At 39.0% G+C, this 142,601-nt stretch overlaps 1 protein-coding gene and 41 non-coding genes across 44 annotated transcripts; 1 reads left to right on the forward strand and 41 right to left on the reverse strand.

The window, feature by feature from the left end:
• Positions 1 to 15,415: 15,415 nt before the first annotated feature.
• LOC137187417 (contactin-associated protein-like 4) lies at positions 15,416 to 84,798 on the forward strand. Of its 3 annotated transcripts, XM_067596281.1 has the most exons (21): positions 15,416 to 15,539; positions 17,110 to 17,313; positions 26,288 to 26,463; positions 27,166 to 27,312; positions 31,123 to 31,390; positions 32,499 to 32,645; positions 34,746 to 34,917; positions 42,386 to 42,492; positions 46,662 to 46,781; positions 47,063 to 47,263; positions 48,148 to 48,310; positions 50,591 to 50,718; positions 51,405 to 51,575; positions 53,716 to 53,934; positions 58,957 to 59,196; positions 70,455 to 70,679; positions 71,981 to 72,114; positions 72,792 to 72,879; positions 77,844 to 78,059; positions 78,512 to 78,583; positions 79,611 to 84,798. In XM_067596281.1, exons 2-21 carry the CDS (start codon positions 17,184 to 17,186, stop codon positions 79,805 to 79,807), a joined length of 3,321 nt encoding a protein of 1,106 aa, XP_067452382.1. In that variant the 5' UTR covers positions 15,416 to 15,539; positions 17,110 to 17,183; the 3' UTR covers positions 79,808 to 84,798. The 3 variants fall into 3 exon arrangements, with proteins under 3 accessions (XP_067452382.1, XP_067452383.1, XP_067452381.1); XM_067596280.1 differs by lacking the exon at positions 15,416 to 15,539 and having other exon boundaries at positions 16,881 to 17,313; XM_067596282.1 differs by lacking the exons at positions 15,416 to 15,539; positions 71,981 to 72,114; positions 72,792 to 72,879; ... (1 more) ...; positions 78,512 to 78,583; positions 79,611 to 84,798 and adding an exon at positions 70,765 to 71,166 and having other exon boundaries at positions 16,861 to 17,313.
• A 24,016-nt stretch (positions 84,799 to 108,814) lies between these two features.
• Positions 108,815 to 108,888, reverse strand: trnat-agu (transfer RNA threonine (anticodon AGU)). The gene has a single exon. It is a non-coding gene; the product is annotated as a tRNA-Thr (tRNA).
• Positions 108,889 to 109,124: 236 nt separating this feature from the next.
• On the reverse strand, positions 109,125 to 109,198 carry trnat-agu (transfer RNA threonine (anticodon AGU)). Its single transcript has one exon. It is a non-coding gene; the product is annotated as a tRNA-Thr (tRNA).
• Positions 109,199 to 109,727: 529 nt separating this feature from the next.
• trnat-agu (transfer RNA threonine (anticodon AGU)) lies at positions 109,728 to 109,801 on the reverse strand. The gene has a single exon. It is a non-coding gene; the product is annotated as a tRNA-Thr (tRNA).
• A 248-nt stretch (positions 109,802 to 110,049) lies between these two features.
• trnat-ugu (transfer RNA threonine (anticodon UGU)) lies at positions 110,050 to 110,122 on the reverse strand. Its single transcript has one exon. It is a non-coding gene; the product is annotated as a tRNA-Thr (tRNA).
• A 145-nt stretch (positions 110,123 to 110,267) lies between these two features.
• On the reverse strand, positions 110,268 to 110,341 carry trnas-aga (transfer RNA serine (anticodon AGA)). The gene has a single exon. It is a non-coding gene; the product is annotated as a tRNA-Ser (tRNA).
• A 535-nt stretch (positions 110,342 to 110,876) lies between these two features.
• Positions 110,877 to 110,950, reverse strand: trnat-ugu (transfer RNA threonine (anticodon UGU)). Its single transcript has one exon. It is a non-coding gene; the product is annotated as a tRNA-Thr (tRNA).
• Positions 110,951 to 111,747: 797 nt separating this feature from the next.
• trnat-ugu (transfer RNA threonine (anticodon UGU)) lies at positions 111,748 to 111,820 on the reverse strand. Its single transcript has one exon. It is a non-coding gene; the product is annotated as a tRNA-Thr (tRNA).
• Positions 111,821 to 111,965: 145 nt separating this feature from the next.
• On the reverse strand, positions 111,966 to 112,039 carry trnat-agu (transfer RNA threonine (anticodon AGU)). Its single transcript has one exon. It is a non-coding gene; the product is annotated as a tRNA-Thr (tRNA).
• A 1,127-nt stretch (positions 112,040 to 113,166) lies between these two features.
• trnat-agu (transfer RNA threonine (anticodon AGU)) lies at positions 113,167 to 113,240 on the reverse strand. The gene has a single exon. It is a non-coding gene; the product is annotated as a tRNA-Thr (tRNA).
• Positions 113,241 to 115,437: 2,197 nt separating this feature from the next.
• Positions 115,438 to 115,511, reverse strand: trnat-agu (transfer RNA threonine (anticodon AGU)). The gene has a single exon. It is a non-coding gene; the product is annotated as a tRNA-Thr (tRNA).
• Positions 115,512 to 115,759: 248 nt separating this feature from the next.
• trnat-ugu (transfer RNA threonine (anticodon UGU)) lies at positions 115,760 to 115,832 on the reverse strand. The gene has a single exon. It is a non-coding gene; the product is annotated as a tRNA-Thr (tRNA).
• A 160-nt stretch (positions 115,833 to 115,992) lies between these two features.
• trnat-agu (transfer RNA threonine (anticodon AGU)) lies at positions 115,993 to 116,066 on the reverse strand. Its single transcript has one exon. It is a non-coding gene; the product is annotated as a tRNA-Thr (tRNA).
• Positions 116,067 to 116,314: 248 nt separating this feature from the next.
• On the reverse strand, positions 116,315 to 116,388 carry trnat-ugu (transfer RNA threonine (anticodon UGU)). The gene has a single exon. It is a non-coding gene; the product is annotated as a tRNA-Thr (tRNA).
• A 544-nt stretch (positions 116,389 to 116,932) lies between these two features.
• Positions 116,933 to 117,006, reverse strand: trnat-ugu (transfer RNA threonine (anticodon UGU)). Its single transcript has one exon. It is a non-coding gene; the product is annotated as a tRNA-Thr (tRNA).
• A 248-nt stretch (positions 117,007 to 117,254) lies between these two features.
• Positions 117,255 to 117,328, reverse strand: trnat-agu (transfer RNA threonine (anticodon AGU)). The gene has a single exon. It is a non-coding gene; the product is annotated as a tRNA-Thr (tRNA).
• Positions 117,329 to 117,576: 248 nt separating this feature from the next.
• Positions 117,577 to 117,649, reverse strand: trnat-ugu (transfer RNA threonine (anticodon UGU)). The gene has a single exon. It is a non-coding gene; the product is annotated as a tRNA-Thr (tRNA).
• A 160-nt stretch (positions 117,650 to 117,809) lies between these two features.
• On the reverse strand, positions 117,810 to 117,883 carry trnat-agu (transfer RNA threonine (anticodon AGU)). Its single transcript has one exon. It is a non-coding gene; the product is annotated as a tRNA-Thr (tRNA).
• A 248-nt stretch (positions 117,884 to 118,131) lies between these two features.
• Positions 118,132 to 118,205, reverse strand: trnat-agu (transfer RNA threonine (anticodon AGU)). The gene has a single exon. It is a non-coding gene; the product is annotated as a tRNA-Thr (tRNA).
• Positions 118,206 to 118,453: 248 nt separating this feature from the next.
• On the reverse strand, positions 118,454 to 118,526 carry trnat-ugu (transfer RNA threonine (anticodon UGU)). Its single transcript has one exon. It is a non-coding gene; the product is annotated as a tRNA-Thr (tRNA).
• Positions 118,527 to 118,686: 160 nt separating this feature from the next.
• trnat-agu (transfer RNA threonine (anticodon AGU)) lies at positions 118,687 to 118,760 on the reverse strand. Its single transcript has one exon. It is a non-coding gene; the product is annotated as a tRNA-Thr (tRNA).
• A 248-nt stretch (positions 118,761 to 119,008) lies between these two features.
• Positions 119,009 to 119,082, reverse strand: trnat-ugu (transfer RNA threonine (anticodon UGU)). Its single transcript has one exon. It is a non-coding gene; the product is annotated as a tRNA-Thr (tRNA).
• A 544-nt stretch (positions 119,083 to 119,626) lies between these two features.
• On the reverse strand, positions 119,627 to 119,700 carry trnat-ugu (transfer RNA threonine (anticodon UGU)). The gene has a single exon. It is a non-coding gene; the product is annotated as a tRNA-Thr (tRNA).
• Positions 119,701 to 119,948: 248 nt separating this feature from the next.
• trnat-agu (transfer RNA threonine (anticodon AGU)) lies at positions 119,949 to 120,022 on the reverse strand. The gene has a single exon. It is a non-coding gene; the product is annotated as a tRNA-Thr (tRNA).
• A 239-nt stretch (positions 120,023 to 120,261) lies between these two features.
• Positions 120,262 to 120,334, reverse strand: trnat-ugu (transfer RNA threonine (anticodon UGU)). Its single transcript has one exon. It is a non-coding gene; the product is annotated as a tRNA-Thr (tRNA).
• A 479-nt stretch (positions 120,335 to 120,813) lies between these two features.
• On the reverse strand, positions 120,814 to 120,887 carry trnat-agu (transfer RNA threonine (anticodon AGU)). The gene has a single exon. It is a non-coding gene; the product is annotated as a tRNA-Thr (tRNA).
• Positions 120,888 to 121,229: 342 nt separating this feature from the next.
• Positions 121,230 to 121,303, reverse strand: trnat-agu (transfer RNA threonine (anticodon AGU)). The gene has a single exon. It is a non-coding gene; the product is annotated as a tRNA-Thr (tRNA).
• A 933-nt stretch (positions 121,304 to 122,236) lies between these two features.
• trnat-agu (transfer RNA threonine (anticodon AGU)) lies at positions 122,237 to 122,310 on the reverse strand. The gene has a single exon. It is a non-coding gene; the product is annotated as a tRNA-Thr (tRNA).
• Positions 122,311 to 122,558: 248 nt separating this feature from the next.
• trnat-agu (transfer RNA threonine (anticodon AGU)) lies at positions 122,559 to 122,632 on the reverse strand. The gene has a single exon. It is a non-coding gene; the product is annotated as a tRNA-Thr (tRNA).
• A 543-nt stretch (positions 122,633 to 123,175) lies between these two features.
• trnat-ugu (transfer RNA threonine (anticodon UGU)) lies at positions 123,176 to 123,249 on the reverse strand. The gene has a single exon. It is a non-coding gene; the product is annotated as a tRNA-Thr (tRNA).
• Positions 123,250 to 124,037: 788 nt separating this feature from the next.
• On the reverse strand, positions 124,038 to 124,111 carry trnat-agu (transfer RNA threonine (anticodon AGU)). Its single transcript has one exon. It is a non-coding gene; the product is annotated as a tRNA-Thr (tRNA).
• Positions 124,112 to 124,644: 533 nt separating this feature from the next.
• Positions 124,645 to 124,721, reverse strand: trnat-agu (transfer RNA threonine (anticodon AGU)). Its single transcript has one exon. It is a non-coding gene; the product is annotated as a tRNA-Thr (tRNA).
• Positions 124,722 to 125,643: 922 nt separating this feature from the next.
• On the reverse strand, positions 125,644 to 125,717 carry trnat-agu (transfer RNA threonine (anticodon AGU)). Its single transcript has one exon. It is a non-coding gene; the product is annotated as a tRNA-Thr (tRNA).
• Positions 125,718 to 125,948: 231 nt separating this feature from the next.
• Positions 125,949 to 126,022, reverse strand: trnat-agu (transfer RNA threonine (anticodon AGU)). The gene has a single exon. It is a non-coding gene; the product is annotated as a tRNA-Thr (tRNA).
• Positions 126,023 to 126,560: 538 nt separating this feature from the next.
• trnat-ugu (transfer RNA threonine (anticodon UGU)) lies at positions 126,561 to 126,634 on the reverse strand. Its single transcript has one exon. It is a non-coding gene; the product is annotated as a tRNA-Thr (tRNA).
• A 241-nt stretch (positions 126,635 to 126,875) lies between these two features.
• trnat-agu (transfer RNA threonine (anticodon AGU)) lies at positions 126,876 to 126,949 on the reverse strand. Its single transcript has one exon. It is a non-coding gene; the product is annotated as a tRNA-Thr (tRNA).
• A 1,012-nt stretch (positions 126,950 to 127,961) lies between these two features.
• On the reverse strand, positions 127,962 to 128,035 carry trnat-agu (transfer RNA threonine (anticodon AGU)). The gene has a single exon. It is a non-coding gene; the product is annotated as a tRNA-Thr (tRNA).
• Positions 128,036 to 128,221: 186 nt separating this feature from the next.
• Positions 128,222 to 128,295, reverse strand: trnat-agu (transfer RNA threonine (anticodon AGU)). The gene has a single exon. It is a non-coding gene; the product is annotated as a tRNA-Thr (tRNA).
• Positions 128,296 to 130,523: 2,228 nt separating this feature from the next.
• On the reverse strand, positions 130,524 to 130,597 carry trnat-agu (transfer RNA threonine (anticodon AGU)). Its single transcript has one exon. It is a non-coding gene; the product is annotated as a tRNA-Thr (tRNA).
• A 246-nt stretch (positions 130,598 to 130,843) lies between these two features.
• On the reverse strand, positions 130,844 to 130,917 carry trnat-agu (transfer RNA threonine (anticodon AGU)). Its single transcript has one exon. It is a non-coding gene; the product is annotated as a tRNA-Thr (tRNA).
• Positions 130,918 to 131,284: 367 nt separating this feature from the next.
• Positions 131,285 to 131,358, reverse strand: trnat-agu (transfer RNA threonine (anticodon AGU)). Its single transcript has one exon. It is a non-coding gene; the product is annotated as a tRNA-Thr (tRNA).
• A 248-nt stretch (positions 131,359 to 131,606) lies between these two features.
• Positions 131,607 to 131,680, reverse strand: trnat-agu (transfer RNA threonine (anticodon AGU)). Its single transcript has one exon. It is a non-coding gene; the product is annotated as a tRNA-Thr (tRNA).
• Positions 131,681 to 142,601: the final 10,921 nt, after the last annotated feature.

Raw genomic sequence — 142,601 nt, forward strand, 5'->3', positions numbered from 1 at the left:
CAGAAAAGCACCTTGAGCTCTACCTAAAATCCACTTTAACTCTGTGACTCTCCAACTTAAATCAGCTTTAACCTCTTTTTTAAAATTTCCCCAAGCCCACACAGATACATCTACAATTCTTGACCTGTTAATACCGCCTGTCTCTCTCTGTATCTGCTTGGCTGTCTGTGACTTTGTCTGTCTATCTCACTGCCTCTCTTTGAGACCCGCTGACTCCTGGTGATTTTTTCTCCCTTTATGGCTTGTGTCTTTTCACTCATTTGTCTTGTTTTTTTTTTTCTTCCTATCCCTTTTAGTGTCTTTACCTTTCTTTCAGCAAACAACAACAGTGCTCCACTGCTTACCAAACACTGCATTTATTTGGTGCGCACATCTGCTCTTTCCAGTGAAGCATTGCCCTGACAAGTGTTGTGTCAGCCTCTATTTCCCATGCGACACTAAAGGAGATTGCAATTAACAGAACAGAATGGGTAGAAATAATGTGCTGGATGTTATGTTCTTTTATTGTCTTATTAAGAGAGACAAAGGCTGAGGTTAATTCTCCATGTGGAGATGGCTGAATGTCACTCCAGCTGGTCTAGCTGTGGGTGTGGTGTTACCGAGGCAAAGCTCGAAGGGCCTCTCTGCGATTCATCCATCATTATTCATTACTTAGAAAACAGACTGTGGATCTACAGAACAGGATTGTATAGAGATTATGTTGGACCGGCTATTTGCATAGTCCTTCACTCATTTGTGTGTTAAGTCTTTCCTAAGGTCTTAGATACAAGTCATTGTAATGGTGCAACCCAGTTTAGTAAATAACTGAACTAGTTTAAATAGTTACTATTATAACTAGTATTGTTATTTACTAAATTGGGTTGCCCCATTAAAGTTTAAGAATTGTCTTACTGAGTGAAGACTTTAGTAATATATAAATCAGGTAACAGCTGTAGCATCGTCCAGTCAAAATCCATCAATGTGTTTCAGAGCGAATATTACACTCAGTTAATTAGTCTGATGAGGTCGCCATTGTATTATTTTTTTGAAATGTAACATAAAATCTTCCAGTTTACATTGTTATTAAACAATGTAATCTGTGAAATAGCTTCTTGTTGATTAAAACAATAATCACATTTTAAAAAGTTATTTAAAATATTCCTTACATCATTAGTAAACTACATTTTGATCAAGTGTCAGTTATATGTCGACAAAACTGAATATTCTCTCTTTTCCTCTTTAACCTAAATGGGTTTATTAGCAAGCTAACGTTAGTTTTGTTAGTTCAGTTACGCAACAGTTGCACCTGGCAGTGACTGGGTGTATTTGACAACAAATGTGTTTGTAAGAACTAGTTCATGGGGTGCAATGTGTTTTAATTTAGCGATGCATAAATCTCCTCTTTTATGTTATGATTAATTTGAATTTATGAATGAGGGCTAATTTGTGTCCCAGTGGAAAAGTGATCAGGTTTCCAAGTTGGGTCCACTAATGCGGATTCATATTTTGATTTAAAAAGCAGTTAGATGCTAAGACTGTGCTGTTATTCAAAGTAAATCAAGGACACTTGTAAAAGACTTGTGGTTTCTGATGGGCACAAACTGTGAGGAGTCCCACCACTGCCACCATAAAGAAGTCATAATCCAGCCCTGACACCACACATCCTTGGCCTGTATCCTAGTACTGAACCAGGGGGAGGCAGCCAAAATATTATTCCCTCTGATGCTTTCATGCTAGTCCAAAGAAATCTATGTATGATTGACACATATTTACTTGTTTAGAGGAATGCATAGAGACTTGAGCACATGAGAACATGGACACCTAAATCCTCCATGTGCCCTCAGTAGATTAGCACAGATTAACCTTTTAGTAGAAAAACATTTTTCTCAGCAGCCTTCAGATGAATATATTTTAATGATAAAGCATTGTGCACTAAATACAGCAATTTAGCCAGATTTATTGTTAAATGACCATGTACTAATCAAACTTGTTGATTTTAGCTGTGCAGTCTCCTATCAGCCAATATTTTCACATCCTAGGAAAAGAAGAAGGTCTTTTGCTATGATTTCAGATCCATAATTCAAAACAGGAAATATTTGTTTAACCTTATTTATATGGCTGAGTATCAAACCTCAGTACTTTTTGGTACATATTGAAAAGCATCTGTAACACTGAAAACCAATGTTTGGTCAGACTCGTAACTGTTTGCTTATTCTTTGATCAGATAGTTTCTGATTTTATTCAAATTTTTGGGACAATTTCAGGATATGCTCTGTAAGAAAATAAAAGGATTATGTTCACTGTGTAATTAGACAACATTTAACATCCGAGAACTTTTGTTGTACTCCTTTTATTAAATGAGAAAAGGGTTGGAAGAAAAAACACTTAAAGTCCCTGTATTTAGCATTTATAAGCTGTATACAAACATTTAATGAATGGTTTATTCACACTGTAATGTAAGAAGATATAAAGGCATTTAAAGTGTTTATTAATGTACAGTATTGGTAAACAATTACAACTTCTCCGATGGCATTTTATATTATTGCAGTTGTGTTGTACTATATTGTCATTCATTTATCTGTTTATACAGCAGCCTCAACTCATGGGTGCCTACAGGAGGTAGTATACACTTATATCTGCTTACAATCACATTATGGTGCATTATAAGCCATTTATTAACTGTTTATAAACTGCTTATGAAATCTAAATAGGTAGACTTAAAGTAGAGTTTTACAGAAAAACTTATTTCTCAAAGTAAATTGTCCAAAGAAAAAAGTATTACTTTAATATTGTTACCAAAACACTCAGGCAATTATAAAAATGTAACATTTTTCAAATGATACCCAGCCCTGGTTTGAACTATTTTATACCAATTTAACAAAGCTCATCAACAAACATCATTTAAATTAATTACTTACAATTAAGCCTTTGATTAGTCTCATATTACCATTATAAAAATCACATTTATATGCTACTAATTTGCAACAGTAAATACATTTTTGGATAACTGTAATGCCACCCAAATTACATTTTTGTATCTCCTAAGTTGCAAAATGTTAATGTTTCATGTGTTTGCAAATTTACAATGTATTTCAGCTCTTGCAACACAATATCTGCAAGTAAAGCATGATTAACATTTTTTTTCTAATTCTGTTTAGGGACTTGGTTAAAAGTGAGGAAAGATTGTGGTCTTGGTTAAATATGAAAAAAACAATATGTGCTGTTTGTCAGTGAACAGCTCTTTAGAGATTAACTGTCTTGCTCAAGGACTCTTTAATGGTTTTGACTCGGTTTAGGGAAGGAGCATTATTCACACACTTTTCCTCTGGATTGATGACCTTCCAGCCCACTTCTCCAACCTCAGATCACCGCTACGCCTGAAGTCAGTCCTCTGATGTGTTTGACCCCAAAAGTCACAGTCTGCTTATTGGTTAATTCATTGTGGTAACGTGCTAATTTGAATGTCCAGCAAAGCGTCGATGCAAAGCTTCTGACCTGTCTTTAACCTCAATTACCTTCTTGAGTGCTTTGGTGTCATTACAGGCACTTATGGAGAGAAAACAAAGAAGATTTACTAGATCTGAACTGACAGACATAGTTGACAGACAGTATTATTTTAGTGATCAAAGAAGTAATATGTGAGAAACATGGTGGATTTAGTGTACAATTTTTACCACATGGATGTCCATGTTTACACTTTTGACTCTTGCATTTGGATTCTTTCTGCTTTCTTCTCTAGTTTTTGATGAGCAAAGGTATCTACCTCTCTTCCTGTCTCTCTCTCTTCCTAATTCCTCCTCTGCAATCCTGTAGATGTCAAGTTATTTCTCTCTCTGTCTCTCTCTCTGTCAGTCTCTCCTTGCTTCTGCTCTTCACTTCACTTTCCTCTCCAATCCGGGCATGAGTAAAGGTCAGTGGTGTCTGCTCTCTCCTGTTGTGCTGTCAGCGTTCATGTCTGTTACTGGGGTACTTATTAGCTCTGGCCTTTAGCTGCTGCCCTAACGAGCACCGAAACAGCTGGTGGAGGAAAAAACACCGAAGCCAGAGGAAAGAATATGACCTCAGACACAATTCAACCTTCTTTCTTTCCATAAACCAGATCAAATCAGCTTTTAATTGGCATGGAAACAAATCACTCATTATTCTTGAGTCTTGTATGTGTATATTGGTTTTGTTAACAATGAAATGAAATTTTTGTTTTTTTTAGACAAATTACGTGAGCCCCAAACTCACGTCACAGCTTTTAAAGTGACAAGACAGCCGCATTTTGCAGTATTTTGACATATGAAGACACCTGAGTTAGGTACTAGAAGTTTATTCATGATATTATATTTATTATTACAGCATTTATTAAGTTTTGAACACTCACTCCTCACATTATATCCTGCCTAAGTATCCTGTGTCATCTGTCATCATACATATAGTATATGCACATTTGTCAGTGCATAATGTGCATAAATGTTATCATCAAATGAGTAGAGCTGCAATGATCAGTCGATCAACAGAAAATTAATCTCTAATCTATCTATCATTCGTTTCAGTCGTTTTTCAAGCCATAATGTCAAAAATTCACAGGTTCCAGGTTATTAAATGCTTCTTCTTGACATTACATGATAGTAAATTAAATATCTTTGGGTTTTGGACTGTTGGTTGAATAAAACAGGACATTTGAAAATGTCACCTTGGAGTCCAGGAAACTGGGACGGATATTTTTCATAGTTTTCTGCTGTCAGAGACAACGAGATGAAGCAATTAATGGTGAAAATGATTGGCAGATTAGTCAGTAATTGTTATTTGCAGCCCTAGAAATAAAAAGCTTAAAACTCTATAGTCACACCGTGTGAGGCAATAATGCTTATTACACAAACACAAAAAAAGAAATGTATTGATGGAAGATGAAGAGACTTCATTAACAGTAGTCTAGAGAGTTTGGACTCAAAAGAACAGCTACAGTATTTAAAACAGTTTACTGTGTCAAAACCGCAGGCAGTGGTTGGCAACAGGTAGGCAATTAAAACATGTAAGCAAGTCGAAAGAGATAGGCAGGGTTCACAAAACATGGCAGGCAGGAAACAGTAAACTCAAACACTATAACAAGGAAGGTTATTGAGCGAAGTGTTGGAGGAAATAAGCTGGTATATACTACTGGGAGAGTAATAGGTGACTGGGATATTCAGGTGTGTGTGTGTGAATCAGGTGACTATTCTGCTGTTGTATGTGTTTTAGTATTAGTTGCATTTTTTGATTTGGAGGCCATTTCTGTTCATATTTGTGCTTTTTCTTTCGCATGTGTTTCGTCCTTAGTGACCACTGTTCTATAGTCACTGATATATTCTACGTTCAACCAAACTAAATGACATTTCCAACTGTGGCAGGATGCTGCTACCGTGGTTCATCAAGAAGCATCTTGTCAACAGAATGTTTCTTTAAAATTTATTTATTCAGGGGAGTTTCTCTGAAAGCAATCCTCTCTTTCTAAGTAACGCCCTGATCACATTCACACAACTACACTTTCATACCTGGAAGCTGCTCAGTACAACCACCGGAGCAGTTGGGGTTAAGGGCCTTGCTCAAGGGCACCTCAGTGGTGGTAATGAGGGAGGGGAAAGCGCTGCTTCTTCTCTTCCCCAACCCAGATTTATCCTGCAGGTCTGGGGGATTGAACCAGCGACCCGGTCACAAGCTCTCTTCTCTAACCTTTAGGCCACCACTGCCCCATGATCCTAATGGGGTTCACGGTGGGTTGTGATACTACAATAATCATTTGCTATTTTAGAAGTAAGTGGCTTTATAATAGATGTGGTTAGATTGATAATGGGAAGAGGTATGTGTCCACTTCATGCTGTGTGTCTGAAGTGTTGTGGTATTGATTTGTATTGGCCTTGTGTCAGCGTGACATCACCTTGGCAACGCAATCTCAAGTGCTCTTTAAGCTGGCTGTTTTATCATGCGTGAGCGTTTGTGTGTGTGTGTGTGTATGTGTGTGTTGGGGGAGAAATCCTCCATCTGCTGTTCAGGCACCAGGTATTCGTTTTGGCCTGACTCAGCACTTTCTCTTAGCCATGCACACACACACACACACACACACACACACACACATACATACCCTTCTCTGTATTCAAAGTGTTGTTATCTTGTTCCAGCCTTTTCCATCACCTCCAATGTTTCTTCATAATCAGGTTCTGCCATGGCTCTCCCTTCACTCTCTCTCTGTGTCCCTCTATCTCTCTCTCACTCTCTCTCTCTCTCTCACACACACACACACACACACACATATACATGCAAACACACAGTCCTTTGAGTAGCAGATGCCAGCAGCATCCAAAGTAGAAATGAGATTGCAGCTGGAAGAGTTTTGGCAATGTCCTTGCAAAGGTTAGCTACTGTATTAAGGCACAACTCTCCTGCTCTCTCTCTCTCTCTCTCTCTCTTCCTGGTGCATGACACAAACCACACAACTGTCTTTTCTTTCTCAGACCCTTTCTGCAACAGGTTCAACATTTTCTGAGTAAAACACATCCAACTAATTGGTTCTCTGGTTATGACAAAGGATGGAGTTCAGGCGGGTTGGTATTTCCGCCTTGTTTCCTATTAAGCACCGGACCACTCAGTGGGGTTTCTTTGAAACTCTAGACTTCTCTGTGTTCAAATTGAGCCATTGTTTACTTGCATGGCTTTTTGCTGAGCCATCAGTTTCAAATACCACACACATTTAGCTCAGTTTTAAAAAGGTTGACTGTGCCAAAAGATTAAATTCAAAACCTAAGCTCAGGACAGTTACTGGACATAAGAAAGATCATGTATAACTGGAGACTATTATCATTTTTGATTAGAATGCATCCAGAAATGTATTTGTGTTTATTTATAATATTTTAAGGAAAAATTGAAAATTAAATAGAATTGCTACTTCATGAATGCTTTTTTCAGCATAAACAGTTCAATTTATTCCTCCTTTTTCACCTCTACACCTTTAATGGTCCTTGGTGCACATCAGGTCATTTACTCATTGCAACAGGTTCTTGTTTACTGTAAACTTTGCTGAACGTTCTCTTCTTGAAGCAGGAAAACATGATCAAGGACCTAAAATCCAAGTGAAAGTCTGTTTAAATCAATCTCTGTTTCTAAAAGTTGGTGAAAACCCTGATTAATCTGTAATCTTTCCGCTACTTCAGATTTTTGCTATCACTGAAACAATGTCTCCATGTCAATATGTACTGATACGCTCTGCAGTGATATGATGCAACATAAACGATCTTTTACACTGTAGTCTTGCAGAAACACATTAACTTTTTCTTCATAACAGACCAAATCAATGATATAGTACTGGAATGTTATCTCTTCCTATTCCTAATTTTCTTTTATTGTTACTTAAATGTGTATATTTTTACCTTATAGCTTCGTAATCTGACACCGCCAGTGATAAACCGCCCAGAAATATGTTGAAATCTGTCCTTCATCATGTATCCTTAGACTTTTGACATAAATAGTTGTGTACTGTGTCTGCTGCTGGAGCTTAAAGGTTGATTTTTTTCATATTTTTTCCTTGTACCAGAATAATATGAATGAAAAAAGATGTTAAGTAGTAGTTATCATCTGCTGAAGTTAGTAAACCAAGACCTTTGTCTTTTGATTGGCCTCTGATAAGTTTATCCCAGAATTGATGTGGAATAATGCTTTCAAACATTTTAAATTGAACTGAAATGTCACACTGTACTAGTAATAAATGATTTGCAGGCAGTGGTATCAAAATCAAAAAAATCTACTTTGTCATATTTTCCACGAGTTTGCCATTGCAGTGACAGACATCCCACAGTGCTGGGACCAACTTTTTATAGACTACAATATGATCACAGTGTGATATAATCTCATACATCCCTGGATGTCCTCTCCAGCTGTTGCAACAGCTGTCGCCAGGACAGAGAAAGAGAGCACGTTACCCCAAAGAACATCGGCTGGACGTCAGTTCTGCAAATCACTGTTGAAAAGACAAAAGCTTCAGCTCAGGGATTTAGATCATATCATTGTGGAAATGCTGAACGAACAAGATGTCAAATGATTTAATGGCATATTCGACACACTATCATAGTGTTGTCACCTTGGTGGTCCCATAATAACCTAAGTAGACACATTAAATAGCAGGACGCATCATGACACCTGTTGTGGAGAGTCATCAACTTACTTTAAATACCATCCTGGTGCTGCACAGTCTAATTCTTTTAGACTTAAGTGTTTGTGACTCAGATATATCCCACCTTATGTTAATTATGAGGATTTATTATTTATCATTACCAAACCATATTGCAGGGTTTTAACTGTGTGAGTGAATAAGTGGACTTAAATCAAAGCCAGGGCCAGGGGAAGCTATATTTATACTATGTTTTGTAACAGTTCAACTTGAAAGCAGAGCTTCCTTTAAATGTGCTGACTGCCATAGAGCATTAGCTCCTATACCTTCCCAGTAACTTAACTCTTCTCTTTGGCATTCCTGTCTTATGCAAACAGCTCACCACTAAACACATCACTCAAATATATAAACAAGCCTTTTGCATTCATATCCAAACTGTTAGATTTATTATTGGCTGGCTTTAAAATCTTAGCACAGAGCGCTTCCTCCAGACTATAAATTCACAGATTTAAAGTTTAATTTCAAGTAGATTAAAATGTAATAAATCACATTTCACTTTCACAATTTGTCTCTTGATCCTCTGCTCTCTTTTTTTCACCTCTGCCAGCATCTCTATCTCTCCATCACACACACACACACAAACACACATTATTGTATGAAGTGAAAGTTGATTCTCTGTCCTTTCTGCAGGGGCTGGAGGTTGGTCTCCCCTCATCTCAGACAGATACCAGTGGTTGGAGGTGGACTTGGGGAGGAGGACCCAAGTCACAGCTGTTGCCACACAGGGACGCTACGGCAGTTCTGATTGGCTGACGGCCTACCTGTTGATGTTCAGCGACACGGGACACAACTGGAGACAGCATCGGCAGGAAGACAGTTCAGGGGTAATTACTCTAACATCACATGAGCATGAAAGGCTATTGGAAAACAGGTACCTGTTTCACAAAAGCAATTTGCTTACACACAGATCACAAATTGTGGCAGTTTCATGTTTCACAAATGACTGTCACTTGCAAATTACAGATAAAAGTGTGTATCCTGTGTTGCAAGTATGGCATTTCCCTTGGTTGATGTAATCTGTTAATATTAACAGGTGAGGAAAAGATGTGCTGTTGCAAATCGCAGCTTGCATGTTGCAAATTTGGTGAAATGGGGCCAGACATCAGTGAAAAAGTAACATCTGCATACTGACTCCAAACCACAAATGCATTTAATGGACAACTTTTTAACTTGGATTCAATTCCAATTAATAAATGTGTGGTTTGGAGGCAGGTTGCAGGTATTTTCAAAAATGTGCTGAAAGACAATATCACAGATACAAACACAACTTGTTAGTCGGCCGAAGAAAATGTGGTTATTTAAAGCTGATGGGTCAGTAATGCTAAACACATTGGCGATGAGGGCAATGCACAAGGGTAAGTTTGTTGAAAATATTATTGATTCAGAAAATTACAGTGAGGTCACAAAATGATTCATTTTATCATCCCTCAGAGATTCAAAACACAAATTGTGTTGCCTTGTTTCATTTTTGTTTAAATTTAATTTGATTTTTAATGTAAGTTGTATTAGTTTGTACAATAATGCCGCTGTTGTAGCATCCTTAAGTGTAGAATGAGGGAGAGTTTAAAAAACGGTCCCCATGATGTTGAAGTAACTGTGACAAAACATTAAAAAAAAACAACACTATGACCAAAAAGACAGTAACATCTCTGCTGTGATGGATTACCAAGCTCATAAAATTTCAAATCTCTAAAGATGAATTTAAAAAAAGGCTTGCTGTGGGAGATTTATCCAAAAAAAAAACTCTGATATGCATTAAAAATGGCCTGCAAAAATGCAAAGTGCACACCATTTGTTTTTACTGGGGTTAAAACATGCACATTTGCATTTGTTTTACACAATATTGTATAATTTGACAGCTAGAAATACAGCTTTGGAGGGCTCAAAACTCAAGTTCACTGAAGTTAAAACACAGTTGGCCTCACTGCCATAGACATAATTTACATTATCTGTGGGGACTGGTACGGCCTGCAGCCCGCTCACCAGGAGCCTTTCACTCTCTATTAATAATGGATGGAATAATGAAAGGAACCTGGGCAGGGCTCTGTCGACTGCGTGGAGCTGCTGTCAGGCAGTTTAACCTCCGCTGACAGGAGGCTGGTGCTGTTGTTAGAAAGGCTGCCTGGTGTACAAAAAGTCACAGCTTTGATTCCTGCAGCGGAGAAGGTGTCCATCAACAGTCTCGGGGCAAATCGCTGAAGACTTGCTAGCTCAGTCATTGTGAGCCAGTCTTGATAAGAGTGTCAGCCTTAAAATGTAAATGCGAATGAGAAATTGGCAGGAAAGCTGGCTGAGATCATGTGGTGACTTTGTAGTGAAACTGATACTCCAGCTCATGTATGAAGTCCTCCCTGTAGACTCACAGCCGAATGACTTCCCTCTGTAGTGCTTCATGTCTGCACATGTTCCCCAGTTTCTTTTCACTGTAGAAATCATTATTTTCGAGCATTATATAGCATTTTTTGAAACTAGTACCCATGCCATGTTTCAGTAAAAAGAAATGATACTAGACAGCAGAATGACTGATCACCACTGAGCAAACTTCAGTACTGTGTGTCAGAATGACAGGAAGCCATATAGGCCTCTGTTGATTGAACAACATTAGATATGATTCAGACGCAGCCAAGCATCTCTTCCCTCCTTTATAGAAGACAGTGCACCCTGCTTGTTACAACAGCAGCCTGGAGAACAGCTTTTGATTTGAGTTTGACAGAGTACGATTTTCTCACAGTGAAGAATTCAAACTCTGTGAAGCCTGGGAGTCATCACTAAAAAGAGAGAAAACAGGGTATGACTTCTTGAAGCTTAAAAACTTGTTGATTTGACACTCAGCTTGAAAGGTGATAAACCCAGATTAGCTTTCACAGTGATTTTAAAGCTCCATATATTAGTCAGGCCAGCTTAGTGTCTGTTAAGGAGGACATTTGACTGCAAGAACAGCTGTAACCATCACAGCTCCTCATTGACTTCTCAGCTTTGATGCTCCATCTTTCTCCTTTTCCTTCTAACCCTTTGCTCTCCAGTGGTGGAAAGTAACAGAGTACATTTACTGAAAGATTTGGAGGTACTTGTACTTTCCGTTCTATGCTACTTTATACTTCTACTGTATTAGAGGGAAATGTTGTACTTTGATTTATTTGATGGCTATAGTTAATAGTTTTCAGATAAGGATTATATGTTATATAATCTTTTTTTTCAAAACATTCCTTTTTGGCTATATTTCGTAAAAAAAAAACTAAGATCAGAGAAAAGGACAAAAGGAGTTCAAACCTAGTTTTTTTTTATTCTTTTATACCCCACTGTTCATCTCATGAACCCTCAAATTTATGGGAGGCGCAACCCCTAGGTTGAGAACCACTGGACTAAACCTAACTTTATAGTTAGTCAGACAACTACAGCAAGAAGAACATAGAGTTTGGCGTCTAGGCTCCAACCTTATCACTCCCTGCAGACCACATTTTCACAGAGATATTGGAGAGTGATACATAAATATCTTCTCCCAAGCCAGAGCTTTCAGGTGAATGCCGGGGGTGTGGAAGGGGGTGGGGAGGGGGGCTGAATTAGCAGGCAGCAATATGTGGTGCAGAGCAGCAGCAGTATTGGCATAGCAGAGAGAAAGAGAAAATAGACCGTGGAATTGGGAGGATGTGTTTGGTGGATAATATGGAGAGTGAGGCAATATCATGTGTGTACGCCTGAACTAACTCACAGGCTTCTCTACATTAGTTAAAACTATACACCTTTACCAGCTCTGATAATGTCATACTGTCAATCACAGGGGGCAATTTTCTGTAGTACTTCAACTTTGATACTTAAACTGAGCAACTTAAGTTAAACTTCTCACCTTGTTGCAGTGATGTACAGGTGTACCACAGGGCCACATGACATCACTGTTGGGTGTGGTTTCAGGTGTAACAGGGCATACTTTCACTTTTCGACCACACTCATCAATGCTGCTCGGTGTGGTCAGAGGTGAAACAGACTTAAAACTGACAACACTGCTTGGGATGATGGTTGATTTGGCGACACCTGTGAGCACGTGTGGTTTAGTGGTGTAAACTGGTGTATCTGTTTACAGTGCAGGCAAACAAACCCACATTGTTTTAATAAAGAAGTCAGTCAATAATAATTGCAACTGTGATCTGATTTCATACTATACGCGGTGCAAGTACTTTTCAGACAGCAGGACACAGTTAATTCTGAGGAGTCTTCACCTGCAGTTCACAGCTCACTTTGGTTGCTCCCTCTTGTTTTATTATTCCCTCCTATATTTAAAATTGATCCACTAAAGCCATTTTTTGATAATGGATTACCGTCAGCAATAACCGCTGTGAAAATTACACCGTGTTTCCAGTGACTGCTTCATAATAACAAGAACAAGAACAGTTTCTTCCCGTCTGCAGCTGGCCTCATGAACAAGGTCCAGGACCCCCACTGACACGGACTCTATCCCACCAACAGACATTACACACCCATGGACATTACATGTTATATTAACGTAAAATATCATAACCTTATACTTGCACATCTGTGATTTTAGATCCAACATGGCACGTTACGCAACTTAATAAGTAATAGTAATAGTAATATTATTATTATTATTATTTGCACACTGCATATACTGTTTACATTATGTACATTTGCACATACCTGGTCAATATTTTGTACATTTCATTCTCTTCAATTTAAAATTAAACCTGTAGCAGCTCTTCTCACTTAGAATATATTTTACGTATTTTTTTTACTGTAAATTTCTGTCTTGTTTTATATTGTTTAGGATTATTTAATTTTGTGTATATTTTTGACTTTTATGCACCAAGGACACACCAAGGCAAATTCCTTGTATGTGTAAACTTACTTAACTGACAATAAAACTGTTTCTGATTCTTTTTCTGATAAATATCACCCTGCATTTCGCCAGTTGAACACTTTGAACATGAAGCAGCAGCAGTAGGATGTTAACTGTAACTTGATACAGCTCTGATACAATCATATGTGCTAGATTACATATATGCATTTTCCTGTAAATTTCTCATGTTTAGGTAGGAAATCTGAATCCAGTGTGGAAATGATAGACTCTGCAACCACCAATAAAAATATTATATAGAATGATAATTACTGAACGTAACGTATGTTGAGTGGCAGAAAAGATGCCATAAATACGATCAAAAACAGGGTTTGATTTCTTGAAAATTTGAAGGATGAAAGCTTAAAGTAGAATTTTGAATGCTGGACCTTTACTTGTAATGGAGTTTTTTTGACTTTTCAGCATTCACACTTAAGTAAAGGATCTGAATACTTCTTCCACCACTGTTGCTCTCTGATTCGTTCTCATTCCTCTCTCTTTCTTCTCTCACCTTCTTTGACTGATGGCTTGTCAGAGGCTACTCATATTTCAAAAGATGATCAGCAAGTAAATGAGATGCGGCTCTTCTCAGCCTCTTCAGCAGGAAACTGAGCCATTTGTTGAGCTTAATGCTCTGCTGCCCAGTTGGCTCAGCCCTTCAAAGCGCTGAAGATGACACTGAGATCACAATTATGCAGCACCAGGGAAGCCAATTTCACTCACGTAGCCACATCAGTACACACTCAGCAGACACACACACACACACACACATGCAATGTCATACACTCAGCTTCACAAGTAGGGAGGACAGCACATGCACTTGAACACATCAACACACAACCACAAATGCTGCTTGGTAATTTTTTTTCCCTTATTGATGTTAATGCAAGTGTTGCTCTGTGTGTGCCTGTCAGCCAGAGAATCCCCCTGGATTCCCACAGGCAGCTGATTGGGAAAATAGAAGCCATTAGTCTTTTGGTACGGAGACAGAATAGGTCCCAGAGTTATTGATCAGTGGACATAGAGAGGGAGAGACATTATCAGCAGTTAGGATCAATGGCCTCTGTGAGCTCACAGCTTGAAAATGCAGAAAGTCTGTTTCAGGATCAGGAAGGTTGGTGAGAGTTTTTCTCTACACTCTGCTATAAACTCCAACCAGGACTAGAGCTGCTTTTGAAGACACTTAGATCAAAGGGGACCTATTATGCTCATTTACAGCTCTATATTTTTTTTCTGGGACTCCACTAGAGTAGCTTTGCATGATTCACACTTCAAAAAGGAATCCTTACTTATCTTATACTGTCCCTTTATGCAGTCCCTCAGTTCCCCTCCTGATGAGCCCACTCTGTTGTGACTGGCCAGCTTTCCCAAAGCCTCCTGAGGGGCAGCCGTATCAGAGTCGTGTTAAGTTACCGCCGATGAAAACACATTTCCTGCTTTATTGCTTCATATTAAATGATTAAATAGCATTTAAATTATTAAATGACAGGAGACTTTTGTTGTGAAGAATTTACAGGAAATGAAACATGTTCCTCACCGAATTAGCAGAACTTCATTAGCAGCGCTAACAACACATTAAGATATTTAGAGCTCTTTGTTCAGCGGATCAGTCAGGAATAATGCAGGGAGGAATAGTACAAGCAGAAACAGCCACAGTGATGATGATGTTTGATGAAGAGCTGCAGACAACCAGCATACCTCCAACAGGTAAACTACTTATTTTACTTTGCCTGCTGTGTAATGGAAAAACACTCACAGTGTGCCAGCTCAACTTGAGTCATGGCTTAGAGTGACTACCCCCAAAACAATGGAAAAACACCATAATGTTAGCAGAGTGGAGCAGTGAACTTACACGCTGTAAGTGGAGCAGATGACCATATAAAGAAATCCATCATGACCTGATGTAAGCTTGGTTTGAAAATAGAAAAAAACGTTGGAAACTGATCGTTCAGAGCAATCTGAAGCCGTTGCTTTTTGCTCACTTCTACATACGTTTACCTCATTATTTGATACTTTAGCCATGTTTAATATGAACATCCAACATTGTAACACTATATATATGATTGATTATAAGGAAAAGCATAATAGGTCCCCTTTAAAAATGCTGCATAGCTTACTTTTTATCTAGCGTAAGTTAAAAAATTGTAACTTTTTGCCTCTAGATTGGCCGTAAGACGTTAAAAGATAATATGTTCACGTAATAGACAGCTTGATTATGAGCATCAAAGTACAAAAAAGGGATTCTGTGTCCTTGCTGGAGGAACTGTTTATTACAAATTATTACAAAGTTTTCTGTCACCTTTACTGTTGCAGCATCCAGTGCAACATGGATAGTTGGAAGTAAAGATGAGGTGAACTAATGTGTTGCTCTGTTGTCCCAGGCTTTTTCAGGTAACAGTAATGCTGACACTGTGGTCCAGTACAAACTTGAACAGCCGGTGATAGCTCGTTACCTCCGCCTGATCCCTCTGGACTGGAACCCTACTGGGCGGATTGGACTTAGACTGGAAATATATGGATGTCGATATAGTAAGTGTTCTTTCTGTGACAGTTTTAGCTCATGTACGTCAAAAACCATGAGATGTCTGCTCAGATGAAGGTATAAACGTTAAGAATCTTGATTTTGAATTGGCCTTTATGGGCATAATTACATGATTATATTTATTATATTATTAAATGTTAATAATATTCATTATTTTACATGATTAAGACAATGATATAGTAATATAGACTAAAGATCTTTTACTTGTAAAAATCTAATATTGGTCATCATTTATTTTGATGTGTAACAAAAACTGTCATATAAACGATTAGCTTTATTTCTAAGAGTGAGATTGAAAAATAAATAAATCTTATGTCTGTGTGTTTGGCACAGAGGTGGAGTCATGGTGGGGTTAGCCTAGGTTGGAGGCAGGGGGAAAACAGAAGGTAGCCCGGCTCTTTACAAAGTCATAGCTACAGTGCATGTTTCTGTGTAGGCATTATGGTACCAAACCTGGCAACATCTAATATCAGAAATTGTTTTACTTTTTTTCATTACGGTTTGTGTACAGATTTACTAAACAAGATATGTGATAGTTCATAAGTGAGTTTTAAGGTGTTGCAACGTGTATCTTAGATTTTTGGACTGAGAAAGGCTAGCTGTTTCCCTTTGTTTCCAGTCTTTATGCTAAGCTAGGCTAATCATGTCCTGGATCCAGCTCCGCATCTAATGCACAGACATATGAATGATATCAATCTTCTCAGAGAACCTACTGGTGATGACCTACGAGCCATGGCCTTGGTTGGCGAGAACCTGGTGGAGATTGTTTGTGTCCAGTGGGTCCATGTTGGCCAGATTGTTCTGTTGTGAACTCAGGAGGGACCCAAACACAGGACAAGGACACTGTGATGTTGGTTAAGGAAAAAGTTTTATTGCAGGACAGTTCTGGGCCTGTAGTGATGATGGGGAAAGGGATCCAGGCGGCAGCAGTTGGAGAGATGGGGAATGGAGGTGCGTGGCTGTGAGCAAGAATGAAGGGAAGCTGAGGGGTAGCTTGGAAGCTAGGAGGCGGCTGGCAGACAGCCAGGATGGCAGGCAGGAATGAGATGATCCTGGTTCACAAGAAATACAGGTTAGCATTCAATAGCAACATCAACACAAGGATTTTACTGACTAAGCTGGCCTGGAAACAAATAACTACCACTGAGGTTGAAACAACAAACTGGCAAAGAGTGGGTGAAGAAACAGGGGTTGATATGCTGGAGGGGAGATGAGATGATGGATGGCAAGTGTGTTTACTGAGGGAGAAGATGAGTCGATTGAAGGCAGGTGAAGCAGGGAGCCGGGAGTGAGGACGGGGAGTCACGTCCATGCCCACACAGACACACACATACAGACAGGGGAGTACTAGAAACAAAGAGGAGGAGTAAACACAAGAAACACAGGGGAATCTGCAGGAGTACAGCCACAGCCATAACAGACGTTGTTTCAGTATGGTGTTCAGTAAGAATTGAAAAAAATGGACACATGACAAATTCCTCCACAATCAACAAACTTCAGTTTGATGAATTATAAACATCCAAAACTGAATGTCACCTACTCTGTGTTGTTCTGTAGCTTCTGACGTGGCAAACTTTGATGGCAGCAGCAGCCTGGTCTACAGGCTGAGCGTGCTGCCGAGCCGAACGGCCATGGAGATCATTTCTCTGAAGTTTAAAACCCTGAAGAACTCTGGGACACTGTTCCATGCAGAGGGACGGAGGGATCACAGCCTCACTCTGGTGTTGGAGAAAGGAAGGCTGCTTCTCTATCACCAAAAAGGTACAACATTATTGCACAGCCATGTATTGATAGTATTGTGCTACTGTATTCCACACAAACATCGCTGAACACAAAGTCCATAATTGATGTATGTATAAAGATGTATGTGAATGTCATCAAACTTGTAGCACATGTGGCATCTCTAACATTATAACTTCTGTCATTTATTCTCATTCAGTACTTAAATATGTGGTGAAAGATGAAGTAAATATCAAACAAGGTTTTCTGGTTTTGGTGAGATTAAATTAGATTAGAGAGTGTCTGGATTGATTTTCATAAGGGCTGCAACTAACAATTATTTTCATTATCCCTTAATCTGTCTGTTACTTGGTGAAAAAAAAGCTGAAAAATGTTGATTGCTGTTTTCCAAAGCCCAAGGTGATGTCCATGTCTTTTGTCACCTCCAACAGTCGAGGTATTAATTTTACTGTCATAGAAGACTAAATGTACCAGACATACCAAATTAAAAAGATAAAAAATACCACAATTGAGAAGCTGAAATCAGAGAATCTGGACGATTCTTCTTAAAAATGACTCAAAACAATTAATCTATACTCAAAACAGTTGGTGATTAATTTTCTGTTGATCAACTAATTAATGATTCAGCTAGTTGTTGCAGCTCTAATGTTAATTCATTCTCTCTACATGATATCTGATGCTATGATGACAAAATATAGTTGATTTGAGAAGATTTATGAACCATAACACCACAAGCTAAGGTTGTTGCTAAGGTTGTTACTAAGGTTGTTCCACGGTTTGTTTGCGTATTTTTTATTTGGATTTTGGCTCTAACATGTGAAAAGTTTCCATTTCGAGGAAAGAACAAGAAAAAGAAGTGAAATCCTGCTACCACTGTTTGTTTACGTTGCCTCCTGAGCCGCTGGAAGTCGGCTGAGACACAGCTTCTGGAGGATAACCAATCAGAACAGAGTGGGCTCATCAGGACGGGGGTCTTAAAGAGACAGGAGCTAAAACAGCCTGTTTGAGACAGAGGCTGAACTGAGTGGCTGCAAAAAGGGCCAGTATAAGATAAATAAGGAGTTTTTTAAATGTAAATAATGAAAAAAGATATTCCAGTAGAGCCCCAGAATATAAATATAGACCTGGAAATGTGCATGATACCACCCCTTTAAGTACTGCTGGTTTTCATTCTTGACATATTATAATCAGGGACTACTTTCCACCTGGGAGTAGTAGTTCACTTCCTGAGGACACAGATTAAAAACAACTACTTTAGGGCGGCTGGAAATTCTGGATATTTGAATTTAATTAAGTATTTTGGAAGTTCTTTTGGGCAACTTCGCTGGCAAACTTTGCCGCTGTATGTATTTGTTCTTTCATTATTCATTGCTCTGATTAAATGTCAGCGAAACGCCTAAAACGCTTAAGCCGTACGGCATAATTATGCACTCACTCAGGCTCCAGAGCCTCCACCATCCCGTCTCTATATGAGGAATTTAATATCTAGCACATTTTCGTCCCCACAATGAAATGGAGGGAGCTTCAAATCAGTCTCCGCCCATCTGCTGGTTTGCTCGCGTTTGTCAGATGTGATTTTTAAGATACCACTGATCCAATTTTGAGGATACTCGGGTGAATTGTGCTTCTTTCTGCATATGCTGATTAGCTCATTGTAGTGTTTATTTATCCATATGTCAAACAAAACTAATCAGACTTTGGAGAAACTCAGGGAATTGGTGTGTGTCACTATTGCCGGCATGCAGTTACAGGTCAATACAAAGAATTAGACACGCTGTTGATTGTGAAGGAGGACAGAGTCATCCTGTTGTCTTTTTTTTCTCTCTGTTTCTTTTTCATCACTTTCTCTTCCATCTACATCTCTCTCTCTCTCTCTGTATCGCTCTGTTTCTCTCACAGCTTGAAACCCTTCTCTCATATTCTCTCTCTTTTAATCTATGATGGATGGAAGCAACACGTGTTAAGGATGAACTCTGTGGAGCACAGTGGGCAAGCACAGTACTACATGATCCATGGTCTCCACCTGCACAGAGTGGAGCACTGTAGAGACTATGGGAGGAAATGTGTGAGTGTATGTGTGTGTGTGTGTGTAGCTGTAAACAAGGTTAAACCTGAGGTGTTGTTGGACTGCCAGACCATCGTATTTTCACCATATGGCAAACCTCTCATCAGCCATGCCATCTGGCTTCTGGATTACTCATTCTTTTCTGTCCTTCATTTAGGGTTGAAGGTTTTCTTAAGATTTTATCTGTGATTATTTCCCAGGAATATATCACTTTTTTCTGGGTAAAACAGGTTTTCTTGTTCTAAATACATTTGGATTTGAAAATACTTTGGACACTTAAATCATAAAATGGAATTTATCCAAATTTTTTGATGTTATTTTTTCCTGCTGTCTTTTATGTGGACAAACAACTCGAGAATCGTGATGCTCTGTTTTTCAGAATATCCTCTTATCTTAACTTTCTCTTTTTAAAACAGGCCAATGGAAACGATTCATGTGTTTCTGATTCCAGAGACATTGCTAATTAAAGTTTATTTATAAGACTGGTGGAACAAGATAAACAGTGATGGTGGCTGGACAGCTGAGCAGGTCGTGGCATTCAGATGAGACTGCCTATCAAGCCAGCAGGGCCAGCCAATGCAGTTTAGCCTAAGCAGATACAATGTGCGTATAAGGAGGTTGAGTATCTGCTCTTTGCTTGGGTAAGATGACAGTTTAAGTTGGGTCTGGGTTGGAAAATGGTGTCATCTGTCAGAGGGTAACAGATTTATGTCAGCACAGGAGGTCTAAAGATAGGTCAAAATATCATTTAATATTTGTATTGGGCTTTCATTTCACAAAGTGTATAGTGGAAAGATTAAAGTTTATGTCAATAGTGCAAAGCTGAAGGGAAATCCATCCCTTGCAGTCATTTTGGTGTGTTGTTTTGGTGATTTGAGGCAGGGGCACAATTCCTCTTGGATGTTTAGTTTTAACGTTCAGGCTATGTATCAAGCAATGCTCCACCTGTTGAATGCCATTCTGCACTCTGGTTTAGGGATGGAGGCCTGCATGTCTGTATGTCATTAGTTGAACTGCTTGGATAGATTAATTTCATAAAAGGACAGGTTCAAATATTTCAAGTCTGTCTTAAAACAATAATCGGGTGCCCGAATGAACATTGAAACAGGTTTTGTTTGCAGTAATCATTCCTCCTGCTCATATTGACCATTAGAAGATCCCCTCCAAATGCATTTACAATGTAAGCGATGGGGGACAAAATCCACCTTCCTCACTTTGAATAAAAATGTAAAAGTTTGTCTGAAGATAATATGAGGTATGAGTTTGTCAAATAAAGTGGGTATCTTACAGTTACAGTATTTCTAGTAAAAAAAAGTGTCACTGCACTGGCAGGTTTGTAACAAAAAGAGGGAATTTGGCACTAAAAAGAGAGTAACTGTGGAAGATATTGACTTGATTTGACTAATTTGGACATCTGAAACCTCATATTAGCTTCAAATAAACTAAAAATTAAATACATTTTTGCCTTCAGCTGAAGTGACCATGAAACGTACTGCAAAGGAACCACTGCAGCATAAAAGTTATATTGCTAGTATAGTTTGATGAATGCCTCTTCCTCTTATTAATGTACATATACTGTACTGTACTGCACAATAGTATTTAATATGTAACCACACAGGTGTACACAAACACACAAGCACGCACATGGAAAATTCCAGGTTCCCATAATCATAATATTTTTCCCATGAAAAAGAAGTAGATCTTGCTGAGCGTCCTAATTCCCTGTTTTCATCACTAGTTTATACCTTTCTCTGCTCCCCTCCCATCATTCACACTTGTCTAAACCCCCCTGCTGTCACTCCCTCTCAACAGTCCTACAATGAAAACAGAATCTCAATCATAGGGATGGGATGGAGGAGAAATAATTCCCTGGTGGTTTTGTCTAGTATATGTCAGCTGTAGAGAGGTGTCATCTGCACAAGCCATCAGTCTGACACCAGCTCCCTGAGTGACGTCTGTCACATCTCCCTGCAAGACCAGAGCTGATAGTCAACAAGCTACTGAAAGAACTACAAGTAGCAGAGGACAAAAATAAACATGGCCTGTTCTTGTAAAGGAGCAGAGGTTAGATTGAGCTATGATAATCCAGCGATACAGACAACACTGAAGAAAAAAACCCAAACAAAAACATTGTGTGCCTCAATCACAGCGCTGTCACTGCCTCCTGCCTCATAACTCTCTTTTCTCTCTTTCTTTCTCTGGCTCTCTTTGTTCCCTTACATGCCTGCCCCCCTTTCTTTTTCTGCCTTTTCTATTTTCCCCTCTCTCTCCATTGTTATTTATCACTGCCTCTCTCATATGTTGCCCCAATTCTGCCCCTGCTGGATTTTTTTTTTTTCAGAGGCAATTATTTGCGTTTTTCAATTGCATGCTCCCTCCCTCCTGCTCTCTCCTGTGAGTTTACAGTCTGCAGACAGTGTAATTTGGATCAATAGCTAGGAGCATCCACTCTGAGCCACAGCATGCTCCTCCACCATCAGCTGTGGGCTCAAGAGTCAGGAGAACAGAAGAGAAGAGAAGACAAGGGAAGACAAGAGAAAAAAACCTAAAGATTTAGATGTATTATCTCCAGAGTTCGAGAGATACTCTGAGGCTCTTCATACTTATCTCTCCCATTTGGCAACCTGATCCTCTCAGTCCCGGGCCTCTCTCTCTAACATTGATGCATGTTGCATTATGAGAAAAAGAAACTGGCTGTGACACAGAGAAACTAATGGCTAAAACTGAGCATTGAGCATTATAAAATGCATGCATAAAGAGCTCAGGAACAGCAGATGTGTTTGTTTTTGTTAGACACAGTGAAATATCAGTTAGCATAAATTGACGATTGTATATAACAGGCAGACCGATGGGCGGAAGCAGGCAGACAGACAGACAGGCAAACAAACAGATAAATACAGCGGTGAGACATTTAGGTCCTCTCTATCTGCCTGTAGCTGCCCAAGCAGTTGGAATAAATTGGCTGGCTCATTAAGATTTATGTCCGCTATCCAAAACCATCTCATTTCCTCTCTGCTTTACATTTATCAAAATGTCAGTTTGCTGTAATGTAGTCCACTGCTTCATAATTCAGTTCAATTCTGAGCTGTCACTGGGAAGCTGTAATACACAGCAGTAAATACACCGAGGGCTGGTGTGTCCTGCTCCAGTGCGTTTTGGACAAATGGTGTTAAGTGTTGCTGACTAAATTAGGATGGCATCAGAGAGGCGTGCAGGGCAATGCTGCATGTTAAGTGAAAGCCTGTCTTTTCACTGTATTCTCAATAATAAGGACCTGCTGTCACTAGTTTGTGGTTGCTGGCTATGTTTTGGTTCCATAAAGCACAGACTATTTCAGCTTTTACAATAACAAAACATCACCACAATCTCAAAGGTTTTTCACTAATCGTACAGAGCAACAAAAGCTACGATCAGCTCCTCCCTCAGGCATCTGCAGTATGCTGTTACCATACAAAGAGATGAAGCTCTCTGGACAAAGCGTGCCAGTTGGCAGAGAAAATAGAAGACTATGAATTGTGGTGATTACTGTTGCATTTACTTACTTTATTCCACTTTGTCTACAGTGATTTACAGTGCGCCTCCAGGAGTGTCTGTTGTAAACGGCCTCATAAGACTTTTAGTCAGCAGCCTCTATATTTTCAGCCTGAAACTGCTAAGATAGCCATGGGACTCTTATTGTATTGCACGCCCCTACTGAATAATAGGTTTTTTACTGCTGATTCCCTCTGTGCAGCAACAATACAATACGTGTTTCAAGTAAAACAATGAAGCTAGATAAAATACATACTTTCATGCAGTTACACTTTCAGGAACTTGCTACTGTCTTCCACCTTGGTCTCTTTCCAACGCAGAACTTATTGAACCAAAAACAAGAATCTACAATAGAGTTTGGAAAATGTAATCTTAAACTTTCTCACTAAACTCATCACTGTGTAGTGCTTTGCAATCTAATGCTTTGAATTTCCATAATTGCACAGAATAACCTTCTTCTGTCTCACAATGTTTTACAAGACTAACTCTGCAAGACTAGGGCAAATAACCAGAGCCATCACAAATGAACAGTATAGCTTAAGATCCCTTTTTCTGTACATATACAGGTACTAAAATTTGGAATAAAATCCCAAATCACATGAGAATTATTTCATCCTTTATATAATTTAACAACACTGTCTTTTGAAATTATGTTTCTTTACTACTAAATTGTTTTCCCAATCACGTTAGCAAACATAGTCGCTGCCTGGATAATGTTCATAGGCACCATTTTTTCCAATGAAAGAAGCAATACATTTGTATATACCTCACCGCAGTCATGGGGAGGACGTCAGGGTGGACGGCAAGCGTACAAAACACAGGACTCTAAAGAACCAAGCTGGCATCCTGAGTCTTGTCTGTGGTTCGGTTTAGGTAACAAAAGCCTTTTTTCTGTATGAAACCAAGACCACAATCTTTCCCTATCCTTAACCACTGCTAGGTGCTGCCAGCACCTAAACAGAACCATGAAAAAGTTTAATGCTGTAGTCACTACGGGTGGATATTGAAGCTACTGCAAGATTGGATAATTATACATGTTGTCAGTGGAAATATGTTAATACAAGATACATTAATTAGCAATATTTTCTCATTATGGTGACAGAAAATGTAATTCGGGTGGCATTATGTTTCCTCCAAAACATGTTTGTTACAGCGTTGAGTTTCAGCAGTTTTACTTATATTTAGACAGACTGTGCAATGACAACATTTAACTAAATTCAGACTTATTAATCACAGGATGGCTATTGAAATAGGTTCCCACATAAAACAATGGTTAGGCTGAGAAAAACAGAAGAAGTGGAGACAGAATTTACTTAGATCCCCAAAATATGAAAAAATCAGAGATGATCTTTTTCTCAAAGTAACTCAAAAATTCTTCCCATCACTTCCAAGAGAAGAGCTTTTTTTTTTTTCAGTTATCAAATCATAGTTTTTGTTATCAAGTGTCAAATGATATGATTAACTAGTTGTTTCATTCCATCGTGCAGAACACCACCAAATGTATTCAGTACTTTACTCTGTTAATATTCACTTTGGCGATGTGTTTTTAATCAAAACATCATGCTAATAGAGTTTCATTCATTAAACTGATTAGAAACAGAAAGAGAGACCTGAGACAGGAGTGAAACTGTTGCAAGAATACCACTGTGCCATATCTTTCTTTTTTTTTTTCCAGTTTGTTTTATGATAACAACTCAATTCCCAACTGTGACTAAAGCTTGAAATACGTTTAGAGAAAGTACATTATTTTTACAGTCAAGCTGTATTTCAAACGCTAGTGCCAAGTGGCAGTGAAATGCTAAAACAATTGAAACAACAGTCTGTCTCCTGATAAGACCTGTCATTGCCGTCCTTCATAAATAGATTTAGAGCTTGAGTGAGGAGCCGTAATGGAATAGCAAACAGAATATGATTAGCAGATATTGCCTCAGGGAGCTGTCTGGAACGATAGAAAGTGGAAACTAGCGCTCAGCCTGGACTCCTTAGAACATTCAATATTAGTCAACTCAGTGTGGATAAATCAAGCAGTTATTGCAGTGTAGCGCACCTGTGTTATTTCCAGCTGGACAATAAAGATGGCGGCAAGTTTGAAATGCACTCAGACTGAACTTCTTTCCTCACAAGCGTGTATCCAAGGAGAGGAGGGAAATAAAGACTGACAGAGATTGTATTCATCTTTCTACTACTATCAAATATCTCATCTCATTGAATGGCCAAATCATGGCCAAATCACAATAGGAATAGGTCTACATTTTTGGAAATACTGTCATTGACACCACTTTCACGTCAGTGCATTAAGTACAGAGCTTACATTTAGGTTTGAAGCCCCAAGTTGCTGCTTATAGTCAGCGCCATCTTTTCTGTTTGGAGCCAGGACCTTCAAAATAAAGAGTACGGGGTTAGTTGTTGCCTTTTAGACTCTGTAAAAACACACCCCGCTACCTCAGGCTGAAGATAACGCTAGCTGGGAACACTTTTACTGTAATATTGCAACACGAAATCCCCGGAGCCGGGGAGAGCAGCAGGCAAGTGAAATGTCAATCACAGGTGTCAATCAGTGTCCACATGGCAGACATTAAAGCTACTATAAGTTTTCAAATCTTATCAACGGAGCAATTATTGTCAAAATGACCACCAGCACACTTATTAGAGGTCTGAATTTAGCAATTGAGACCATAATGACTCAGAAAAAAAATTGACTTAGTATTTGTAGAGAAGTTGACGCTTTTTCTATCTATATAATTAATGAGTGCGTGTAAATCTCTCCTTCTGTTGTGTAGCTCCTTTCGTCAGCAGAAACTCTTTTCTGCTGCATCCCCAACACGTTAGGGGATGCAGAGATGGATCTACCGATTTGGACCTGCTGTTGGGTCTGTCATTAATTATGTCCTGCTATCATTTTGCAGCATCATCATTTATTGTGCTCAGTCCTCCTCCCTGCCACCATACAGATATGATGACTCTAATGAGAGAGGGTGACTTCGGTGACCTGCTCTCTGTTTGAAACAAAGATGAAAATATTCCACTTCTTCTTATTTTGATAAATCAAATGTGAACCTTCCTTCAGGTTTTCCTGCTGCCAGAAATAAGACGCATTTTAATCAGATTTCTTCAAGAATGTTTGTCCTTGTTAAAATGCATTATGGAAGAGGACACACCTAATGCTGACCTTGAAGTGTTTTTTTTACTGCATTTCTTAGGCAGTACACCTCATTAGAGAGAAATCAAAGTTTCTGAGTAGGAAGTGCACATAAGAGGGTTTCCACATTAACTGCAGCCACTGCTCCGCTATCAAAAAGGCACCATCATGAAAACATAATTGATTGTTTTTCACATCCTCACCTCCTCCTCCTCCTACCTCTTCTCCTCCTCCTCCTCCCCCGTCCTTCCATATTGCAGGTGTGACCTCACCCTCCGGTGGCCAGCTTCTTGTTTCTCTGGGAAGTCTACTGGACGACCAGCATTGGCACCGTGTAAAGCTGGAGCGGCTCAGCACTCATCTCAACCTTGTCGTGGATAAAAACACACAGCAAGTTCACATACCAGCAGAGCTCAGCCACTGGGACATTCACCAGGTGAGAGAAAGTGGTTTCCAGCCTGGTTTTAGGCATAAAACACTCATGCTCTTTATACTTGAATGGTGGCTACACAGGTTTGTAGTTTCCTTTATGGAAAGTGGCACCTATGATCAGCTTGAGTTCACGCTGGTTATAATGGTTTCCAATAGTGACCAGTTTTTAGGATGTAAAAATTTATTAAAACCACAGAAATTCATGAAACCACTCCTGCAGCATAATCCACTTCTCCAGCCGCCAGCAACTTGTTCAACAGTCTGAATATTCCTTTTATAGTTTATTGATTGGCTCCCAGGCACGCCACTTGAACGTCTACTTTCTCATTAAATAAACCAAACACCAGCCTCGAGACAGCCAATTATCCTGACAAAATATCTGCGGAAATCAGCAAATCATAACTAACTTGACTGAAAAGATAAACTTGACTGAGACAGAAGTTGTGCATTTAGGTATACTCTAGTGAAGCATGACTGCAGACCACAGCTGCATGCTCAGTGAAGGATGAAAAAAACAAACTTTTTATAGATATTTATGGCTTCTTCCTTTATTTGAAAGTGACAGACAAGATGCAAACAGGAAATGCAGGGAAACAGTAGGAGGATGACATGCCATAAGCAAACTTTTTAAGGCAACCTTTGAGGCAGTAACTGTATTTTTTACTGTAGTTTTATTACAATATGGGTGTTTTTTTTTCATGTGCAGCTATGTCTGGGAGCTGTCCAAAGCCATGGACTTCAGAAACCAGTCCTGTCCAACAGGAACTTCCATGGCTGCCTGGAAAACCTGCTGTACAATGACCTCAACCTGATAGAACTAGCTAAACAGAACAACCCCCAGGTCACTGTGGTGGTAAGTTATTGTGTTTCATCATCTTTGGATCATCATTATATTAATCTTCCTTTCAGAGTTCATCAATGGGACAAATGGGTGACTGTGGAGATATGTTGGTTTACAATGGAGGAACTACACACATAGACCAGTGAATCCAAGTTTTTTGGCTTGTGACCCTTTATAGCAAAACATTTCCTATTCACAACCCCTTATTACAGGTATGTGTAAGCTGCTATGGACAGTTCAAGTGATGTTTAACCTCCAGATTGTTTCTTTTAATAGTTTTTAGTAATGAAGAAATAAAATGATCCAGTATTTCAAAAGCAAAAAGCACAGAGTTGATTTTCAAGTGCTTAATCATCTCACGACCACTCAAATTCATCTTGTAACTACTGTAACTTACTTTTTTATTTTACTCTACCAGAAAAATTTCTTGCAAAGCACCCTTCACCAACAAGGCAAAGTGATTTATATAAAACATAAAAGGCATTGAGACAAAATGTAAAAGACACACAAGACGTTATAAAAGACACATTTAAATAGTATTTAGAGGAGTTAAATAAAATAGAATAGAAGATAGATAGATAGATAGATAATAATAAGCTATAATTTATTATAAGATAAATAGAATAAGACAGGTAAAACCAGAGAATAGAAGTTAAAGTGCAGCTATGGTGCAGTGCGAGATATGAATAAATAGTCCCAAATTTACTTTGATGGCAAACAAACAAAAAAGTTAAGAAAAGAATAAGCTTCTAATTTCTAAATGCAGTTCATTTTTTAAATTATATTTATAGGATATGTTCTATATTTATGTATCATTTATATGGCCATTAAATAACCCAAAGTACTGTTTTTTAATGATCTAGGACTGTATGTAGGACTGGCCTCTATAATTACTTTATATGCTTTGGTTAGTGTTGTTTGCAGTGATGCTGTAGATCTGTAATTATATGCATGTATATTTACTGACTAATTGTGAAAAGGGCACAAACGTTCAGATGTAGAATTCCTTTACATTTTGACTTCATATTATTCAGTGTAGCAATGATATATATAGTGCTGCTTGAAAGTTTGTGAACCCTTTAGAATTTGCTCTATTTCTGCATAAATATGACCTAAAATGTGATCAGATTTCCATTCAAGTCCTAAAACTAAGTAAAGAGACATCAATTAAACAAATGAGATGAAAACCTTACACTTATGTGTTTATTTATTGGGGAAAATGATCCAATGTTACATACTTATGTGTGGCAAAAGTATGTGAACCTCTAGGATTATCAGTTCATTTGAAGGGGAAATTAGAGTCAGGTGTTTCGATCAATGAAATGACAATCATGATCAAGTGTGAGTCAGGGAGGCCCCTCCTTATTTAAAGAAGAGAAATCTGGATCTTCACTATCAAAGTCTGAGCTTCACAACACAAGTTTGTGGAAGTGCGTCATGGCTCAAACAAAGGAGATTTCTGAGGATCTTAGAAGAATAATTGCTGATACTCACCATGCTGGAAAGGGTTACAAAACCACTTCAAAAGAGTTTGTCGGGCAGATCATGTACAAATGGAAGACATCCAACACCATTGTTATCCTCCCCAGAGGGTGGTCAAACAACAAAGATCATACCAAGAGCAGGGCGTGTAATAGTCTGTGAGGTCATGAGGGACCCCAGGGTAATGTCTAGGAAACTAAAGGTCTCTCTTGCAGTGGCTACAGTCAATGTTCATGAGTCCACCATCAGGAGAACATTGAACATCAATGGCGTGCATGGCAGAGTTGCAAGAAAAAAGCTGCTTCGTCCGAACAGAATGTTGCTGCCATCTACGGTTTGCTCAAGACCACATGGATAAGCCAGAAGGTGACTGGAAAAATGTTCTGTGGATGGATGAGACCAAAATCGAACATTTCAGCTTGAATGAGAAGCGTTATGTTTGCAGATAAGCAAACACTGTATTCCAGCATAAGAACCTTAACCCATCTGTGAAAATTGGTGGGGGTAGTATCGTGGTTTGGGCTGCTTTGCTGCCTCTGGACCAGGACAGCTTGCAATCATTGATGGAACTATGAATTCTGAGTTGCACCAGCAAATTCTACAGGAAAATGTCAAGGTATCCGTCTGTGAACTGAAGCTCAACAGAAAATGGGTCATGCAGTAAGACAACAACCCTAAACACACAAGTCGCTCTACCAAAGAATGGTTAGAGTCAAAGTCCTGACCATAATCCTATAGAAATGCTGTGGAAGGACCTGAAGCGGGCAGTTCATGCAAAGAAGCCCACCAACATCCCTGAGTTGAGACTGTTCGGTAAGGAGGAATGAGCTAAAGCAGGGCTGATAAACACTTACTGAAAATGTTTGGTTGAAGTTATTGCTGCAAAAGAGGGTCACACCAGTTACTGAACGCAAGTGTTCAAATACTTTTGTCTCACACAAATACGTAAGATTTTCCTCAAAAAATAAATTAATAAGTTTAATGTTTTTGTCTCATTTGTTTAATTGGGTTCACTTTATCTAGTTTTAGGACTTGGATGGAAATCTGATCACATTTTCGGTCATATTTATGCAGAAACAGAGAAAATTCTAAAGGGTTCACAAACTTTCAAGCAGCTCTGTACACATGAAACCTTTGGGTATGTTTGTGTGGGTGACTTCAAGGTTATTTAAAGCTGTTGTCTAATACAGAGTAGCAGTCGAGACACGAAGTTACTTTTGCTAAAACTTTAGTGACTTCACATGGTTGATGATCCTAGTAAAGCCCAAGTGTAGCCTTGGCTATCTCTTATAATGTCGATGATTAATATTCGTCCAGTACCTTCTCAGTTGTTAACATCTTTGATTAGCACGATAATCAAATGCTGCCATGATAAGAAACATTACAAGTTGATCACTTTTGTTGACTTCAGACTCTTATGTGCTCTTTCTCCTACTCATTCCTCCTCTTCTTCCCTTTTAGCATCAATGTCATTATTATGCTGAAGGTCATTTTCATGATTATTATCATTATCATCATTATTTTCATCATCTGCATCATGATCCTCTTCATTTTTATGCCCGTCATCATCACCAACATCATTACGGTCTCCCTCATTATAATCACCAGTGTCATCACATCCACATTTTACAAAGCCCAAAGCAAAAAAAAAAAGAAATAGAGAAGGAAAGTAGAGAAGACGAGAAGAAAAAGAAATTAGGAAAAAGAAAAGAGGTGGAAAATTAAAATTGAAGAGAAGTGAGGAAAGAAGGAGACAGGGAGGAGTGAGAGAGAGAGAGAGAGAGAGAGAGAGAGAGAGAAAAGCACTGTTTAACAAACATTAGTTATCAAAGTTTATATGATGTAAATATTTATTAAATTGACTTATCTGTATACATCAATTAATATTTGATACAGTCAATTAACACTAACTATAACACATATCCATCCTGCTGAGTATCTGCTGAGTACTAATGGGTTATAGTTTTGGTAATGTGCTGTTGAAATGCCTCTGAACATCTGGATCATTTCTGAAAATAATTATTCTAGTCTGATATCAGTTTATTTGTCGTATCAGTTGTATTTTGTGATGTCGTGCTCGGATTAGAAGATGTGAGGCAATACTGAAATGGGGTGCAAAAGCTGTGTGACCCTGATGCTTCAGGTTTTCTACATAGACAATTATTTTCGCTGTTCAGCAAATATCAGTATGGTAATACAGGTGTCCTTTTTCAGAGAGCTGCTGATGTGACCTCAGGGACACCAAGTCAAACCAAGTCAGCCTCTGCAATGACTGAATATTCATGTCTTATTATCTCTTTTATAATCATTTCTCTCTCCCTACCTTCCTCTCTTTCTCAGGGCAATGTGACCTTTTCTTGTGCTGAGCCAGTTTCAGTTGGTGTGACGTTCACTGACTCCCACAGCTTCCTCCAGTTGCCGGGACTGACATCGTGGTCATCAGGGTTCATCTCCATAGCTCTGCAGTTCCGGACGTGGAACAAGGTGGGGTTGCTCTTGACCTTTAACCTTCCGCAGCAGCAGGTCATCGTCTGGCTGTACCTGAGTGAGACCAGACTCCATCTACAGATCAATAAAGCTGGCAGGGCTCTGCTGGAGCTCAGCGCAGGTTTGTCCAAACATGATCTTGCGACCTTTGTTAAACCATTGCCATTTAAAGGTGTCCTGCAGTGATTTAGTATCATACTTCCATGAAGCAACAGAAGCAAAAATATCCTGAATTTTAGTCCCTTAGTATGGGGAAGCTCCAAAAACAATGAATCCTACATTTTCCATAAAGCAACCAATATTGTCATTTTGTTTGGAGCTCAGTGCAGGTAAATGCCCACATCTTCAGACTTTCAGTTATACTTCAAAGGTAATTTTTTTTTACATCAGATAACTTTATATATAGGCTCAGTTTTACTCCTTGAGGTGAGTTTATGTGTAAAATCGGTGGAGTGATCCTTTAAGACAAAGCCGTGAATCTGTTGATTGTGTTGTTCAGTTGAAGAGTAGCAAAGTCATAACATGTTCACATAGTTTGGATTCATGTCACAGACGTAACAGAAGCAGAAGAGTTTTATGTGTGAGGTTTTGTTTAACGCAAAGCAAATCAAAATGTTTAATGTGAACGTCCATTCTCAACACTGAAAACAGTAGTTTGACAAACTTTATCTGAAGCTTTTATCTCACGGTGTTCCTCCGTGGGTAGTTTTCTCACATGTCATGGAGTTTGCTCAATTGTCATCACATGACCTATGTATGGAACTTCAGTCACATGATAACAGGTGGTTGTATATGGACTATGGCCTTCTAGCCATGTCAAACTACATCCACTAAGGGAGACCATGAGATGTGAGACATGAAGCTCTGGAAAAAGAATTGCAAGTGGATCTTGAATTCAGATGTTTTAGTCACATCACAATGTTGCTCTTCAAAAACTTGCGATTTCATATTTCCTCAGACTTGGCCAATCAAAATTATAGGTATTCTTTAATCTGACCCCATAATTAAACCACTACTTCATACAATTTCACAAAGGAGAAGCACCCTCATCAATCTTAAGGAACTAAAATATAGTTTTTATAGTTTTTAATCCTGATTTGCTGCCAAAACCAGACAGCAAAGACAATAAAACCAATCTTAAGTCATATTAAAATGAAAACATTAACCCACTTAAACCATTGAAATGTTACTGATATGTTTTATGCGTCTGTGTGTGCGTGCACTATTAGGCTCAGGTCTGAGTGATGGTCAGTGGCATTCTGTGGAGTTTAACGCCAGACACGATCATCTGAGCATCACAGTGGACAAAGACGAAGGAGCCACCGCTCACACCAGCATCCAGCTTCCTCTCACAGATAGTCAGCTCTTCTTTGGTGGTAAGAAGAACTGAAATAATACCTACATTATGTGCACTGTTTTTAGCTTTGTTTATTATTTTTTCTTTTTGTTAGCTGTAGCAAAACATGTCTGCAGAGTTAAGTGAATCACTGAATGTTTTTTTTTCTAATTGTGAATTTGACACCTATCTCACAATGTTCAATACTTTATGAATGAGTTTCAGTATAACTAGACTGTTCAATAACTAACCAACATAAATGTTCCTTTGCTCAGTCAAGTTACCTTGAATGAAATTACATTGTATGCTTACATGTTTTCTTTGCTGGGAGCTGATTTGCTTGTAGCATGAATGACTTTGTGGATTCTCCCCATGTCCAACAATCAGTTGCATGTTGTTGATCAGGAAATTATCGCCTTCTGGTCAAAAATCAGTGCAAATATTCACCATGTCACCTGTAGTTTCAGCTACAGACAGCTTCCAAATGGTGTGTTTCTTCAACTAAAAGCATTCTCATGTCAAATATTTTAAAGTTTTTGCCGTGAAAGATGAGGAAAATTGCTGACATGCAAATTATCGACTAGTATTCATGGAGGTACTCATGGAAGTAATAATTATCATCTTCAGATCTCCTTTGGAGGTTTAGTGCCACCGAGAGAGAGATGAAGTCATAAAGCTGCTAATTCTCTCCCTCTCCGTACCCTCCTCCACTCCCTGCCCTTCCTCCCTGTTACTCTGTTACTTACTTTCCTTCAGTCTGCCCTTCTTCTCTCCTTCCACTGTATTCTCTTATCCCTTCTCCCTGTTTTAGTTTTTCATCTTTGCTCTTCCTTGCTCAGTGAATTTCTTTCTCTTCAGTCACCCCCTCTTTTAATTTTTATCGAGCTTTCCTCTCTCTTATTTTCTCTTCTCCTGTCTTGGCTAAGCAACACTTGACTGCAGAGGCGGTATGATCTCTCTCCAACTATAAATTATGACCAAACTAGTCCACACACACTCTTGTACACTTGTAGATACATATATTAACCTGCATAATATTGACTGCAAAAGTGAATCACAGTGATTTTTATACATTAAAGTGAAGCTACAGATGCATCTCATTCATTAGCATGTAAAACCAAATACCATCTGTCTAAATTCACATGGATTGTGAAAACTTCCACCACGCATCATCATCCTCCCCCCTCCTCTGCCAGGAGGTGACAAACTGTGCCTGATGGGCCATCTGTAATTAGAGCAATGCAGTGCCTGGAGCAGGAACACTGTATCTGGCTGCAGAATGCCACCATCCAGGATCAACCTCGAGCATGAATCACTGATGGATAAGACATGGAGCTTGTTCACACGCTGCGGTGACAGAGTGGTTTCATCTGACAGCTGCCTCAAGTTTTCATCTGCTAAAGGCTCAAATAAGGGGGGAAAATAGAGAATCCAAAATGTGTGCTTCAAGTTTCATCACACAGGCCAAGATAACAGAGTGGATAACAAAAACACTTGCAAACAAGTCAAAGATATTTGCTACTTTTCCTAACTGAATGTGGACATGCAACTCTGGTGAGGGAAGTGAGGGAAGCGCTGTTTTTCTCTGGAGAGGCTCCTCACAGCAGCTAGTCGCAGTCTTTGAAAGAAAATCAACCTGCAATAGATTTCTAAATGGTGTTCTCTTTTAAAATGAAAAAGCTAAGAGTAGGCTGTGAGGCTAATATAGTGAATAATAACCTGGAGGGGCCATTTTCTACACGATTGTGGCAGCTAAAGTGTCTGTTGGCCTTTATGTCATCCTGTGTCACCAGTGTCTTGTTGGCATAAATGCTCAATCTGTGTCTGAGATGAGAAATATTCAGTGTTCTTCGCAGTCTGGCATTCAGTGAGGATTTCACACTGGGGTTCAACAATAAATCACAATTACTTTTAACACCCAACAATGTGTGTTTTAACCCCATATAGTATATCACATAAGTTTAAACCCCTTTTTAATCTTTATTTATCTGCTCATTTACACACATTCACACCTGGAAGCTGCCCAGTACAATCGAAGTCAATCAGTTGTTAAATCAGCACAAACATAAATGACTCAGAGTTTACTGCTGCCATGCTTCCCAACCATTGATGGAGTGTTGTCATGCGTTTCCATCCTTAGGTTGTCCTGCTCAAGAGAGCAGTCAGGAGTGCAGGAACCCCTTTAAAGTCTTTCAGGGCTGTATGCGTCTCTTGACTCTAGACAACCAACCTGTTGACCTCATCAAAGTGCAACAAAGGCTGCTGGGAAACTACAGCCACTTGCAGATTGATATGTGCGGCATCATTGACAGGTTAGTCTCTAAAAGTAGAATCTGAATGTTGTTTTTTTCCTTGCTGTTACATCCATTAAACTGACACATCCCACAGGTGTTATGTGACGCCAGTCTACTTTTCATTTTCCTTTTTCAAGGTGAGAGCGCTCATTAGCTTTCTTATGATGTCTCACTGCTTTGTGTGTTATTTTGGTTCAAAGTGGCTTCCACGGTCATCTTGAGATTCGTGACCACTGTGATAGGAATAAGTTACTCTTATTGTAATTTATTTGCATGTAATTTTTGTACACACTGCTTCTCATTTTAACGTGGTCAGTATGATACACAACACACAGTTGAATGGAAAATGCAATTTAATTTGTTGCTTTCCTCTCTGTAGCAGATGAGAAACCAGACACGCGTAGAGGCAGGAGACTGTAGATGTACTTTTGTTGAAAAAAGACACCACAGCCAAGAAGTCCTGATAGATAGTCACTCTATGACTCAGAAAAAAACAACATATAGACAAGGGAATTTATTTTTCTTATTTAAATCCCATCCACAAACTAACAATGAACTGATCCGAGTTACAAGTATTGTCCGATATGGCTTATTCCTCTGTGCCATAGATCTCTGTTGTACGTTTGCTAAGTGAATGCCCAGCTGCTTTAGGAAATTATTCTGCCCTTTTTATAAAATGTATATTTGTAACGTGTTTCTGAAGATTTACATTTTCAGTAGGAGGGAACAGGCTTAGGACTTAAAGCCTCAACCACGCTGGGGAAGTTGGAAACGGACTAACGCAAATTGTTGGCACTAACAAGACTACAGAATATTGCCAGCCTTTAACAGAGCTGCTAGAGAGAAGCAGTGAGACAAGAAAATAGGATGAGGGAGGTGTACTCAAGTACTAGCCTAGGTTATGTATAAACTACCAAAGAGATTAAATCAATAATTGGCTGAAACTTCTCAGTGGCTGTCTGTGTGGACAGCTCCCTACTGCAGCTGCTGTCTAACTGCAGGATCAGGACCTTGGAGAGCGCTGCAGCCTGCACGTTGCAGCCATACTTGTGTCTTTCCAAACCCATTCATGTCATATAGATGTATTAATATGTGCATTTGCTTTCTAATGGGTGCATTGTGTTTGTTTCTTTTCCTAGAGCATGCAAATTCACAGTCCTTAACAATACCTAAGTGCACTCAGATAGAAAATATAATTCATAATGGTATGTGAGGTGAATACAAAGTGTTGCATCTACTGGGTTTCACCTTACATTAAGATTAAATAGATGCAAATAAAAATGGTGATAGATATCAAGCTATTGTATCTGACAACCTGCTGACTGAGGCTTTTTATTCTAGGAAAAGCTCTAGAGGACGATGGTTCTTATAATCCACACTCCTCCATCCACACACACAGTTTTGTATGTTTCCAAATCTGAGCCATCTCTCCTGGGTGGCTAAATCTCTTTCTTGTTACGTGGAATGAAAGTACCAGAAGCACATTTATTAATCCACACTTCCAGTTCTCAGAAACTTAACACAATGGCTATACCGAACTGTAACTGCCTTACTGAGGAAAACTGCAAGGGAGACACTAAAAGATTTCCTGTATTTGTAACTAAGTGGATTAATTAGGACTAAGAGGTAAAAGTACTTCATGTCCTTGTTTACTTAAGGTGATTATCAAATCCAAAAATGGTAAGTACAGTAGGCTCTTCCCAAGCTGTTTCCGAGAGGATTTAACTCTTGAAATGCATTCCTCTGGTCCTCTGGAGACCCAGGACCATCATACAACCTGTCTAATTCATTATTTTTTTAAATTAAGCTCTCAGGCTACTAGTTCTCAAGTGTCAATATGTAAAAATGGTAGAAAATCATTGTTTTTCCAATGTTTTTGCTAAAGGCTTTATAGGGTTTTTAGAGACCCTTGGTGTATAAAAGTGTTGCGTTTTTTCATGGTAAGCAGATAGCAGGCATTCCTTGTTTTTTGTAAATACAGATGTGGCTGAAAATATTGGTTTTACAACTTATATTATAAGTTAATATTAACTTAATATTTTGCATTACAGCCTTTGGAGGCAATAACTGCAGTCAAGCACTTTCTGTAACTCTGAATAAAGTTTCTACACCTCTCCACTGGTAGTTCGGCCTCTTCTTGAGCAAACTGCTCCACTTCTCTCAGGTTTTATGGGTGCTGTCTCCCAACTGCAAGTTTCAGCTCTTTCCACTGATGTTCAATGGGATTCAGATCAGGACTCCTAGCAGGCCACTTCAGAACAGTCCAATGTTTTCTTCTCATCCATTCTTGTGTGTTTTTTGATGTATGTTTGGGGACATCATCCTGCTGGAAGACCCATGACCTGTGACTAAGACACAGCTTTCTGACACTGGGCTGTGCGTTTCGCTCCAAAATGTCCTGATAGTCTTGTGATTTCATTGTGCCCTGCACAGATTCAAGGCACCCAGTGCCTGAAGCAGCAAAGCAACCCCGAAACATCACTGAGCCTCCTCCATGTTTCATGGTAGGCATGGTTCTTTGAAGGCTTCATTTTTTCTTCTGTAAACACATGGTTGGTTTGATTTATAAACAAGCTCTAATTTTGTTTCATCTGTCCAAAGCACATTCTCCCAGAAGGACTGTGGCTTGTCAACATGCATTTTTGCAAAGTCCAGTCTGGTTTTTTTGTGTCTCCCTCTTAGAAGTGGGGTCTTCCTTGGTTTTCTATCATGGAGCCCATTTTCATTCAGACAGCGACAGATGGTGCAACTTGAAGCTATTGTACCTTGAACTTGAAGATCAGCTTGGATCTGTATTGAAGTTTTCCTTGGTTCTTTCTCAACCATTCAAGCAATCCTTCTCAATCTCGGGCCAATTTTCCTCTTGTGACCATGTCCAGAGATGTTGGCTACAGTTCCATGGGCCTTAAACTTCTAAATAATACTTGTATCGTAGTGTACTGTAGCATGAACGGAGTGTCAGGTTAACTGCAGACAAGCTATTTGGAGGGTATTAATGATAGTAACTTTAAAAAAGAAGATGTGTCTAAACCAACTAATGAGGGTATATTTTTGTGTATGATCAGACAATTTAGAAGCAGAATATTAACATTGGTGTGACAATGGTAAGTTAGAGGACATGAGCTTGACCGCAGCTGTGTTATAGCAGCCTGTGTACCACTACAATATGTATTTATCTATCGTTCTGGCAACGAGTGTTGAGGTTCCTATTGTTCTCTTTGGCCAATATTTTCATTGCCTCCTCGTTTGGCGACTGCAGAAACTTTATTCACCCTTGTTTTGTTTTTTGGCCATTGAAAATTTTATATAACACACCGTGCAGGGCACAAGAACTGACAAAATTGAAAATTCAGAAAGAGTTTTAGTTTACCTCTTGGAGGAAACACTTGTTTTCAAAGACTGTGAAGTGTCTGAACTCACTGTCCCCTCCCCTCCGACCTCTCTCGTCAACGTGCGAGCGTGTGTGCGAGTGTATGTTTTGAAGCGAAATAGATGAAGCTGTCTGAAGGCAGTAATTCTGACCTCTTTGCTTCTGTTCCTGTCGGTTCCTGACAACTTAATAATACACCTTGTCAAAGCACACCCACACTTCCACATAAAAAGAAACACAGGTCACCAAAAGGTCCACTCTGCTTGTTGTGTCTGACTGTCTGTGTATGTGTTGGTATGTCTGTCAGCCACTAACTTTATGACATGTCTATTGCTTCCTGTAGCCAGGGAGTCGCACACACTCATTCATGCTCATGCATGCATCTTATTCTACAAACCCTGTACTGTGTGTGTGTGTGTGTGGATCCAGGACCAGGTGCAGAGCAGTCTGAAAGGATAAAAATACATACCTTTTACTCTCTCTCACACTGTTCAACTGACTGCATTTATTTGAAGTCTTTGTAAGATGTGCCCGTCTACCTGTCCAGTAATAGTGTGCAGACCAGGGAGGTGCAGGGCTGTGTTGGTTCAGCCAGAGGCAGTAATAGAAACCGCAGAGATTGGATGCGAGCCTTGTGATCCAAGCTATGTTATAAGACACTGTCACACCACACTACAAACTTTAAGATAAGCTACAAAGTCTCTTCTCTCAGTTAAGCCAGTAGTCCTGTGATCTAAGCTGTGGTGCAGTACACTGTCACATTTCATTGCAAATTGTTAGTCAAGCTAGAAGCCTGTGGAGATTTATATAGTACAAAGTGTTAGCAAAAGTAGGAACTTTTAGCCCTGAAAAGATTTATAGTAGATTTTTTAATGATACAGGCTACAGTGTCGTTCGCTGTTTGACCCAGACTTGTTTTCTTGAGTCTTTTGGTAATTTTCTGTCTGTGTTCCTGTTTGAAGCTACATGTCGCAGTAAGCTGGATGTGGAGACAGTGACAGAAAACTCCACCAATACTGCTGGAAAGAGTTGACTACTGTGGCTGTAGATGGTTCTTGCAGCTGAATTTTCCCAACTTTTTGCTGAGTACAGTGAGAGTATGAACAAATTGGATGTTGAAAAATCCAGTAAAATGGGTGCATGAACAGACATTTTTGTCTACCTGCTCTTTCTGTCCCCTCTTACAATGAAGATAACGTGAATAAACAAGAAAGGTTTTCTTGGCATTCATTCTGGGGCCTGCATGGGAGAAGCACTGACACAATGGTAAATTGAAGTTTGGTTGGACTTTTCTTATGTGTGTTGCCTCCTATTTTTTTCAGAGGAAAGGTTTAATGGTTTGCTCAAAATATAACTTATTACTCATTTAAATGAAACTGAATGTCAAAAAATAATTCACATTTTAATAAATCTGTGCCATCAAGGAAGGTCCTCTTGCTGAAAAAGCCTCAAAATGATGCCTTTAACATTTTGAGAGATGTCTGTTGTGTTTCCTCAGGAAATAAATACCCAGGATTGGGATTAGGACAGTCAGAATTGAGTGGAAAGGGGAAGAAGCAAATTGATTTAGGATTGGGTATTACAGGAACAAATGTTCAACCATTTTCATTTCATTGCAAGTTTCACTTCGATCACATCTTGCCACAATTCTGTACAACATAATTTATTAAGTCACATAGTGTGAACACAACTGTCTCCCATTTCTCTGCCTCTCCCTCTCTCAAGCCACAGCTCCCTGACCTCATTTCCACTGGTTCACCTCATTTCCACTGGTTCATATCCAGTCACTACCTCCATCTCGCTGCTGATCTCTTCATCTATTCTTCCCTCATCACCCTCAGCCCTCTGTCTCACCTCATCCTTCCCACCTTCTGTGCTTCTCTCTCCTGCTGCCTCCCTCTATCTATGCTTCCTAATTCTTAAATCCTCTGGTCCTACATCCTTTCCTTCATCCCTGTGGATACCCGCCTTTCCTGAGAAAGATTTTGTGTCACTGTGTGTGCACACTTTGTGAGGACCAATTTGAGTTTTAGACCTTGAGAGTGAGGCCATTTTGGTCAAGGTTTGGGGGATGAAGGAAATGTAGTTATGATGGTAAAGGTTGGGGTTAGGGGAAGGGTATGATTTATTTGAAAGAGGGTATTTACAAGTATAGAAGTACTTGTACTTGTGTCAATGTGTGTTGACAGCACCCATCTGAAATGTTTTGGGGAAAATTATGTTGTGGAAGTAGTAGAGTCGACCAATGGATCATGTAATACACCCTTTCACAGTTTCACATAAAAACACTTTGAATGGGTCCAATGGGTTTATTTCCTATTCTATGGTTTTGTTTGCTAATATCAGTATATGACAGGAAATTAACTTGAACTCAAACTGTTTCTGGGCAACACAATTATGGAAAAATGCATTTTAGAGATTAGATGACGTTGAGTGTTTGTCATTAATGTGTGGACTGTTTTGTATGGACCACAATCCCACTGGTTTGGAATTTACTTTTGTGGCTCCCCCGATTTATATTTGTGTCTGTTTTCTTGTGAATTCGGTTAGGAAATACAGTTAAAACTACATTTAAAATTGAAAAGTGATGGAAAATGAGTGTTGGGATTGTGCATTAATGTTCAATCGCATTGATTGGAAAAAAAAAAGATTCTAGATAGTACAATGCAGTACCACTCTAGGATGTTTGAAATAAAAAACTCAGCAACACTAAGCTGAATTTTCTTTATTTCACCAATACGTTTCATGCTGGGCGTTCATCAGGATGATTTACTGAAAAAGTTAATCATAAACAATAAAAAAACAGGATCTAGAACTTTTTCATTGGATTATAAAAAGGTGGCAAAAGGTTTTGACAGGGTGGGTAAGGAGGGTGCAATCCCTAAATAAAAATACTGTACATTCTACTTCTGCAGGTAAATGACAACAGAAAATAGCCAATAACTAAAAACATATTTTACTGAGTGAAACTGGAATTTATATAAACAGAAGACAAACATATAGTACCATCTTTCTCACTCTCAATTAATTTCTTCTCCATCTCACTGTGGTCTGTCTCTCATTTCCTGATCTCCTCTCTCTTGAGTCTCTTCCTCCTGTCATCAGCATTTTTATAATTTTCTATCAGCAGATCAATCCAGCTTCTGTGACTTACAGTAGTCAAGATGTGAAAAGATATCTCGGTTAAAATCCATGTTAAAAAAAAACCATGAGAGTGTGACTAAGCTGGAATCAATCAAAACGCTCATATCACGTGTGTGTGTCGTGTGTGCATGTTGCATGTCCTGCTAATAGACAGCAAATACAAATGATCTTATTAGTAAATCTGCTACAGTTGATTTCATTCCACTTGGTCCCAGATAAATATACAATACATTAAACTGTTGTGCAGTTAATGTTTAAATGTCATAGGATCCCAACAGAAAATGAATCCTTTCACCTCTAACAGAACCACCAAAGCCACCCTGAATCAAGTTTCATCCTGTGGGGAAACAGTTTGGACATCATCCACTGCAGGTCCTCTCTGCTGCAAGCTGGCAGAGTGACAGCAATAATATAGCAGTGAGTGCTTGGTACCAGTGGTAAAATTGAAAAAAGGATATTTATAATAATAATAATAATAATAAAAATAGGAATTCACAGCTTAACACTTGAAATATCTTCTGTTAGAGAAGAAGAAAGAGAAAGACAATGTCTAGAAATGTCTGGCAGCAAAGAGGAGAAGCATTTCAGCAGATGTTAAGATGAGAAATGTCTTCTTTCACGGTCCCAAAAACATGTCCCAACAATATATAATTAAACTTTACTGTTCGAGAGACAGGTCAGGTGGGAGTTGATGCAATAATGGTTAACAATAACAACAAAGAGACATTTCAAACCAACTTCTTCTCAGAGCATGCACCTGCGCTCCAGCTGACATGAAAATAAAGACTTTTGAAATGTTCTTTAAAGTTTCTAAGACCGCTTTTATTCACGTCCCTCCTACACAGCTGCTCATCAGAACAGTCAGGTGTGCTGATGCCCGTTGTTCCTTCTCAAACCGACATCCTACCGAAGCTTTTTTTTTAGAGAACGTTTGACAATAAGCTGCTCTCTCCTTGTCTGTCTTTCTCTCAGGTGTTCCCCCAGTCACTGTGAACATGGAGGTAGATGTACTCAGTCCTGGAGCACCTTCCACTGTAACTGCTCCAACAGTGGCTACAGAGGAGCCACCTGCCACAGCTGTAAGCAACCGGCCACATGTCATCCACAGGTCTTTAACATGAAAATATAAACCCTTTAAGTGTTGAAATGGGGTCAATATACTTTTTAATGGTCTTATTTTCTTTCATCATCACCCTGTAAGAACAGGTTTTAACCAAATTTAAGTTTCATGTGAAGGTTCCCTAAAGGCACCGAAAGAAAAAAAATTGTTATGTTGAATGTGTAAACATGCAGACAGATGCCCATTTACATATCCTGCAGACTTGGAGCAACATTAATGCTGGGCAATGTCTTGATTTTTTTTTTTTCAAGACCAGGGACGATTCACAATTTTTAACAGATTTTTTTCCTGCAAAATGGAGGATTGAAACATCATATTTTTTTAGGACATGATGTGCAAGAATAATAAAAACCTGCACCACTTGCAAGGTTGACATCATTATGCATAAATACAGGTTGTCACACACAGCTATGGACTGTCAGCACCAGAGGCTTCAACTAAGTAGAGCACAGGCATCCAGTTTAATAATCCGTTTTTAGCACAAACAGAATAGAAAAATTTGTTTACTAATTCATCATCATGTGTTCCTTGACTCATCAGCCTGATATCTGCAGACTGCTGGTTAACTAGTGTTAAGTCTAAGTAGAATCCGCACACTGCTAGGTCGACTCCCTGCACTTCAACTCTTACGACCGAAGATGAAACCTCGTCAACAAACGTAAATTGAGAGTGCAGATCAGTGAGTCCTTTTCCGTCTGTCCTTCTCGTAGATGTGACTGTTAAATTCACTAAAAGGTAGCCAGAGCAGCTGTTTACCTGGAGTCACGACAGTCCTGTAAACTGCAGCAGGTGCGCGTGTAACTGAAGACAACTAACATAGCAGCTATCTGATCTCTGCTACTTATTGTCTAAAAGTAACCTTTTTGTGAATGTTAAGCTTGATTTTAAGGATTTAGACATTTTACACTTTTTACTATTTCACACTTGAATGAATCTAATTAAGTCGATATATCACTCAGACCTAATTAGCATTCATTTGCGGTCATGCTCCTGGCTACCTGGTCCAATATTCACTCTCCTTTTAGCTCTGGTTTGGTCTCCATCAACTCCTGAGGGAATTATCTGGCTCTTTAGCTGATAAATGCTCAAGTATGTTCACCAGCCAGTAGCCAACTTTTTGGTCTGCTGGCTTTGGTGCTGGGCAGGTAGCGTGTAGTGGATTTATCTGACATTTTCTGGTCTTATCTGACTTTTTCTGCCTGAAACGCCGAGAGTTAACCAAAGCGGTAAAGGTGAGGTTATAAAACCAAATGAAAAAGATGTTAAAACGACTATGGGACTGGAGAGTCAGGTTATAATTCTCTTTGTGTTTGCCACTATAAGCAACCACTTAAACATTACACGTATTCATTTGACCCACTGTCTATTTAAAAATATTGAGCAGCCTTTGATGAATAGAGACTAGGGTTAATATTCCAGACATGTTTTCATTGTATCTGCTTTAATAACTTTGTGACACCATGTCCCCTAACCTTAATTTTCTTGTCTTTTTTTTTATTTGATTGTTTCAGAACTTTAATTAGCCGTGTTCAGTCGGGAATAGGCTAAACAGATTGGTGGTAATTTATTATGCTGAGTAAATTAGACTTCCATTTAATTCCAGTCTTTTAAGGTCTTACTTTTGGCTTTCAGACACCTGCAGGTAGCCTACTCTTTAATTTTATGTGTGTGCATGTTTGAGATGTGTGTGTGTGGTCCAGGTATTCCTCATGTTGTGGGGACATAAATCAGTTTACACAGTCATGTTGTGGGAACTAGAGTGAAGACCTGGTTTTAAGTTAAGGTAAGTTTAGGGTTATATGAAGGTTAGGCATGTGGTGGTTATGGTTAAGGTCTCCGGGATATGAATGTAAGTCAATGTGAAGTGATGGAAACACGACTCTGTGTGTGTGTGTGTGTGTGTGTAAGTGTAGGCTAGACTGTATAGTGATGTGACAGGTTGCTTTTCATTCAAGTCCCATCGGACATGACTGAGGCAGAGGTTCATGCTGAAATCAAACACCTGCCACTGAAACTTCATCACTTTGTGACAATAAAACAATAAAAACCACGGAAGTTATCTCTCATGTTCCTTCAAAAAATCAAAGAGAGATGGAAAAAAATCATTTGTTTTGCAGAATAAATGTCTGATTTAAAGAGAGGCACCTGGTGAAAGTGCATGTTTTGCAGGGATTGGTCAGTTTTGAGATACGATAAGCTATAACAATAATCAAAGCAACTCTGAATACTTAAGTTACTCATTTTCTCTCAGCAGCATTGCTGCATCAGGCATTTCAAGTGTAGATTAAGTTAAACATGCTTTTAATACAAAATAACCTTTAAAAAAACTTGGCTATTTACTGAATATTATACATTACCTGCAGGCATATTGTGGAGAAGTGTGCACCAAAATTTGATACCCTGCTTCTTAACAAAAACAGCCTGGTTGGTAATTCATAATGCAGAAATAAGGTGTCACTTGATCCATGGAGAGAAAGCTGAAGACAGAACAAAGGGATGGCATCCTGCTGTAGATGAAAGCTACAATTTTCACCCACTTCTCACTTCAAACAGCACACATCAACCACAATGTCAGCACAACTGATGTGAACTTCTCTCCACTCGCTTAAGTATTTTGATTTTAGAAGTACGAGGTTGCCAGGCAGCTGATTGAAGGAGGCTATCATTAAAAGAAGCAGTTAAGAAGAGAATTATAAAGCGGTTATATTTATTCTCAGAAGCAACCATAATTTGGAGCAGTTGTTGGCTAGTAAGTTACGAATGTTGCTATTCAGGTCAAAATGTTTGAAATGGTATGAAAGACTGCAAAATTAGTCAAATCCCTCAGTATGTTATCAAAAAGAATGACAGAACGAGGAGAATGAGATGAAACCGAAAGAGAAGTAGGGACTGAAGGAGTCATAAAGAGAGAGAAGAGAGTGAGAGGGAGGTAGACAGAGAGATACAAGGAGAGAGATGGAAGCAGAAAGCATGTCAGAAAAAGGAGTCCTAAGGCAGACTGTTCTTTCCACATAAATGGATTTCAACATAGACACTGCCTACAGTATTTTAGTTGAGTCAATTTAGAAATTAAAGAAATTGTGGCTTTGATTACGCTGCCAAGCACTGATTGAATCTATCTACGCTGCGGTGGTGCGATCAGCTCCGGGCTGGATCAGAGCACACACACACACACATGCCGCTCACCTCTGTGTTTGAATTTTATATTTGGGTCAAAACCTTTCTGTAGCTGTATCAAGGCAATGTCTTGGGAGAAGTCTTTGACTGACATGAGAATAAGAAAAGAACACATGTGCATGCATGTGGGAAACTTTCTGTGTAGGTGTGTGTGTTCTTATATAATCAGCGGGGTTTATATAATTTGTTTTCACCTATTTTAGTTCCATAGTTGCCAGGTTTATTGTTACATAACTGTTTTTTTTTAATTGATTTGTGGCTTTTTTTTATTGTTGACCTCTTTTTGAATTAGTTGCTCTCTATATTTATTAAAATACGACACCAACACAGTTATGGTTAGGCACGTGTTTTCATCCGGAGCGACACACACTCGTATGCATTTGTAAGATTTTAACGGACACGAGCAGCTATCAAGAAAGGCTGGATTTTGTTTATATTCCATCAATTTTAATTTCATTTCTGCTTATCAAATCCAACGCTTGTTGAAACCCTGTTAACATTATTTGACTAAAAAAGAAAATGAAGACATTTTGAAAGCAAAATCAGCTTTGTTTTTCAGCAGCTTTTGGTGGAAAGAAAGTTTTAATGAGGAACATGGTATTTTCTGATTGTTCTGGTGTTCAGTTATCTACACTTGTAAAACTTGTAGGTGTCACTAATGTCTTAAGTTAAGCACGTTGGAGCGCTCTCTCTTCTCCACCTCACTGTAAACATTGTCCATACACAGGTGATGTAGACAGAAACTCAACAGGCCTACAATTCAGAACCAGTTCTTGGTATCCAACCACTGCTGTCAGATCATGTTACAGTGCTGTTTTCAGAAAACCAGTTTGTTAGTCCTACCATGCCATAAGCTAATTCTGCCCGTTCATACAACATGCTAATATTAGGTAGTATAAAATAGTTGTTATTCTCGAGATAAGTTGATTGTATTGTGTTTTTCTTTCACAGCGACATACGCGCAGTCATGTGAGGCGTACAAACACAAAGGCAACGCATCAGGACATTATTACATAGATGTGGACGGCAGTGGACCAATCAAACCGCAGCTCATATACTGTAATATGACAGGTAACACACACACACACATACACACATATAGGATACATAAGCACAGCATCAGGCTATCACCCAATTTGACTCTTTAAATCTGCTCAAGGTGGAGCCGTTAAATATTTTAATTGTTGATCAGATTTTTCAGTTTATAGGAATGAAAAGATAATTATTGGTTTAATTCCCCCCCCCTCCCCGTCACATCTTCCTATTTTCACTCAGTAATAAATTAAAAAATATGCTAATAATTTATTTTCCCTTGTCTCTTAGTCTTTCTCTCTGTTTTTCCCTAACACCAGAAGACAGGGCATGGATGGTGATCCAGCACAATAACACGGAGCTGACCAGAGTGCATTCGTCGCCTGAGAGAAACCAACATTCAGCCCACTTTGACTACACTTCTGAAGAGGAGCAGTTAGCTGCCATCATCAGTCAATCAGAGCACTGTGAGCAGGAACTGTCCTACCATTGCAGGAAGTCCCGCCTCCTCAACACACCAGGTAAACACACTGGGATCCTTCCTGTTGTATCAACACTGAGAGGTGATATTTTGGAAGGATGGTGAGATATCTAAGTTTTATTGTTGTTAAACAGGAGAGAGTGCGAGATGGAGAAAAGAGACATTTAAATGGGAAATGGCAATTCTTTGCACAGCGAGCTTTTGTGCATCTGTGGGATCTATATCTGGAAGGAGTGGGAGAGGAGCGGTGTGAAGTGCTGATTTAGTTAATTTAGTAACTAATTAAAACATCGATTACGTCTCTGTTGTGCGTTTTCTCCTCCTCGTTCCCACTGCAGCAGCTAAATGTTTATCTGCACCACTCGATTTCTTAAGTAAATCATTAGCCAGCAAAAAGCAATGCACAAGGTACAAAGGAGGCACTTACGAGTTGCATTTTTACCACAAACTTGATGCTAGTCTGCTCGCCAGAGGAATCTAAACTTTGACATCTTCTTACTCGTATAAAAGGGAGAACAGAATACTTTAGTTTCAAACTGTACAGAGGAAGGTTGCCCATCTTTTTTTGACCTGAGAGCCACCACTGTGTACACTTACAAAACTTATCACAAGGTGTGTGGGAGAGCTGCCCATTATCTGTCCAATTTTAGCCGGGTAACAGCAGTGAAACACAGTCAAGGCTGGGCAGCGGGAGTGTAAGAGTTCAATAAAGGGCAGTGACAGAAGGGTGTTGTTAAACAGATGGATGGAGAGAAGATGTTTCCAGTCATGTGCTAAAAGTGATATATCTCTCAAATCAGTTGTGATTAAAACAGTGACAAAAGCTCCGTTGGACACATTTCTCATTCAGCGCTCAGTTATCTATACATGTTTTGCTTTTTTCTAGTGGTTAATAGTGTGCTTGTGTGTGTGTGTGTGTTTCAGAGGGTGATCCATTCAGCTGGTGGGTGGGAGGTCCGGGTCCAGGGCAGGTCCAGACGTACTGGGGCGGAGCTAAGCCAGGAAGCCAGCAGTGTGCCTGCGGCCTGCAGGACAGCTGTCTGGATCTAAACCACTACTGCAACTGTGACGCTGACTACGACCAATGGTACTGTCATTTACTAGACTCCTGTGTCCTTCCATTCATATCCATCACACATGTTTTAATGATTGACCTACAGTAGGAGGTGTATAAATGTCACAGAATCCAGTATCATGAAAAACACCTCCCAATACCTGTATGTTTTATAAGAATTTATAATCTGATCTACTAATCCACATTATAAAGAAAGTGCAGGACACCTTTGAGTGCACTTATGTGAAGAAATCTTATCAAATGCAAGAAGAGAAGCTATGTTCAGGTTGTCATGTTTTAAATTTGGTTGTTAGTTTACCTACTTAATTGCATTTGCATCTGTGTAAGTGAATATGATTTGGGTGTGATGACTGATCGGGCCAAGTTGGAGCAGGTCTGTTCCAGTCTGGGTCAGTTGGTGTTGACAGTCGGCAGATAACTGGTAAGTTAATAAAACAAGGGGGAAACGGCAAGCAGAAAAGTTTGTGGTGTGGGAGTGCTCTAGACAACTGAAATAGAGGAAAAGCCGATTGAGCTGTAAAGAGAATGAATGTCTCTTCAACATAAAATCAAAGACCTACACGGCCGACCGGAACTTGAAGTTGGCTTCGTTTTACAAAGTTCACACACTGTTAATTCCCTCTGTGGGCTATACAGTCCACCTCTCTATCCAGTATCTCACCCAAACTCTGCAGTTCTTTTTCTTTCTTTTTTTTTTAACCTTCTCAGCACAAGATGCACTGCCTATAAACAGTACAAGTGGCTGGTTGCTGTCCATTTTTTGTTTTCGGTACATGAACATGTGATAATTGCCATTATCGCAGGATTGTCGTCAACCGTCAGAACTCAAATCATTTCTGAGCAGTCATTCGGTGTGTTGTCTGTGTGTATGCTCCTTCCTGACTGTCAAAGAGTCTAAAAAATCGGTGCCAATTGGTGGAAAAATCTTTATTTGTAGTCTGTCCAGTCTTGCTGGTCTTCAGGTATGCCCCAAGCTTAACTGGGAACGTCTTGTGAAGAGTAAATATTGTCTCTGTGCTAACCTGCTATTTAATATACTTCAATCAATGTATAACCAAAACTATGTCTGATTTGAACTGACACCTGCCATCCAATCAGACACAAGCAGGAACACTGTTCATCATTTAAATCACACTGGTTAAACTGCAATTTGTTTAAAATGTATTTATAGTTCAACTTTGACTACTTCTATAAAATATTATTTAAAAAACCTTGAAAGGAAATATGTCATTAATGTTTCTTATAAAGACAGATTTAGACATGGTTAAGACTTTAAAAAGACACCTATTGTTTCTGACACTCTTCAATAAAATGATTAATTGAAATTTGCATTTTGGATCCAGTCTTGAGTCATTAATTAGTTGGTGTTTACCATCACATCCTAACTTACCGGACAGAATGAGACATTGGGTACAAATCCCAAGATATTTAAACATCCCACTTCACGTTTCCAATCCTGTATTTAAATCCTTTTATCCATGCTGTCAGCAATTCTGTATTTAGGTCACCTTCCCCAATCCTGAGACCAATTCTGCTGGTAGACCCATTTTCCTGTATTTTAACCAATCCCACTTCTGTCTGCATAGCCAAAGGTCCTTTTTTCTATTATCTCCCTTCTCAAATCAGTGCGACTCTATTTTTATAGATTTTCTCCTGCCGTCAATATCTCATCAGATTCAGCAGCGCTGTATGTGCCTACAGTCCTAGATTTATTCTTTGACAAAAAAATTCCCAGGAACACAGCTGGAAACACCGCAGAGCTGCGTGTGTGTGAGTGTGTTGAATGTGGAGATGAATCACTCAGTCTTCGTTCCTTCGGAAAACGGTTCCACGAACACACCGGCTCAGACATGTCGTGTCAGCTGAATTGCTTCTCTTCATTTGAACATCTACCTGTAAAACTCAGAGAACAAATGAACACAGTCGAGAGATGGAGTGTTAGTAATCTAAATACAGTTTGTCCCACTTTTTCAAACACACTTCAGGTGGGTGCAAGTTTTACACTATTCAACTTTTTAATGTTGATGTCTTTTTCCTCCTTCTTTTTTTTTTCTTCTCCTCCTCGTCCTCTTCTACACTGCCTCCTTTTTCTTTTTTTTCCCCACATCTCTCTTGTGGTCCTCCTCCTCCTCCTCCTCCCTTGTTCTCACTCTCCTCCTCCTTCCTTGTTGTTCACGGTCTGCCTGCTCCTTCTCATTTTTCTTCCTCATGTTCCCCCTCCTCTTCATACTTCTTCTCATCCTCCCCTTTGTTCTACCTCTTCTTCTTCTTCTTCCTCTCCTCATCATCCAGGGCTAATGATTCAGGCCTGCTCACCCATAAGGAGACACTCCCGGTCAGGTCTCTGGTGCTGGGTGACATCCAGCGGCCGGGGTCGGAGGCTGCCTACAGGGTGGGACCCCTCCGTTGTCATGGAGACAGTGAGTCTATTTAAGCTGCCTGGTTATTGCTTTACACAATGCTGGTGTCAATGTTGACATGTAATGAGAGCTAACTTTTGTCACCATGTATCCTTTGTGGCTATTTTGATATTATACATGTTGAGCGTGTTGTAATGGGATTGAAACAGTTTTTATCCAACTGTACAGTGACCTGAAACCTGTATTCAGTCTCCTTCCTGCCATGTAACTGGTTTATGGAAAAACAGGCTGCAGCCAGTTATCTAATTAGCAGACCAATAGCTAAAATATAACTCCCTTTATGCTCTCTAATAGCAACTTCTAATGAAAAGATACATAATTATCTAATCTAAGTGATATATTTTACCTTTTTTAATTGCTTCTAATTTCAGCCTTCAGTTTAACAAGTAAATAAATAAATGCCCTGCGAGATAAATCAACCTAAATGAGATAGCGTAGATGGAGTTATGCCTTCGTCCTTAGCTAATTAGCTGAACAGTTGGTTCATTTGTTTGCTACATGATGTTCATTATGCAGCCATCATAATGAGTTCCCATTTAACAAGCTTTGTTCCAGAGTAATATATCCAGCTTTCGAAAAAGAGATTTACATCTTTTTATATTGGAGAACAATAAAACAAGGACGTTTTAGGACATGTTCTAAGAATATGAAGCATTAGTTAAGTTAGGCCTTTGTTTGTGTCACAGAGAACTTCTGGAACGCTGCGTTTTTTGACAAGGCGACGTCTTACCTTCACTTCCCCACCTTTCACGGAGAGCTGAATGCAGACATCTCCTTTCTGTTTAAAACAACATCTTCCTCTGGGGTCTTCCTAGAAAATCTGGGCATCAAGGATTTCATCCGGATCGAACTCAGCTGTAAGTGAGAGCTCAATTGTTTGTTGACGTTTTTTTGTTTGTTGTAAGAAGCGTACAGGTGATCTGTGGGAGCTAAAGCGTAATCTCTCTCTGATAGCTCTCTTTCTCTTCTCACACACACACACACACACACATGCATTGACACAGTAGGACAATGGTAGCCTCCTCCTTAGGGAAACCTCCGACATTGTTATGGCAGAGCACGTCTCTTATCTCGCTGCAACACTTTCACTGCTGTTATTGTGACAGTCTGTGTTGAGATGGCTCTGTATCATTATTACTTCTGTTAACATGACTATACCTGGCGGCCAGTGAGCAGTTTCTAAATTAAGTTATGCCTCTGGGTTTTTCTATCAAATGGCTCCACAATCCCACAGCGGTGCAGCGTCTCTCTCCACAGGAATGATGTTTTCTTCACACACAGATGTCACCACTCTGCTAACTGCTACCCCCTAAATGTGGAGCGCAGACATGCTGGCAGCGTGATGATGGATGAAAGGACATGTGGCCTTCGGCTCACCTCTCTTTAAGTTTTTAACCTAATGGAGCTGTGTAAATGTTGTGAAGATTAATGACTAGAGCACGCTAACCCAGATTAGTTTCAGCCTCACTGGGATAGCACGTACTCACAATGCAATGTCCATCCGTCTATGTGTGTGATGTATCAACAAGGTGGAAAAAGTGAGCTACAGCTGCAGTATGTTAGTGGCTTGGTGAGGCTCACAATGATAAAAGTATAATGTTTAGCATGTTACCCGTCAGTTTGACGTTATAGCATGCTAAAATAAAATGCCTCAATGATGGTGCTAGATGAAAAGTTAAGGATCACCAAAGTTTTTAGAAATCATCCTAAAGGGGGACATGAAGGTTTGTCCCAAATTTTGTGTGTTGTCTCACTCACAACCACAAATTCCAAGCTAAAAGTGGTACTAAAGAGAAAATTCAACACATAACCAAAGTCTTTATGTAGCCTAGAAAACTAGCATTGGATGTAAATCTGTTTTTAAATGTCACAAACACTGTCTGAGGCTCTAAAAATGTTCTATATAACAATGGATAACTTGACAAAAGCGATGCAATAAACGTCTCCAACCAGATTCAAACCAGGGACGTTGAGGTTCATGGTCAGCATCTTAACCTCTAAGTCAAACGGATGTCTTGATTTTTAGAAGAGTAATTAAAAAAGCAACTGCAGTATGTGTTGTTTGTTTGCCGACAGTGCAGAGCTGGACTGAAGAAGGTAGTAGCTACAGACATGGTTGATGCCACACAACTGTACGATGTTTTGTGAATGGTGTTTCAGCAGCTCTGACGCAAAGAGTTGGACCCTGAGCTGGTCTTTGAATCATCTCAGATTTGCGTCCAGCTGTCTGTTCATCCTGCCAACAGATGGACGGGTGAGAGGAAGTCACTTCACGCTTTTGCCAACATATGATGATGGAGTAACATGACTAATGGGTTCATTGAGAGACAGCCCAGACTGGAGCCAAAGTGGGGAAAAATGCTTCTCCAATGAACAATGTAACTGAAAAAGGAACCTGTATGTTTATCTAAATGTGTCATATTTTTAAACGTAAAATATCTCTTATGGTTAGAAAGCAAACTATTTCTTGGAAAAAAGATTTATTCTTAGAGCTCCTGTTGTTAAGTTTGTCAGGAAATCTCTTAAACAAAGAGAAAGACTGTAACCACTAGAACTCCTCCTACACCCCCGTAACTATAGGAGGAGGTCTATACAGTGACATATGTAAAATCTTGCAAATACAAATCATTTTAATCATTTGTAAATATGCAAATGCAAGTTTAAGAGTGTCAGAATCATGGCAGGGCCATGACGGAGTGTTTAAAGTCTGTTTCTCGCTGCATATATGGAGCTGCAGCATCTTTGGCGGTGACACAAGGGATTTACAATGTGTCCCTCATCAGAGAACACAATTATCTCAGTGTCAGGGAGGGTTTGTTAATCAGCTCATTAGAATCCGGCAGGAACAAGTCAAACTCACTCTGCTGGTGTGACAGTCAACCAGTCGTCCAAACGCTACACAGTCTGAGGACACTACCATCTCTCTCTCTCTTTTACATGTTTTCTCACTCTGCATTGTGTGATCTCACTGTTCTGCCCATTTCCCTTCCTGTCCAGCCTCCTTTGAGGTGCTCTTCTCTTTCGATGTGGGGAACGGGCCACTGGAGGTGAGAGTGATGACGAGCGTCCCGCTGAACGACAACCGGTGGCACAGTGTGCGAGCCGAGCGAAACGTGAAGGAGGCATCGCTTCGTGTCGACGAGTTCCCCGCCGCCACACAGGAGGCTCCTTCTGATGGACACATTCATCTGCAGCTCAACAGCCAGTTGTTCATAGGTGAGAAGAAAGAGTGTTTGTTTTCAAAATGCCTTCGAAATGTAAGATGAGGAAAATTCAAACTGAGAGCATTTTCGAGAGTAGATTTAGGATTTGGGTTTAAGGAGTGAGGGTTATAGAAAGAATGATGGTGTTTGAACATTTACCTCATTAGCAGCTGAGTGCTGGTGATAATTGCTCCCAGGTCTTATTTACTCTTATCTTATACTGTGACTCCAGCAACACAGACACACTGTACTTACTGTAAAAGCATGCAAATGTGTCCACAAGCACACACAAAGACCTGCTGTGGCAAAAAAAAAAAAATTAACGAGCGGAGGGAACTACAGTAGAAGATTTCAGTCTTTTTGTCTCACTGGATCATCTTGAAGTACGCAGCCACTCAGAGAAATTTAACCTCAGCAGATTTCTTCCTTTAATACAGTAAACGCTGCTGTTTCAGCCCTCTTTGCCATGCAGTTCTGTTTAGATAGCGTTGTGGGGTAAAAGTTTTGCTACTTCACCACACAAATCTCACATGGGCAGCTGCTCGAGTTCAGGCAACAGTACCAGGCAGCTGCATATGTCTAATAGACTAAAGACTCCTGCAGTATATAACTGGCCTAACTGTGCATTAACAAGTGCTGATGCTTTTGGTTGTATAAAGGGGGAATAAGTCATCAGTTTTATGCTGGAAAAAGGAGTTGCTGAGTCAAGCTTTCCAAACACTGAACAATAATTACCTTTGATAAATAACCATGTTTTTGAGTGTGCTGATATAATAGATCATGTTCTCGCTGTGTGTGTGTGTGTGTGTGTGTGTGTGTGTGTGTGTGTGTGCATGTGTAGCCTGTAAAGCTGCACCTGTGTCTGTACGGAGCAATACTGACTTGCTGACTGGAAAATTGCATGAAAATACAGGCAGAAGCAGTGAATAAGCTCTCCTTTACCATGAAATGTCAAATTCAACACACAATGTTTCACTCTAATTTCAAGCAGCTAAAGACTGTGCAAGCGTTTCAGTGTTTCCCACAGGTTGAGAATTTACATATAGTGGTGGGTGGCACGACGTGTGACCCAAATGCATGCAGAGACTCATGCAGTTTATAGGGGGAGAGTGTAACCCGGGTTATTTTCTGTAGCCACAATTGACAGATGTCCCCTAAACATCTAACATGCAGACTATCAGTAGACGCTACAATTTACTGATGTTCCCTAAATGCCTCACATGCAGGCTATTGGTAGACGCTATTGGCTGTATATAAATATGGACTGCATGACAGCTCCCCAAAAGTGAAGCAAAAACATCTCGATCGCCCCCTAGTGGCCCCACCCCCAAGTGCTCATTTTTTTTCTGATGAGTTTGTTTTTAATTAGTTATCTGACGATATAAAAAGGGGGTGTGGCGTCATGATTGACAGCTGTGACAGCCGCTCTCAAACCTACATCAGGCGGTGGAATGGCTGAGGGGGGCGTGTCCTGCAGGCCATCATCCCGCCACCTGACTCTACTGTGCAAACTCTGGCTCCAAATGACATCACACAAGCAAGGTGGCAGCTCCCTGAAATGAGATATTTTGGCTTCACTTTTGCATAGCGGTAGGAAGTGAAGACGCGTGTCCATGTTTATATGCAGTCAATTGCAGATGCTAGCTAGGCGGCTGTGCAAAGAGAAGCCTATAGTCCCCACTCAGTTACTGCAACTCACAACTCAGACAGATCTTACCTACTTAGGCAGGTCTTAATCTACCTGGGCGGGCCGCCCAAGTAGAGCCTGTGAATGGGAAACACTGCATTTACGGGATGACACGTTGACTTTGGCACCTTTAAAGTTAAGGCTGATAAGGCTGGTGTTATTCTATTTCTCTTATTGTCAACAAATCCCTAGAAAAGGCCAAACCAGCAGTGCATTAGTCTGTCTCTCAATATGTTCTTGCTTCTCTACCCTCTCTGTGACACTCCAATCCAAGCATATTTGTTGCTAATGAAGATGTAAATCTCAGGTCACATCTTTACTTTAAAAAAAGGTTCAATATAGGTTCATATAATGTTTGTGATTTTCTGTTATTCTTATACTGTTTTGATGTTGGCTATCTATGTTAAACATGGTCAAAGGTCCAAAACTTGAGGTGGATATATGTAAAAATGCTGCCTGCAAGTCAAAAGCCCAGGCTTCAGTCTGCTCTAAATGCTTTGTTTGCAATGTTATCTCTGACGTCAGATTGTTTGTGCATGCCCACAAACAGCCATCTGTTGGTAGTCTTTGTTGCTAAGGTTGTTCCATGGGTTGTTTGTGTTGTCCATGCACATATTTCGAATCGGATTTGGGCACAAACATGTACGCATGTATTTGAGAAGTTTATGTTTTGAGTAAAAAATGAGAAAAAGGTTTGTCAGACTCCTGAGCTGCCAGATGATTGCAGAGGGGCAGCCTCTAGAAACTACCCAATAAAACAGAGTGGGGTCATCGGGATGGGGGCCTTAAAGAGACAGGAGCTAAAACTGCCTTTTTCAGACAGAGGCTGAACTGAGGAGCTACATAAAGGGTGATTATAAGATAAATAGTAGAGTTTTATGAACGTAAATCATGGAAAGATATTCCAGAATGTAAATTTTAGACTTGGAAATGTGTATGATACGTCCCCTTTAAGTAATTTCCTAGTGCATTTGTTGGGGACCATTTTCAGCCAAAGATTAATACACATTCGGTGCTGTAGTGAGTATTTACAACAGCCGGACGGTGTCTGTGGTATTGAATCCAAATAAACTATTACTACAGTGCCCACGTTCATCATAATGAATGAACATGTGCGACGGTGTGGCTTATTGATGTGTTTTTAATAGGTGTGGGACAACAATGGAGGAATAAACTGTATCAGGCTTTTGCTACATAGGCGTTACTTTATAGAATAAATCAATTCATTGTTGGCTTTGTTTTTTTCAATGGAATTGTTGACAATAAGAAAATGATTGAATATTACCAGACTTATCATTGACAGAATGGCTGGAAGCAGTAAGACTTTTCATTTTTGGTTTAAGAAAATAAATGCAATAAATTGTAGCTTAATGAGTTTATGCTTCTAAAATTACATCTGTTGGGTCACTTTAAGGCTCTGAGGCCTTTTATAAACTTCCAAGAAATCTCTCTGTTTTCTATTCATCTCAACTCCATCAGTTCAAACTCTCTTATCTTCACTTCATCTCTTCCACAGCTTTTCATAATTGTGTTTAACCTCTCACCGTTAACTGTCGTGTTTGAGAGGATGAAAATCCATCTTGCATTATGAGGCTTTATCTTTCTGCAAATATTGTGGACACTCGTTCGTTCGTAATCACACATTTTGAGGGGAAAATCAACAAACAACAAACAATGATGAGAGTGGAGAGATGCAGACAGATCGAGGAGAGCATTGATTGGATGCGGCCGTGTTGAGCTAATAATCCTCCCTGAACAGCTAGAAAGAAGTGAACACGAGTGGTTCTCCTTATATGGGTATGACGGTCGTTGTTGGTGTTTACTGGCTATGCTGAGGGATTCATATGCGTGAATGGAAACGTGATCAGATTATGAAATATACTGCTGTGTGAACAGGTATTTGCCTTTTACAAATACTCATTTTACAGCAGAGGTGTCTGCTCTCTTTCTTGTTATAGAAAATGAAGAGCCATGTGTTTTAGAGATTGTTATTGTTAATCCATAATGTTAGCAACATGCCCTCATATCAATACTGCAAAGACATCTATATTGCTGCAGTTTGAATAGTGCATCCATCCCATTCGTAATATATAACATTGTCCCATATAGCTTAATAACACAGGATATTCCATAGTTTTAATTAATAAGCCATAATATTGCCTTGACACAAAGTTATTCTAGTTCAACTTCATTTATTCCCTTAGGAAAAAATAAATTTTGTATACACACTGTAACACACATCCTTCTACTAGCCAAAGTTAAAGTGATACTCTTATGAATAAGTCAATGTATTGTTACAGTGTCTGTGTTGGCTGATATGAATATAACATGTGCTCATGTCCTCTTGCTTAGTTTGTTATGTCACATTAGGAAATATATTGTTTGATACTTTGCTTTTTATGAAATATTAGACCCTTTTGTATTCTCACACTATGAGGTGAAAAAATCTGAAGCTGCTTAAATGTCTGAACTCCTCACTGCCACACAGGCCTTTTCTTCTGAATCCCTGAGTGCTTTTTCTCTGGCAGTTCCTGTTCTTTGCTTTGCTCCCTCAGTCAGAGGAGGTGTCCCCCAGGAGTCTGTCATTGGCCTTTTAGCCAGAGTGCACTAAGGATTTAATCTTTCTTTGCAGTCACAGCCGGCAATTTTCAGAATCTAGACATAAAAGTCTTTGTCAAAAGCATCATCAAAGAAGTTTACTGTGCATGTGTTCCATTCAGTGCAGTCAAACTTTTCCTTATTGAGGAGAATGCTTAATTGAATTTCCCACTCTGAGTGCTCCGAATGTGTCGTCTGTACAGAAGGAGACTAGAGTCACACAGAGGTTGGTGAGTTAGTGGTATGAAAAAGCTACTCTGCCTGAACATTTGATGCTTTTCCAGAGTCAAACTATGAGAGTAATACCCTGCCAATTCCAATCTGCGAGAACAATAACAACTGTCAAGCATAAATATAAAATAAGATGTTGCCAGCTTGGAACTCCGAGAGAAATATAATTTTGCCAAGTTTAAACTCTTTGAACAGTGTGAGGTTGTTATATTAGAATGTTAATTGTCAGATGAAAGGAGGAAGAGATTCTTCCTGTCGCCAGTTAGTGGAAAGGATGAATATCACACACCCCACCAGATGGCTCATCAGCCAAGCAGTTAGCCAATCAACAGCCAGCGCAATGCAAGGCAATGTCATTGTTGGAGTGTCCTGTGGGTCAGACATGGCCAAGATACAAATGTACAAATGAAAATACAAACTTAGTCATGTAGAGACAGAGTTAGAGTAAGAGTGTGACATACTAAGCGAAAGCTAACAGCAGTGTTTTATGTGTGTGTGTGTGTTTTGTTTTTTTGGCAGGAGGCACAGCGTCCAGGCAGAAAGGCTTTCTGGGCTGTATTCGCTCTCTGCAGCTGAATGGTGTCACTCTGGACCTGGAGGAAAGAGCGAGGATCACCCCCGGGGTCCGACCTGGATGCCCGGGCCACTGCAGCAGCTACGGCTCGCTCTGCCAGAACCAGGGTCGCTGTGTAGAGAGAGCCAATGGTTTTTCCTGCGACTGTGGCCAGTCAGCCTACACTGGAGCCTTCTGTCATAAAGGTACAGACATTGAAATACACACCAGAGACTTCCTGCCTGTAAATATACAGACCCAATGATTTGATTTATTGATATACTGTGCCTCAGATAACATTAACAAGAATGTACAAGATTTTCAGTTCAGCGGACATCTCAAGAGACAACAGGCTCCTGACAGATCAAATCATATATGACAGACAGATCAAACACTGGACGGTAAATACCTGAGGGAAACATGTTCTGGTATCATTTTTGGAATAATGAAGTCTCCCCTCTAACTCCAAATCAGTTCATTTAGCTTTACATCTCTACAATTGCCCTGACAATTTAATTTTCCCTATATAGTACATTACAGATGAATGGATAATTCAGCATGAAGCTCATTATAGGTTTGTGTCTAAGGAAGGCAGAGTGAGACACATTATATAATAAAGCTCTAGAAATTACTGAAGGGATAAAGAATGAAAAAAAAAAAAGATTATTGCAAGTACTGTAGGTTTTAAAAATAACATTTGCTCTAAAACACTATTTTAAATTTCATTTAATCATTTTATACCCTGTATAATATTATAGAACTCATCTGCAGCAGATAATTATGTGTCTGTTACCACAATATACATTTTTAAACATGTCTATATTAATTCATAGTTTTTATATAACTGTATTGAATTAATGCAATAGTAACTTAATTTAGCTCTCTGCTTATTTTCTTTATTACTCAACAGTGAGTTTATAATATTTCGCTCATATCAGTATAATATTATAGTGTTGTTACTGTTTTATTTGAACAGCAGCCTATTCTATTGCTTTTTATTGCATTTTATTTTGCCAGCTCAGTCTGGGCATCCTATCCAGAGGCTCTCCAAATAAAGAGGAAGATATTTGTTTGCCAGTTTGAAATGACAGTCAGTGATGCATTAGTCAATCTCACAGTGGAATAAACCACATACATCATCAGTGCCACACTCATTGCAATGATATGTGAAGGTCCTGCGCAAAAATGTAACTTCTGAAAAATAATATGATTTTATTCTTCTCACCATCTCATGTTTTTTTATTTAACTAATAAGGTGACGGATGTCGAGTCAATGAGTGACGATGATGATTTCATTAGACATGTGATATTTGTGGATGTGGCCTTTTTGAATCATATATATATTATATATTATATATAGTTAATCAAACCCCTTGATGCTGTGTATTACAGTTCTCTTAGACTTATTACAGGTGACAGTTTTAGAAACTTTCATTGTATCATTTATGAGAAGGTAGAGTGGAAATCACTTACCAATCGAAGGGAACAACACTGTCTTGTTTTTATTCATAAACCCGTACTAAATAAGCTACCATTTTATTTATCATCACTTTTAAGACTTTGTTAATATGGGATACTCGTTCACAAGAATGCATTACCTTGGATATTCCATATATGAACATAGAACTGGGAAAAAATGCATTCACCTACTGTGCTCCTCATAGGTGGATTACGCTTCAGGACTCCCTTAAATTAGACATTTTTTTATCCCTAGAACATTTTAAGATTCTGTTGAACAATATTTTATTTAATGAACGTTCTTATGTTTCTTAATCTTGACTGCAATGTAATCTACTTATTTTACTGTCTTCTTTGTGTTTTTTGTATTTTGTAAGTCATTTGTTATGTGTTTGTGTTGTATATATGCTTTGTATAGGATTGTTGATTTTACATTTTTACAATTTTCGTTATATAGTTTATTTGCAAGGCACTGTTAGTTGTAAATTAGAGCCTTGCTTCCTGCTAAAATAAAGGCTATCTATCTATCTATCTATCTATCTATCTATCTATCTAAAGACAAAAGAATGTTATGAAATTCTTTATGATACAGGATTCAAGAACGTTATGCAGCCAGTATATCTGAGAACCGAGTCAGAGTCAAGTACAGTCTGCCAAAGACCATTACCATCCTCTACAGACCACTATGACCCTCACAAGTACAGTCTACTACAGACAACTGCAGTACCAACAAACATCTACTGCTTCACTTCTGGACATCGTCTTTGTTAGAGCCATGAACAGAAGAAACAACCCTAGACGCCAGGTGAGATTGGCCAACACTGCACCTGAGCACTGTCCAAATCATCAAAAACCACAAGCTGGAAGGTCTCCCTGCCATGACCGCGGCCATCTGTGACATTCCCTTGCAGATGAACACAGGGTGATTGCGGACTGGATCCAGTGACACAAATCTGTGAAGCCCATCCTGGCCAGTGCACAGACTGAAAAATTTAGTTTTAGCCACAAGTTACACAACTGAAAAGTGACAGTGAACAGGCTGAAGGGAGATCAAGAGACCAAAGACAGGGAGTTCACAGAGGAACTCTCCAAAATAAGACCCTGTAGACCAACAAAATGGAGCACTTCTGCAAGGAGAAGTGCATCTACAACACAATGAAAGGCAGAGAAAGTAGCTGCGTCCAAGCTGAAACAGGAGACACTGCAGATTCAGGATAAGTGGCTTGAAAAGCTGAAGCAGTTGAAAGAGCAGCTCAGCCAGAGAGACGCTGAAATCCTGACGCTCAGGAAGGAGAAGGAGGATTTCTTTGAGAGGCTAACGGAGACCGCCAACCAGCTGAGCAGCAAAGACACTAAACTTCTCCAGACCAGACTGGAGAAGCTGAAAAAGGTGCTTGCTGAAAGAGAAGATAGCTGAGAGGCCAGATTCAAACAGACTGAGGAGAAGAAGAAACTCCAGGAACTCTGTTTGAAGGAGGAGGATCTCTCCGAGAGGCTGAAAGAGACCTCCAACCAGCTCAGCAGCAGATAGACCGAACTTCTCCAGAACCAGAAAATTTGGCAGACCAAGTGCGACACTCTGGAGGAAAAACTCCCAAAGGAGCTGACCGAGAGAGAAGAGAGCTTAGAGGCCGGGGTTAAACAGATGAAGGAGGAGAAAAAGACACTTGAGTAACTCCAGTGTCTTCTTTTTTCTCAGAAAAAGAACACAATGAAGAAGAAGAGACGTTTCTGGTCTCGCAAGAAAAAGGCAAAGACTGAAACCGGTCTGGACAAAGCTGGACAGACAGGAGAAAACAGAAATGAAAAAAAGAAGAGATGATAAAAAAAAAAAAACAGAAAGAAAAAGTGAAGACTGGGGATAAAAAAGGTTTTTGGAGCTGGATGCACAAGAAAAAGAAGTGTGACAGTGACAGTAAGGTGGAGGAAGCTGCTGGTTGTTCAGCACAGGCCGGACAGCTCTCCCTCCAAATTATTTACTATCCAAATTATTGTGCCTTATGTTGGTTCTGGATGGCTACAATATATATATATATATATATATTTTAAAATTTGCCACCAAGCGTGTGACACCTATTCGACAGTTGAGCCATGTGAAGGAAAAACTAGCTATCCTACATGCTAAAAAACCTTATTGAATTGTAAGAAGAAGGAACAACATACAACTATGTCCTCGTGTTTTACTGAAACCTAGTTGAATCAAAACATCTCTGATTCCTGTGTGGAACTACCTGGCTTCACTCTCGGATGGACAGTACGGATGGACAGAGACACTAAAGCTAGTGGAAAGAAGAAAGGAGGAGGACTGGCTTTATTTGTGAATCAGAGATGGTGTAGTCCTTTGCATATTACTGTCAAGGAGAAGATGTGCTGTCCAAATACTGAATTATTGGCAGTTGGTATGAGACCATACCATGTACCAAGAGAATTCAGTCATATCATAACAATACTTGTGTATGTTCCTGCCAAGACAACTGCTGAAGTTTTATGTGAAGTTTTCCATGAAACTGGTGCCAGGATACAGACTAAACATCCTGAGGGACTTGTATTAATATCTGGAGATTTCAACCATCTGAAACTGTCTTCCCACCTGACTGGATTTACACAGTTTGTTAATTGTCCTACCAGAGAAAGTAAAACACTTGATCTGCTATATGCCAATGTCAAAGAAGTTTACAGAGCTACTGCCTTACCACCACTGGGCCGGTCAGATCACAACCTGGTTTTTCTGCAGACCTGCTACAATCCCCGTGTGCTGAGTCAGCCTACAACTACCCTCACAGTCAGGAAATGGACACCTGAGGCTAGTGAAGGTATGCTTTGAATACACAGATTGGAATGTGCTGCTGGAAACAGAGGGGAACAGTACGGACACTGACAGTCAAGTTGATTGTTTTACTTGTTCAACTTCTGTAGAGATACAGTCATACCTACAAAGACTGTACGATGTTTCCCCAATAACAAACCCTGGATCACAAGTGACATAAAAGCAATCCTCAACCAGAAAAAAAAGCTAAAGCTAAAAGCTTTTTAGAGACGGTAACAAAGAACAGCTCAAACAAGTGCAACATGGGTTGAAGAGGAGATTGAAGATGGCAAAGGTGGAATACAAAAAGAGAATTGAAAGAAATTTACAACACAGCAACTTCCGGGAGTTGTGGAGAGGAATCTCTGGCTACAACAAAAAGAAAAGACAGCCAATAGTGGGTGTCTGCTTAAAGACTGTGCTGCCCAACTGTGTCAACCTCTCCAGAAGATCTTCAACCTGAGTCTACAGTTGGGGTGGGTCCCAGCTCTGTGGAAAACATCTTGTATTGTACCGGTACCAAAAATAAAATGTCTGGCTGAACTAAACGACTACAGACCAGTGGCCCTTACGTCGCATATCATGAAAACCCTGGAGCGTCTGCTTCTACGCCGACTGAGGCTTGAGGTCAAAGACAAACCCGATCCCCTGCAGTTTGCATACAAAGAACACATTGGAGTGGATGATGTTGTCCTTTACATGCTCCACCGTTCCCTCTCTCATCTGGAGGAATCAGGCAGTTATGTAAGAATCATGTTCTTTGATTTTTCAAGTGCATTCAACTCCATCCAACCCATCATACTCAAAGACAAGCTCAGAGAGATGGTAGTGGATCCCTCCTTTGTTTCCTGGATCACTGATTACCTGACAGAAAGGCCACAGTTTGTCAGGTTGGGGAACTGTGTTTCTGGGACAGTAATGAGCAGCACGGGGGCTCCACAGGGGACTGTACTGGCTCTGTTCCTGTTCACATTGTATACCTCGGACTTCAAATACAACTCTGAGTCCTGCCACATCCAGAAATACTCGGATGACACTGCTATTGTGGCGTGTATCAGGAATGGACAGGAATCTGAATACAGGGATCTAATAACAGCCTTCAGTGACTGGAGTTGAAAAAAACGCCTTCAACTGAACACCTCAAAAACAAAGGAAATGATCGTGGATTTCCGCAGGTCTAAGCCCCCTCTGGAGCGAGTGAAGATCTGTGGGGTGGACATTGAAGTGGTGCACACCTACAAATATCTAGGGGTCCTTGTGGATGACAAGCTGCCTGTTCTTCCTGCGGACACTGAGGTCCTTTGATGTGTGTGTGGAAATGATGACCATGTTCTACCACACGGTGTTGGCCAGTGCACTCTTTTTTGCTGCAGTGTGCTGGGGAGGCAGCCTTACAGACAAAAACACCAAGCGATTAGACAAGCTGGTCAAAAAAGCGGGCTCAGTGCTGGGCAGGAGATTGGACCCGCTAGGATCTGTGGTGGAGAGAGGCACACTGAACAAACTTTAGCCTGTTGGTCCAGCGAACCATTAGCTTGCCTGACTCAAAGGTCTTCTCCCTAATGTAATCGTCCTCCAAAAAATGTTTACTGCAAACCCTGCAGTCAGTTCTGCCAGTTCTCGTCAGTGCCACTAGCCAGGGCAGCAGGTTGTTCTCTGTTTCAGTGGCAGTTTATGAAAATGGACTGTTTTGTCCTTGACTTTAACCTGATAAAACTCATTCGTACACCCAGGAGTAATACAGTAGTGGCCTCCCTTTTGTCTTGTCCTCTGGCTCCCTAGTCACCATCTTTCACTGTGTCAGCCATTCGCTGTCTATATTTCTCTGTCTTTCACTGTCTCTACCGTTGTATCTGTGGAACTCAGCCAATCCATCCAACCCTGTGATGTCACTGGTTATAGAATTATAGTAACACAAAAACATTCTGTGCTCCTCTTTAATTGAACTCATGGTATCTGACGACATTTTAACGATGGGGAATGACAGAATATGATCTGTAATAGACACAGACATTCAACAAGCCAAAGCCGAAATTCAGGAATATTAACAGGTGTTCATGTTTCAGATATAAACACATTGATATCATTCAGTGTGACTTCTTCTGCCCTCACTATGCATGTAGGTGCAGAGCTCTGCAGTGAGCTAATCAATAATGGTTGAAGACAGCAGGTTGAGGTTTTTACTGGAAGCAATTGTGAAACTATGAAAACAGTATCGGACAACAAATTTAATGATGGTGATTACAAATCAGAATCATTTTGGAAGATAAATGTTGGTTTCACAGATGAAATCAGCAATTGTAGCTGCCACGTTAGTTTGTCTGAATGTGAAGAGAAGCTTTATGTTTTTACTGTACCAGACCAACAGCGCTGCTTCTTGGGCTCTATATGTACTACAGATATCACCACATTTCAATAAATACAGATGTATTAAAATAAACAGATAGTCGATATTAAATTGCGTTTTTATTAAGCATCTTCATCATTACAAACAGGCGTTATTTGGATAAACTGACCACATATTGCGAATCTACATGGTAACTTTCTTGCCAGAAAAATGATTAAAACTTACTAAAGTGCAGCAGGTGCACTGTTCTTCATGCTCTAGGAAGAAACGCTGGTCTGTTGTGCTATGCACTTATTTTGTGTGCACAAATTAATTAAAACGTGAGAATGAATTGTATCCTGTGTGCACAAAATAGCATTACAGGCACGATGTAGTAAAACGTGGCCTCAATATAAATATATATTTTTTGTCCATGTCCCCTTAGGGGCTCCGTATGTTGGAGTTCTAGTATTCAAGCAATTTCAAATCATATAAAACTGAATTATATGTAAATTCACAATAAAGCAAAAAGTCACGTTAACCATAGGTGAGCATTGTCATCATATCAAATAAATGTATGGGAAACCCTGATATTAGAATAAAGTTAGTAACAAGTTAGTTACTCTAAGTAACTAGAAAACAACATTAACCACCACCCATTGCGTGATGTTGTTGAATCAAGGCATTGGTTTATCTACCATGACCAAGTATTCTAATTGACTTTCCATAGGCATTTTTTCCGAAGCACCGGTACATGATTTTAACACATCACACGCCACCACCACGTAATTCTGTGAAATAGGTTGGAGATCAGCTAATTCAGCACTTTTAATGGAGCTAATTTGCTAAATATAAACACATATAGGGGTCTCAAAAGAGACATTAATTACATTTACATTATTCCGAATTTGATATGGGTCATGTAAAGAGCATAGTCCGTTTGGATATTCTGAATTAGGCCTTTTTCTGGATGTAACATTTCCCGATTAATACATGTGGGATATGTTGATATTATTCAGGTTTTAGGAGCTTTCTTTAGACATGTATACAATGCATTCAGAATATGTGTCTCAATTGGGGTTTTTTACAGCAGTTTGCAACCCACAGCTTCTTACAACTGGGACACACTGGATGCGTGAGCAGCGCATGCGTGTCATGGAACCTCTTGCTTTTCATTTCATCATGACAAAATAAGAAAATAAAGACATTTCAATCAAAACAGAAAAACAACCAATCAATCAAAATGCAGAATGATTATTAAATTCCATTAAAGTAAAGAAATCAACCAGACTGCAGCAGAGAGTATCTCCCAAGTCTGCGAATATCTTAACAAGCTAACAGGCACTGAGCCTGCTGTCTACAGGCTAACAAGCTAACAGGCTAACGAGCACTTTGTGTACTCCCTACAGGCTAACAAGTACTGACTCTACTGTCTACGGGCTAACACGTTAACACAAACATAGTCTTTGGATTCAGACAGATGCTGACAAAAGTAGGGTCCTTATTTTTAGTTGGCTAAAGTTGTCATTTCAGCTAACGAAACTAACTGTCAACAGTAAGGAGAAGCAGATTTGTTGGTTAGTTGGTTAAAATCACAGTGTCTAGCTGACTTTTTAATGATTTTGGCAGACTCCTTTTAAAAGGAAAAACCTGTAAAGGAGTAAGAGTGTGCACTTAATGGCTAAATATACTGTACATGATATCATGTGAAGAGCTAAAGCTGCATGTCAGTATTCTCACCAGTTGATGATCCATGCAGAAGACATGAAAATAAAGACACAACATTGTTCAGTGTAGAGCTGGTTAGCTAGTTCTAGTGTTATAAGTATGATTAGACAGTTATTTCATCCTAACATAACCCTGTTTAACTGCTTAGCTTACATGTTCCAGCAAGGTTAAACTTACCCAAATCCAATAAAAGAGCAGAACAGGCCCACTAACGTTGCCCTAAACTCTGACATCATCCAGGAGACGCAGTATATGAATGAAATGCCCCTGGCCTTGGAAGTAATGCTGGGTTACTACTGTAGATTACTGTAGTTAGCCGGACTTGCTAGCGTTTGCAGCTCACAATGGAGCAGATCATCCAAACTCTCTAGATGTCAAGTATGACTTTTACTGGTGCTCATGCACACTGATTCATGGGGAGAAATCCAGATACTGTTGCCTACCTGTATCCAGATACATCCCCTTTTACACAGCCCGTTCAAGGCAGGAATACTGCGCCTTTAATCCACCTCGCTGTTACGGACACAGAGTGGGGGGCAGAGTTGCTCTGCCATTTAGCCGGTTACGGAGGTAGTCACAGAGCCGGGTCAACTGTGTGTGCAAAAAGGGACAGGGAGCTGACACTATTGTGTTAGCCCGTATTAAGACCAAATCGGGGTGCAGAGTACAGCCACGGGATTGAATGGAGGTGTGTGGGCGTGTTTGTGCTTTAGAGTAACTGCTGTGTAAACAATCAGAAAATAACTGATCTGATTCACCGGCTTCCTAACTACCAGTGCTCCCTCTCTTCATTCACCCCTCTAGTTCATTTGACCACAGCTGCTCTCTCTCTCTCTTTTCTCCTAGTCTTTTTTAAAATGAGTTGGGAAGCCGACAGAAAAGTCTAACTTAACTTTTAACATTATTAAATGAAGAGAAATGTCCTCCCCTCATCCTAGTAAGGTCTTTGTACTCCCTCATGGCACAGTTTATAGCTCTGATCAGTCTGATCTCCGTCACGCCTCTGAATCCGGAACGCCGGCATGCTATGTAAACGCACACACGGAGGCGGCTTTATGTCGGCTTTGTGTGGTTCAGTGTAAAAAAGCAAAGGCGGATCCTCTTTACGGCTATAATGCGGATCCTCTGTATAAAAGAGGCGTATGATTAGACAATCAATGATCGGGGAAAGGGTTTAGCGAATGGTCAACCACCTAAAATTCCAAAGATATAAATGTTTCTACAATGACAAATGTTGTCATTTTTCACAACTCTACTAAAGAAACACTACAACAGAAAGGGGACTAGATATGCAGCAAGTTTTGGGTTCATTTGTGAGCCCACAGCGATTTATGTTAAAGCTGTACATAACGCAATTATTATGACCTATCATGCCCTGGTGCTTTAATGAGGAGGAGAGAGCAAAGATCAGACAGCTTTCTGAAGAGGATTAGAAAGCATTAGACATTAGACTGACCCTGACTGTCTGTCTCATTCGCTCTGTCTGCTCGGCCTCTCAACACAGGCTTTGAGTGGGTCATAATGAACTCATTCTGTCCTGAAGGTCAAGCATCAGGATTATCTTAAAGGACTCTTCTATCCCACCATGCCATTGTGTCTAACATATGATGCATTAAGGACTTGTTGAACACAGTGGTAAAAGTCAACATAATGTCAAAGTCAATCAGTGCTGTAGAAATATACTGTGCTGTGTAGTTAAACTTTAACATTTTTGACTTTTAAAGCCACAAATTAAAAGTAGGGTTATTCAACAAAAAGTATTTTCAGTCTCTGATATATTGCGTACAGGAAAACCTTGACACCAACTTGTGTTGAAAGTTTTACCGTAGTTTGTCACACAGGGTATACATGGAGTTAAGGAAATACTGATGAAATTCCCCTATTTTTTTTTTTTTTGTGTGTGTTTGTGTTTGCTGATAGTTGGCCAATTGTTAATACATAAGCCTCTTTTATACAGAGGACCCGCATTATAGCCGTAAAGAGGATCCGCCTTTGCTTTTTTACACTGAACCACACAAAGCTGACATAAAGCCACCTCCGTGTGTGCGTTTACATAGCATGCCGGCGTTCCGGATTCAGAGGCGTGACGGAGATCAGACTGATTCAATCACATTTCCAAAGAAACAGGGGGATTTATATAATATATATATATATATATATATATATATACATATATATATTTAAGCTTATCTTGAATATCTGTATCTCAGATACAGACAGTTTCACAAGAAAATGCAGATTCAATAGAGAGGGATGTGGGACAGCAAAGAAAAAGCTAAATATTAACAATAAAGGCTGGATCACTAGTCCAACCATGTGTAAATAGTAAAAATTTGCAAAAGCAAATACATTTTAGAGAAACGTTTTCTTTTATTTGTTAACAAAGCAAGATATTTTTAATGAACATATCTGCCAATTTACAAAAAGTCTGAACATTTCCCCAAAATGTTAATTGGCAATGTGATTAATTAACATTTACATTTTGTCATTTGACAAACGCTTTTATCCAAAATGACTTACAAGTAGGGCAAAACAATCAAGTGTTAGAGGACAGTGACTCAAAAGAGCTGTGGTACTAATTCTCAAATAGCTGGGCAGGTACAAGTGCAATGATACCATAAACAACAAGAAAGTACTGCAACAATCTAAAAGGTTAGAGGGGCTCAAGTGTTGAGGTGTTCACAGAAGCGTTGAGTATTCAGGCATTTCTTGAATGCACCAAGGGAGTCGGCAGACCGATCTGGGCAGCTCATTCCACCATCAGGGAACCACAGTTTCATACTATTAATTTTACTACAATATTCACTTGGCACAACTAAATAGTGATAAAACATTTTTATGGCTCTGTCTAGGAACTCAAGATTGCGGTGTTGGTTAAATATTAAAGAAGTCAACAGTGACTTGAAGCACAAAGCATGCAGTGTCAACTTTATTAACAGCTCCGTACTTCACCGATCAACCCCAACTTTCTCCCCATTAGTTGTGTGCAGTACAAAAAGTTCCTTCACGGAAAATATTTTACATGGGAGCAAAATATAGGCAACATAATTGGCTAAACAAAATAGTAAATAAACTTAATTTATAACAGACATGGTTGATTAGTCAGCTCTCCCGCTGACACACTCCAATAACTTTCTAACTTTCAGAGATTTCAGCCAACTTTAAGTCGACAACGTCCATCGCCTACATCCTGAAGGAGCCCTATGAACTGAGCAGGAACAGCAGTGCCTTGCCTTGGTCCGTCTACTCCGATATGACACTAAAAGGAGAAAACATCTCTCTGAGCTTCAGGACCAGCCAGAGTCCTGCTCTGCTGCTCTACGTCAACTCTTTCTACAGCGAGTACCTGGCCCTGCTCATCAATAAACATGGTGAGGACGCTCAGTGGCTTTTTTGTCTTTCTGTTGTTTTCTGAATTTACTCTTCTCAAATCACTTAATTTCTCCTTCCCTCTAGAGTCAGTCTGTCATCCTCTGCTGCCTCCTTTTCTGTGCATCTCGGCCCATTGTCATGCACAGTGTCAGATTCAAGGAAAACATTTGGTGCAGTTACTATTAAATGATAATTCTATCTTCAGTGGGGGTCTTCCTTCCCAGTCGTTTCTGCCATTGTGATTATTATTGTGTTCAAATTTTCATCACCTGCTTCACTGTAGTGGTGCACATACTGTAGCTCCACCTGGCAAGGTATCCAGCGCCTGAAACTTGTGAATATACCTGAATTACACAAGAATTACACAATATTTTAAATTGCATGAACAACCTCTAGGTGTGGAAGTTTTAGAGATTTCTCTTGTAATTTTGAACAAAATCAGTCCCCATGACAACAACAACTAACAATAAAAAGTGAAAATATCTGGGGGTAAGTTATGCTTTAAGACATTTGGAGAAATTTACATTTTATATACTTGATTTCAATAAAATCTTACAAATTGTTGTTAGTACAGGTAACTTTCAGCTTTTTTTTTTAAAAGGCTGGTATAAGTGTTTAATGAATTATCCAGCAAATTTAATTTTGTCTTGGCTCTTTGACTTTAGACATGTTTATACCAAGCAGCAGTTATACATCAGATTAATATCTTGCATTTTTTAAATCATTCACAGCATGGGCTTTTCTTTATTGTTGGTGGTCACTGATAACAGAAGTTGAAATTAAAAAGCTCTAAAAACTCATGCACACTACCTGCTCAGCACCAAAAAAGCAAAAAGACACAGTCAGCAACTAGCTGGTGAAATATAGTGGAGCATTTAGCAGCTAAAGAGCGGGATATTTCCCTTAGGAGTTGGTAAAGAGCAAAAACAGAGCTGAAAGAGAGTGAAAATTGGACTTTCATTAATCAGGTGGACAGACACGCAACTCCAAATGACTGATAATCGTGCCAAAGTTGTCAAAAAATCAGTTAATGCAGGTTTAAACATATGAAAGGAAATATGTCAAGTCAGTGCTAATGGTTGACGTTTTTAGAAACTGCTTGTATTAGATCTGTTTTATATCTGATGGGTAATAAAATCTGAGGTTAAATTTACAATATGTAATAGATGTAATGTAATGGTTCTTTAACAAGGCTCCAGTATTTCTCCACTCCAGTATCTTTTTAAGGATTTGATATTTTTGATTCTGTACGGGTCTGCATTGTAGAGTAAGAGTGTACTGTTATTTTGTGCTTGCAAAGATGAGCTGGAATTGAGGTACAAGTTGCACAGCAGCAGAGATGTGGAGGTGTTAGAGAGCAGAGTCATGAACTTGGCTGATGGACATCTGCACACAGTGGCCATTAGAAGACTGGCAGACACTGTCTCCATTCAGGTACACTCACACACACTCACACATACCCTTATGTTTGCACACACAGCCACCAAATTTTTCACCTAGTTTTACAGAGATGGCAATAAGGATATTTCTGTAAACCTGGTATTAGTCTTGTAGAATTAAATTTTACAAATAATCTTTAATATAATATATTAATATTATTTCCTATCTGTTTTCAAGCTACTTTCTGTTTTCTGTGGCTCCACTTTAGTCTCAGGTTGATCAACATTAGCAGATGTCTTAGTGATAAATGATTCACTAAAGCCTGAATCTCTGTGTTTGCAAGCAATACATCACACCCTCTCTCTCTCTCTTTATTATAAAATAAAGAGGCGTTTACCACCCCAGAAACTGCTCCACTTAAGACTTCTCTGCTCAGCCACTGTGAACCACAAAATCTCAAGGGTCTATTGGTTTCCAGCTTTGAGGTTGAATTGAATCCCAGTTGAATATGCAGGTCAGACCAGAGGTTGAGCCTACAGCTAGCTTTTCATGTTTAATTGCTCGCTTCTCTGCAGCCATTTGTCGAAGTCTCTTCAGAATGCAGCCCTCGTTTAAACACTTAATGGAGACAAACTCCGTCCTTGACATCTTGCTGTTTACAATGTTATCAGGCTTTACTTTCAACCTGTTAATCCTTTACCTTTACAGATGTGACATACATTATGTTTCAGATTGACCAGAACGCCAGAGAGGACTTCAACTTGACATCTGATGTGGAATTCAACAGCATCAAATCACTCATCCTCGGTAGAGTGCATGGTAAGTGATGCTCTCCAAGCGCAAAATCCTGCACTTAGACGTCCTCATTTGAATAACTGCACTGAGATGTTTGGCCCTTATGCGACAAAGCATTGTTCTGGAGCCTTCTGCTGTTTTCTATTCATCATGTTGGGCAGACCAGAGGGAAAGCTTCTCTCTGTGCAACAGCTGGGCCGCTTTTAAAAACAAGATGACATCCATACTTAGATGGTCACAAAGAGAGCACTTTACTGGTGAGATGCAAAATAAGAACAACCTTGGAAATGACTAAAGGTGGAGGCACCCACTTAAGTCGCTGTTATGTGGCATTAGATGCATTTTAGAGCCACAGTCTGGGTAGGTAATGTATTTGTGTAAATGGCAGCATTGTTTTTTTGTTAATGCAGAAGTTCAGAAAATACAGTATATGTCTGTGAACTCTTATCTGTGTGTCGAAGTGGTGAGTAATACAGTCTTTATCCTTCATGTCTGTCTACCTGAGCTGGGCTTCAGACGGCACTAACGATAATAACTTTAGAAAAGGTCCTTCACTTTGTATGGTAATGAGGAGAGATTAAAAAGAACAAATTACTTAGAAGATTGGAGTCAGCACCCTGCGTTTCAACATAACAACCAATAAGCCTTAGCTGGTGTGGGTAGGGTCAAACTAAACCAAGAAGTCAGACGGTACAGTTAAACCTCACTCTGCATAACAGAACATGGTACTTTCATATCACTCCTGTCATTCTCTACATGGCTGCACTGTCTGTCCCGGACTTCTGTGATTCATTAGTGTTTTCCTCTACTATAAATAATTTATTTTTGGATAGTACCATCTGAGACAAATTTGGAAATATGCAGTTTCAAGCATGAGGGGATCAGACAGGTTCGAGTATCAAAAAAAAGTTGTTAATCAAAATTGGTTCCAAATTCGTAAGAACCAGAAATTTATTTAAAAAACTGAGATATTTCTGAAAACTTACCTCAGTGGTTATGCATGTGGGTTATGGTTACTGTATGATTCATTTACCCTATTCCTAAAGCTGGATTTATACTTGGGTTAAAAGCAATCTCACCATAGATACCTATGGCTTAGGTTTTGATTAGCTACAGTAAATCAGAGTCAGAACTAGAATTGATGAAATCTATTTAATATACCAACCCTAGGCGTAGATGATGAGGGGCTAGTACTGTGACTATTTTCATTGACTTTAAACAGAGTTTTGACCATAAAAAACCCCAAAAGGTCTCTTAATGATTTCTCACAAATGAGAACACAGTTCCCATGTAGAAAACCTGTACAAATTGATGCGGTTTTTAGGTTCAACTCCCTTCTTTCTGTTAATCCATTGCTGACCTAGGCCATGTTAACATGTGACTTCCCTCAGCTTAGCCAAAAGACTCAGACAGTCATATCAGTATCAGAGAGGCAGCAAGATAGTTGATATACTGTCACTCCCTGCCAGCTCTGTCATCCATCAGCCTAACTAATGGACCAGGAAAGAAAGGAGAGACTGAGATACTCAGAGAGAGAGACAGGGAGAGAGTAATGGAGGAAAGACAGAGGCAGGGAGAGATGGCGATATATGAGAGAGGTGGCGGTAAAGGGCAGCAGCTGGGAGGAGGTGGACAGTTCACAGTGCTGTCAACGTGGGGTTTGACTGCTTACACAAATCCTTCTCGGTGAAGTTACAAACTCTTGTCAGCACTTTTAACATCCACTAATAGGCAAATAAAGTTGCATTTTAATGCTTTTCAATTGTAAAATATTGTAAAGATCTCTGAAATTGTATCACATCAACCCATATTACTCTCTTTTACATAATTTAGTTTTGCATCAGTCTTTATAGAAATAAACTCCCCTACTTAAATTTGTTCGAAATATAAAAGAGTAAAAGTGTGCCTTCTTAACCACTAAAGAAAAAATGTTGCACTACTAGAATATCTACTGCCACAGCTGCCATTTAAATCTGTTGTGTATCGAGTTTTTCTCCCATCTCCATCATTTTGCCCCCCCATCCTGCAGGCTAGTCAATATGCATGTGCCATGAGATATATAATTCAAAGTCAAATTATTTCCTGCCACTCAGAGGATCACATTCAATTTAAAACTCAATCAAAGCTTGATCAAATATACAGCTGATGAACAGCTCTGTGCAGCCAGGCCACTCTGCAATGTCCCATTGGTGTGGTGAAAAGTTGTTTCTCTCTGGCAATAACTTAGATGACTGGCAATGATGTGCTGTGTAATCAAATTGCACTGCACTGACGTTTATAGCTACTGAAGATTTTATTTAGCACCTGCTGTCACAGGGATGTGAGTACATCAGCCAAAACTGAGACTCACTGGTAAGTTTCTTTAGGGGCTTTGTGTATTAATGTTTTTGTGTAGTTTTTTTATTATTTCTGAGAGCTGAGAAGCATTCCAATGACTGAGAGTTAAGTTTTCACTGCTTATATATTACCTGCTTCATTCTGTCATCAGTTACAAAGACATTAAAACGCATATAACCTACTACAGTCGATTCTCTGGCAGATGTCTGTTATCCTTGTCCAACATTGTGGTCCAGGACGAGGTAGGTAACTAATAGTCCAACTCTGCTGTGGATACTTACAGTCCCCATGAATCTTACAGTCCGTCAGACCTTTGCCTCCACTATTAGGCTAAAACCTCCACTTTTACACAAGACATAATGTAGTAAAAGAAAGATCATACAAATTTTCTGAGCAAATTCATACACTCAAGGGAATAAACCTTTTTGATGTTAACGAACCCATTGGTGTTTTGTCTTGGTCTTCTGGACATTGGGGTTTATTTTCTGTAACAAAACAACAATTGGTGTTGGCTTGATAAAAATACATTTTCTAAGTTTTGGCTACCTAACCATACCTATATCTAGAAGTCCTCGTCCTCTCAAAAATATGTTTTTTCTTCTTGTTCCTACAGTTGAATGTTTGAGCTTCTCTGTGCAGAATGATGTATGTGCCAAGTTTGACACCAGAAGGCTGTTTTCACATTCACCTGCTGAGGGAGGAAAGTTTCTCTGTGCTTGTTGAAAATCCAGTATTAAGGTGTGGGCCTTCGAGCATGATTTGTGACATCAGAAGTAGTTTGGAAGCCAATTTCAGTCCAATATTCAACTTACACAAGTGTGATGTGGAAACTTGAAGCTTCCAGTGCACTGAGAATGGACTTCATAGTGAAGTAGGAGACATCTTGTGTTCAGCAGCTTAACCTCTGAGATTAAATATATTTACATATTTATAGATAGGAATTTTTAATTAGGGAGAAAAAGTGGATGCCATTTTAAGGATTATAACGTGATAATTATACCTATCAGGCACGCATTATTGTTCCAAGGAGTGTTTTTTGTACGTCTTAATACATGTCTGGGAGGGATCTTTAAAGTTAAGAGTCTGTAAGGTTTTCAGTTCTCGTCAATTTGGTGACACCCATGGTTACCAATGGTAACAGCAAGTATAGTGGCTATAACATTTCAAAATTATAGCCACTGCCCCAGCAATAAAAGAGTTGTTTTAATGCACCTTTGTGGTAGATCCAGGTACCATGCGTTCATTATTTTTGAAAATAATAAATAAACTCAAATATCCTACCAAAACGTTATAGTCCAATGCAATAAACAATGTCAGGCTCAAATGTGTATGTGTGTGTGTGTGTGTGTGTGTGTTTGAAAGACAGAAAATAGATAGAAGATGATACTAATAGATTCATAAACAATGAGATGAGATAAGATGGTTAAAAAACTGTGTTTGGTCTCAATTGAAGACAGGACTCCATTGTTCCCAAGTGTTTCCAACTTCTATTTGTAAATTATACCACCTCCCTAATTACTATGGGGCCGACTTGCTAATCAGTGGCCAAGCTGTCAATCAAAATCCGTGATTCAGAACTGTAACCAAAAAGTATAGGATGTCTTAAAATAATAATTATTCTTTAAATATAAACAAAAACTGCTATTTTGTCTCCTACATCAGATGTGATTTGATACTACAGCAAACACTCATCTAACAGCTACTTTGTCAGAAATACAACAGAAAAGTAACTAATCCATCTGTTTACAATGCAGCCAAACAACCTCAAATTGTTTTAATTAAAAAGTTAGTCAGTAATAATAGCAACTGCAGTCTGATTTCATGCTGCACATGGGACGAGTTGTTTTCCGCACAACAGCAGGGCACAGTAAAAAGTTGGAAGTGTGCAGCATCACTGTGACGTTCACATTTACTCTCTTGCAAATAATGATCTGCTTACAACAGTTTCTGAAAATTATTGTTCATTTTATCATTGATGAACACTCACCGTCAGTGCCACAAATACTTTTTGTTTCTTGTGTCTGCTAAACCATAAAAGCCACCTTGCATTTCATGGCAGAGGCAGTTGGAAATGTTGGCTTCGCATCAGCGGTAACTTAATACAGCTGTGATATGGCTATGGGGAACCAACAGTAACATTGAATTACTTACATGCATCATTTCCTGCGAATCCCTTGTGTGGTTGAAGGTTATTTGAATCTCATGCAGGAATGGTGGACTCCACCACTAACAATGAAAACTGCTAAATAGAAACGTAATTATGGAATGTAAATACATTAAATGGCTTTTGCTGAATAAATGTTGACTATTAATAGTATCAAAACCAATGTTTGTAATTTAAATCATACTCCAGTTGCCATGGATGGACATTGTAGGAAGAATTAGTTCAAAATATGTTGTTAAACGTTTTTCAGAATTGTGCAATATCTAATATCTACATTTCATTTGGCACGTTGGTTGGGAAAAATAACTTCCAGCAGGCTTATCCTCTTCTTTAATATAGAAAAAATAATGATATACATAGAAGCTACTTATCGTCACAACAATGGTCTCATCAAGATAAATGATAAGTGAATTATTAGATGTGTAATTGGATCTTACTGATAATAAACCTCTCTTTTCTCTCTGTGTTTTTCTCTGTCTGTATCCAGAGTCTGAGGAGTTGAGTGCAGAGTTGACCACGGTGGCTTCTCTTGGGTTCACCGGCTGTCTATCAGCAGTTCGTTTTAACTCCATCAGTCCTCTAAAGGCTGCGCTGCTCCACCCTGACAGCCCCGTTATCGTCACAGGTCCACTGGCCCAGTCAAGCTGTGGTTCCTCCTCTTCTGCCAATCCCTACGCAGCAGAAACCACACACTCCTTATCAGGTACAAAGAGCGGACTCAGCCCTTTGTGTAGCCCATATTCTACTATGTATATCATTAATTACCCCTCCTCCAGTGTGGTATGTCTTTAATATTATTCTTGAGGCTGTTCATTAGACTTTTGTACGGGCTCATTAACCATCCTCCTCAGTAAGCAGACAGAGTGATGGCACAACAGATGAGATTAGTCAGACAACTGTAGTCAAGTCATTTGAGGCTGCACTGAGGCTTTCAACGAGCCTTGTCTTAACTCACCGACCGACGGTTCTCACACTGAGTCTACCTTTTCTCCTCTCTATCTGCCATTATACTCCTTTACCTCATCTTTCTTTTTTATTCTATTTCACATTTTTTCTAACATGTCTTCTGTTTCTTCTCTTCCTCTCATTATCCCCAACATCCTTTCTCCTCTCTCTCCTATCCTTTTTGTTCTGTTTTTTGTCTTCTCTCTGCAGATCAGCCTGCTTCAGTGGATCCAGGTCAACCTTTAGTCAATGCCATTAGGAGTGACTCAGCTCTAATTGGAGGTAATATAAAGTGGAATCGATCTCAGCAGGATTAAGGAAACAGCGATTATAAATGTCATAACAACTAACTCAAAACTTTACATTTGAAAAGATGCATTTGAGTATCTTGTGGAACAAAGAAAATAATAAAATTTTCAGTTTTGAGGAAGATCCAAGTGAGGAATGAGTATTTATTATGATGGAGACTAAAGGAGGGAAAAAAGAGGCATTGAGGGGAAGGTGTGGGGCTGGTTTTGTAAAGATAAGATTTTCAGTTAGATTTCACACAAAGAATAAAAACTTTGCTGTCAAAGGGATATTTTATGCATTTTTAAAACCACCTTAATGCAACATTTAACTCAGACAACCAGTATCTCATCTCTCAAATTCTTTTTTTTTAACAAATGAAACCAGAAGCCTTAGTGATATAAACTTAACTTTGTTTATGGTTAAAACAAAACTTTGGAGAGAGCCTAATGACCCTTGCCATAGTGTAGCTCTTTTTCAGGAGATGTAAATCACAGTCAGAAGAAATGTACCAAAAATCACACATCCAACTTCATAGAAACTCCAGTATCTTTTGATAAATGTGAATGTGCTGAAATTTAGATGAAAATGTCAGCAGGGTGAAGAGTGACAGAACCCACATTGTCCCAGAACAATACATATGCAGATATCAGTGCTGAGCAGCAATATGAACACAGCGCTACTGGAAGGATTAATTAACACCATCATGGAAGAGAGAAAGAGTCTGACTTAATCTTCAAACACTTTGTCACTCAGTTAAAAAATATCCATTCTGTAAGAAAATATAGATTTGCCTGAGTTTGATCATTCATATATTTAAATGACACAGCATTTGGACTGACGGCACAGTGTGAGAACAGGCCAGAGTTTCACCCTCAGCCATTGAAATCAAGTTATTTATTTTTTCAGACCTTGGATTTAATTGTTTTGGACAAAAGAAAGTTTCGAGTTATGATTTTCGTCATTCTCCCGCACTTTTTTTGTTCCAAAAACCTTGTCCTTCTCTGTCTGTGGTTTTCAGGGGTAATCGCAGTGGTGATCTTTGTCACTGTGTCTGTGTTGGTGATAATGGCGAGATTCATCTGCAGCAGGAAAGAGACGTACCGGAACCAGGAGGTAAAGGCAGCGCAGCCTGAAGACAGCCATGAGTTCCCCTTCAGCAGCCAGGCAGACTCCCAGATCGCTCCCAGTGAAAACCAAAAGGAGTATTTCATTTAGCAGGAGCATTGACTTCTCACTGACCTGACAGGACAGAGCGGGATGATTTTCCAACTACTCAGTGCTTTACAGGACACCACGAGGTTCCTCAGCTTCTGGTAGTCGTGGATCGACAAGATGTGAAGTCAAAAACAGAACAATTTCCTTTTTTTCCCTTTCTGGTTGTAAATATTATACACTTTGCACAAACTGGCAAAAGTGAGGACATCAAGTGGACTTTAAGTTGTCAACGAGATGTAAATATTTATAAATGTAAATGGTGATTTGTGTGGTTATTACAATATATTTCTGTGCCATGAAACGTTACAAATAGTAGGGATGTCCCGATCCGATCTCAAAGATCAGTATCTGGCCCAATAAAAGGCATTTTTTAAGTGATGGGTATCAGCTATATTGAGCAAGAACTTAAGCCCAATCCTTTGTTTGTCTGCAGTGTAGAAACATATTTTAATTGGAAAATAAAAGCAGTCCAACATCCGCCTGTAATGCAATGCGAGCATTTCATAACGCAGTAGTAACAGAGCTGCGTTCAATACTACCAATTTGATACGCCACCTAAAAAATAAAAATAAACAGAATACAGTGAGTTCACTCATGTAACTCAAAGGCAAAGGCTGCGCTGAAGCAACAAACACTTGAGGATACTTCTCAAAGGAGAGAGAGAAATTTCCTCGAGACAGCGACAAGGCCAAAAACATTACAGAGAAGATAATTGAATTCATTGCTTTGGATGAGTAGCCCATCGTTGTGGTAGCAGGTTTTTGCAATCTTCTGGAGCTTTTGGAGCCACGGTATGCCCTACTGTACCATCTCCACACTACATTTCAGACATCAAACAAAAACAGCAACAACAACAAAAAAAAAACATTAAGGAACAGCTTGGATGCAGGCATTTTTTTTTCTCAATGTATTGCAGAGCTATTCAGTTGTCAAGCGTATATATCGGATTAATTTTAATAACTTTAATGTATTTCAAGTGTGCACTGTGCAGCTGTATTATCTAAGCAAATACAAGTATCGGATCAGGACTCAGTATCAGCAGATACTCAATATTAAATGACTCAGATCGGGATCAGGGGCAAAAAAAAACTTGATCGGGACATCCCTAACAAATAATTTATTAAAAGGAATCATGCTCAGTAGATGTGATGATCAAAACACAGCTTTGTTCCAGTGAAACTAGACTTTTGGACTCTGTTGGTTTACAAAAAAACACTTTTCTACAAGGATGATGAATCTAATGAAATTTGAGATGCCAGAGTCATACAGTATGTGTTCAAGTGGAGGACTGACATGTTTCACATATAAAAGCTCAGCCGAAGCACAGTCACAGAATCTACTAAAATCCATCTGCTATAACTGAACATAATTTCAACCCCTGCTGTATATATGAATACAAAATTAAAGTTACTCTAAAAACTTTACTTCCACACTTGGTCTTAAGGCTTTTATGTTACTCACTCTGCATTTTCTTTATATCATGAGCAAAATAAAAGCTTTACAGTGATGCCAAGATTTACTTCTACTTTCTGAACGTGCCACCTGCCGTGAGCAGCCAACACCAAGGGCCAGATGCATAAAACTCTGTGTAGATTCATGACTAAAACTGTGTGTGCTCACAAAGCCAGAAATATGCATACGTATTCTTTTCGTCAGATTTACAAAGCCGTGCGTATGCATGGTTCTGTTTTATAAATCTCAATCGCTGTGGAACAGATGCAGATGCACGAGCCTCATTTCCACTCCCACAATTAGCCGTAAATGGATGAAGACGCCTTGAACATGCTGTTTTCATATCAGTTCTGCTCCAACAGCCTGTACACCTGTCAATGAAACAGACAGGAAAGAAGAAGTGCCGTTTCACCGATTTTGTTGCACCAGGGAGGCTCTCCAACAGCAGGACAGCTGTCATTGTACAGGGCTGTGCGGCTCTTTATACCGTCCATATCATTAATTCATCACATGGACCTGTAAACCATCCTCAGCAGTGATATCGAATGTAATCAACGATCAGTTTGTAGCGCTCATATCTTAACCGACTTTACAAGGTGTGACATAAAATAAAAAGAATAATAAGAGCAAAATAAAATGTTGACTCCCATGTAAATTAAAACAATGATAAAATGAATCACACTAAAGTAATTAATCAGTGTTACATTTATAAATGTGCCTTTGATTGGCAAAAAAACTCAGTGTTGCTAGTTTTCAACCTAAACAATGTTTTACTAAAAGATTTTGTCTCTCATCTTATATTTCATCTCCACCTCATCACATCAGCCTCAGATCGCTTTAGAAAAACGTGTATGTCTGGTCTAAAGAGTGCGTGAGGTGTTCACATTCTCACCGCACAGTCTGTGTTTATAAATACCAGTTTGTGTGCAGGAAATGGCGTATGCACGGTTATGCATCTGGCTCAAGAATTCTCAAAGTAGCAGTGAAGCTTTTAGCTGCACAGACTATTAAACACTGTCTGTCTGTCACCTTCCTAACTCTGCAGACATTTAATGTGTTTCTGCTGAAGCACTAATCTGTGTTCGCCTGACAGGTAGTCTAAGAGATAATCAGAACAGGAAATAGTGAGAACTGAAAGAAAGGCTGACAATGAGATATAAATGATGCAATGAAAGCCAACCATATTAATATTGGATATTTATTCTTCACTGTATCTGCAATACTTTGGTTCGTGGGTGGGATTTTAAAGGCAGGATGTGTAAAAAAAGTATAAAATTGCTTTTTTTTTTCATCTCAACATGGTCTCATACGCTATGATTTTACCTCATTACAGCTAGGTGGAGGTATTTTACGTTTTAATTGTTAAAAAAAGAATGTGCAAAATTTTCATATTATCAATGGCTCATGATAATCTCACACAATGATATTTGCTCTTCTAAACACCTGTTGTCTGGTAGCTCTTTCTTTGAAAATTCCTGTTGTGTAAATAAAGTGATGCTTTTTTCATTTCCTTGGTAGTTAACAACAAGAGCACCAATTGCAACTGTGCATAAACAGAGAAAGTTACACCACCAAACTTTATGAGCAGAAAATACAATTAAAAGAACACAGAGCTCGACACACTTTCTGATTGACAAAATTAGTAAAGTAAAGTAGAATAATGGCTGTGTGACACTGAAGATGTCACCAGAAAAAATAATTATCTTACACATGGATGGAGCAAACATAAAGATGTAGTTGCACTTCTGTATTGTACCGACTCTGTAGGCACAACACACTGCTCTATGTAGAAAGACAAAGCTGTGTCTTTGTTATGTTTCATAACTCATTCAAGATGTTTTATCAGTACTGATTAATTCAAATTACCTCGCAAGGCAGCTGGATTTGCGAGATCACACAAGAATCCATCTTTTTAGGCGTCAAGTCATGGGCTTGTGGCCGAACCAACAGTGGCTTGGACCAGTCAGCGTCCCCTTGAGGAACTACTGGCAGCTACGGGTGTCGTTTAGGTGTGACAAAAGCGAGAGGTTAGCCCGTGATAGACAGATGGATCATCCAATCACCTGCCCTTTTCCAAACAGTTTCCAAGGACGACTTCACAAACCATCTGGTGCGTCATGTTATAATTCAAACACTTGACTCTTACCAGTCAGTAGAAACAACAAGGGTGAGATTTTTAAAATGCCCTCAAGACTAAACAGTAGTTTCCTCAGATAACAGACAACCAATTTGTGCAGATTTTCAGAATTCACACCACACATTATTATTACCTAATCTCATTGGCTTTATTTCCATCATTGTCATTCTGCATATTTTTTGCCAGTGGTCTGCTAGAGTGAGTGGTTGTACAAGCCAAATTGTCACTCTGGCCAGTGTCAACATGGGAATCATAGCAGATACTGTGATAATTCCTCCAACAAAATGAAATCGAGATGGCACCTGGTCTCACCACTCAACGTCCTGCAGCAGTTTGCTCCAACCTTATGTCAACATCCCAAAAGCAAACGTTTCTCAGTCAGTGTTTCCCCGATACAGTAAATATTCTAACATCACAAGACTTCCCCTGACTAACAATCATATCCAAATCATATTTCACCACTGCTTGTAGTAATTTAAGAGGGAAAAATAAAAAGACAGAGTTAGAGCCACCATGTTTAAATGCACTCACCACCAATTTTACACATCAGTATCAGTTCATCATGACACTTGTTATATGTCGTCTGTGGCTCTGAAAATATCAGAAAATAACCCTGATGACGTCATAGTGATGTCATCAGGGTTATTGTCGAGCTTGGGCTTGGACACTGGAAGGCCAAGATTACAAACTGGGGGCTTTAAATGTGAAAGTTGTATAGTAGGGCATGTTTGAGTTGCATTATGGGAAATGCAGTATCCAGTGTTTTTGGAGCTTGACCCAAGGTCTGAATATCTCGGCCTCTGTTGTATCAGTTTTCACCACTCTTGTTTTGATCTGTTTTCGTGCACGTGTGCAAACTTTACGTTTTTTTTTACGTCATAACGAGGCTAAGTTTGAACTCGTGAACAGCTGGTGCAACTGGCCTCAGAGGTGTTGTTCCTTTTATACATTATCTGTTGCTCACATGATTATTTATGATGATTTTAAGAAATTTTTAAAGAGTATGGTGTTTACATTTACAGACTATCCTACAATGTGGCTAATATCTCACTCTGCATGTCGTGTTGACAAAATTAAGACCATAAAACAGACGAGTGTACTGAAGTGTTTGTATAATTTCATATCTTGGAATCCCAGTACCAGTATGCATATGATCACAGCCTCATAATCATCTGTCAGACAGCCAGGACGAGGATACAGGATCAGTTTTATATTTAAGCTGTTGTTTTCTCATAATCATATTAAATAGAACTATTAAATAAAACAATGCTGTATTTGTGAATAATTGTAACATTGGTGACATTGCGTGATTTCCTGGAAGTCTAACTTTTTCTCTATTAAGATGGTTTGGTTAACAGCAAATTCCTGCTCCATGATGATAATAAAACTGTTTTGTTTTGTTTTTAAATAAAATACTGAGATGTGTTTAATTTAACCAGAAACATTTTAGAAAACAAATGTGAGGGTGGTATTAAATCTTCTCATTTAATTCAAGCCATGAAAGCAAATAAGCATTTTTCCCAAAATGTTGAACTATTCCTTTAACACTCAAACAGCTCTTTGATGACAAGAGTGGCCAAAATGTCCTCAACGTCTAAAACTCGTATTGGTCTTCACAAAGATAGTACAAGTCACATTCACACATCAGTAAAAACACAAACAACATAGATGTCAATTATTTGATAATATTATACGTCTCCTGTATCTGCTGCTTGTTGTTACTGTGGATGAAGCAGCTCAGATCAGCACAGACATGAGGAGTGAGGAGTCTGCTGTGGGCCTTATTCTCTAGTGGATAAAGAGGTTAAAGGCTGACACATTTCCTCTCGGATCCAACGGGGGAACTGAGATGATAAAAGCGGTGCAAAACTCTTTAACTTACTGGCATAAAAGAAACTGAACTACTCCCCCTCTGTTTAGCTTCCTCATGGATTTTCAGTCTGTGATCAGTGTGATGTGCAGCTTTTTATCTGCATCACTCTGTTGGCACATATTACCAATGGGGGATTCAGACAAATCTCTACTCATATGTGCCTATAATGTTTTTTGAATCATCAAGATTGTTGAGGATATTTGCTTTACATTTTGTCCTGCTGGTACGGGGGGGTTTCCAGAATCATAGCTGATGGTCTTAAAGTAAATGTTCATGGATTGCATAAATCCTGGTGTAGTAAAAAAAAAAAAAAAAAAAGATTCATTACTGTTGCAGAAAATGTGGTGTTAATAGGCAGATGAGGTCTTTTGTTTCCCTGTTAAATGAAGCTGAAACACAGCAACACTTTCTCTCACGACAGCAAATTAAATTAACATAAATTTACATCATAGATTGTTCAACTTTTCAGGGGAGGGTTCTCTTTACATGACGTTATTGATGGGTATTAATATGCTTCTGTCTGTAGAGTAGAGATAAAGCGGGTGGACTAAATGACTAAAACTGAAACATTCAGGAGATGGAAATGTCAAAGTAATTTTTTATGAGGTCCAAACTCTCCTCTGCTTTTTCAAAAGCTGGAGGTTAAAGCAAATCATTAAAGTCTGCAATGGTGCCCCAACACTGGAAATGACTGTCTATTTGATGTTGTAGTTAATAGTGATGCATTACAACAGAGAGCAAAGGTCAACTTCCAGAGTTTATTCAGAGTTTATTCATATCTGAATTAAAACAAGTGGAACTGTGCTAAAATGTTGTGAGAACTGAGATATCTCCTCGACAGAAATTATTTATCTTATCACCTTGTCAAATAAAATAAAGTTAATCTAATCACCAATAAAAGTGTAGTACTAGAACATGTTTACTAAATAACTTCTGAGCAGAAGCAAATCTACTGCAGCCGTGTTAAATCCTCAACAAAGGACTAAACCCACTTTTATTGAAGGCGTAAAACAAACAAGGCAAAAACAGCAATCAAACCATTAATCTTTGTCAGGAAACCAGGAAACTTCAAATAAATTTGCCACAATCAATCTGAACTGTTCACAGCTCTTCAATGAAAAAAAAGCGGCAGCAGCACAGCAGCGCTTTGAGCTAAATACTAAGATAAGCAGGATAATGTACAGCGATGGTGAAGTGAGACTGTGTGAATGGGACTCCTTTGGGAATATTGATTGAGATCATCTCTTCCTTTCCTTCTCGCCAGGGCTTTGCAGTAGACGCACCTGGAAACATAATTGTTACTAATGTTACAACTGGTAACGTTACTAATATCACTACTGCTTATCGCTGAAGTTAGTATGTAGTGATAGGCAACTAGGAGAGGAGCTCACCAGATAGGATTTTGCTCCACTTTCCCTTTCTGTAATGGTTGGAGTCTAATAGTTTTTTTACCACAGGCTGTCATGAATGAGCTGCAGTTGGTAATTTTACCAGACTTCTTTTCTGCGGATTGATATGATTGGATGTGGTCCTCCAAAGTCTATGATCAGGACTGCGTGCATAGCAATGGTCTGTTAGAAAACCATAATTGACCAATCAGAATCGAGTTTTCAACAAAGGCGCGTAATAACTGGTACGGTTGACTTCAACTTCACTAAATATCTTTCAAGAACCTCTAAAAATAGCAAAGGCAAAAACATGACATTCAAACATAAAACTTTCTCAGATGCTCTAAAATAATGCATCTGCTTAAAATTTAAATATCTTTGGATATTCTGAATATCCACGTGCAAATTGTCCTACAAAATTCAGTAAAAAGTAAGTGAAAAATATTAAAACTTAATAAAGTGATATATTAACAGTCCTAGATCAAAAACTACAGAAGCTTTTAGACTAAAATCACTGCCATCGCTAATGGTTGGTGCGAAATGCATTCTGGGATACTTGGCTGTCTTGCTTGAGTATATCTCAGTGTGAACAGTCTGCTAGTAATGGTGTATCGTTCATTTAGTAGGCAGGATCCAGTACATACTGACTGAGTATGTAGTAGGCATTACGTTAGTTTGTGGTTTCAAACACAGCCACAGCCTACATGGAACAACTCAATGAGGTTGACTGACCCATGTAAGTACTGAATGTATAAAATCCATACTGTTGTTGTCCTAACACACACACATACATACACACACACACACACACACACACACACACACACACACATAGGTCTAAAACCTCACAAAGATAGACATCACAGAACCAAAGAGCGAATCAAAGTCTGCTATCGGAGAAGTCTAATCTGATTTGTTCTCTCTATGCTGCTGTCACCATCACGACCAGTGCTGTTACTGGGGGAAATGGACATTGGACACACAATGGATTCATTTCAATATGGCTACTGTACCCGTTCATCCTTCCCTAAATATAAACACTTCATCAGCACACACACACACATACACACACACACACATATATATATATATATATATCAATCTTAATGTTGTGTTAATGTTCGTATTACTGTTATTGTGTACCGTCCAAATATTAAGAAAAAATGCACGTTGATGCTTTGGCAACATTGTTCTTGAAACTGTCATTCAAATAAAGCCCTTTGAATTGAACTGAATTGAGCTGCAGAGAGAAACAAAGAGGACTGTTGGCTCCAAACACACCTCCCTCACCTATTGTTAGATCAGGAGGAGGATGAGGGAGAGATGAAAGAATTAGAGCTCAGTCACATTGTTTTGGAAATGAAAACAAAGTTTTTGCCCACTGATGTCCAAACACACATTTCTTCATGTCTCTCTCCATATCGCTCTGTCAGCTGACTGGTGTGGCAAGCAACTCGCCCAGAGTCACATTTAATTGGATTAACTTTTTGTAAACGCCTCTAAGTGTAGCAAACATTTGAAACTATTTTACAGAAGGAGGAAAGTAAAAAATACCCTGATACTGATTTCATCACATATATTTGGCATATAACAAGAGATAAACGATGAATGATTAACACAGGGACACAGGATTAAAATGTAATGTAGGGAATAATGTATTTTTAATTTCACTGGGTCTTAAATACTAACGGAAAACAACACATGACTGTTCCACACATGCACAAGGGGATGGACGTGTGTTAACATTATGAGTTTTACAAGCAATGTCTCTATTTATTGAAAATCTGCGGAGGTGTCGTCAGAATTCTACGGGCTGATTCCCTGTTGGCGAAGAGAGTCAATACTACATGTTCTCTAACAGATATAAGAGTTTTAATATCTAACTAGACTCTACATGAAGCAATTCATGTCCTTACATGTGTCTATTGCTGAACAACGTCCCAGTTTTTAGATGGAATAAGAAACATTGTGCTCTCCTTTGTCAGTAACACTGGCTCCAAATTGAAGAAACACAATTAAAGGCCATGTGCACTGACACAGGTGTTTTCATTTAATCTGATTAGACCTGCGCTCAGGTGGAAGCAGGGTGGAGCTGTGCTGAGAATCACACAGTCATGAGGTGTTTAATCATCCAAAAATAAGTGAAAGCACCTGTGCTTGTTTTTCAGCTTTTAAGAAGTCAGTCTCCTAACAAACATGTCCTGCAGCATGAGGATTGACATTATAGAAATATGTCAGCCATTAGAGATTTTTACCATGGTAGCTCTCCCTGTAGTATCTCTGGTTCTAGCAATGTTGCTAACAAGTGTACCAGGACCAGCAAAAGTGGATTTATAAGGTTTTGCATGAACAATACACTATAGCCAAAAATAGACGTTCCCATCTTGTCATTTTCTCTTCATACATTGTTTCTCTACGTATCGTAATATATAATTACATTTACCCTGGTAGAAGATGTTATCCACATCACTAACCCATACAGGTAAGTCCATTAGGCCTGCAACTAACAATTATTTTCATTATCCATTAATCTTAAGATTATTTTCTCAATCATTTTGTCTATAAAATGCCAATTATAATTTGCTTAGAGCCAATGGTGACGTCTTGTTTTCTATGATCCACAGTCGAGAATCCAGTTTACTTTACATGTATGACACAGAAAAGCTTCAAATCATCACATTTAAGAAGCTGCAACCAGCAAATGTTTTGCAATTTTGCTTAATGACTAAAACGATTCTTCAGTTGTCAAAATAGTTGCCGATTAGTGTTCTGTCAGTCGACTAATCAATTAATCACAAATTGTTGCAGCTCTGAAGTCAATTTTATCATGTTTTTTTTTTTTTTTAAATGAAATCTCTCCTATTTCCTCTTACTTTATTGTAAGTATGCTACAAAAGGTGCACTGGGCATCATTGGCTGTCAGTGGCAATCTGTCAAACATCTTATCTTCAAAACCCAGATACTGTGTAACCTGATAACAGTAAACATCACACAGCATGTTCATATTACCGGCGGATGCTTTATATCAAACAAATCAAAAAAAAAAAAATCAAAAAAGATCAAATGTTGTTAAAAAAACTGCAACTTTCTCTGGACAGACTGCTGCTTCCTGCTGTGTTCGGATTTTACTCTTTAGTTTCAGTTCATCACTCCAGACTGAACACTATCATTTAATTTTAAACAAAAAGGGCACATCTACAGCATGTCAAATTAGTAGAGATCTCTTTTGTTGTGTTGTGGCTGATAACACAAGTGTTGTTTTCAATATGAATCTTGCATCTGTTTGATTTTAATAAAGCAGAAATGCCTGCAAAGATTTAAACTTAGATGGTATTTTATCCTGTTTGCTTATTATCTGCATGAAGTTAATAGAGCCTCCCACGAGCCTCCCCAAGAAGAGAGACTGAAAGTGGAAATGTAGTACAGAGTAAGATGACATCTAATTATCTTGTAATGGAACCGTGGGGAGTGCAGGTCTGATAGAGCGTCCGTTGAAGAAGAAATAAGGAAAATATTCATTAACTCCTGTTATACAATATAGTCCATATGTCCCAGAGGTGCATAAAATCCTATTCAATGGGTCATTTGAACTCATGACATTTTCAAACTAATTGAAGTGGACGTGTTGGGTGTTTCCAATTCTTTGACCTTGCACCCTCTTTTCTACTTTTTTTTTGGCCTCAGATTCTTTCACACACTTATTCTCAAGGAAATATTCATATGCAGCAACAATTCAGGGAGATTTCTGGTAATATCTCATCATGTCATAAAGAGTATGTGACACGAGGAGACTTTTGGATGAATGATTTTGATTATTGCCCTCAAAAATTGCATATATGGGGAGTTTGGTCCTGTAATGTCAGATGGATTATTAACTGATGTGATGTGACATGAGTTGTGCTCTTTATACATACAGACATGATAAAACTTGTAGTTTGGTCGATTTGGTGCAACTGAGGTTGATGGAAATGTCACTGGTTTTACACATTATTAGGTCAAAAACCAAATTATATGCCAAATTGAAATTGTGACCAGATGGCAGCACTGTGAAAAGTCTAAGTTGTTTACCCAAGTAATTACAGCTTCTCCTGTGGGGAACATGAATGTATGTACAGCATTTTGTGCCAATCCATCTAGGAGATGTTGAGATATTTCATTGGATATCTGAAAAACTTGGTCTGCTAGTGAGCTAGATGAAAAGTACAATAAGGGTTCACCAAAGTCACTGGGATTTACATATCCTCCAGGGACCAAAATGTCTGTCCAAAATGTCATCGCAATCCATCCAATATCTGTTGACATATTCAAGTCTGAACCAAAGTGGTGGGCTGACTGATTGACTGGCACAGGGTAGTGTGAAACTTGAACTGTCTATATTAAGATAAGAGTAAGAGCAAGGTAAGAGAATGCCAAAGCGGACAGGTGTATGAGCTGGAACAGCTGCTATTGGCATCAGCCTCGTGAGAGAGTCCAGTCCTGCAGTTACGTCTCCCGGACCAGCGAAACGCAATACATGAACACATGAAACAAACATCCTTACGTCAAACTTGCAACAGTTTCAGACACACAGGTTGTGGGCATCAGTAGCTCCTATTTTAATCAGAGCAGCTGTCTACACAAGCCGTGTATCAACTCGTGTGACTGCAGCTCAAAGCATATTCTTACATCTATTTTCTTTGTTCTACACGCATAACTGCAGTGTTTGTGTGTTGAGCTGGTGACCTACACTTAAGACTGTGACTGAACACCTCCTGTTTAGACACACATATGGAGTCAAAGCTGCCGCTCTGCCATTTTTCTTCTTAACAATTCATATACCCACGTGCAATGGAGACACTTTGAAGCCTAAGACAGCTTGTTGAGCTCAGACTCATCCCACCGCCAACCTGCTTGACATCCTCTTATTTGTTTGTTCCCTCTCTCTCCTCTTTGCATGCACAGGCACAACTCTGGACCACAATAGATGACGCACAATGCTGTGATCTGATGATCACCAGGTATTTGTATTTACCCAGTGGGAGTAATTCAAGCCTATAATCAGCAGCTCCCTGGGTAAAGAATGGGGAAGCTGGAAATCTGGAGGAGAATTGTTTCAGACTGGCACTGCCTGTCTTCTCACTTTTTATTATTCCAAGTCACAGTAAACTGTTTAAAAAGAGTGTTTGATGTTAACACTGTGTTGGGAAGTTATAGTTAGAAATTTGACAATAATACATTTTCCTCCTTGCTCTTTTTCATTATTTTTTACAATGAATAAACTACTAGAGTGGCACAGAAATAAGAAATTTGAATGTTAATAACAGTGATTGTGACTCATCTGCTCATATGACTGTTCATCTGATAATCCATCTACAAATTAAACACTGTCTCTTTGACATGGAGAGAGGTTTTTGGATTAGTTCTTTGATGTTTCAAAAGTGGACCTCTGTGTATTCATTGCATGTCTTTTGTTCCTCAGATTCCCTCATTTTACTGTTCAAAGGACTTTTGCATTTGATCACTCTGACAGGACACTGCAAAGCATCGCAGAATTCCTGAGGATTTGACTTTGCTGAATGCAGCATTTCAATTTACAAGCCCGTCACAGATTATTTTACAAGCCCTCAGAGGAATCTTCGCAACTGCTGTAATTTTTTAATAATTATGTTGTATCAGTTCATGCTTACATGATTCAAAATTACCTTAATACCATTAGGATTTCTGCTCATATCTAATGTAACGTGTGGGCATAAGCATTGTACGGCTCGCTAGAATGATAATTGAATTTAACATGCTGCTCACTCAAGTTTGGTGTCAAGTGTTATGAATAAACGGGCTCTCACCTGAATGAAGAGAGTTGATTAATGCTTTTCCATGCAGATGAAACAGCAGCAATCAGCGGTAAAAGAAGAGGCGGGTGGCGAGTGCCGTGACTCTCTGCTGCTGTTTCCTGCTGCATTCTGGAGGTGGGCTGGATAATTACCAGCGGCCTTCTCCCTGATTAGTGATCTGATGAGACTGCAGTGCCATGAGCAGCAACATCATCCCCACCCACCTGATTACAAATGACATTGCAGACCTCTGTTGTTAGTTTGTATCCATCATAATCATTCTGAGAAATGTATCCAGAATAGTAATGTGGCTTTTATGGTGCCAAAAAACACTGTGTTGAGTTTAAAAACACAGTTGGGCAAGTGCTAGTATGACCTGACCTAGGAGAAACCCTGGCGCAATACAAAAATGAGATTCCCCTCTTCCCAACTCCCAAGAATCTTCAACAAGGATTACAGCCCTGTAGGCAGTGGCGGCCTAAAGGTGAGAGAAGCGATCTTATGCCTGGAAGGTCATCAGTTCAATTGGCAGGATAAATCTGTGTGGGGAAAAAAGTGAAAAAGCGAGAGAGTTTGCCCCTCCCTCGTTAGTGCCCAGGGCACTGTGGTGCCTTCCAGCTTCCAGGTGTGACTGTGTGAATGTGATCAGGGTGTTCCTGCAAGGGAGAGGCTTCCCTGAATAAATAGAGGTAAAAAAAACCCCGAAAAACAACCCTCAGAGTATTTACTTCACACAGTTGTTTAGGGACATATTGAGAGTGGATTAACAACGAAATAACAAACAAATGGAGCTAAATTAATCAATTTCTTACTTCTAATTTAGAAAGGAGAAAAGAGATTAAATAGAATTGCTACCCACCCGTATAGATCCCAGGGCTGCTATAGATACTTGCATGGTGCTGTTAACAATACAAAGATGTAAACCACAGCATGTTAGCTAGCTGGTTGGAAGTGGAGAGAGGAGAGCCCAAAGGAGCTAGGGGAAGCCGGCCTTTAAAGCTCTACCAAACCAATCAGCTCCCTGGAACAACTCACACACTCAATCACACAAACACTCATACAACCAATCATAGAGGCTTACATGCATCCCGTTACGCACAGAGCCACCACAGCAGGTTTACCAGTGAGGGAGAGAGATGTTCAGGCTCACATAGAGGGGGTTAAATCACATAATACACAAATATATACAAACAATGTCACTATACCACCTCTGGGTTCTAACACCTCCCTCTTTAAAGATTAAACATTTCTCCCCTGAAGAAATGTTTGATTTCACGCCAAAGTGCATCAGCCATAACATTCTTTCCCTCTCATTTGCTGAATTTTAATCACTCAAATGGCCATACTGAGTGGGATTAACACAGAAAAGCACAGAATGACTATTAAACCTGACATTACAGGCCGGCACTGGTAAATGTAACAATAATTAATCAATTGAATTCTTAAGGCAAGCACACAAGACTCAAGCTTGCCTTTCACTCAACTCATCTTCCTCACTGTAGCAGCTCAGTGACATCAGCAACAGCGGTACAATGGAAAGAATTGCACTAAACACTGACAGATGAAACTCTGATTTTCTGGCATTGTGTTTACATAATTGGTGTGACTTACCTGGCATTCAATGAGACATGAACCGAAAAAAAATTTGGCTACAAGCTGGAAGCGCAGACAGACTTTACCAACAGGTTGGCACTTTCTCACTGGTTTTTTGCCATATTTTCCTTTCACCTTGGACTGTGTGGAGGCGAGGGACTGGTGAGGTAATGGAAGTAGTGACAGCTGTTTGTTTTCATTTTCCCACTACCTGGCACTCCTGACAGAAGTGGCAAAAGTTCTCCACATCAGATTTTAATCCTTTGCCAGAAGCATTACCTGCAGATGCGACTGTAAGTTTTTTCGGATACCCAAATGACCTGGCAGACTATAATGGAGCACAAACTAATTGTCTGACTACATTACAGTCACTGCCAAGTACAAGAGACCATTTACACATCAGCCAAGCATAAAAACCTTTTTGTGATATTTCTGGATTTTTTTCAAATTTTCAGCATTTCCACTCAGGTTTTTTATGGGTTAGGTGGATGGAAACACACCTGATGACTCCATATTAGTTGTCTTTAAACAACTATGTATACAGTATATACATCAGTGAAACTTAAATCAAGGAATTGACCATTTACTGTGTTGAAAATGGTTACACAGTTAGATCTGGCAGAAATAGCTCTGATCAGAGATAGCTGTAAACATAGACATGTATATGTTGGTGCCTTTATATTTGTGTTGTAGAAATAACAATGGTCAGGAACATCTGGAGGGTACTCTGGAGATGAGGGGGGCAGTTTCTAGATTAGCTATCTCCTCAGCACCTCCAGATTCTCTACTCTGCCTGCCTCCACAGAGAATATTCCTCCTGATTCATATCAATTATCACCACAATGCCACCTTGACCTCAGCATCATATAATACATTAATTCCTACCTTAACATTTTTCAACATCACCTTTGTGTCTTATCACCATGATATGTGTGAGGAAGAGGGCGTAGGGCTGTGGTGAGAAGCAGTGGTTGGTTTTTGACACCACAGCATCTACACAAAGTAGACTATTAATTAGGAACATCGCTACATCTCGTTCCTGCCCGGCCAGCGTTCAATCCCTCAGTGATCTGATAAGAGTACAGACATAGATCACTGGGCTTTGCTGCTCTGCTGATTACATCTTCAGCAGCATTATGCAGAAGAAGCTCCATAAATAAAAGTGATTTGGCGGACACAAAGTCTTTAAACACCTCATGTTTTATTGATATTCTGCATGCAAACAGTTGGGAGTTTATCCTTCAGGCCGCTTGGGTTCATCTCTCAGTGTCATGACAGACGATGGAAACTGTTTGTGTTGCACTAACATACAGTACATGTTGTTTTTAAGCTTGTGTTACATACAAAAGTTCAAAAATAGAAGACCTTGGCACCTGTTTCAAAACTATTGTAAAGTTTGAAGGATGTGAACGTTGTGTCTTACAGCTGTTCATCACAAGACTTTTAGCAAACAAGGACAGGTTTAGTCGACCTTGTAACGCTTTACAACACTGCAGGAGAAGATTTGAAGTTGTGATGACAAACAGTGGTTATAATGTGATTCACTTCACTTGCTGGCTGATGTTCTTCACTCAAAACACTAACATGGATGATATCCCACTGTCCACGTACTTTCACATTTAATCTTTATAAGAGAATTCTGTAATTTGGATGGCTAGACCCATGTTTCCATAAAAATAGACCTTCAAAAAGCCTCAGAGTACATGCAATCCTGAGGTAGAGTTGAGAATAACACTACAGTGATAAATGAGCTGAATGAAACTGCACTTTCTGTTTTTACACATGAAAAATTGTCATCAGAAAAATTTAAACATTTCAACAATCACCTAAAAATACTATTTATGGTAAACTCGAGGTGTTTACACTGCACTCCCACTATCAGTAGACAATATACACATTTTTAACTTATGAATGAAACATTTAGCCAGATACCACATATGTTGAATAAAGTATAAACAATCAAATCCATGTTCAAAATAAAAAAACGCTTTGTACCTGTGCCTCTCCCACGATCGTGGCCTTGCTGTGGTGTGATTTGTTGTTTACAACTCCAGTCTCCAGGGTTTTAACCTGAGTTGGCTCAGTTCAGCGCTCCCCAAGGCCTCCGCAGCTCTGAAGACAGTTTAATGTGAACAATCATCGCGCTTCACAGTGAAGGTTGGGGCGTTTTTAGACACTTTAGACAAGTTTTTGTCTTGAAAATGGAATCAGGGAGGTTGGATGATGAATTGTTTCTGTATGTCAGACTTTAGTTAAAAAATGGGGTCAGCCATTCATCCAGATGAGTTAAAATAAAATAAAATGTCGTAATTTGACATTAACCGTTAGCATAATGATTTATATATAGTTGAGAGAGGCACTTGAGGAAGTGGATGCCTTTAAAGATTAAAAATGACAAGTGACAATTTTTAATATCGACTTTTATGGGACAGAAAACAGTGTGAGATACCAGGATGTACTATGAACATCAAGACATTTGTAGGTAAGGGTAGAAGAGTCACCCATATTCAAGAACGGGCAGTACTGTGACCATTAAAATATTTTATATTAGTGTCTTGGGACCAATAAGTTATATCTGCTGACATTTAAAAGCAGAACTCCAAGCTCTGCACCGTGTATTTTGTTATTACAATGAATTCCCAGTGTTTGTTTATCGCTGCCTCTCCTGATCCCTCTAAAGCAGAGGAATCACTGGAGCAGATGTCAGCGAAGACACAGATAACCATAAATAATTATATAAGTCATGATGAGTTTGTTTGGTTCATTTGTTCAGACACGGAGGCACAGCTGTAGAGGCAGTCTGGCCCAGGTGGGGCTGGAGAATACGGTTTAATTTCGCCATCAGGGAGATTGAACCGTGGCTACAATAGATGCTGCTGCCGCTGCTCCTTCGCTCTGTATGCGGGAAAGAAGGTCACATCAATATGTATGCAGAAATGCTGCAATTGTTTCCTTTCTCAGAAACACACACACACACACACAAATACACACACACATTGTGCTGCTGATGAAAATGGTACCATCACAAGAATGAACAAAGTATAAGACACATTGTGAACTTAAAAAGCCTGTCACCCTCTGTACACAAATGAAGATCAATATAATAATATATATCCTGTCTATGATCAGTAGTAAACGGTGGAAGATGGAGTCATACACATCCAAATAGGTACTGTTAAGTCTCCAAATACAAGAAACTTGAGTATAATTAGAGGAATGTTTATTCATTTATCACAGACGATAACATATGTGTCACACTTGCTTTGAAATTTTGTTGTTAGAATATGAGTAAATATATTTGTATAAAAACATGTTTGGACTTAATGCTTTTATCTGATCATGTAAAGTCATATTTTATATCACATTTTTAAGGCATTTTTAATTAGAATTTTATATTTTGCTGGTGTTTGTTTTGATTTGTATACTTATTTAGTTAAAATTGGATTTAACAAAATGAAGAAATTTAAATTAAATCTTTTTTATTGCAGTGACATCAACCCTTACAGTAGCGTTCTCCAGGGGTTGTACATTTTTTGGTACTGTTGGTACTTGTTATTTGATTGGCGCAATGTCTGTGTAGGCAGGCACTAAAAAGAGTCAGTTTAACACTCCAATCCATACAGGCAACTAACCAGCTGCAGGGCCTAAGTTGTTAGCCTTTGTTTAGCAGTTAACTCTGTGACTACTTTAAATCACAGACTAATGTACTCAGGGGTGAAATCACAGGTGGGGCTACGAGTTACTGTCAGTTTTGACAGTTGGTACATTTCCCATCTCCACAACTAGACCCATGAAAGAGAGATGGCTTAAGCTAGCTAGACACCTTTCTTTGCACAGTTTGGGACAGACACAACACTGAGTGTGCAGAAGGGGTTGAACAATTAAATAAAACTAAGATTTAAGGTGAGCACAGAGAACCTTTCCTCCTTCAGCAGATGAATGTGAAAAAAGCCTTCTGGTGTCAAACTCTGCACATACATCATTCTGCAAATATCCAGGTGAAGGAACATCTCAGAGCCCATCTGCTATTGTGTGACAATGATTTAGCCTCTGGGGGCAATGGCCAATATTCTGGGGGTTACAGCGTAGCCAGCGCATATCCAGATAATGTATAATTGGCCCAAGACCTCCTCTTTCATGCACTGGTCATTGTTAACAGTCTGCTTAACAATTGCCAACTCCTATAATTTTTTCAAGGGAAATTGTGTAATCTGACTTTCAAAGCAATTTGTTTCTTTTATTACACGAGTCGAACATTTCTCCACACAACACACAAACATTGATACTTTTTGTAGGAGTTTTAGGCCCAGACAACATTTCTGCGTCTTTCGCTCCTCATACAGTTTACCTGCATGCATCCAAAGCATGTTCACGAAGAAATTGCCCGAAACAAAAGCAGAAACTAAAATCCCATCCCAAAATCTTGTCCCTTGCCTACAGATGCTGCATTCATATGCAGATATCTGTTTATAGAGATTAAACAAGAAGTAAAACGCATTTTTTTTTACTGGAGGGGAACTTTAAAACACAAGCATCAATGTCTTGCTGGTTAAAGTTAAATAATGTGCTAACTTATAATCAAGCTTTCAACAAAGCAATTTTAAACAGCACAGTCATAGAGTATTCCCTTGCAGTGGGATATCTATAGATTGTGAGAAATGCGTATAGTTTCTCCTCCAGACTCATCACAGCCACCACCAACACTGTGATTTTACCCCACACAGAAGCAGATTTGTAGGCGTATCTAGATTCAAATGACATATAGTATTTATACCCATCCCTGCTGGCAACATCCAGCCAGTGGAGCTGTGCATCAAATTCCCTCAACTCCTCTGTGTAATTATTCAGTCTCTGCTCTGTAATACATCAGTAATGCTGTTTATGGCCCAAGGTCAGAGCAGAGGGGCCAGGGAGCCAAGCCTGTGATGGATTAATAGTATCCAAGGCTTTGAACTCTCTGAGACAGTGACACATTTCAGTAAAACAAGAAAATGCCCCCTTTTTTAGACTACTTTTCTCTGACACTTGAGAGGAGCGGGGTGAAAATATGGCCTGTTTCTCTGTTATACTGTGATCTAAACACTCTCCAACTACTAAACACAAGGCTGAATCACACATATCCTTAATGTTAGGAAACGTAGGAAAATATGTGTGTGAAAAGCAACAAATCTGCTTCTCATTTGTTACTTTTTCAGGAATCAGAATCCATACAATTACATTAAAATCAATTAATAGGTTTAACAGGTGTTACCTACTGATAAGAGAATTTGTAAAACTAGTAATCCCCTTTCATTCACATTTCGTGCTTATTGAAGGCTTAGAGCATTGATGCAATTCACCCATGAGTGATTCTGATTTGCAGTTATTTTCATTTACAAGTAAATGGCTAATCATTCAGCCTCGTTCCGTCAGAAAATCTAGATTGAGTCTTGTTTGTGCTGCTCTTCATTCACAACGAAATAATCAGCCGTTGAGCCTCGTTTTGCCTGAAAAGATGCTCAGAATGCCACAGGAGATCTCTTGGCATCCACCTTGAACTTGAAAGGAAAGTTGTTTTTGCTTTTGGCGTCTTGTTCAGCTACGGTTCAGCTGAACGCACACACAAAATAAAGGAGCTTGTTACCTCCGCCTCCAACATCTCCCTCTGTGGTTTGTGGTCTTGCTGCAGTTTAGATTTGTTTGCAGTTTCAGTCTCCCTGGTTTTAACCTGAGCTGGCACAGTTCAGTGCTCCTCATAGCTTTGATAGCCTGTTATGAGCAGAGGAACACGGTTTTGGGGTTTCTAGAAATTTCAGTGGCCGTTTTGGTCATGAAAGTGGACTCAACAGACGGGATAGAGGACAAACAGTCCTGAACTGAATTTTCCTTCCTTCTTAAGTGTATCATCTATCTGGAAAGGAATTTGTTTTTGCAACATCAAGTGCGGGGGTTCAAAGTGGGTGGCTTGAGGATGGACCAAGGTTTGTTCATTTCCATCTTACCTTGTTAATTTTAATCAGATAATAAATTAGGCAGCAATTAACAACAATTTCATTTTATTTTATGCTTTCAAACATATAAAAGTAGAAGAAAAAAGCAATACACATCACTGAAATGGCCATTTATGCCACAGTTTAGATTGGTGACATAATAGCCGGTTGTCATAGACACATGTGTTCAAGCAGTCATAAATAGGGCCCGCTAATTAAAGCAATTAAAATATTTGTTGTTGTACGCATAGCTCAAATAAATGCTGCGTAGACGGGAGGGCAATAACACAAATTTTGATAATTACATTATCAAACAATATATGAAATAACAAATGTAAATGACAACACTAATCATTAGACCTTCACAGGGAAAGAGGAAAGAGTTCCATAAAACCCTAATATAGAAATCAAAAGGAAAACCTGTGGAAAAGCCTCAAGAAATGGGAATCAAATCTGCTTATTTACATATTTTGATAATGTCACCAAATGAGATGCAAACATTAGCTTGCATAGGGAGATATCCCTGCAATATGCAACACGGACGATGCCACCTTGGGTTTGTCAACCAGCAAATTAGATTTGTACCCAGAGGGCTAATATAATGTAGAGCAAATGAAAATTACAGTTTTATTCTTGTATTTTTGATTTTTATTGTATATGATAACATGTAGAGACATGGGGGTGTGAGGCCTCATGACTATTTAGCTTAAACCACCAAAAATCTACACCTCACTGTATCTTTGTGAAGCTTAAAATGAACTTTTTCATTCACCTCTGTGGTCGTTTCTGAGGCTGTAGTTTGTACTGTTAAAATGGTCTGCAAGATCAGATTATAAACTGTCTCTTTAAGTAGCTGTATTAAATAATCAGGTAACGCATAACATCAATTATTTTTGCTTCCCAGGGGCTGCAGATGAAAATTTGCCTTTTGGTTAAATCTGATACTTTTACATCACGTTGATGTTAATTCATGTGTGTTGTCCCTGATAAATAAACAGATGAAATAAGGTAAAGTAAAGTAAATAATATTTGAGGATAAATTCAAATCAAAAACCAAAATTTTTGTAACTAAATATCTGATATGAAGCAGATTGTATCCTACATTTAGAAGATTTTGTTTTCTGATCTGGCGTTACAGTCAACAAGCATCATTTGTTCCTTCCAAAACTAATTACTGTTAAAATACAATAATTTTTATAATGTGACAAGCTGCTGTTAAGGTGCTCTATAATAATGTCACCTGATTTTCTCCTTTTCCGTCATAATTCCTGTGGCTGCTGTAGAGGAGTATGTCTCTTGAACGTAATTTAAAAGTATACTCGAACGTCATTTTGGGCCACTTGTTGAAACAACTAATTTGGTCTGTTTTTAATCCAAGGACAAACTTAAGAAGGAGTCCAGTGACACTAAACTTCTTTAAAGACTCTTATGAATTCCTCTTTAGATAGGGATGGGGGTGGTGTGAGACACAACAGGCAGAGGTGTGAAATTTAAAGACACAACATTTGTTTCTCACCCAATATTCTGTACAGTGTGAGCGCTAAGGCCCTGCCGCCAGCCTGCATCTTGCTATCTGGTCCCAAAGGGTCATGGGTGCTCCTCCATTCAGTAAAAGTGATGTGTCATTATCAGACTGAATTTGTCAACTTTGCCACCAAAGACCCTAATCCTTATCTCTGTCTCTCTCTGTGTCTTAGCTCGGACACACACTCCACTCCCACTGAGCATCACATAAATGTCCCCAGTCAGGGTGTACAGTGAAAGCTAATGCGATAATTATTTCTCTATTCGACCTGTACTCTTATCAAAGGCCAACTGCCTAAAGCATGCCAAACGCCTCCCAAGAGAATATAACTGGCTAGAAGATAATTGCCCAGCGTAGAAGTTACGAGTTAGAACTGCGAAAGTCAAATGAGCGATTCAACTTTCAAAAGTCAAACCTTTATGACGGAACTAATAATGACCACAAAAGTGGTGGAGTTGCAGTCTAAGATGTAACCGTACAGCGACGCTCTTGACTCTGGTTTGGGATTGCCAGCTGTGTCCAGGAGCTCCAAAAGACCACATTTACTCCATATCACTTGGGTCTACATAATTTGATTTAGCAGAAATTTGTTCTTGAAGAGAAAGTTTATATTGTGCTTATTTGTTGTGAAGTTGTATTTTATCAAATTGCACACAGAAAGCCTGGGGCAAGGTAGTGCTATTCCATCATAGGAGTACTGTGAGGTGGAAATTAACAATTATTTTCATTATCAGTAGGTCTAACAATTATTTCCTTTATAAATCTATGGATTGTTCAATGTATAAAATGTCAGAAATTAAAGAAAAATGCTGATAAATATTCCCTTAAGCCCAAGTTAACATATTCAAATGACTTGTTTTCTCTGACCAACAGTAAAAAAAAAGGCCCAAAGATGATGAGTTTACTATCATGGAAAAATGAGAATATTAGCAAATATTCACATCTGAGAGGTGTCCCAGCATGTGTCCTTTCAATCTCTGTCACCTACTGTACGATGTACTGTGTACGGCAGCTTTACGGAGGTTTATAGCGAGTTTCAGCTCGTTGTTTAGCTGTCTGGCTGCAACTTTACTGTTTTGGTTCATTCTTGCGCTCTCATTGTGTAGAAGCTAAAGAGCCAAATAATCCCCTCCGGAGTTGGTAGAGAGCAAAAAAACAAGCTAAAAGAGAGTAAATATTGGACTCCAAATGAATGATAATGTTGCTCCATAACTGCTGGGTATGTAAATAAGCAACTGTTTGCTAACAAGTTCAACATATAAACTCAAAAGGCGATGCCTCGTCAATGTTGTGTTCACGACTTGTTTCCTCTGCTCCTAAATGGCAAAAACTCAGTTGATGCAGGTTTAACTAAAAAAAAAAAGCTTTGTTTTCTATCTCATCATTAGTTTTATAGCAAATGGAAGACGGAGATCCGGGGACAGAAAATGTGATTCAGGCCAGTGGCAGTGGGTGAGAAACCATTACACAACAGCACTGTACACCATGAAATATGAAGTAACACGCAGACCACGAAGATAGACCGCAATGTTTAACACTATTATACATGAATTAGAAAGCAGAACAGTGACACAGTTAGACAATATTGCACATCTCATCCCGCCAACTGCACAGACTCTTCATGCTCAAAAGATCACTGAGCATGAGATCACACAGCATATTGGTTTGAAAACACCAGATTCTTGTTTCTGAAGCAAATCACGGATAATGCCGCACCATCTGCTAAATGGTTCCTGGATATTGACGTTCACATCTGTGATTAGAGGGAGAATCAAATCAGCACTGCAGTCTCCCAAGCATGTCTGTGCCAGTGGAGAAAATGGGAAATTGTGTTTTTGCTGCAAATGCATGTAAGCACATTAGATGATCTTACCCAATTTAACCAAGCGTCTCCTACAAGGAGATTATGGTACATGCAGAGACAAAATTAAAACCGATCTGAGCAACCTCTACTCATGTAAGAAGTGTGGTTAGTTCCACATATTAAACAGGAATTTTATAAGTCAGGGATTCCCAGGGGAAATAAGGCTTGTCAAGGTTGATATTAAATCCACAGTTGAAGCTGACCACTTTGTTAGTTAAACATTTGGGATTTCAGTTTCACAGCAAGGTAGACCCTGGAGGGGGACTCGGGAGAGAGCGAGTGATGGCTCTGTGTAAAGGCAGCATGCCAGAGATCCTGCCTGCATTAAATCTAAACATAGAGGCTGAAAATAGAGGCAGCAGAGGAAAGAGAATGTTCCTGCTGTATAAAACACATCGGGCCTCGAGACTGTTCTCCAAAGAAAAACTAGAGCATTAATTAACTCAGAAAATCCCCAAAACGACATGAGTTTATGTTAAAGTGACAAAGCCTACTAGTGGCTGTAGTGGTTATGCAAAATCACATGATGTTATTAGAGAGTGGCATACTGTAAGTTCACAGAGGGCGGAGGTCGGGGTTGATGGATGGGCCAAAAAATGTCTGACTGCAAAACATAAGTTTTTAGATATTATGTTATTTTCCTTTTTCCTACCCACAGCCAATGCTGATCTCTTAACCACTTTTAACCATGACGGCAGTCAACTTCTCCAAATGTAGTATTTTTTAACCCAAACCTCAATGTTTCCCAAATCCTAAGTTGTTTTTGTGCCTAAACCAAACTAAATCTTAAAGTCCCCCTGCACTCAACTCCACTCTATGGAGCTTAGTGAAAGTTCAGTCAGGAAGACTGTCTTTTGCATGCCAGGAGTATCTCTCTCTCTCTCTGCTTTCGTCTGGCATGCAGCTGTGATGCACGCCCCTCCACCTCCCCATCTCCGCCCAGTCTCCGCAGGATCATCAGTCCCATCACTTCATCGCCTAATAGTCTCATTCGAAGTCATCAGCCACCACCACCAGCACTACCACCAGTGTCTGGACTCCATGGGGGGATCTATCTCGCGGCAGCTCAGGGATGATGTCCTCATAGAGTCCAAAGACTTTTTACTATCATTTCTATCTGTATAATAAACATCATCTTTTCTCCATTCACTTGTCTCTCCTGATTTAACTGTGTTTCTTTCTTTGAGAACTGTGCAGAATGATGTATATGCAGAGTTCGACACCAGAAGACAATTTTCTACTTCATCTGCTCAAAATGAAGATTTTCTCTCTGCTCACTAGAAATATGAGTTTTGAGTTTTTATCATTGGCATTATCAGTGCCACCAAATTGTTATGTAAGGCTGCCTGTTCCGCTTCACTTGTTGAAAAAGAAGATTTTCACACCGCAAAGCTTCAACTCCTGTTGTCAAAAATCAGCAGATGAAAAATAAATGAAGTAATGATCAGAGTTACCTGCATAAAGATGCTAAAGGCAGCTGTTGGAGTGAAAGAGTTTCGCTGGCAACTACTGAACTGTAAGTTTTTGTGTCCATAATACACTGATAAAATTTTTAAAAAGAGATTTTTTAAAGTTGTTAAACCATTAAAAACCAAGCAAAGTAATGAAAGGGACGTCAATTTTGCATTACATTTATTTTATTTCATTTGCTGTTCTCGATTTCAATAATATATCTAAACTCCAAGTTTATTCAGATTAAAGCTTAACTCAAACTTTTTCTCCTCCCCTGTGGAGAATGGCAGATTATTGTTCGTATACGGAATAAGTTTGAAGAAAATTGACGAATGCAAAGTTCTCATACATCACTTGTACATGTAACAAATCTGTTGGTATAAGTGGTTCTTGCATGAGGCCTATTGTGTCACCTTAATGATGATGATGATCCCGTCCCGTCTCTCATCCTCAAACCTTTTTTTATTCCCCTCTGCTCTCCTCTGTTCTCCTTTCCTCCCGTCATCTATCCTCTCCACCCACTCCCCCTCGACAAAAAAGCTGAAATGTGAAGATATGTGTAGATATTCCATATTGCATATAAATAAGCTCGGTTCACACTGTCAGCGGTGCAAGTGTTACTAATGGTTTTTCAATACCCTTCAAATTGCCTAAATGTTAAAGCTCCTGGGTGACACGACTGTAATGTTACCGATTGTAAAGACATAATTAAAATAAACTAAAGGCCTTTTCTGTTCACACATCCCTCCCACTTCTTCCTACCAGCCCACTCAGAATAAAGAACAGTTATATCACAATACAATTATACTGAGTTCCAACTGTTAAAAAGCATGTAAATTATTATATGATGTTGCACTAATGGTTACATATTCATATATTCATTGTGCAATGAGCCATTAAATGTGAAATGCACATTATGGTCAGTGGTTGAATTATTTTCAGAGCTGTCAAACGATCAAACATGAGATGCTTTCAGCATTCATCTCACACTCTCGTGTCCCTGAAGGAAATCTCAGCTGAAAATGACAATTCACCAAACTACTGAATCCCTCTGCAGCTAAACAGGCAAGTAGCTTTTATTGCTGATTTGTATTTAGGTATTTAGCGCAGTAAAAGGTTTGCTTCTATGGAATAAGCTGCCTGTAATGTCAATATTAATGTGTTGGTTTACATTAAATTTGCTAATAATTCTAATGTCAGTGATTAGAGTGCACAGTATGCGCGTGTGTGTGTGATAAATGGTCCCCGGGAATAAGTCTCCAGAGATTTATTGACACACTGATTGCTCTGACATGACCGCTCTTTGCCAACCTTTAATGATTCAGCTCCAGTCTCAGCGGGGAGCTGGATGGATGGGAATATAAAATCTCAAAATGGAGGAAAATCTGCATAATGAAGTTTAAGCGAGCGCTCTGAGGCAGAACACCACCTATGACCTCTCCCTCCCTCGTGGGCTACAAGGGAAAAGAGATCAGAGATGAGAAGGCCAGTGAGCAGCAGTCAAGGTGAAAGAGACTCTACCTCCTTTTCCACAGGCTCCCTCAAGGCCTTTGTCAAGTGAATGCAAAGGTAAAAAGAAAACTATCTCAGGTGAAAGGAAATGCACTGCATTGATCAGGTATTAGTGGTTACATGGCTGAATAGTTTTGAGCTGTATTAACTGTTTTAACCGTAACATCTCAGCTAGAGTGTGGCGAGCAGAGCAGCTTGTGGTCTTTACTGTAAAAACAGTAAAGAGAGGAGATGTGTTTCTGAGTCGTTAGCACTCACCTCCCTGTTTTGTTTTGCAAGTTTTGTTGAGTATTGCCTGCTCTGCTTCAGCAAAAGTTGGACATCAGCAAAAGTGGGACATTTAAGCCTTGCCATACTTTATTATTTGACTGGATCGAAGCAACAAGTTGTTTTTTTTATCTTGAATTCTTGCCACAACGCAACTTGTTAATGAACAGTCATTGCAGCAATCGTATTTCATGCAGTATTCCTGCAATAATACGTATATTAGTTCAATAATGTTTGAAAGTTTGATGAGACAGTTACAATGGCTCAGGATTTTAAAGCTGTTGTACCGTAAAGCAGAGGTTGCTACTTCAAGTCAGATCAAGAATATCAGCATTTTTAATCATGATTGTTTTAAAAATAGATGTCGTTATAACTTTTTTCTATTTATTTAGCCTACTAGAACATATTGGGCTCAGTGGACTCTAGTTAAATCCATACGTCACCTTTACAGAAAAAAGGCTCCCACACCCATTCATTCATGAAAAGGTGACAAGAGACAGAAATGTTAAATAACAAGAAGAGAAAATAAGGCAGGAAAATTTAATTAACACAAAACTAATCAGAAAGTGAAAGAAAGAGAACAAGTGAAGCAGGGCAGAAAAGGAGTTCAAATAAACCAGTGGACTGAAGAAAGAATGAAAGCAGCCATAGCAAGGGCATAGAATGAATGGATTTTTCTAAAAGAGTTAATACATCGTCTTGCTTTTAAAAGGGATTGTAGACCAATGTTCCACTTTAGCAGACAAGCGGACAAGGGGTTCTTGTTGAGTTTGAGAGACTATAACTTTTAAATAATTATCAGTTCCCTTCAAAACTTGACATCAGTATGTTAAAAAGGGTCATACCCTTTCACGAAAGCACGACTGCTGCAAGTGAATATCTATTACTATAGTGCCCTGGTGCATTTACCAAAAAGTGTCCCACTTATGCTGAATCCACCTTAAGCCAGTTTCAGTTGTGTGTCAGTCTGGGCTAAGCACTCTGAGGATCGGACTCTTGTAAGTGCTTTTTACCACCTCTCTTGTTGCTGGTTAGATATTGTTGTGCTGTGTATTAAGAGCTAGGACATAACTGCTTACTGTGTTGTTTCTGAGTTGTACACTTGCTTTCCTTCTTTGTGAGTATTGTAGTAGGATTATTTGTTCAGTAATCAGTTTTTCATGCTAATATTTATATTTTTTGTGGCGATGTAACATGAACCACCATGCAGTTTTGTGCATTAAACATGCAATTTTCAAAACAGTCCACTGAGAATTGGAATATTTTCATTTCACTTATCACTTTTAAAAATATTTGCACATTTTGCTCCTGCAGTCAACATTCATTGCAGCCATAGTTGGTTTTTTTGGAGTCTTTTTTTGCAGCTACTAAGTGGTGTTGAAGGCGGGTTGCGAGGTGTTTGACATAAGCTTACACAGCACCACGTAAGCTACTGAGCTTGTTTGGCATATAAATAATATAATGTGGAATTACAGAATCATGAACTGTTGCAGCCAACAAGCAGAATAAGTAAAGCTAAGCTACTGCTGGTTGATTCACTGAACACGTAGCAACAGGTTTTCTCTGCTGCTTCTCTGCTTCTTCTCATTCATTCACTGTTTTGACAGTTGACATCTGTGAGACAGGTGAGAAGCTGCAAATATATCATGTTGTAACAGTACATATTTGCCTTTGTAAACTTTGTCTGGCTTCATATTTTACTAGGGCTGTGCCATTTTAGGTTATTGATGGGTATTACATAGGGGTTATGTAAAAATGTTTACAGTTTCTTTCTTACTAAAGCTACAGTCATATCCTGAAATAGGGCTACAACTAATAATTCTTCTCATGATCAATGAATTGTATGATGTCTTGTTTTGTAGGAACAGTCCAAAAGTCTAAAACATTCAATTTACTGTACTGTTAAGAGGAGGAAAAGCAGCACACTCTCACATTTCAGAAGCTGAAACAAGAGAATGTTTGGACTTAAAATGATTGACTGATTATCAAAATGCTTACTGATTATTTTTTTGCCGATCAATTAATCAGCTACTTGTTGCAGCAATAGAAACGTTTAAGTTCTCATGCAACATTTGCTCTCACTTGTTCCAAACTGCTGGTTTTCTTCAAGTCAAACCAAATTGCCTGGTACTGTAATGAAAAATTAGCAATGAACAGCCTCATGCAGGCACTGCTGGGATTTGAACCCAGGATCTCCTGTTTACTAGACAGGCACTTTAACCAACTAAGCCACAGCGCCTCTGGTTAAACCTTCTCTCATATTAATGGTGAAATCACACTGAGGTGAAGAGATTTATGAACTGATATGATAAAGTTATGTTTATTGTCTTGATTGAGATTCATATTGTTGCTTTGGTTGAAAATGAGGAAAAAATATTTTAAAGACAAATGGTCACCAAGCAAATACCCCTGGATAAGATGCTTTATAGATAGTAACATGAAGGTAATTACTGTGGAAGTAACCTCACAACCATCAGGTACTGCTGGGATTTGAACCCAGGATCTCCTGTTTACTAGACAAGCGCTTTAACCAACTAAGCCACAGCACCTCTTGTAACATCATCTCTCATATTAAAGGCTCAGATGCACTGAAGTGAAGAGATTTATGAACTGATATGATAAAGTTAGGTTTATTGTCTTGATTGTGATTCATATCATTGCTTCAGTCGAAAATAAGGCAAAAATATTTTGAATCAAGCAAGTACCCTGGGATAAGATGGAGAAATAATGCTTCAAAGAAAGTAATAGAAAGGTGGTCACCATGAAAGTAAGCCCACAAGCATGAAGTACTGCTAGGATTAGAACCCAAGATCTCCTGTTTACAAGACAGGCACTTTAGCTACAGCATATCACTCTCTGCTTTGAAATGCTGGTCAAAGGTTTGTTGAGCAAGACATTTACCAAAATCAACATGATACTGATCACTGTAGTGAGACCAATAAGCGGGTTAAAAGAGTCTCTTCTTGTGTACTTTCATGAAGTGTACTCATAAACCTCCTATTGTAAAGAACCCACATTGAACTTGAATTTGAAGTGAAACTGTCCTGTAATTTCCAGGAGGCAAGCTTCCTGTGATGCAGGCACTGCTGGGATTTGAACCCAGGATTTCCTGTTTACTAGACAGGCGCTTTAACCAACTAAGCCACAGCACCTCGGGTTAAATCTTCTCTCATATTAAAGGTGAATTCACACTGAGGTGAAGCGATTTATGAATTAATATGATAAAGTTATGTTTATTGTCTTGATTGTGATTCAATATTGTTGCTTCAATTGAAAATGAGGGAAAAATATTTGAATGATAAATGGTCCCCAAGCAAGTACCCCTGGATAAGATAGAGAAACAATGCTTCAAAGACAGTAACAGGAATGTTATAACTGTGTAAATAACATCATAACTATCAGGGACTGCTGGGATTTGAACCTAGAATCTCCTGTTTACAAGACAGGCACTTTAACCACTAAGCTACAGCACCATTTGCTCTAGTGTAAAATGCTGTCCAAAGGTTCGTTGAGCAAGACATTCACCAAAACAAACATGATAGTTATCACTGCATTGATACCAGAAGAAGGTGTATGGAGTTTCTCCTTAATTTTAATTAAACATAAAGGATAATAAGAAGGCACTGCTGGGATTTGAACCCAGGATCTCCTGTTTTCTAGACAGGCACTTTAACCAACTAAGCCACAGCGCCTCTGGTTAAACCTTCTCTCATATTAAAGGTGAATTCACACTGAGGCGAAGCGATTTATGAACTGATATGATAAAGTTATGTTTATTGTCTTGATTGTGATTCATATCATTGCTTCAGTTGAAAATGAGGCAAAAATAATCTGAATAAAAATGGTCATCAAGCAAGTACCCTGGGATAAGATGGAGAAATAATGCTTCAAAGAAAGTAATAGAAAGATAATCACCATGAAAGTAAGCCCACAAGCATAAGGTACTGCTGGGATTTGAACGTAGGATCTCTTGTTTACAAGACAGGCAATTTAACCACTAAGCAACAACATATCACACCTTGAAATGCTGTCCAAAGGTTTGTTGAGCAAGACATTTAACAAAGTCAACATGATACTGATCGCTGTAGTGAGACCAATAAGCGGGTTAAAAGAGTCTCTTCTTGTGTATTTTCATGAAGTTGCAGGGTATTGTAAAGTACCCATATTGAAGTTGAATTTGTAGAGACACTGTTCTGTAACTTCAAGGAAACAAGTTCTTTGTAATGCAGGCACTACTGGGATTTGAACCCAGGATCTCCTGTTTACAAGACAGGCGCTTTAACCAACTAAGCCACAGCGCCTCTGCTTAAACCCTCTCTCATATTATAGGTGAATTCACACTGAGGTGAAGTGATTTATGAATTGATATGATCAAGTTATGTTTATTGTCTTGATTGTGATCCAATATTGTTGCTTCAATTGAAAATGAGGGAAAAATATTTGAAAGAAAAATGGTCTCCAAGTAAGTACCCCTGGATAAGATGGAGAAATAATACTTCAAAGACAGTAACATGACTGTAATTACTATGGATGTAACCTCACAACCATCAGGCACTGCTGGGACTTGAACCCAGGATCGCCTGTTTACAAGACAGGCGCTTTCACCAGCCACAGCACCATGTGCTCTTGTTTAAAATGCTGTCCAAAGGTTCGCTGTGCAAGTCATTTACCAAAATCAACATGATACTGATCACTGCATTGATACCAGAAGAAGGTTTAGAGAGATTCTCCTTGTGTACTTTAATAAAGGCTCCTTATAAAGCTTCAGGGTACTGGAAAGCATTTCGCTCAAGTTGAATTAGAAGAGACATTGTTCTGTAGTTTCTAGGAGACAATTTCCCTGTTAAGCAGGCACTGCTAGGATTTGAACCCATGATCTCCTGTGAAATGAACAACACGAAGAGTTGTGACAGACTGAAACTTGAAAAATTTGTATTTTTAATGAGGATCTTTGCAATTGACTTAAAAGCCAGGATTCATCATTTGATTTCAGTCAACACAAATATGTTGTTCGGGTGTAGATGGAGCTAAATAAATTTAAATTAAAGGGTCTCAAAGAAGCATGTTGGTGGTGAATTAAATATAAAGGATAACAAGAAGGCACTGCTGGGATTTGAACCCAGGATCTCCTGTTTACAAGACAGGCACTTTAACCACTAAGCTACAGCACCATTTGCTCTAGTGTAAAATGCTGTCCAAAGGTTTGTTGAGCAAGACATTCACCAAAACAAACATGATAGTTATCACTGCATTGATACCAGAAGAAGGTGTATGGAGTTTCTCCTTAATTTTAATTAAACATAAAGGATAATAAGAAGGCACTGCTGGGATTTGAACCCAGGATCTCCTGTTTACTAGACAGGCACTTTAACCAACTAAGCCACAGCGCCTCTGGTTAAACCTTCTCTCATATTAAAGGTGAATTCACACTGAGGTGAAGCGATTTATGAATTAATATGATCAAGTTATGTTTCTTGTCTTGATTGTGATTCATATCATTGCTTCAGTTGAAAATGAGGCAAAAATAATCTGAATAAAAACTAAATCTAACTTCACAACCATCAGACACTGCTGAGACTGGAACCCAGGATCTCCTTTTTACAAGACAGGCACTTTAACCACTAAGCTACAGCACCATGTCTTCCTCTTTAAAATGCTGTCCAAAGGTTCGCTGTGCAAGTCATTTACCAAAATCAACATGATAGTGATCGCTGCATTGATACCAGAAGAAAGTTTAGAGAGTTTCTCCTTGTGTACTTTCATAAAGGATCCTTATAAAGCTTCAGGGTACTGGAAAGCATTTTGCTCAAGTTGAGTTAGAAGAGACATTGGTCTGTAGTTTCTAGAAGACAGTTTCCCTGTGATGCAGGCACTGCTAGGATTTAAACCCAGGAGCTTCTGTTTACAAGACAAGCGCTTTAACCACTAAGCCACAGCACCACCAGCTGAATGCTGTCCTAAGTTTCGTTGAGCAAGTCATTCACCAAAACTACCATGATACTGATCACTGCATTGAGACAAAGAAGAAGGTTTAGTGTCTCTCCTTTTGTGAAGTTTTAGGGTACTGGAAAGTACTTTGCTTTAGTTGAATTTGAAGACACATTATTCTGTAGTTTTTAGGAGATAATATCCCTGTTAATCAGGCACTGCTGCAATTTGAGTCCAGGAACTCTTGTTCACTAGGCAGATGTTTTAACCTCTAAGCTACAGCACCACCCTTCCCACCTGCAGCTGGTGTCTTAAGACTTGTTGGTGAAGACTGTGGTGGGAATATTTTTTAGCCTCTGTAACTGCAGCTGAGGTGAAATGAACAACAAGAAGAGTTGTGACAGACTGAAACTTGAAAAATTTGTATTTTTAATGAGGATCTTTGCAATTGACTTAAAAGCCAGGATTCATCATTTGATTTCAGTCAACACAAATATGTTGTTCAGGTGTAGATGAAGCTAAATAAATTTAAATTAAAGGGTCACAAAGAAGCATGTTGGTGGTGGATTAAATATAAACGAAAACAAGAAGGCACTGCTGGGATTTGAACCCAGGATCTCCTGTTTACTAGACAGGCACTTTAACCAACTAAGCCACAGCGCCTCTGGTTAAAGCTTCACTCATATTAAAGGTGAAATCACCCTGAGGTGAATAGATTTATGAACTGATATGATAAAGTTATGTTTATTGTCTTGATTGTGATTCATATCATTGCTTCAGTTGAAAATAAGGCAAAAATATTTTGAATAAAAGTGGTCATCAAGCAAGTACCCTGAGATAAGATGGAGAAATAATGCTTCAAAGAAAGTAATAGAAAGATAATCACCATGAAAGTAAGCCCACAAGCATAAAGTACTGCTAGGATTTGAACATAGGATCTCTTGTTTACAAGACAGGCAATTTAACCACTAAGCAACAGCATATCAATCAATCAATCAATCAATCAATCAATCAATTTTTATTTATATAGCGCCATATCACAACAAAAGTCATCTCAAGGCACTTTTCACATAGAGCAGGTCAAGACCGTACTCTTTAATTTACAGAGATCCAACAATTCCCCCATGAGTGAGCACTTGGCGACAGCGGTAAGGAAAAACTCCCCTTTAACGGGTAGAAACCTCAAGCAGAACCCAGCTCTTGGTGGGCGGCCATCTGCCTTGACCGGTTGGGTTGAGAGAGAGAAAGAAAGAGGGAAGGGGGGGGGGGGACAGAATAACAACAATCATAACAATAATGACAATGACATATCACCCAGAGAAGGATGCCAACAGGACTGTGAAGGACCGCGAAGGCTCAGCCCAGAATCCAGGGTTTCCTGTGAGATGAGAAAGCACAAAAAAAACTCTGGGGAAGAAGCAAAGTTAGTGACATGCATTGATGTTACATGAATGCATACAGATGGAGAAGAGGAGGAGAGAGAGAGGAGTAGTAGCTCAGTGCATCATGGGAAGTCCCCCAGCAGTCTAGGCCTATAGCAGCATAACTAAGGGCTGATCCAAGGCGAGCCTGGTCGGCCCTAACTATAAGCTTTATCAAAAAGGAAAGTTTTAAGCCTATTTTTAAACATAGAGAGGGTGTCTGCACCCCAGACCGAATCTGGTAGATGGTTCCATAGAAGAGGAGCCTGATAGCTGAAGGCTCTGCCTCCCATTCTACTTTTAAAGACTGTAGGAACCACCAGTAGGCCTGCATTCTGGGAGCGCAGTGTTCTAGTGGGTATTATGAGCTCTTCAAGATATGATGGTGCCTGACCATTAAGGGCTTTGTAAGTTAGGAGAAGGATTTTAAATTCTATTCTAGATTTTACAGGAAGCCGATGTAGCGAAGCTGAAATGGGAGAAATGTGATCTCTTTTTCTAGTTCTAGTCAATACACGTGCAGCTGCATTCTGGACCAGCTAGAGAGTCTTTAGAGACTTGTTAGGGCAGCCTGATAATAAGGAATTGCAATAATCCAGCCTAGAAGTAACAAATGCGTGAACTAGTTTTTCTGCATCTTTTAGGGACAGGATGTGCCTGATTTTTGCGATATTATGCAAGTGAAAAAAGGCAGTCCTTGAGATTTGATTTATGTGGGAGTTAAAGGACATATCCTGATCAAAGATAAATCCCAGATTCCTTACGGTGGTGTTGGAGGCCACGGTAATGCCATCCAGAGTAGTTATATCATTAGATAATATGTTTCTAAGGTGTTTAGGGTCAAGCACAATAACTTCAGTTTTATTTTAATTTAGTAGTAGAAAATTGCAGGTCATCCAGGTCTTTATGTCCTTAAGGCATGCTTGAAGTTTGTTTAACTGATTGGTTTCATCTGGCTTCATTGATAAATATAATTGGGTATCATCTGCATAACAATGAAAATTTATGGAGTGTTTCCTAATAATATTACCTAAAAGAAGCATATACAAGGTGAATAGAATTGGTCCAAGTACAGAACCTTGTGGAACTCCATGTCTAACTTTTGCCTTCACGGAGGATTCATCATTAACATGTACAAACTTAAATCGGTCTGATAAATAGGACTTAAACCAGCTTAATGCAGTTCCTTTAATGCCAATATCACACTTTGAAATGCTGTCCAAAGGTTTGTTGAGCAAGACATTTACCAAAATCAACATGATACTGATCGCTGTAGTGAGACCAATAAGAGGGTTAAGAGAGTCTCTCCTTTTCTTCTTGTGTACTTTCATGAAGTCTACTCATAAAGTTTCAGGGTATTGGAAAGTACCCATATATTATAACTTGAATTTGAAGTGAAACTGTTCTGTAATTTCGAGGAGACAAGTTCTCTGTGATGCAGGCACTGCTGGGATTCGAACCCAGGATCTCCTGTTTACTAGACAGGCGCTTTAACCAACTAAGCCACAGCGCCTCCGGTTAAAGCTTCTCTCATATTATATGTGAATTCACACTGAGGCAAAGGGATTTATGAACTGATATGAAAAAGTTATGTTTATTGTCTTGATTGTGATTCAATATTTTTGCTTCAATTGAAAATGAGGGAAAAATATGTGAAAGAAAAATGGTCTCCAAGTAAGTACCCCTGGATAAGATGGAGAAATAATACTTTGAAGACAGTAACATGAACATAATTACTATGGATGTACACTCACAACCATCAGGCACTGCTGGGACTTGAACCCAGGATCTCCTGTTTACAAGACAGGCGCTTTCACCACTAAGCTACAGCACCACATGCTCTTCTGGAAAATGCTGTCCAAAGGTTCGTTGTGCAAGTCATTTACCAAAATCAACATGATACTGATCGCTGCATTGAAACCAGAAGAAGGTTTTAAATTAAAGGGTCACAGAGAGGCATGTTGGTGGTGGATTAAATGTCAAGGATAACAAGAAGGCACTGCTGGGATTTGAACCCAGGATCTCCTGTTTACTAGACAGGCACTTTAACCAACTAAGCCACAGCGCCTCTGGTTGAATCTTCTCTCATATCAAAGGTGAATTCACACTGAGGTGAAGAGATTTATGAACTGATATGATAAAGTTATGTTTATTGTCTTGATTGTGATTCAATATTTTTGCTTCAATTGAAAATTAGGGGAAAATATGTGAAAGAAAAATGGTCTCCAAGTAAGTACCCCTGGATGAGATGGAGAAATAATGCTTCAAAGACAGTAACAGGAACGTAATTGCTGTGGATGCTACCTCACAATCATCAGGCAGTGCTGGGATTTGATCCCAGGATCTCCTGTTTACAAGACAGGCGCTTTAACCAACTAAGCCACAGCGCCACTGGTTAAAACCTTTCTCATATTATAGGTGAATTCACCCTGAGGCAAAGGGATTTATGAACTGATATGAAAAAGTTATGTTTATTGTCTTGATTGTGATTCAATATTGTTGCTTCAATTGAAAATGAGGGAAATATATGTGAAAGAATAATGGTCTCCAAGTAAGTACCCCTGGATGAGATGGAGAAATAATACTTCAAAGACAGTAACATGACTGTAATTACTATGGATGTAACCTCACAACCATCAGGCACTGCTGGGACTTGAACCCAGGATCTCCTGTTTACAAGACAGGCGCTTTCACCAGCTACAGCACCATGTGCTCTTGTTTAAAATGCTGTCCAAAGGTTCGCTGTGCAAGTCATTTACCAAAATCAACATGATACTGATCGCTGTAGTGAGACCAATAAGCAGATTAAGAGAGTCTCTTCTTGTGTACTTTCATGAAGTCTACTCATAAAGTTTTAGTGTATTGTAAAGTACCCACCTTGAATTTGAAGTGAAACTATTCTGTAATTTCCAGGAGGCAGGTTCCCTGTGACACAGGCACTGCTGGGATTTGAACCCAGGATCTCCTGTTTACAAGACAGGCGCTTTAACCAACTAAGCCACAGCGCCTCTGGTTAAAACTTCTCTCATATTATAGGTGAATTCACACTGAGGCAAAGGGATTTATGAACTGATATGAAAAAGTTATGTTTATTGTCTTGATTGTGATTCAATATTTTTGCTTCAATTGAAAATGAGGGAAAAATATGTGAAAGAATAATGGTCCCAAAGTAAGTACCCCTGGATAAGATGGAGAAATAATGCTTCAAAGACAGTAACAGGAATGTAATTGCTGTGGATGCTACCTCACAACCATCAGGCACTGCTGGGATTTGAACCCAGGATCTCCTGTTTACTAGACAGGCACTTTAACCAACTAAGCCACAGCACCTCTGGTTAAAGCTTCTCTCATATTATAGGTGAATTCACACTGAGGCAAAGGGATTTATGAACTGATATGAAAAAGTTATGTTTATTGTCTTGATTGTGATTCAATATTTTTGCTTCAATTGAAAATGAGGGAAAAATATGTGAAAGAAAAATGGTCTCCAAGTAAGTACCCCTGGATAAGATGGAGAAATAATACTTTGAAGACAGTAACATGAACATAATTACTATGGATGTACCCTCACAACCATCAGGCACTGCTGGGACTTGAACCCAGAATCTCCTGTTTACAAGACAGGCGCTTTCACCACTAAGCTACAGCACCACATGCTCTTCTGGAAAATGCAGTCCAAAGGTTCGTTGTGCAAGTCATTTACCAAAATCAAAATGATACTGATCGCTGCATTGAAACCAGAAGAAGGTTTTAAATTAAAGGGTCACAGAGAGGCATGTTGGTGGTGGATTAAATGTCAAGGATAACAAGAAGGCACTGCTGGGATTTGAACCCAGGATCTCCTGTTTACTAGACAGGCACTTTAACCAACTAAGCCACAGCGCCTCTGGTTGAATCGTCTCTCATATCAAAGGTGAATTCACACTGAGGTGAAGAGATTTATGAACTGATATGATAAAGTTATGTTTATTGTCTTGATTGTGATTCAATATTTTTGCTTCAATTGAAAATGAGGGAAAAATATGTGAAAGAATAATGGTCCCAAAGTAAGTACCCCTGGATAAGATGGAGAAATAATGCTTCAAAGACAGTAACAGGAATGTAATTGCTGTGGATGCTACCTCACAACCATCAGGCACTGCTGGGATTTGAACCCAGGATCTCCTGTTTACTAGACAGGCACTTTAACCAACTAAGCCACAGCACCTCTGGTTAAAGCTTCTCTCATATTATAGGTGAATTCACACTGAGGCAAAGGGATTTATGAACTGATATGAAAAAGTTATGTTTATTGTCTTGATTGTGATTCAATATTTTTGCTTCAATTGAAAATGAGGGAAAAATATGTGAAAGAAAAATGGTCTCCAAGTAAGTACCCCTGGATAAGATGGAGAAATAATACTTTGAAGACAGTAACATGAACATAATTACTATGGATGTACCCTCACAACCATCAGGCACTGCTGGGACTTGAACCCAGAATCTCCTGTTTACAAGACAGGCGCTTTCACCACTAAGCTACAGCACCACATGCTCTTCTGGAAAATGCTGTCCAAAGGTTCGTTGTGCAAGTCATTTACCAAAATCAAAATGATACTGATCGCTGCATTGAAACCAGAAGAAGGTTTTAAATTAAAGGGTCACAGAGAGGCATGTTGGTGGTGGATTAAATGTCAAGGATAACAAGAAGGCACTGCTGGGATTTGAACCCAGGATCTCCTGTTTACTAGACAGGCACTTTAACCAACTAAGCCACAGCGCCTCTGGTTGAATCGTCTCTCATATCAAAGGTGAATTCACACTGAGGTGAAGAGATTTATGAACTGATATGATAAAGTTATGTTTATTGTCTTGATTGTGATTCAATATTTTTGCTTCAATTGAAAATTAGGGGAAAATATGTGAAAGAAAAATGGTCTCCAAGTAAGTACCCCTGGATGAGATGGAGAAATAATGCTTCAAAGACAGTAACAGGAACGTAATTGCTGTGGATGCTACCTCACAATCATCAGGCAGTGCTGGGATTTGATCCCAGGATCTCCTGTTTACAAGACAGGCGCTTTAACCAACTAAGCCACAGTGCCACTGGTTAAAACTTTTCTCATATTATAGGTGAATTCACCCTGAGGCAAAGGGATTTATGAACTGATATGAAAAAGTTATGTTTATTGTCTTGATTGTGATTCAATATTGTTGCTTCAATTGAAAATGAGGGAAATATATGTGAAAGAATAATGGTCTCCAAGTAAGTACCCCTGGATGAGATGGAGAAATAATACTTCAAAGACAGTAACATGACTGTAATTACTATGGATGTAACCTCACAACCATCAGGCACTGCTGGGACTTGAACCCAGGATCTCCTGTTTACAAGACAGGCGCTTTCACCAGCTACAGCACCATGTGCTCTTGTTTAAAATGCTGTCCAAAGGTTCGCTGTGCAAGTCATTTACCAAAATCAACATGATACTGATCGCTGTAGTGAGACCAATAAGCAGATTAAGAGAGTCTCTTCTTGTGTACTTTCATGAAGTCTACTCATAAAGTTTTAGTGTATTGTAAAGTACCCACCTTGAATTTGAAGTGAAACTATTCTGTAATTTCCAGGAGGCAGGTTCCCTGTGACACAGGCACTGCTGGGATTTGAACCCAGGATCTCCTGTTTACAAGACAGGCGCTTTAACCAACTAAGCCACAGCGCCTCTGGTTAAAACTTCTCTCATATTATAGGTGAATTCACACTGAGGCAAAGGGATTTATGAACTGATATGAAAAAGTTATGTTTATTGTCTTGATTGTGATTCAATATTTTTGCTTCAATTGAAAATGAGGGAAAAATATGTGAAAGAAAAATGGTCTCCAAGTAAGTACCCCTGGATAAGATGGAGAAATAATGCTTCAAAGACAGTAACAGGAATGTAATTGCTGTGGATGCTACCTCACAACCATCAGGCACTGCTGGGATTTGAACCCAGGATCTCCTGTTTACTAGACAGGCACTTTAACCAACTAAGCCACAGCACCTCTGGTTAAAGCTTCTCTCATATTATAGGTGAATTCACACTGAGGCAAAGGGATTTATGAACTGATATGAAAAAGTTATGTTTATTGTCTTGATTGTGATTCAATATTTTTGCTTCAATTGAAAATGAGGCAAAAATATGTGAAAGAAAAATGGTCTCCAAGTAAGTACCCCTGGATAAGATGGAGAAATAATACTTCAAAGACAGTAACATGACTATGGATGTAACCTCACAACCATCAGGCACTGCTGGGATTTGAACCCAGGATTGCCTGTTTACAAGACAGGCGCTTTCACCACTAAGCTACAGCACCATGTGCTCTTCTTGAAAATGCTGTCCAAAGGTTCGCTGTGCAAGTCATTTACCAAAATCAACATGATACTGATCGCTGCATTGAAACCAGAAGAAGGTTTAGAGAGTTTCTCCTTGTGTACTTTAATAAAGGCTCCTTATAAAGCTTCAGGGTACTGGAAAGCATTTCGCTCAAGTTGAATTTGAAGAGACATTGTTCTGTAGTTTTTAGGAGACAATTTCCCTGTTAAGCAGGCACTGCTAGGATTTGAACCCATGATCTCCTATGAAATGAACAACAAGAAGAGTTGTGACAGACTGAAACTTGAAAAATTTGTATTTTTAATGAGGATCTTTGCAATTGACTTAAAAGCCAGGATTCATCATTTGATTTCAGTCGACACAATTATGTTGTTCGGGTGTAGATGGAGCTGAAAATTTTAAATTAAAGGGTCACAGAGAAGCATGTTGGTGGTGGATTAAATGTAAAGGATAACAAGAAGGCACTGCTGGGATTTGAACCCAGGATCTCCTGTTTACTAGACAGGCACTTTAACCAACTAAGCCACAGCGCCTCTGGTTAAATCTTCTCTCATATTATAGGTGAATTCACACTGAGGCAAAGGGATTTATGAACTTGTCTTGTAAACTCTTGTTTACAAGACAGACAATTTAACCACTAAGCAACAGCATATCACACTTTGAAATGCTGTCCAAAAGTTTGTTGAGCAAGACATTTTACCAAAGTCAACACGATACTGATCGCTGTAGTGAGACCAATAAGCGGGTTAAGAGAGTCTCTTCTTGTGTACTTTCATGAAGTCTACTCATAAAGTTTTAATGTATTGTAAAGTACCCAACTTGAATTTGAAGTGAAACTATTCTGTAATTTCCAGGAGGCAGGTTCTCTGTGACGCAGGCACTGCTGGGATTCGAACCCAGGATCTCCTGTTTACTAGACAGGCGCTTTAACCAACTAAGCCACAGCGCCTCTGGTTAAAACTTCTCTCATATTATAGGTGAATTCACACTGAGGCAAAGGGATTTATGAACTGATATGAAAAAGTTGTGTTTATTGTCTTGATTGTGATTCAATATTTTTGCTTCAATTGAAAATGAGGCAAAAATATGTGAAAGAATAATTGTCCCAAAGCAAGATGGAGAAATAATGCTTCAAAGACAGTAACAAGAACGTAATTACTGTGGATGTAATCTCACAACCATCAGGCACTGATCGCTGCATTGATACCAGAAGAAGGTTTAGAGAGTTTCTCCTTGTGTAGGATCCTTATAAAGCTTCAGGGTACTGGAAAGCATTTTGCTCAAGTTGAATTTGAAGAGACATTGGTCTGCAGTTTCTAGGAGACAATTTCCTTGTGATGTAGGCACTGCTGGGATTTGAACCCTGAATCTTCTGTTTACAAGACAGGTGCTTTAACCACTAAGCCACAGCACAACCAGCTCTGTCTTAAGGTTCGTTGAGCAAGTCATTCACTAAAACCAACATGATACTGATCACTGCATTGAGACAAATAAGAAGGTTTAGAGTCTCTCCTTTCATGAAGTTTCATTTGGCTGAAGTTGAATTTGAAGACACATTATTCTGTAGCTTTTAGGAGATAATATCCCTGTTAATTAGGCACTGCTGCAATTTGAGTCCAGGACCTCTTGTTCACTAGGCAGATGTTTTAACCTCTGTGCTACAGCTGTTGTCTTAAGACTTGTTGGTGAAGACTGTAGTGGGAAGATTTTCAAGCCTCTGTAACTGCAGTGGATCTGTGCAAGTGACTTAAAAGCCAGGATTCATCATTTGATTTCAGTCAACACAAATATGTTGCTCGGGTGTAGATGGAGCTAAATATTTTAAATTAAAGGGTCACAAAGAAGCTTCTTGGTGGTGGATTAAATGTCAAGGATAACAAGAAGGCACTGCTGGGATTTGAACCCAGGATCTCCTGTTTACTAGACAGGCACTTTAACCAACTAAGCCACAGCGCCTCTGGTTGAATTTTCTCTCATATCAAAGGTGAATTCACACTGAGGTGAAGAGATTTATGAACTGATATGATAAAGTTATGTTTATTGTCTTGATTGTGATTCAATATTTTTGCTTCAATTGAAAATTAGGGGAAAATATGTGAAAGAAAAATGGTCTCCAAGTAAGTACCCCTGGATGAGATGGAGAAATAATGCTTCAAAGAAAGTAACAGGAACGTAATTGCTGTGGATGTTACCTCACAACCATCAGGCACTGCTGGGATTTGAACCCAGGATCTCCTGTTTACTAGACAGGCACTTTAACCAACTAAGCCACAGCACCTCTGGCTTCTCTCATATCAAAGGTGAATTCACACTGAGGTGAAGAGATTTATGAACTGATATGATAAAGTTATGTTTATTGTCGTGATTGTGATCCAATATTGTTGCTTCAGTTGAAAATGAGGCAAAAATATTTTGAATAAAAATGGTCATCAAGCAAGTACCCTGGGATAAGATGGAGAAATAATGCTTCAAATAAAGTAATAGAAAGATAATCACCATGAAAGTAAACCCACAAGCATAAGGTACTGCTAGGATTTGAACGTAGGATCTCTTGTTTACAAGGGAGGCAATTTAACCACTAAGCACCAGCACATCACACTTTGAAATGCTGTTCAAAGGTTTGTTGAGCAAGACATTTACCAAAATCCACATGATACTGATCGCTGTAGTGAGACCAATAAGCAGATTAAGAGAGTCTCTTCTTGTGTACTTTCATGAAGTCTACTCATAAACTTCCAGTGTATTGTCAAGTACCCATATTGAACTTGAATCTGAAGCTAAACTGTTCTGAAATTTCCAGGAGGCAAGTTCTCTGTGATGTAGGCACTGCTGGGATTTGAACCCAGGATCTCCTGTTTACAAGACAGGCGCTTTAACCAACTAAGCCACAGCGCCTCTGGTTAAAACTTCTCTCATATTAAAGGTGAATTCACACTGAGACAAAGGGATTTATGAACTGATATGAAAAAGTTGTGTTTATTGTCTTGATTGTGATTCAATATTGTTGCTTCAATTGAAAATGAGGCAAAAATATGTGAAAGAAAAATGGTCTCCAAGTAAGTACCCCTGGATGAGATGGAGAAATAATACTTCAAAGACAGTAACATGACTGTAATTACTATGGATGTAACCTCACAACCATCAGGCACTGCTGGGACTTGAACCCAGGATCTCCTGTTTACAAGACAGGCGCTTTCACCAGCTACAGCACCATGTGCTCTTGTTTAAAATGCTGTCCAAAGGTTCGCTGTGCAAGTCATTTACCAAAATCAACATGATACTGATCGCTGCATTGAAACCAGAAGAAGGTTTAGAGAGTTTCTCCTTGTGTACTTTAATAAAGGCTCCTTATAAAGCTTCAGGGTACTGGAAAGCATTTCGCTCAAGTTGAATTTGAAGAGACATTGTTCTGTAGTTTTTAGGAGACAATTTCCCTGTTAAGCAGGCACTGCTAGGATTTGAACCCATGATCTCCTGTGAAATGAACAACAAGAAGAGTTGTGACAGACTGAAACTTGAAAAATTTGTATTTTTAATGAGGATCTTTGCAATTGACTTAAAAGCCAGGATTCATCATTTGATTTCAGTCAACACAAATATGTTGTGTTATGTTTAAATAAATTTAAATTAAAGGGTCTCAAAGAAGCATGTTGGTGGTGAATTAAATATAAAGGATAAGAAGAAGGCACTGCTGGGATTTGAACCCAGGATCTCCTGTTTACTAGACAGGCACTTTAACCAACTAAGCCACAGCGCCTCTGATTAAATCTTCTCTCATATTAAAGGTGAAATCACACTGAGGTGAAGAGATTTATGAACTGATATGATAAAGTTATGTTTATTGTCGTGATTGTGATCCAATATTGTTGCTTCAGTTGAAAATGAGGCAAAAATATTTTGAATAAAAATGGTCATCAAGCAAGTACCCTGGGACAAGATGGAGAAATAATGCTTCAAAGAAAGTAATAGAAAGATAATCACCATGAAAGTAAGCCCACAAGCATAAAGTACTGCTAGGATTTGAACGTAGGATCTCTTGTTTACAAGGGAGGCAATTTAACCACTAAGCAACAGCATATCACACTTTGAAATGCTGTCCAAAAGTTTGTTGAGCAAGACATTTTACCAAAGTCAACATGATACTGATCACTGTAGTGAGACGGGTTAAGAGAGTCTCTTCTTGTGTACTTTCATGAAGTCTACTCATAAAGTTTTAGTGTATTGTAAAGTACCCAACTTGAATTTGAAGTGAAACTATTCTGTAATTTCCAGGAGGCAGGTTCCCTGTGACGCAGGCACTGCTGGGATTTGAACCCAGGATCTCCTGTTTACTAGACAGGCGCTTTAACCAACTAAGCCACAGCGGCACTGGTTAAACCTTCTCTCATATTATAGGTGAATTCACACTGAGGCAAAGGGATTTATGAACTGATATGAAAAAGTTGTGTTTATTGTCTTGATTGTGATTCAATATTTTTGCTTCAATTGAAAATGAGGCAAAAATATGTGAAAGAATAATGGTCCCCAAGCAAGTACCCCTGGATAAGATGGAGAAATAATACTTCAAAGACAGTAACAAGAATGTAATTACTGTGGATGTAATCTCACAACCATCAGGCACTGATACCAGAAGAAGGTTTAGAGAGTTTCTCCTTGTGTAGGATCCTTCAGGGTACTGGAAAGCATTTTGCTCAAGTTGAATTTGAAGAGACATTGGTCTGTAGTTTCTAGGAGACAATTTCCTTGTGTTGTAGGCACTGCTGGGATTTGAACCCATGATCTTCTGTTTACAAGACAGGTGCTTTAACCACTAAGCCACAGCACAACCAGCTCTGTCTTAAGGTTCGTTGAGCAAGTCATTCACTAAAACCAACATGATACTGATCACTGCACACAAATAAGAAGGTTTAGAGTCTCTCCTTTCATGAAGTTTCATTTTGCTGAAGTTGAATTTGAAGACACATTATTCTGTAGTTTTTAGGAGATAATATCCCTGTTAATTAGGCACGGCTGCAATTTGAGTCCAGGACCTCTTGTTCACTAGGCAGATGTTTTAACCTCTGTGCTACAGCTGTTGTCTTAAGACTTGTTGGTGAAGACTGTAGTGGGAAGATTTTCAAGCCTCTGTAACTGCAGTGGATCTGTGCAAGTGACTTAAAAGCCAGGATTCATCATTTGATTTCAGTCAACACAAATATGTTGCTCGGGTGTAGATGGAGCTAAATATTTTAAATTAAAGGGTCACAAAGAAGCTTCTTGGTGGTGGATTAAATGTCAAGGATAACAAGAAGGCACTGCTGGGATTTGAACCCAGGATCTCCTGTTTACTAGACAGGCACTTTAACCAACTAAGCCACAGCGCCTCTGGTTAAATCTTCTCTCATATCAAAGGTGAATTCACACTGAGGTGAAGAGATTTATGAACTGATATGATAAAGTTAGGTTTATTGTCTTGATTGTGATTCAATATTTTTGCTTCAATTGAAAATGAGGGGAAAATATGTGAAAGAAAAATGGTCTCCAAGTAAGCACCCCTGGATAAGATGGAGAAATAATAGGAACGTAATTGCTGTGGATGTTACCTCACAACCATCAGGCACTGCTGGGACTTGAACCCAGGATCTCCTGTTTACTAGACAGGCACTTTAACCAACTAAGCCACAGCGCCTCTTGTTTCTCTCATATCAAAGGTGAATTCACACTGAGGTGAAGAGATTTATGAACTGATATGATAAAGTTATGTTTATTGTCGTGATTGTGATCCAATATTGTTGCTTCAGTTGAAAATGAGGCAAAAATATTTTGAATAAAAATGGTCATCAAGCAAGTACCCTGGGATAAGATGGAGAAATAATGCTTCAAAGAAAGTAATAGAAAGATAATCACCATGAAAGTAAACCCACAAGCATAAGGTACTGCTAGGATTTGAACGTAGGATCTCTTGTTTACAAGGGAGGCAATTTAACCACTAAGCACCAGCACATCACACTTTGAAATGCTGTTCAAAGGTTTGTTGAGCAAGACATTTTACCAGAATCAACATGATACTGATCGCTGTAGTGAGACCAATAAGCAGGTTAAGAGAGTCTCTTCTTGTGTACTTTCATGAAGTCTACTCATAAAGTTTTAATGTATTGTAAAGTACCCAACTTGAATTTGAAGTGAAACTATTCTGTAATTTCCAGGAGGCAGGTTCTCTGTGACGCAGGCACTGCTGGGATTTGAACCCAGGATCTCCTGTTTACAAGACAGGCGCTTTAACCAACTAAGCCACAGCGCCTCTGGTTAAACCTTCTCTCATATTATAGGTGAATTCACACTGAGGCAAAGGGATTTATGAACTGATATGAAAAAAATATGTTTATTGTCGTGATTGTGATCCAATATTGTTGCTTCAGTTGAAAATGAGGCAAAAATATGTGAAAGAAAAATGGTTACCAAGGAAGTACAGCGGGATAAGATGGAGAAATAATGCTTTAAAGACAGTAACAAGACACTGTGGATGTAACCTCACAACCATCAGGCACTGCTGGGATTTGAACCAAGGATCTCCTGTTTACTGGACAGGCGCTTTAACCAACTAAGCCACAGCACCTCTGGAAAAGTCAGCTCATATTAAAGGTGGATTCATACTAGCGGTGTGCCCGAAGACAAAAACATTTTTTTGGAAAACTACAAATAGTGTTTCATACAGGTACTTTCAAAAGTATTTGTTTTCGAGAGGAAAAAAAAGTCAAATACCAGCATGCAGGTCGGTTACATTGCTATCTCAGTCTCCCTCCTCTGCTCCACTGTTACGTCTATCAGCAGGTCTCAATGAGGGAGGTTACATCCACCTGCTACATGATGCACATTTCCTAATTTGGACATCACTCCTGGAGTTGGGGGTGTTCACCAGAGATAAAGCTGAGCTACTGACACATGCAAAGTGCTCCCAAGGGACTATCGATAACCTGTTCCCCTTCACCTTTCCACAAAGTTAGGTTGTAAAAAATAGGCAATAAATGAAAAGTGCAAAGCAAGAATCACCTTTGAAGTTTTTCCCTACACATTACGGGGTGTGCCGTCTCTGTGCTATGGGTGCATAAATAGGTACAGGTCTGTGTGCAATGAGGTGATGAATAACATTTTAGCTCAGTAGTCAGCGCAGTCGTCTATGATCTGGGAGACTGAAGTTCGAGACCGGCTGTGGGGACCTCCTTCTTAAGGTAGTTTATTCATGAACACTTATTGTAACGCTTTATTTTTCTAAAATTCAAAGCGTAATAAAAACAAAAACAGGATTTTTAAGCCTCTTTCCACTTTTATTCGAATACAAATACAAATACAATAATTTTGCTGCCTCAACAAATACAGATACAAATACAAATACTGGACCCTCTGCACATCCCTAATTCACACTGAGACAAAAAGATTTATGAATTGACATGATAAAGTTATGTTTTATTGTCTTGATTGTGATCCAATATTGTTGCTTTGGTTGAAAATGAGGAAATATTTTAAAGAAAAATTTTTACCAAGCAAGTACCCCTAGATAAGATGGATAAATAATGCTTCAAAGAAAGTAACAGGAAGGTAATTACTGCAAAAGTAACCTCACAACCATCAGGCACTGCTGGGATTTGAACCCAGGATCTCCTGTTTACTAGACAGGCACTTTAACCAACTAAGCCACAGCACCTCTGGTTGAATCTTCTCTCATGTTAAAGGTGCAGATACACTGAGGCGAACAACTTTATGAATTGATATAATAAAGTTATGTTTATTGTCTTGATTGTGATCCATATTGTTGCTTCAGTACAAAATAAGGCAAAAATATTTTAAAAGTAAATAGTCACAAAGTATCCCTAGATAAGTAACACTTCAAAGGCACTGCTGGGATTTGAACCCAGGATCTCCTGTTTACTAGACAGGCGCTTTAACCAACTAAGCCACAGCGCCTGTGAGAAACTAGATCTTCTCATGTTAAATTAAAGGACACGTTCACAATTTTTCAAGTCTGTCTTAAAACAATATTCAGGTGCCCATATGAACATTGAAACCATTTTTTTTTGCTGTAATTTGTTTACATTCCTCCTGTTCATACTGACCTTTAGAAGATTTTCTCCAAATGTGCTTTCAATGTAAGTGATTGAGGATAAAATCAACAACCTCTGTTTTGTGCAAAAATGTATTTAAAAGTTTATCTGAAGCTTTTATGAGGCTTTGAATACATTTTTGCTCAAAACGAGGACTATGGATTTTGTCCCCCATCACTTACATTGAAGGTGCATTGAGAAGGGATCTGCTAATAATGAATATGAACAGGAGGAATGATTACAGCAAGCAAAACCTGTTTCAGTGTTTATTTGGGTGCCTGACTATTGCTTCAAGACACACTTGAAAAATTGTGAGCCTATCTTTGTTTGAATTCAGTCAGTTTCAATGGATCCACTGAAACTTCTCAAACCACTTCTGCAGCATAATCCACTTCTCCACTGTCAGTCTGCATGATGCCAACATATAGCTAAATATACAGCTTCTGTATGACACTATCACTCTCTTCAGTGAAGCGAAGAGAATTACAGATATATTGGTGAAACAATGATTATTTGGAACATATTGGGCATACGGATGGACAGAGGAGAAGTGGATGATGCTGAAATTTTAAATCCAGGGATTCAGGGTACACTGTGTCTCTTCCCTTTTAACAGGTTTGAAGTTTCTCAACATGTCAGACTCAGCCAGAACTGTCGATGATGTGAGGATGGTTGTGAAGTCTCACAGAGAGTGTGATCACAGAGGATGCGGTCACATTTTTTGACAACTGTGCAGCAAACTTTGAAATGATCAGTTGTGTTTTCATGTTACTTAAAAGGAACATCAAGTTGTGTTTGTTTTGTTTTTTTCACATTTTACGTCTTGTATTTGCAGTTTTTGGATGTTTGTTAGGGACTGTGCAAAAGTGGGGCAAGATGTGCAGGGCAGAAAAGGGAGGGTAGTCTAATTTTTCTTCAGTATACTGTATGAATAATAAAATGGCCACCTGCCAACAAACTGTCATAAGTCATTAAATTACAGATATTAGTCGATCTTCCCAGTGACTGTAGGCTACATTTGCATCTTGCTCTTTCATACACAGTAGATCAAGTCTCTTTTCCCATCCTTTTCTTTTCTCATCCTATTCTTCTGCCACAAATGCGCAAACACACAAAAACGCACTTGTTCTCTCTCTTTATAATTGTCCTTCTCTGTTACACTCTTACCTGCACTCTTCAAATTTTACTAAGCATTTTGGGCCTTGGCTGTCTCCTTCACTGTCTCTCAAACTTGCAGACTACCAGCTTTGCCATAGCTGGTAGTCTGCCAAAACTCTTACTTTTCCTCCCCTCAGATTCTCCCAAATATCAAACAGGTTTGATATTAAATTTGTGCAGTTCTTATTGGGCTATTTATATAACTTTTAGCTCTTTAGCTAAACTGCTGAAGCCTGAACTATTTCTGTCATAGAAGCCTGGAGTGTTAATACTGGTGCATTACTTTTGAACAACTATCACCTGCCTCAGGAGTCCAGTTATACTGTTCATTTAACAGAAATTAAAGAACATCTGGCAGCCAATCAGAATTGAGCATTCAGAGTGGCCATGAAATTAATAAAAGTAAGTTGCTGCAGAAAGTTGCGGTGGTTTGGCTTTTGGTAACATTCTTTTGCCTGCATTAAAGTGATAGAAATTTCATTTCTCTGCCAGAAGCACTGAAGCGAATAATGTATATTTTACATTACTGCTGACTAAAGTTGAATTTGAAGACACATCATTCTTTAGTTTCCCTGTTAATCAAGCACTGCTGCAAATTGAACCCAGGATCTCCTGTTCACTCGACAGATATTTTAACCATCTTTTTTTACGTCTTAAGACTTGTTGAGCAATGAACAGCATGTTGGTGAAGACTGCAGTGGGAATATTTTTAAACCTCTGTAACTGCAGTTGATGTGAAATGAACAACAAGAAGAGTTCTGAAAGACTGAAACTTGAAAAAAAATGTATTTTTACTGTGGATCTATGCAAGTGACTTAAAAGCCAGGATGCATCATATGATTTAAATTGCTCAGGTGTAGATGAAGCTAAGTATTTTAAGTTAAAGGTTCACAAAGAAGCATGTTGGTGATGGATTAAACATAAAGTATAAGAAGGCACTGCTGGGATTTGAACCCAGGATCTCCTGTTTACTAGACAGGCGCTTTAACCAACTAAGCCACAGCGCCTCTATGCATATGTCCTTTCATATTAAAGGTGGATTCACACTGAGATGAGGTAATTTATGAATTGATATGATAAAGTTATGTTTATTGTCTTGATTGTGATCCAATATTGTTGCTTCAGTTGAAAATGAGGCAAAAATATTTTAAAGACAAATGATCAACAAGCAATCCCCTGGATAAGATGTAGAAATAATGCTTTAAAGATAGTAACAGGAAGGTAATTACTGTGGAAGTAACCTCACAACCATCAGGCACTGCTGGGATTTGAACCCAGGATCTCCTGTTTACTAGACAGGCGCTTTAACCAACTAAGCCACAGCGCCTCTGGGAACATTTCTCTCATATTAATGTTGGATTCACAATGAAGCGAAGAGATTTATGAACTGATATGATAAAGTTATGTTTATTGTCTTGATTGCGATCCCATATTGTTGCCTCGGTTGAAAATGTGGAAAAAATATTTTAATGCTTTAAAGAGAGTAACAGGAATGTAACTACTGTGGAAGTAACCTCACAACCATCAGGCACTGATCGCTGCATTGATACCAGAAGAAGGTTTAGAGAGTTCCTCCTTGTGTACTTTAATAAAGGATCCTTATAAAGTTTCAGGGTACTGGAAAGCATTTTGCTCCAGTTGAATTTGAAGAGACATTGTTCTGTAGTTTTAAGCAGACAATTTCCTTGTGAAGCAGGCACTGCTGGGATTTGAACCCAGGATCTCCTGTTTACTAGACAGGCGCTTTAACCAACTAAGCCACAGCGCCTCTGATAAAAGCTATTCTCATATTAAAGGTGCAGACACACTGAGGCAAAGAGATTTACGAATTGATATGATAAAGTTATGTTTATTGTCTTGATTGTGATTCATATCATTGCTTCAGTTGAAAATAAGGCAAAAATATTCAGAAAAAATAAAAATGGTCACCAAGCAAGTACCCCAAACACTCCCCCAAAATGGAGAAATAATGCCTCAAAGAAAGTAAAACACTGTGTAAGTAACTCTACAATGATGAGGCACTGCTGGGATTTGAACCCAGGATCTCCTGTTTACTAGACAGGTGCTTTAACCAACTAAGCCACAGCGCCCCTGGTCAAATCTCCTCTCATATGAACCTAGGATCTCCTGTTTACTAGAAAGATGAATTCACACTGAGGTGAGGACATTTATGAACTGACATGATAAAGTTAAGTTAAATGTTTTGATTGTGATTCATCATGTTGAATCACCAGAAGAGACAGCCAAGGCCGAGTGCAGGTAAGAGTGTGACAGAAAAAGACCATTTAGAAAGAGAGAGAACAAGTGTGTTTTTGTGTGTTTGTGCATTTGTGACAAGGATGAGAAAAGAGACTTGATTTACTGTGTGTGAAAGAGCCTACAGCCACTGGGAAGATCAGCTAAAGCTCAGGATGGGGAGATTCAGATATTTGAATATGAATATCATGTCTTCAACAGGATCTCAACATCATACAAATTGAAAAGAGTATCCTCTTACAAATATCTTGGTTTCTGGACTGATGATAAGCTGTGCTTCAAAAAAGCATATAACTAAGTCACTAAAAGCAAAACTGGCATTCTTTTACAGAAATGTTTTACCCAGAACTGCAGAAAACAAATTGTTCAATCAACCTTTTCGGACTATGGCGATACAATTTATATGCACACTCCTGCCTCTACACTTAAATCTCTAGATTCAGTTTATCATTCAGCTCTTAGATTCATAACTGGAGATGGTTTTTGAACACATCCTTGTATATTATATGAGAAAGTTGGGTGGCAATCGTTGGCAGTAAGAAGGAAACAACACAGCACTACTGGGCAAACTTCCTGCGTATATATTTCATGTCTTCTCAATTATAGATCACATTCACACCACACTAGATCCCAGGATTATTTGGATTCTTGAAGAACATCAGGTTAGTACTATAGTTGGAAAGTTGACTTTTATATGATATAATACATATATTATAATATTTCGCTCCACACAAGTGGAACAATTTGCAAAAGCTTGTTAAAACAGAAGAGCTGATCCCTTACATACATTTCAAACGTCTATGAATGATGGTGATGTCTTTTGTTCAATGTCTTTGAATGTTGTCGTTGTTTGTATGTTTGCTGCAAATCTTGTTGTCTGTTTTTATTTTCTGTATGTTCTCTAATCATGGCGGCCTTGGAAAAGAGAGCATGCTCTCAATAGCCCCTCCCCGCAGAAATAAAGATTTAATAATAATAACAAGGACCAAATCTGATGGGAAATTTCATGTGATCCAACTTCAGTGGGATTTATGAGGAAGGTTTTGGATGTTGCTTGTGGGCCTGGACAGTTAACTAAAGTAGCAAGACTGCAAACTTAAAACCCTCCTGCAATTCATCCAGCACTGATAAAGAAATGCTAATAATCACACCAGTACCAAATGACTATAATGTGTAAAGAACGAAAAGTCTGAGGTTATACAAGAGTGTGATGAGTCTTAGCTAATAATTAATATAATAACCATCCTTTTCACTTTCTAACTGTTAAGAATAGCTTTTTACAGAAGACTTTACAAAATGACAAGACAAGTTATACTAATAATAAAGAGAAAACACGGGTGAACTGCAGAAATTAGTGATTGGTTATAAAGAAAATAATACTGCCCTCACAGAAAATGACTAACCAAAGGACAAAATCAGACTGAATAACTGAGTGATACCTAATACTCAGTCTGAATATTAATTAATCTGCCTGCACAAGTTGGTACAGAAATGTACATATCATCTTAAAATTTGAACAATTCCCTCCTTACTGTGTTTCAGGAAGAAACCTTCAACTGTTTGTTAAAAATAGTCTAACCCTGATCATGGTGTTGTCTGGAAACTCATCAACTCTCTTTCTCTTTTCTTTTTGGGGTTTTTCCTGCTCCAATCTTCTTTCTCTTCTCCCTTTTTACACTTTCCCTCTCTCCTCATCCTCTCCTAGCTCAGGTATGTTTGATGTGGTGGCGATGATCGGTGCTCTGCAACCTAAGGAGTTGTGCCACGTCACTAAACTAGGTAACCAGCTACAGTTCCCATCAGGCTTTGTGTTACTGTACTTGTGTTTTCTATACGAAAAATCATGTTTTCAAGTTCCTTATGTTTAGCTTCAGATCTGTATGAAGAGAACTTGATGTGATCACCACATAAAGTCACTACAGGTGTTGCAAAGTCCACCAAACAATTCTCTTTTATTCTATTTTCCTTCAACCAGCTTGATTTGTCTGACAATGACTCAACACAACTGATTCTAAAGACTCCAGCGAAGCTCTGGAGAGGGAGCTGGACCTGCTGGAGGAGGAGAAACTCTGGACTGGCGTAGGAATCAAAAAGTAAGACAGATACATTAAAGATACATGTTAGTCAGACGGAGACGATACACAGGATGAGACATTCGTCAGTGGAACTGTATACTTGTTCAGGAAACCTCTCGTGTGAATCTGCATCATGTGAATCCATCACAATCACGAGTACAGATGAGATCATTTTAATCCCATACAGTAAGTCTGGATAAATCAATAAATCAATCAAGTGGTCATTGTGCATATCTTCTTAATCATGTTAGTTTGATTTATTTGACTTAAGTGTTTTGTGTTCTGTGAAATAACCATTGATGGAAATTTTGCAAATATTTGTCTTGTTTTTCACCACAAAAACATGCTGCATGCCAGAAAAATGCTTTCCACAAAGTTAGGTTGTAAAAAATAGGCAATAAATGAAAAGTGCAAAGCAATAATTGCCTTTGAAATTCTTCCCTACATGTTACATCGTGTGCTGTCTTGGTGTTATGGCTGTATAAATAGGTAGAGGTCTGTCTGCAGTGAGGAAAGGAGAAAAGCTTTAGCTCTGTAGTTAGTGCAGCTGTCTATGATGTGGGAGACTCCAGTTCAAGACCTGGTCTGGGAGCCTTCTTTGTAATATCTTTATAAAAAACTTGAATTTTCTGAAATTAAAAGCGTAATAAAAACAAAAACAGGATTTCTAAGCCTCTGTCCACTTTTATTCAAATACAAGTACAAATAATTTTGCTGCCTCAACAAATACAGATACAAATACAAATACTGGGCCCTCTGCACATCCCTGGGTTGTAAGTAACATGTATCTGGCATCGTTGAGGTCCTAAACTACCACACATGCACATATTTAACTGAAATGTGAGCTGCATTTGTACAAAAGTAACAAGAATAATGTAATTTGTGCGACAGTCAAATCATAAATATTGATGACATGGATGTGGTAGTATAAATGTCCAGGATTATTTGTTGAAGAGGTTGGCAGTCCAGATGATGAAGATGAAAATAAGAAGAAGAAGGTGACATGTTTATTTTACCGGGCTGTGAGGTGCCGACACTGAATGATGACAACAAGCAGTATACGCATGTGCAAAGAAATGAGATGTTAAAAAAAAACAACGTTCTGACAGCAGTCGCATAGCGAGACATCAGATATGTATCATACACATAATATGAATAAATCAGATTTGGTTTGTTAACACTTCTGAGTCACGTGTCATGTGAACACAGCCATAGTTTTCTGCCTTTGCCAAACACCTGACCCTACTCCTCCCTTCACACTTGTTCCTCATTACCTTTTTTGCCTTAGAGCATATGTACCTGCCTGGTTACCCCACTCACTTGCCAAATTGTTTCTGTTGCCTTGTGCCAGGCTCTTCCTCCGCCTGTCTGTCTCACACCTCTGCAGAGGCTTCTTGGAATTGTTTGCTTGTTTTGGATAGATGTCAAGTTGCTATCAGCAAGTCTGTCTGTTGATTTAAGTAAACACCTTTTATGTCTTGACTCTTCCTGTTTCTTTAATGATAAAGAAACAGACAAACATCTTTAACGATAAACTTCTAACTATTAGAGACAAAATTCATCACTTCCTGCCCTCAACAGGCACTGATTTATCCTCAAACCTTAGAAATAGCTGTAAAACCTGATTATATATTTAGACTTTTTTTCTCTAATCGACCTTCCTGTGACTCTCTATATAACAAAAGGTCTATTTGAGGATGTTCAGTCAGGATTTAGAGCACATCATTGCACAGAGACAGCACTGGTGAAAGGACAGAGGATCGGACAAAGGACTTCTCTCTGTACTTGTCTTGTTAGATCTTAGTGCTGCATTTAACGTCATTGACTATCACGTCCTATTACAGAGACTGCGAACATTTAATTGGCATTAAAGGAACCGCATTAAGCTGGTTTAAATCCTGTTCATCAGATAGATTTCAGTTTGTACACGTTAACGATGAATTGACATGGAGTTCCACAAGGTTCTGTGTTTGGACCAATACTATTCACCTTATATATGCTTCCTTTAGGTAATATTATTCAGAAACACTCCATTAGTTTTCAGTGTTATGCAGATGAAACTAATTATATTTATCAATGAAGCCAGATGAAACCAACCAGTTAACTAAACTCCAAGCATGCCTTAAGGACATATAGACCTGGATGACCTGCAATTGTCTGCTATTGAACCCAGACAAAACTGAAGTTATGATGCTTGGCCCTAAAAACCTTAAAACACTTTATTTAATAATATAGTTACTCTAGATGGCATTACCCTGGCCTCCAGCGCCACCATAAGGAATATGGGAGTTATCTTTGATCAGGATATGTCCTCTACCTCCCACATAAAACACTGCTTTTCACTGCTTGACGCCCACGCCTGCTATTATTATTGTTATTAGTCATATTTCTATTATAATTATTGTTGTTATTATGGTTCTCTGTGTCTCTACCCCCTTTCCCCCTCCCTCTTTCTCTCTCAACCCAACCAGTCAGGGCAGATGGCTGCCCACCTAGGGCCCTGTTCTGCTTTCCACTGTCGCCAAGTGCTTGCTCACGGGGGAATGTTGGTTCTCTGTAAATTAACAAGTACAGTCTAGACCTGCCTTGAGATAACTTCTGTTGTGATTTGGTGCTATCTAAATAAGATGGACTTGTCTCCTACTAGGACTACTTCCTGAGTGGGAGACTCTGCTGCTTCTCCTCTCTTCTTTTTTTTTTTTCTTAAAACAATATGGTATTGCATTAATGCAGAAGCATTATGGTCATATATTCTTTTCTTAGTTGTATCATGCAGTACAACTGTATGGAAGCATCTACATTTGTTATGTTTTTTCACTCATTCATGCAGGTTTTCTGTAATATGTGCTATGTCTTTATGACTTAGCAGGATTCAAATACTGAACAAATGAGCCAAACAGGATCGTGGCATGAACAAGCTTAAAAACACACACAGCAGCCCGCCAGCAAGTAAGTGCAAGAATCCAAGGCTGAGGCAAAAAGAGCTTCACCACTCGACAAATTCAAAAAAGGGAATAGAATATAAGACTTACTGCACAACAAAGAGAAGCACAAAATAGGACAAGTTTTGAATAGAATACACCACAACTAAAAATGGTCATACATTTGCAGGCAATCTCTAAAAATCTAAATGATTCAAAAGGTTTATTTCCATCAGGTCATGTTTTGATATCAGTCTTTCAAAATATGAGACTTTAAAAGGATCTTATATCATCATGGGATCTTCAGATTCTGAAAAAAGGTAATTAGGTACAGAAAAACTGAAATGGAGGATAAATCCAGATTTTGTAAAGCTATAAAGAACAAAAAACACTTTGCCACAGTCCAGGGACAAATAAAATGCACCTCTTGTACCATCTCCTCTCTGCTTGACCTGTGATGACAAGGGTCAATGGAAAAGATTGATTTGTGGGTAAAGTGAGAAGAAACTAAAAACAGAAGGTTCGCAGTGAGGACTATAGGGATGCGTCCCTGTAGAGTGGTCTGAGTGTAGGGCTGGAGGTGAAGACTGGGGCTCAGGATGAAGCTGGGACTTGGGGAGAAACCTGTGATCGTGCAGCGGCTGTATGAGTAAAGAACAAGGATAACAAGAAACCTCAGACCGAGGAGTGGAGCTGTGCGAAATCTTGATGTGAGAGTTTGGTCTGGGAGATAAAGCCGATGCTGGATTCAGGCCAGGCGTTGAGGGCTTGAGATGAGCTGTCAGGACTGTCAGGACTCTCAGGACTGTCAGGATACCCTCAACATATAACAGTTCTTTCTTTTGTGTGATTCTTTGCCATTATCAATCAATAGAAATTTCCACGATTACGCAACATTTTTTATCCATCTTTTTTACAAAAATGCAATTCAGGTGAATCCTTGTTTTATTTTATTTGCTCTATACATTGAATTAAAATAGAATAGTATAAATTAATAAAAAATGATAATAACTGAAATTAACTTCAGTCTTGTTCCCTCCAAAGTCCTGACGAAGTGAGGTCATTCTTTTTCTTTTTTTTTTTACAGTGTGTTTTGGATAGGCATATTTTTCACCAGTCTCCTATACAAAAAGTGCCAGAAAGCTGAGTTGAACTGTCACAACTCTTAACTCAAGACTTTAAGGATTAACCAGTTCACACAGCTAGATTTCTGCCGAAGGAACCAGAAATCATGTTTGTATTCGCTCTGTACATTCCAGTTGCAGATTGTCTGTCTCTTATTTTAATCCCTCCTTATAAACTTAGATACTGGTCCACTATTCTTATTATTCTAAAGACCTGCTTGTGAAAAGTTGGAGGGTTACACTTTTAGCCACACTTTTCTTCTTGCACCACCAGCAGGTTGACATTGAAATTTCTTGGTTTGTCATATAGTTTATTTACAGACATTCATAGTTCCAAGATGATACATCCTAATGACTTTGGTGATCCCCTGGCTTTTCCTTTAGCACCATCATGAGTTGACATTTGTGGTTTTGAGTGAAATGCCTCAACAACTATTGGATGAACTGCCATGACATCTGGTACACACATTCATGTCGCCATTTTGAATTAATTGTAATCACTTTGGTGATTCCTTAACTTTTCATTTAGAGCCTCCATCAAGTCAAAAATCCAATTTCAATACGATGGTATACGACCAAATACTTGCAAAGTGAATGACATTCCCATCAGCCCCAGATGTACTTTATGCTTATGTGCTAATAAGCAAATGCTAAATCTTAAACTAAGACTTTAAACATGGCAAACATTATTGCTATTACTACATCAGCATGTTAGCATTGTGAGCATGGTGGCATACTGACATTCAGCTCAAAGTGCCACTCCAACTGCGCATGTACAAGGGGTGTAAATGTACACAAATGTGACTGAAGTCTGTCCTATCACCTAGACAATTTTATCCCCTCACAGGCTAGACATGATGGCACTAAGCCCTTTGGACAAATATGACCGTAGCCCATGAGGGCTCAGTCTGCTAGTCCATATTTGACATTTTGACTAAAGTGGTTGCTTTAAGTGTTCCAACATTCTCTGGGTAGAAGAACAGATACACATTTTGGAGGCGTCTCAGCTCAGATTTGGCAGCACAGTAAGTTCGATAAACCACTGCCAACATGCTTGGCATGAATGCTCGCTGAACTCTACTTATAGGCAGGAAGGCATGTATACAGTACACAATACTGTTGTGCCTTGAGGAACAACAGACGTGCTCCTGGTGTTCATCTTCTGCATTTACAGAATTAAGGGATGCATTGGAAATCTATGGAGCACAGCACACGACACAGCAGGCCTTTGAGTCACTCGTCAACAAACAGAAGAGTATTGGCTGCGTTCTGTGGATTACTCACTGAGACAGATGAAAATACAAAAGCCAGTTGGAACAGATTTATTATAGATTATGCTGTCAGACACTGAGCCACATATATAAATGACATACCTGGAGAGGTGGCAAATTGGGATGATTGATTGCAAACATACAAATACAAAAGCAAGCATGTGGACAGGCAGGTAAAAATGTACACACAAAGAGTCATACATACGTGTTTATACACACATTCACAAAAGATATATGCTCTTGTCACCGGTGTTGATATGGCTTTTCTACGCACTGCCTATAAGAGTAATGACTGAGCTGAGACAGTTTTCATGGAATCCATAGACACCTATACCTATCTCCTCGCCTTCATACACTGCTCATCTGTCTTTCCTGCTGAAGATTTCGGCATGATTTCCTCCACAGTGTAATAATGTCTGCCTGGGGAAGAGAGATGAGCAGACTCTTCTGCTTGTGGTGTGTTTGGTCTCTTTTTTTCAGCATTAGGTGAACTGAAAAAACAATTAATTCTAACCAGAGTACGACAGCCTGATAAACAATTCTGATCCTTATAACCTTAAATTTAAAAATCTGTGAATCAGCCTTTTCTTTGCCTGTGATATTCAGACTAAACCCCCGGTTTGGGAAGGGGTGGTTATTTTGCTCTAATATATCACTGTGACTGATTTAACTGTCCGTGCAACATCATTTTCAGTCGACACAAAAGCTGCATTTGTGGTGTCAAGGAACATTTATGTGGGCATTTATCATGCTGATCAAAGTAGCATGCCATTAGCAACCTGTTGAGCTCCATTTCTGACTTCATTGTTGCTGTGTACTCCAACCTGCATGGCCATCAAGTCTCTCTTTTATTTGATTTTCCGTCTAGAGGTTTTCATGCATCTAAAAGTTTGGGCTTTTTCTTCAGTGATATGCATAAATTAATTTTCAGAAGTCAATCCTGAGCATAACAGAGAGAACACCAACACTGGGAACAGTAGTTGATAGCACATCCACTCAGGTTTTAGATATATTGACACAGATTTGTGGCAAAACAATGGGTCCCTACTCAACCCAATTAGACTAATATAATTTGGACCTGACTCAACTTGGGTTGTCCTGAGTCTTGGTTACAAGGAACCAAACAGAACCTACAATAAGATAATATCTCCATTATTGCAAAATACAATAAACATACTCTTTATTGCATATAACTTTGTCTGAACCCATTTTTCTTGCCAGTTGAATGTTTTTCCAAAACACATTGGAACATCAGAAAAGAAGAAATGCCTTTATTGCACTGTGTTTCTAAGCTCTAGCGGTTGATTTACAGCATCCTTGATAACTCAGTTTCATCAATGCTTGTTGTCAACACGTTTCTTTGGATTCTGGCTCTGGTAGAGGTGGATGACATTCCCATCCTTAGACTTTATTGGCTCGGTTGTGTCTTCAAACAGCCAACAACCATCCACAAGCTTGTTGGACAAACCTTTGTGTCCTCAATTAAACTTTTCTTTTCCTGTTAAATATGATCTGTGATATTCTAAATTAGATGTAAATCGGTACTGTTTCCACATGATACAGTATCAGTAAACATTGGCTGCAAACAGTATTGATGGTTGTATCAGTCATTGTATTGGGCACTAAGGATTAGTCTTGCATTCAAGAACATTGTATATTTTCTGCACAGGTGTTGTGTAACAAAAACATTTTCCATCATTTTAAATATTTATTTCAAAACACAGTTTATCATTTGGACCACAGCAAAATAATTATAACTTGACAAAAAGAAGGATGAGGAAAAACTAAACTGAACAATCAAGTCAACAAATACATCTAGAGGAAATTAGCCAGCTTGATGTACACTAGAGTGTGACACTCAGCAGCCAATCACAGCTGGAGTAACCCTGCAGGCAGCCAATCGTACATGTGGTTCAGCACAGTGCACACAGCTACGGCAACAGCTGCGTCTGTTTCACAAGAGACAGAAAACTTTCTGAGTCATTGATGAACCAAATGAGCAGCCTGTTCATCTATCCTCCTCTTAATCTGCGCTGTCTGCAGTAAAACCTTATCTCGTGCAGATTTACAAATTAAAAAACATCATATTCTTAACTACCTTTGCTCAATCATGATCACAGTGATGCTTCTTTGGTAGTGTTGATACTTTTTGCTGCCCTTCAAGGAGTGCATATTGTGGATTTGGCGTTCAAGCAATAGTTCAACATTTTGGGAAATGCGCTAATTTGCTTCCTTGCTAGATGTTAGATGACAAAATTAATACCACTTTCATGCCTGTATAGTAATTATGGAGCTACCTCCAGCAGCAAGTTATCTTAGCTTAGCACAAAGACTGGAAACAGGAGGGAAGAGCTAGCCTGGCTCTGTCCAAATGTAAGAAAATTTGCCTAGCAGAGGTTTGTGATTGTGATTTTGAGATTTTTAAAGCTTTGTGTGTTAGAGTTTTAGAGATGAGATCATGCATAGGAGAGAAATACCTACAACTGCAGCTTTAGGGCATGTGACACATAACACACAGCAGAAACTCAGTTTTCCCTTTCAATGGCTGCTTTAATGACACCAAGAAACTCAATCTGGGGCATGAAGTAAAACACTGGGATGGGCCTCAGCAGGCATCTGCCATCGAATCCACTAGCAGTATTCCCTGCTGAGATATAACTCAACTCTTCAATTGTGAAATGCGCTTAAGTCCACAAGCAAGATCAAAGCATTATTCCTGTGTGCTTTAGATTTTGTTGCACTGGAGAAAAATAGAGAATTTACCAAGAATATAAACCAGGAATCTTCATTGTTATCCTCATTGGAATAAGAAAAGATTTGTATATACAAATGAAATAAAATAAACAAGAAAGCGTTTATTTGCGATTAATTTCTAATCCATGATTTCAAAGGATACCGAGTACTGCAGAGGCTGGCTGTGAGCGGAGGAGGATGCAGCTTAGAGAAAATAGAGGATATACGAATATTCATTCAATTTATGTAGAAGAAGGAACACATATTTTGTCTGAAACAATCTTATATTTAAAGCAAGATTATGCAACTATTTTACCTTAAAATAACAGCTTCAAAATCATTTTGATGGTACACTGACTTGTAATAGGGAGACTGGCAGCTCTTTCTTTCCCACTCTGTGCCCTGAATGCCTGTTCTTGCACTATGTAACTTGGGTTGAGCAGGTACGATTACTCGTGAGAAATAGTAGTTACCTGGACGTAACTCCAGGGTTTTCAGTTAATAAGTGACACCTGGTTCGCCTGATGAGTCCTTTGGTGAATTACAATCACTTGTTATCTTGCAAATATCTAACTATATCGTTATCAACAGAACTAAGATACATACTGGCAGACACCAGACTGTATTTTCC

The sequence above is a fragment of the Thunnus thynnus genome, chromosome 8 (assembly GCF_963924715.1).
Source record: "Thunnus thynnus chromosome 8, fThuThy2.1, whole genome shotgun sequence".
Lineage (NCBI taxonomy): Eukaryota > Metazoa > Chordata > Actinopteri > Scombriformes > Scombridae > Thunnus > Thunnus thynnus.

What these genes read in the sequence shown, in the direction of transcription:
- LOC137187417 (XM_067596280.1), top strand. Translation starts at nt 17,082, where the DNA reads ATGTCACCTACTCTGTGTTGTTCTGTAGCTTCTGACGTGGCAAACTTT. An exon ending in CCTGCTCATCAATAAACATG is followed by an intron (nt 70,680 to 71,980) that starts GTGAGGACGCTC and finishes GTGCTTGCAAAG; the next exon opens with ATGAGCTGGAATTGAGGTAC. An exon ending in AACCACACACTCCTTATCAG is followed by an intron (nt 78,060 to 78,511) that starts GTACAAAGAGCG and finishes TTCTCTCTGCAG; the next exon opens with ATCAGCCTGCTTCAGTGGAT.